Source organism: Engystomops pustulosus, chromosome 7 (genome assembly GCF_040894005.1).
Source record: "Engystomops pustulosus chromosome 7, aEngPut4.maternal, whole genome shotgun sequence".
Lineage (NCBI taxonomy): Eukaryota > Metazoa > Chordata > Amphibia > Anura > Leptodactylidae > Engystomops > Engystomops pustulosus.
The window spans coordinates 171,017,532-171,161,710 of NC_092417.1; the positions used below are offsets into that span (position 1 = coordinate 171,017,532).

Genomic DNA, 144,179 nt, shown 5'->3' on the forward strand with positions numbered 1-144,179 from the left:
ACCTCCCCGCACACTATGGCAGAGGGGAGGGGGGTATATTTAGGGGTAAGGCGGAGAATAAACCAGCAAATTGTAGTAAAGACATCAGAAAGGAGGATCAGCTGAGAAAACCGGAGATTACAGAGGCCAAATATCACGTCAGTACTGAAGGATTAAAGGGACAATGCATCCTATAGATAGGACACCATGAACCTAGGAGCCCAGCTCCTCCTGCTCTATAACATGCTATCTGCAGATAGGACACTATATACAATGTACTAACCTCCTCCTGCTATATAACATGCTGCCTGCAGATAGGACATTATGTACAATCTGCTCAGCTCCTCCTGCTCTATAACATGCTGCCTGCAGATAGGACACTATGTACAATCTGCTCAGCTCCTCCTGCTCTATAACATGCTGCCTGCAGATAGGACACTATGTACAATGTGCTCAGCTCCTCCTGCTCTATAACATGCTGCCTGCAGATAGGACACTATGTACAATCTGCTCAGCTCCTCCTGCTCTATAACATGCTGCCTGCAGATAGGACATTATGTACAATCTGCTCAGCTCCTCCTGCTCTATAACATGCTGCCTGCAGATAGGACACTATGTACAATCTGCTCAGCTCCTCCTGCTCTATAACATGCTGCCTGCAGATAGGACACTATGTACAATGTGCTCAGCTCCTCCTGCTCTATAACATGCTGCCTGCAGATAGGACACTATGTACAATGTGCTCAGCTCCTCCTGCTCTATAACATGCTGCCTGCAGATAGGACACTATGTACAATCTGCTCAGCTCCTCCTGCTCTATAACATGCTGCCTGCAGATAGGACACTATGTACAATCTGTTCAGCTCCTATTGCTCTATAACATGCTGCCTGCAGATAGGACACCATGTACAATCTGCTCAGCTTCTCCTGCTCTATAACATGTTGCCTGCAGATAAGAGACTATGTACAATCTGCTCAGCTCCTCCTGCTCTACAACCTTCTGCCTGCAGAGACTTAATTAATTGCAAACTGCTCAGCTCCTCTGCTCTATAACATGCTGCATGTAGGTAAAACACTACAGACAATGGGGCAGATTTACTTACCCGGTCCATTCGCGATCCAGCGACGCGTTCTGTGTGGAGGATTCGGGTCTTCCGGTGATTCACTAAGGTAGTTCCTCCGACGTCCACCAGGTGGCGCTGCTGCGTTGAACTTCACCAAGCTGGGTGCAGGTAAGCGCGTGTCCAGCGACACTTTTTTTTTTAAATGCGGTGGTTTTTCCGAATCCGTCGGGTTTCCATTCGGCCACGCCCCCTGATTTCTGTCACGTGCCCGCTGGCGCCGATGCGCCACAATCCAATCGCGAGCGCTAAAAACCCGGTGCAATTCAGGGAAAATCGGCGCAAAACGGAAAAATTTGGGTAACGCGATGTAAAAATGCGATTCGGACCCTTAGTAAATGACCCCCATTCTGCTAAGTTTCCCCTGCTCTATTACATGCTGCCTGCAGATAGGACACTATGTACAATCTGCTCAGCTCCTCCTGCTCTATAACATGTTGCCTGCAGATAGGACACTATGTACAATCTGCTCAGATCCTCCTGCTCTATTACATGCTGCCTGCAGATAGGACACTATGTACAATCTGCTCAGCTCCTCCTGCTCTATTACATGCTGCCTGCAGATAGGACACTATGTACACTCTGTTCAGCTCCTCCTGCTCTATAACATGTTGCCTGCAGATAGGACACTATGTACAATGTGCTCAGCTCCTCCTGCCCTATAACATGCTGCCTGCAGATAGGACACTATGTACAATGTTCTCAGCTCCTCCTGCCCTATAACATGCTGCCTGCAGATAGGACACTATGTACAATGTTCTCAGCTCCTCCTGCTCTATAACATGTTGACTGCAGATAGGACACTGGGGCACATTTACTAAGGGTCCGCAGCCGCGAATCCGTCGGGTTTTACACCAGAAAAAAGCAGGTGAACTTCGGCGGACCTCGGCACAGCAGCGACATCTGGTGAATATCGGTGCACGGACCTTAGTGAATCCCGGCAGAACCCGAATCAGCGTCGGAGAACCCGCCGCTGGATCGCGACTGGACCGGGTAAGTAAATGTGCCCCACTATGTACAATGTGCTCTTCCTGCTCTATAACAAGGAGATTTAGGATGCTATGCTCCAGGTTTCATGACTACAGCACACCCGGTGGACAGGCATAGTACTGCAAGTAATACAAACACTATCATTAATCACGGCAGACATATCAAGACCCATGAAGCACTAAACGTGACAGAATTCTCATTAATTTATGGCTGAAAGAAAAGGCAGAATAAGAAAGTTTTCACTTTAATTACAAGCCGCTCTCCGGGTCATTTACATGTCTAGAATCCTCCAGCCCCGGTGCTGATTCCTGCTGCATTGGTGCCGCCATATAAAGAGTAATGAGTGGTGGGGACACAGTAATTGTCATGGGTGTAATGATCTGCAGCTCGCTCCCCCGGGGCCAACATCTCTCACCAGCCCCGGATGACATTAACCATCTGATGAATGACCTCCCGCCACGCGTCTCATCCAGTGATTGATCATGTCCAATTAATTCCTAGGAGAAATCAATGGCCTCTACCTCACTCATTTACATTAATTACAAATACAAACCTCAATATTAATTCCCCCTCCATGTGCCGGGGGACACGACAAGCGCCAGACACTAATCACATCTCAGCCAAATCTTCTGCACCCTCCATCTCTCCTGAATTTCATTATTAGGATTTTGAATGTTTTCATGTTACCCCTGACACATATGTGCATGTCCCGTCACCTCTCCAGATATCTAGTCTAATAGATAAAGGATAAGAGAATTACAAGAATATAACTACTATAATACTGCCCCCTATGTACAAGAATATAACTACTATAATACTGCCCCCTATGTACAGGAATATAACTACTATAATACTGCCCCCTATGTACAAGACTATAACTACTATAATACTGCCCCCTATGTACAAGAATATAACTACTATAATACTGCCCCCTATGTACAAGAATATAACTACTATAATACTGTCCCCTATGTACAAGAATATAACTACTATAATACTGCCCCCTATGTACAAGACTATAACTACTATAATACTGCCCCCTATGTACAAGAATATAACAACTATAATACTGCCCCCTATGTACAGGAATATAACTACTATAATACTGCCCCCTATGTACAGCAATATAACTACTATAATACTGCCCCCTATGTACAAGAATATAACTACTATAATACTGCCCCCTATGTACAAGAATATAACTACTATAATACTGCCCCCTATGTACAAGAATATAACTACTATAATACTGCCCCCTATGTACAGGAATATAACTACTATAATACTGCTCCCTATGTACAGGAATATAACTACTATAATACTGCCTCCTATGTACAAGAATATAACTACTATAATACTGCCCCCTATGTACAAGAATATAACTACTATAATACTGCCCCCTATGTACAAGCATATAACTACTATAATACTGCCCCCTATGTACAAGAATATAACTACTATAATACTGCCCCCTATGTACAAGAATATAACTACTATAATACTGCCCCCTATGTACAAGAATATAACTACTATAATACTGCCCCATATGTACAAGACTATAACTACTATAATACTGCCCCCTATGTACAAGAATATAACTACTATAATACTGCCCCCTATGTTCAAGAATATAACTACTATAATATTGCCCCCTATGTACAAGAATATAACTACTATAATACTGCCCCCTATGTACAGGAATATAACTACTATAATACTGCCCCCTATGTACAAGAATATAACTACTATAATACTGCCCCCTATGTACAAGAATATAACTACTATAATACTGCCCCCTATGTACAGAAATATAACTACTATAATACTGCCCCCTATGTACAGGAATATAACTACTATAATACTGCCCCCTATGTACAAGAATATAACTACTATAATACTGCCCCCTATGTACAGAAATATAACTACTATAATACTGCCCCCTATGTACAGGAATATAACTACTATAATACTGCCCCCTATGTACGGGACTATAACTACTATAATACTGCCCCCCTATGTACAAGAATATAACTACTATAATACTGCCCCCTATGTACAAGAATATAATTACTATAATACTGCCCCCTATGTACAAGAATAAAACTACTATAATACTGCCCTCTATGTACAAGAATATAACTACTATAATACTGCCCTCTATGTACAAGAATATAACTACTGTAATACTGCCCTCTATGTACAAGAATATAACTACTATAATACTGCCCCCTATGTACAAGAATATAACTACTATAATACTGCCCCCTATGTACAGGAATATAACTACTATAATACTGCCCCTTATGTACAAGAATATATCTACTATAATACTGCCCCCTATGTACAAGAATATAACTACTATAATACTGCCCCCTATGTACAAGAATATAACTACTATAATACTGCCCCCTATGTACAAGAATATAACTACTATAATACTGCCCCCTATGTACAAGAATACAACTACTATAATACTGCCCCCTATGTACAGGAATATAACTACTATAATACTGCCCCCTATGTACAGGAATATAACTACTATAATACTGCCCCCTATGTACAAGAATATATCTACTATAATACTGTCCCCTATGTACAACAATATATCTTCTATAATACTGCCCCTATGTACAAGAATATAACTACTATAATACTGCCCCTATGTACAAGAATATAACTACTATAATACTGCCCCCTATGTACAGGAATATAACTATTATAATACTGCCCCCTATGTACAAGAATATAACTACTATAATACTGCCCGCTATGTACAGGAATATAACTACTATAATACTGCCCCCTATGTACAAGAATATAACTACTATAATACTGCCCCTATGTACAAGAATATAACTACTATAATACTGCCCCCTATGTACAGGAATATAACTACTATAATACTGCCCCCTATGTACAAGAATATAACTACTATAATACTGCCCCCTATGTACAAGAATATAACTACTATAATACTGCCCCCTGTGTACAGGAATATAACTACTATAATACTGCCCCCTATGTACAGGAATATAACTACTATAATACTGCCCCCTATGTACAAGAATATAACTACTATAATACTGCCCCCTATGTACAAGAATATAACTACTATAATACTGCCCCCTATGTACAGGAATATAACTACTATAATACTGCCCCCTATGTACAAGAATATAACTACTATAATACTGCCCCCTATGTACAAGAATATAACTACTATAATACTGCCCCCTATGTACAGGAATATAACTACTATAATACTGCCCCTATGTACAGGAATATAACTACTATAATACTGCCCCCTATGTACAAGAATATAACTACTATAATACTGCCCCCTATGTACAGGAATATAACTACTATAATACTGCCCCCTATGTACAGGAATATAACTACTATAATACTGCGTCCTATGTACAAGAATATAACTACTATAATACTGCCCCCTATGTACAAGAATATAACTACTATAATACTGCCCCCTATGTACAAGAATATAACTACTATAATACTGCCCCCTATGTACAGGAATATAACTACTATAATACTGCCCCCTATGTACAAGAATATAACTACTATAATACTGCCCCCTTTGTACAAGACTATAACTACTATAATACTGCCCCCTATGTACAAGAATATAACTACTATAATACTGCCCCCTATGTACAGGAATATAACTACTATAATACTGCCCCCTATGTACAAGAATATAACTACTATAATACTGCCCCCTATGTACAAGACTATAACTACTATAATACTGCCCCCTATGTACAAGAATATAACTACTATAATACTGCCCCCTATGTACAGGAATATAACTACTATAATACTGCCCCCTATGTACAAGAATATAACTACTATAATACTGCCCCCTATGTACAAGACTATAACTACTATAATACTGCCCCCTATGTACAAGAATATAACTACTATAATACTGCCCCCTATGTACAAGACTATAACTACTATAATACTGCCCCCTATGTACAAGACTATAACTACTATAATACTGCCTCCTATGTACAAGAATATAACTACTATAATACTGCCCCCTATGTACAGGAATATAACTACTATAATACTGCCCCCTATGTACAGGAATATAACTACTATAATACTGCCCCCTATGTACAAGAATATAACTACTATAATACTGCCCCCTATGTACAGGAATATAACTACTATAATACTGCCCCCTATGTACAAGAATATAACTACTATAATACTGCCCCCTATGTACAAGACTATAACTACTATAATACTGCCCCCTATGTACAAGAATATAACTACTATAATACTGCCCCCTATGTACAGGAATATAACTACTATAATACTGCCCCCTATGTACAAGAATATAACTACTATAATACTGCCCCCTATGTACAAGACTATAACTACTATAATACTGCCCCCTATGTACAAGAATATAACTACTATAATACTGCCCCCTATGTACAAGACTATAACTACTATAATACTGCCCCCTATGTACAAGACTATAACTACTATAATACTGCCTCCTATGTACAAGAATATAACTACTATAATACTGCCCCCTATGTACAGGAATATAACTACTATAATACTGCCCCCTATGTACAGGAATATAACTACTATCATACTGCCCCATATGTACAAGAATATAACTACTATAATACTGCCCCCTATGTACAAGAATATAACTACTATAATACTGCCCCCTATGTACAGGAATATAACTACTATAATACTATAGTTTCTGTAAATGATACATTATAACTCTCTCTGTAGATTTTCTGGCCTCGGTAACGTCTGGAAATCCACATTTTTTAGTTTTTGGCCGGATCTTTGTGCTTTCTGCAGATGTAATCAGGAGAATTTATGAAACTACTGAGTGTCTGGTGCGGCGGCTCTCGTTACCGTCCTATCAGGGAGATAACATGCACCATGTGATACGCCGGGCGCTGCGCCACGCTCCTGCGCGCTAGTAAATGGCGCATTGTGTCTGGATAGATGGATTCAGTAAGGAGTTTAATAACAGGGCATAGAGAAACAAAAAGTGATTCCCTTCCTGGGTCCTGATGCCAAAATCCTCCGTCCTCCTCCCCCTCCTCCTGCTGAGCCCCATCCAGACTACGTCACATACTGATTCACATAAATGGGAGACAACTGCAGTACCAGCAGGAGCCACAACTATTATGGCGCTAGAGAGCTGCGGCCCCTCTACTGATCTGATCGCCGCTGATCAACGCTGTAGATTTTGTTAGGGAGTTGCCCTTTAAGGATTTGTCCCTATACAGGATTTTATGAATGGAGGCTGCAAATATTTACTCTTCGATGGACAGAATGTAACAAGTCCTCATCCCCAGCAGAACAGGACAGGTAACTGCAGCTGCCAGGTCTATTGTGTCCGGAGTTCCCAAGCAACGCTCTGCGGGCACACAACACAGAGACAACGCTCTGCGGGCACACAACACATAGACAATGCTCTGCAGGCACACAACACATAGACAACGCTCTGCAGGCACACAACACAGAGACAACGCTCTGCAGACACACAACACATAGACAACGCTCTGCAGACACACAACACATAGACAACGCTCCGCAGGCACACAACACATAGACAACGCTCCGCAGGAACACAACACATAGACAACGCTCTGCAGGCACACAACACAGAGACGACGCTCTGCGGGCACACAACACATAGACAACGCTCCGCAGGCACACAACACATAGACAACGCTCCGCAGGCACACAACACATAGACAACGCTCTGCAGACACACAACACATAGACAACGCTCTGCGGGCACACAACACATAGACAACGCTCTGCGGGCACACAACACAGAGACAACGCTCTGCAGGCACACAACACATAGACAACGCTCCGTGTACTCAATGGAAGCAGATGTAGTAAAACACTGCTGGGCCTGAGCTCTCCGCAGGCTGACATTAGACATGAGGAATAGTGTGAGTATGACTCCCATTGTGACTATCACTCTCATCGGGTTTATAAAAGGGACCGTGACCCTCAATTACAGCAAATCTCCAATTATAGCTAATAAACTGTTAGGTATTGTCCCTGGAGAGATGTGTAATCAGACCTTTGTATATGTTGTTAGTAGCAGCAGGACTGTGAAATAAGGATTTAAATTGCAGGATTTGAACTTCTCCAAGAGCACAACCAAGTGTCCTCACACTGCATTGTTCTCTCTGCTGCCATTGTTAGCTATTGTTCCTGAAGAGCTGTGTAATTAGACCTCTGTGTATGTTGTTAGTAGCAGCAGGACTGTGAAATATAGATTTATATTCCATTATTTTAACTTTTCCAAGTGTGCTGGGGTGTGTCCTGGCACTGCTGTGCTCTGTGCATCCATTGTTATGTATTGTCTCTGGAGAGATATGTAATCAGACCTTTGTATATGTTGTTAGTAGCAGCAGGACTGTGAAATATGGATTTTAATTGCAGGATTTGAACTTCTCCAAGTGCACCGGGGGTGTCCTCACACTGCATTGCTCTGTTCTCTATGCTGCCATTGTTAGCTATTGTTCCTGAAGAGCTGTGTAATTATACCTCTGTCTATGTTGTTAGTAGCAGCAGGTCTGTGAAATATGGATTCATATTCCAGGGTTGGAGGTACTGGAAGCATGTCCCTCACACCTCTGTGCTCTTAGCTCTCTGCATTGAGCTCCTCCACAGCTCTGAGCATCACAGGGGCAGGCGCTGTTACAGTAACAGGTCAAAGTGTAACCCAATATCTCAGGGTGCACTTATCCCCCCCCCCCTTCACCATTACCCCCGCCCCCCTCCTGCGCCGTTACAGCTCTGCTACACCCAGCACCTCCTCTCCTGCGGACTGTGATGACAGGGAGCAGCAACAAAGGGGGCGAGGGAGTAGCAGATCTGGGGGAGTCCTATACTGCACAGCCACACAGTGTCATCTGGAATGTCTCTCTGTACAGATCATTGCTGCTCCGATGGTAACACCAGCCCAAAATATCTCAGCCAATCACAGCCCGGACTCATAACCGCACAGGGGCCCCTTCAGTTTTACAATTTTTTCTTGGTTTTTCTTGCTTTAAGAATCCATACAGTTAAGAATTTCTGAGGGGGTGACACAAGAGCTTACAGTCTATGAGGATGAGGGGGTGACACAAGAGCTTACAGTCTATGAGGATGAGGGGGTGACACAAGAGCTTACAGTCTATGAGGATGAGAGGGTGACACAAGAGCTTACAGTCTATGAGGATGAGGAGGTGACACAAGAGCTTACAGTGTATGAGGGTGAGGAGGTGACACAAGAGCTTACAGTCTATGAGGATGAGGGGGTGACACGAGCTTACAGTCTATGAGGATGAGGGGGTAACACAAGAGCTTACAGTCTATGAGGATGAGGGGGTGACACAAGAGCTTACAGTCTGTGAGGATGAGAGGTGACACAAGAGCTTACAGTCTATGAGGATGAGGGGGTGACACAAGAGCTTACAGTCTATGAGGATGAGGGGGTGACACAAGAGCTTACAGTCTATGAGGATGAGGGGGTGACACAAGAGCTTACAGTCTATGAGGATGAGGGGGTGACACAAGAGCTTACAGTCTATGAGGATGAGGGGGTGACACAAGAGCTTCCAGTCTATGAGGATGAGGGGGTGACACAAGAGCTTACAGTCTTTGAGGATGAGGAGGAGACACAAGAGCTTACAGTCTATGAGGATGAGGGGGTGACACAAGAGCTTACAGTCTATGAGGACGAGGGAGTGACACAAGAGCTTACAGTCTATGAGGATAAAGGGGGACACAAGGGCTTACAGTCTATGAGGATGAGGGGGTGACAAAAGAGCTTACAGTCTATGAGGATGATGGGGGTGACACAAGAGCTTACAGTCTATGAGGATGAGGGGGTGACACAAGAGCTTACAGTCTATGAGGATGAGGGGGTGACACAAGAGCTTACAGTCTATGAGGATGAAGGGGGACACAAGAGCTTACAGTCTATGAGGATGATGGGGTGACACAAGAGCTTACAGTCTATGAGGATAAGGGGGTGACACAAGAGCTTACAGTCTATGAGGATGAGGGGGTGACACAAGAGCTTACAGTTATGAGGATGAGGGGGTGACACAAGAGCTTACAGTCTATGAGGATGAGGAGTGACACAAGAGCTTACAGTTATGAGGATGAGGGGGTGACACAAGAGCTTACAGTCTATGAGAATGAGAGGGTGACACAAGAGCTTACAGTCTATGAGGATGAGAGGGTGACACAAGAGCTTACAGTCTATGAGGATGAGGGGGTGACACAAGAGCTTACAGACTATGAGGATGAGGGGGTGACACAAGAGCTTACAGTCTATGAGGATGAAGGGGGACACAAGAGCTTACAGACTATTAGGATGAGGAGTGACACAAGAGCTTACAGTCTATGAGGATGAGGAGTGACACAAGAGCTTACAGTCTATGAGGATGAGAGGGTGACACAAGAGCTTACAGTCTATGAGGATGAGGGGGTGACACAAGAGCTTACAGTCTATGAGGATGAGGGGGTGACACAAGAGCTTACAGACTATGAGGATGAGGGGGTGACACAAGAGCTTACAGTCTATGAGGATGAGGGGGTGACACAAGAGCTTACAGTCTATGAGGATGAGGGGGTGACACAAGAGCTTACAGTCTATGAGGATGAGGGGGTGACACAAGAGCTTACAGTCTATGAGGATGAGGGGGTGACACAAGAGCTTACAGTCTATGAGGATGAGGGGGTGACACAAGAGCTTACAGTCTATGAGGATGAGGGGGTGACACAAGAGCTTACAGTCTATGAGGATAAAGGGGGACACAAGAGCTTACAGTCTATGAGGATGAGAGGGTGACACAAGAGCTTACAGTCTATGAGGATGAGGGGGTGACACAAGAGCTTACAGTCTATGAGGATGAGGGGGTGACACAAGAGCTTACAGTCTATGAGGATGAGGGGGTGACACAAGAGCTTACAGTCTATGAGGATGAGGGGGTGACACAAGAGCTTACAGTCTATGAGATTTATTATAATCTATATCATTATTTTTATTATTTTCTTTTCATATTTTCGTATTAATATTATTATGAATAATTCTGAATAAAGAACAATTAATAATATAATTAATGATAATAAAATAATAAAATATGAATAATGTGGGGGCCATATGGAGTCTCTTCCCTATATGAGACCTCTACTATAAATTATACATTTGGGGTCTAGCTACATAATAAACCCCATAGATTTAGCATTGGAGCCCAGTGGCCGGAGGTCGGGGGACACATAAGTTGTTCTCACCCCTATAGACAGAGACTGGTGCTATAAACAATACATTATATCTGTTGGGTCTGGTACTGATATCATATTTGCACCCATGTCTCTCCCTGACCAATAGCCTCATGTAGTTACCACTGTTTGACCACTGTGTACATGGGGGCGCCATACGGATAATATGGACCTACTGTTTCTAGGGATTTCTAGATATTCCTGTTCTGAATGGCAGAGTAGGGAGTCTATAGCTTCCTGCTCTGCCATAACTTTATACTTTATTATTGTCCTTAGCCCCCCCCCCCCCCAGACCATATGGCGGCACGTGTGATGTCATAGAGCCCCACACACCCACGGATGCGCCATACTAGATCATCCCTGATATAAACTGTTCCCCTCATCACAGTTTTATGTCTTTATTTATTATTGCTTTTTTTAAATTCTTTTGTTAATGAAATATTTTATTATAATTATAATTTTTTTTAAAGAATTTTATGCATTTTTTTTTACTATGACTATTATGTTATATTTTTACTATTATTATCATTCCACTTTTCCATTCCATTCCATTTCCATCTTCCTCGGAATCGGTTAACTCTTTGCACGTTTCATCGCTGTATTTTACCTTCCCGGAATTTTTTATGATAATTTTCTTGTCCCATTTAATAATCAAAGGGTTATTTTTATAATTTTTTTTATTTTTTACACTTGTTTACGTCGTAATCAGCGGAAGATCAATAGACGTGTAAGCTGATTGTCCTGTTTGTGGAGGGGAAGCGCGGAGCGGCAGTAATGGGGGTAATTGAACGAGGCGGCCGCCGCTCTGATGAATGTCCTCATTGTTTTTAGTTATTTTGTTTTTGTCATGTTTTTTTTTTTTTTTTGATGGGCTTGTACGGTTTCCAGACAGGGGGGTGTCTGCTGAGCGGCTCAAGCGCCCGTCATCCTGTGGAATGTGACAGTTTGCTCAGAAAACGGTTTTGGCCTCTCGGCAGGAGAGATGTCAGCGGACAGGTACATGGCAAAATAAATAGGGCAGACCCTACAGACCCCGATGGAGCCGGAGCGCAGGGGGGTCCGGAGCACATCACTAGCACAGGTCCTGATAGGCGGCATCTAAGAAAAGATAAAGATAAAAGAATATCCAAAATTTCCCACCTTCCCCCAAGACTCTATTAATGGCCTTAGGGGGACTATAAGGTTTACATGGTTCTGGTGCTTCTGGTTTCGGGTCTGCAACACCTTCTTCTATCATGCATGCACAGTCCCAAAAGTGGCACCACCTGCGAGATAACCACCACTAGGACAACACCTCTAGGTCTAAATCTCCTCTAAATCTAATGCTTTATAATGGATTCTATTTCATTATATCACATAACCTGGCTCCCTGCCAGCAGCATGAAGTGAGTCCTGGTGGGCGGGTGGGCACCTCCCCCTTCCGCCTCCTTTCTCAGCCTCTCCCCTGCCCCCTCCCCCACTTACATCAGCTCAATACCACAAGTAATCCTCACTCTTGCGCAGTGAGCCCTTTAGGCTATTGGAACCTGTCACCAGGTAAAAATGACCTCCCCTGATGTCAGGTTCCCTTTAACTAAAAAAGACCCCAGACCGGAAACCAAAATAAATTTAGACCTCAATTTAGACTCCTAAACAAATAAAGACCTGAGACCAAACACCGGGATGTATTCAAATCAGCTAAAGGGGGGTCTTCCCTCGGATCCTAAAATACATGTAGAAACCGTAACTAATGAAGACCCCAGACCAAACCCTATAATATATTCAGACCTCAAAACAGACATCTAATCTGAACCCCATTATAAATGGAGACCTCAGTGCACGCACTTCATCTCATACAGTCCCAGAGGAGATTCCGAATTAAGATCAGATCTCAGACCCCTAAATGAATAAAGACCCCAGACCATACTCCATGAAGAACTCAAACCAGTGGGAGGTCTTCCCTCAGACCATAAAATACATTATGATCTCAGACCCCAGACTCCATTATAAATCTAGACCAGACCTCCATAGTAATAGAGACCCCAGACTACAACCCAAAATAATTTTCACACTTCACACCAAACCCCTAAAATTATAGACCCCAAACCATACTCTAAAGTATGAGCCTGACCCCTAATCTAACGTATGAGACCCTAATCCCTCCACAAAAGAAGTTCAGACCTCAGAACCTTAAACTAATAAGACCCCAAATTAATTCAGAGATGATCCATACTGATGACTTATCCATAGGGAATATCAGATGAGTAGGGATCACTCGGCGCCAGAATCACTGGAGCAGGAAGAACAGGTCTGTACTCAGCCCTGTAGTAGCCCCATGGTCCTCCTGTATGGGATGTGTCCCCAAAGCACTTGCCCTATAGAGTGATCCCTATCATCCCCAACTTGTAGTATGAGATGGGATCTAAGGAAAAGCAGCCGCCAGTCATCTCTGACGATAATCCCCCCGGACCCAATTAATATACTGACCAGACCCCCTGTGACAATGTAATGTACGAGGCTGCACACCACAGCCTCGCCATATTAGACAGATATATATATGATGGATATTACATATAGAGCGGAAGCAGCAGCGCCACCTCCATTACCAATCATCTCCTCAGGGTTTACTGCACATGGAGGCTCAATGTGCTCACTGATGTATGAAGTGCAAGTCAGGGGAGAAAAATACTGCACGAAACTGACCAATCACAGCACAGCAAGCGCGGACTGACGTCTACAATAGCTGCAGCCAATCCCGTACACTGCACCCCGTGTACACATCAGATGTATATATACCGCAATACAGGTACCAACCTGTTATATACTGGAAGAAATACGACTATAATAGTAGTTATATTCTTGTACATAGGGGGCAGTATTATAGTAGTTATATTCTAGTACATAGAGGGCAGTATTATAGTTGTTATATTCCTGTACATAGGGGGCAGTATTATAGTAGTTATATTCTAGTACATAGAGGGCAGTATTATAGTTGTTATATTCCTGTACATAGGGGTCAGTATTATAGTAGTTATATTCTTGTACATAGGGGGCAGTATTATAGTAGTTATATTCCTGTACATAGGGGGCAGTATTATAGTAGTTATATTCCTGTACATAGGGGGCAGTATTATAGTAGTTATATTCTTGTACATAGGGGGCAGTATTATAGTAGTTATATTCCTGTACATAGGGACAGTATTATAGTAGTTATATTCCTGTACATAGGGGGCAGTATTATAGTAGTTATATTCGTGTACATAGGGGGCAGTATTATAGTAGTTATATTCCTGTACATAGGGGGCGGTATTATAGTAGTTATATTCTTGTACATAGTGACCAGTATTATAGTAGTTATATTCCTGTACATAGGGGCAGTATTATAGTAGTTATATTCTTGTACATAGGGGGCAGTATTATAGTAGGTATATTCCTGTACATAGGGGGCAGTATTATAGTAGTTATATTCCTGTACATAGGGGCAGTATTATAGTAGTTATATTCCTGTACATAGGGGGCAGTATTATAGTAGTTATATTCTTGTACATAGGGGGGCAGTATTATAGTAGTTATATTCTTGTACATAGGGGGCAGTATTATAGTAGTTATATTCTTGTACATAGGGGGGCAGTATTATAGTAGTTATATTCTTGTACATAGGGGGCAGTATTATAGTAGTTATATTCTTGTACATAGGGGGCAGTATTATAGTAGTTATATTCGTGTACATAGGGGGCAGTATTATAGTAGTTATATTCCTGTACATAGGGGGCGGTATTATAGTAGTTATATTCTTGTACATAGTGACCAGTATTATAGTAGTTATATTCCTGTACATAGGGGCAGTATTATAGTAGTTATATTCTTGTACATAGGGGGCAGTATTATAGTAGGTATATTCCTGTACATAGGGGGCAGTATTATAGTAGTTATATTCCTGTACATAGGGGCAGTATTATAGTAGTTATATTCCTGTACATAGGGGGCAGTATTATAGTAGTTATATTCTTGTACATAGGGGGGCAGTATTATAGTAGTTATATTCTTGTACATAGGGGGCAGTATTATAGTAGTTATATTCTTGTACATAGGGGGGCAGTATTATAGTAGTTATATTCTTGTACATAGGGGGCAGTATTATAGTAGTTATATTCTTGTACATAGGGGGCAGTATTATAGTAGTTATATCCTTGTACATAGGGACAGTATTATAGTAGTTATATTCTTGTACATAGGGGGCAGTATTATAGTAGTGATATTCTTGTACATAGGGGGCAGTATTATAGTAGTTATATTCTTGTACATAGGGGGTAGTATTATAGTAGTTATATTCTTGTACATAGGGGGCAGTATTATAGTAGTTATGTTCTTGTACATAGGGGGCAGTATTATAGTAGTTATATTCCTGTACATAGGGGCAGTATTACAGTAGTTATATTCTTGTACATAGTGACCAGTATTATAGTAGTTATATTCCTGTACATAGGGGGCAGTATTATAGTAGTTATATTCTTGTACATAGGGGGCAGTATTATAGTAGTTATATTCCTGTACATAGGGGGCAGTATTATAGTAGTTATATTCCTGTACATAGGGGGAAGTATTATGGTAGTTATATTCTTGTACATAGGGGGCAGTATTATAGTAGTTATATTCTTGTACATAGGGGGCTGTATTATAGTAGTTATATTCTTGTACATAGGGGGCAGTATTATAGTAGTTATATCCTTGTACATAGGGGCAGTATTATAGTAGTTATATTCTTGTACATAGGGGGCAGTATTATAGTATTTATATTCCTGTACATAGGGGGCAGTATTATAGTAGTTATATTCTTGTACATAGGGGGCAGTATTATAGTAGTTCAATTCTTGTACATAGGGGGCAGTATTATAGTAGTTCTATTCTTGTACATAGGGATCAGTATTATAGTAGTTATATTCCTGTACATAGGGGGCAGTATTATAGTAGTTATATTCTTGTACATAGGGGGCAGTATTATAGTAGTTATATTCTTGTACATAGGCGGCAGTATTATAGTAGTTATATTCTTGTACATAGGGGGTAGTATTATAGTAGTTATATTCTTGTACATAGGAGGCAGTATTATAGTAGTTATATTCTTGTACATAGGAGGCAGTATTATAGTAGTTATATTCTTGTACATAGTGGGCAGTATTATAGTAGTTATATTCTTGTACACAGGGGGCAGTATTATAGTAGTTATATTCTTGTACATAGGGGCAGTATTATAGGAGTTATATTCCTATACATAGGGAGCAATATTATAGTAGTTATATTCTTGTACATAGTAAGCAGTATTATAGTAGTTATATTCTTGTACACAGGGGGCAGTATTATAGTAGTTATATTCTTGTACATAGGGGCAGTATTATAGTAGTTATATTCCTGTACATAGGGGGCAGTATTATAATAGTTATATTCTTGTACATAGGGGGCAGTATTATAGTAGTTATATTCTTGTACATAGGGGGCAGTATTATAGTAGTTATATTCTTGTACATAGGGGGCAGTATTATAGTAGTTATATTCTTGTACATAGGGGGCAGTATTATAGTAGTTATATTCTTGTACATAGGGGGGCAGTATTATAGTAGTTATATTCTTGTACATAGGAGGCAGTATTATAGAAGTTATATTCATGTACATAGGGGGCAGTATTATAGTAGTTATATTCTTGTACATAGGAGGCAGTATTATAGTAGTTATATTCTTGTACATAGGGGGCAGTATTATAGTAGTTATATCCTTGTACATAGGGGGCAGTATTATAGTAATTATATCCTTGTACATAGGGGGCAGTATTATATTAATTATATTCTTGTACATAGGGGGCAGTATTATAGTAATTATATTCTTGTACATAGGGGGCAGAATTATAGTAGTTATATTCTTGTACATAGGGGGCAGTATTATAGTAATTATATTCTTGTACATAGGGGGCAGTATTATAGTAGCTATATTCTTGTACATAGGGGCAGTATTATAGTAGTTATATTCTTGTACATAGGGGGCAGTATTATAGTAGTTATATTTTTGTACATAGGGGGCAGTATTATAGTAATTATATTCTTTTACATAGGGGGCAGCATTATAGTAGTTATATTCTTGTACATAGATGGCAGTATTATAGTAGTTATATTCTTGTACATAGGGGATAGTATTATAGTAGTTATATTCTTGTACATAGGGGGTAGTATTATAGTAGTTATATTCTTGTACATAGGAGGCAGTATTATAGAAGTTATATTCATGTACATAGGGGGCAGTATTATAGTAGTTATATTCTTGTACATAGGAGGCAGTATTATAGTAGTTATATTCTTGTACATAGGGGGCAGTATTATAGTAGTTATATCCTTGTACATAGGGGGCAGTATTATAGTAATTATATCCTTGTACATAGGGGGCAGTATTATAGTAATTATATTCTTGTACATAGGGGGCAGTATTATAGTAATTATATTCTTGTACATAGGGGGCAGTATTATAGTAGTTATATTCTTGTACATAGGGGGCAGTATTATAGTAATTATATTCTTGTACATATGGGGCAGTGTTATAGTAGCTATATTCTTGTACATATGGGCAGTATTATAGTAGTTATATTCTTGTACATAGGGGGCAGTATTATAGTAGTTATATTCTTGTACATAGGGGCAGTATTATAGTAGTTATATTTTTGTACATAGGGGGCAGTATTATAGTAATTATATTCTTTTACATAGGGGGCAGTATTATAGTAGTTATATTCTTGTACATAGGGGGCAGTATTATAGTAGTTATATCCTTGTACATAGGGGCAGTATTATAGTAGTTATATCCTTGTACATAGGAGGCAGTATTATAGTAGTTATATTCTTGTACATAGGGGAAAGTATTATAGCAGTTATATTCTTGTACATAGGGGGCAGTATTATAGTAGTTATATTATTGTACATAGGGGGCAGTATTATAGTTATATTCTTGTACACAGGGGGCAGTATTATAGTAGTTATATTCTTGTACATAGGGGCAGTATTATAGTAGTTATATTCTTGTACATAGTGGGCAGTATTATAGTAGTTATATTCTTGTACATAGTGGGCAGTATTATAGTAGTTATATTCTTGTACACAGGGGGCAGTATTATAGTAGTTATATTCTTGTACATAGGGGCATTATTATAGTAGTTATATTCTTGTACATAGTGGGCAGTATTATAGTAGTTATATACTTGTACATAGGGGGCAGTATTATAGTAGTTATATTCTTGTACACAGGGGGCAGTATTATAGTAGTTATATTCTTGTACATAGGTGGCAGTATTATAGTAGTTATATTCTTGTACATAGGGGGCAGTATTATAGTAGTTATATTCTTGTACATAGGGGGCAGTATTATAGTAGTTATATTCTTGTACATAGGGAGCAGTATTATAGTAGTTATATTCTTGTACATAGGGAGCAGAATTATAGTAGTTATATTCTTGTACATAGGGAGCAGTATTATAGTAGTTATATTCTTGTACATAGGTGGCAGTACTATAGTAGTTATATTCTTGTACATAGGGGGCAGTATTATAGTAGTTATATTCTTGTACATAGAGGGCAGTATTATAGTAGTTATATTCTTGTACACAGGGGGCAGTATTATAGTAGTTATATTCTTGTACATAGTGGGCAGTATTACAGTAGTTATATTCCTGTACATAGAGGACAGTATTATAGTAGTTATATTCTTGTACATAGGGGGCAGTATTATAGTAGTTATATTCTTGTACATAGGGGCAGTATTATATTAGTTATATTCTTGTACATAGGGGGTAGTATTATAGTAGTTATATTCCTGTACATAGGGGGCAGTATTTTAGTAGTTATATTCTTGTACATAGGGGGCAGTATTATACTAGTTATATTCCTGTACATAGGGGCAGTATTATAGTAGTTATATTCTTGTACATAGGGGGCAGTATTATAGTAGTTATATTCTTGTACATAGGAGCAGTATTATAGTAGTTATATTCTTGTACATAGGGAACAGTATTATAGTAGTTATATTCTTGTACATAGGGGCAGTATTATAGTAGTTATATTCTTGTACATAGGGGGCAGTATTATAGTAGTTATATTCTTGTACATAAGGGGCAGTATTATAGTAGTTATATTCTTGTACATAGGGGGCAGTATTATAGTAGTTATATTCTTGTACATAGGGGGTAGTATTATAGTAGTTATATTCTTGTACACAGGGGGCAGTATTATAGTAGTTATATTCTTGTACATAGGGGGTAGTATTATAGTAGTTATATTCTTGTACACAGGGGGCAGTATTATAGTAGTTATATTCTTGTACATAGGGGGCAGTATTATAGTAGTTATATTCCTGTACATAGGGGGGAGTATTATAGTAGTTATATTCTTGTACATAGGTTGCAGTATTATAGTAGCTATATTCTTGTACATAGGGAGCAGTATTATAGTAGTTATATTCCTGTACATAGGGGGCAGTATTATAGTAGTTATATTCTTGTACATAGGGGGCAGTATTATAGTAGTTATATTCTTGTACATAGGGGCAGTATTATAGTAGTTATATTCCTGTACACACGGGGCAGTATTATAGTAGTTATATTCTTGTACATAGGGGCAGTATTATAGTAGTTATATTCTTGTACATAGGGGGCAGTATTATAGTAGTTATATTCTTGTACATAGGGGGGCAGTATTATAGTAGTTATATTCTTGTACATAAGGGGCAGTATTATAGTAGTTATATTCTTGTACATAGGGGGAAGTATTATAGTAGTTATATTCCTGTACATAGGGGGCATTATTATAGTAGTTATATTCTTGTACATAGGGGGCAGTATTATAGTAGTTATATTCTTGTACATAGGGGGGCAGTATTATAGTAGTTATATTCTTGTACATAAGGGGCAGTATTATAGTAGTTATATTCTTGTACATAGGGGGAAGTATTATAGTAGTTATATTCTTGTACATAGGGGGCATTATTATAGTAGTTATATTCTTGTACATAGGGTGCAGTATTATAGTAGTTATATTCCTGTACATAGGGGGCAGTATTATAGTAGTTATATTCCTGTACATAGGGGGCAGTATTATAGTAGTTATATTCTTGTACATAGGGGGTAGTATTATAGTAGTTATATTCTTGTACATAGGGGGCAGTATTATAGTAGTTATATTCTTGTACATAGGGGGCAGTATTGTATCTGTTCCATTGGGGAACACAGGGCCCCCATGTTTGTAGATGCTGCGGTGGCACCAATAATTGATTAATTGCTTTGTGATAAGTTGTGATATTGTGATGTAAATATCTATATAACTAAAGCCTCTGTTGCTTTGAGCCAATGACAAGGACGAGCCATTTGCAGCGGGTGACCCAGATTCAGGCGTATTGTGCGCAGCAGATGAGGATCAGGAATCAGCAGATAGTTTAAATGACTTTCCTGGCAAAACACAAGCCCCGTCCTGTGTCCGAAAAAAAAAGAAGGTTGTCTCTGTAGTCACATAAGAAGCTCAGTGTTCGGGATGGGGAGGGGGGGACCCTGCAGTTTGTTGAAAGTGTTACATGCCATTAGGTCCAGTGTAAACCATCCCAGCGAAAATTCTTGTGCCTGACAATGGCTCTCTCAGGGCGAGATGGGCTCTGACTTTAATGGGTGAAAAAAGGAGGAAAAAAGGGATCAGAGCGCAGAGCTGAGAGCAGATCCCTACCAGGAGAGAGTGCGGAGCTGCCGGGGGCTGCAGGAGCTACGCGGGGTCCTGCACAGGGAAGAGGTGAGGGGATACATTGTATTCTATCAGCATCCTGAAGAATCTCACTTTATTTGTCTGTTTATTCTCATATTTGATACAGATGTAGCAGAGCTGAATCTGTCGTTCACGTGTTTCGCTTCTGCAGGAGCAGATTTACCTTCAGCCCTTAGACATTATATCATCATAGGACCTGCCGGATGCTGCAGAGATGAGTTTGCCATGTAGCCGGCTTGTGATTTGGTGTAGTTTTATCTTCACACTGCTATGGTTAGATAATATGTGTAGATGTAGCAGAGCTGAACTTGTCTTTCACGTGTTTCGCTTCTGCAGTAGTAGATTTACCTTCAGTCTTTAGTATGGATATCACCTTGTATCATCATAGGACCTGCCAGATGCTGCAGAGATCAGTTTGTCATTTAGCCGGCTTGTGATTTTGTGTAGTTTTATCTTCACATTGCTATTATTGGATAATATGTGTAGATGTAGCAGAGCTGAACTTGTCGTTCATGTGTTTCGCTTCTCCAGGAGCAGATTTACCTTCAGTCCTTAGTACGGATATGACCTTGTATTATCATAGGACCTGCCAGATGCTGTAGTGATGAGTTTGTCATTTAGCCGGCTTGTGATTTGATGTAGTTTTATCTTCACACTCTAATATGCTAAGCTTGGATATTAGGTGTAGGTGTAGCAGAGATGAATTTGTCACCTGTAAAGATGAATATAGGTGTGTGCAGTCAAGTTTGCATTTGCAAAAGTAGCTGAGCTGAATTTGTCATTTCTTGTAGTAGGTTTACCTGTAAGTTTAAAGATTACCACCAGGACAAAGTCAGCTCTGCTACAACTCTTGCTGATGATGCCGACAGATAACATTGAAAGACAAGTTCAGCTCTGCTACACTGACATTTAATGATATGATTATATACATTTGCATGCAGCAGAGCTCACTTTGTCATTTGCATTCTCACAATGTCTTATCTGGCGAACAGAAGGTAAACATTTTACCCAAGTGCATGTGCAAAAGTTAATTTTGGACCCAGTTCAGATGTAGCAGAGTTGATTTTGTCGCCTGCACCCTTGTTATCTGCGGTTCTATATGGGATTGCAGGTGAACTTTATAGAATGAAATGACAAATTCAGCTCTGCTACATCTGAACACACACAGAGATGATAGAACGTTGTAGATGATTGTGTGAAACTGTTACATTGTAACGAGTCAGGAGTTTACACAACGAGCCCCGGTAAATAAGTGGCGGCTCCTCCTGTTATGTAACTTTATTGTACAATTATACGGTTATTACGGGTTGCAGGGGGTTTGGCGCTTGTTAATTATCGGAATGAAAACTTTCTAGCGTGATTATTACTGTCACTGCGAGACTTGTGACCGAGACCGCTAGAAGGAGAGAACAAGACGTAAAGGGACCTGACGGCCAATAAACAGATGGCTCTGGAATAATTACATTCATTTTATGTGAAGGGGAAAACTTCTGTATGTGGTGGAGGCAGAGAGTGAGGGCAATCGCATGACCAGCAATTCCCTAATATGTGTCTGTTCCTTTATGTGGGAGCAATTCCTGCAGCAGATGGGGCGCCAGTGTTCTTGCAGTTGCACAGAAGCCTGTAGTCTGTGAATGGACTCAGAACCAGCACAGCACTGAATTAAAGGGGATGTTATCATCAATTACTTTTATCAAAGAGAGTTAGAGTCTGATCGCTGCGGGTCAGACTACTTAGTCCCCCAGTGATCAGGAGAATTGGGGTCTGTAACTGCCCCATACACTGTAAGCACTTGATAAATAATTTTCTGTCTTTCTGTCGTCACCACTAGGGGGAGCTTATTCTATCTGGATGTATACAGCTCCAGCAGGGGGAGCTCCTTGCATATGTTCTTATTATGGAGGGTACAGAAGTTGCACTCCACTCCAAAAGTATTTTGGGAGTCCAAAAGTTCACTTTGCCCCATATGTGATACTATATAATGGGGCACATTTACTTACCCGATCCCTCACAGAAAGTGCATTGTCCGTGTATAATGCCCTGTGCTGCAATTCACTAAGATCGTGCACCCGATATCCTGCATGTGTCGCTTCCCCGCTCAGGTCCGCAGGAGTTCACCTTCTTCTTCCTGGTGCATGTAAGTGCTTGTACTGACCACTTCTTATGTTCTCTTTGTCACAGGCTTTTTACACAAACATGATGTGCCCCACGTTAAGCCCAGCGGCTCGAGGGCCTGGGCTTTCGGACATGCACCAGTATAGCCAGTGGCTCGCAATACGTCATGAGGCCAATCTACTTCCAATGAAAGAAGACCTGGCGCTATGGCTGACAAACATGACGGGTAAGAAACTCTGCAGTCATCATTTCCACAGTATGTTTTCTCTTAAAACATGAAAAAATGCTGCTCCTGTATACAGTAATTTTAGGGGAACTCAGAGGAAGTCGCAGTCCTGAGGAAGTCGCAGTCCGCGACGGAACGCGTGGGGCATCTCCTTACATTGCATTATATTTATCTAGCCTTTTGCCTCCATTGATCTTTGTTCCTTCATGTGGTAACTATACTACAGCAAAGTGTTGTATCCTTATAGGTTGTGCCATCTATTGTTTACCTACCTCATGGTGCTATACTTTTTTACTTTTTTAACAACCTTCTTGTGCACAAATTGCTGTTTACTATTGGGGCTTGTGGCAATATTTATTTATTGGATATCAATTTTTGCAATGTAGTGTATCTGCTTATCAGGGTTTGATACAGAGGTCTTTTTTCATATGTACTCTTGTACTTTTTAGATGTTTTTAACCTTGTCTTGTTTGGTACTGTATCATGTAACATAATAAAATTTTGTACATAGTTTTTTTTGGCCACTTTACACACTTCTTTCTTGTTTGTCTTTGGAACTCAGATTTCATCATGATTCTCACCAAAATGTCATAAGCGATTCCCCCTTTCAAATCAGAACGATGTCGATATTGTGCTCCTCACGTTCTCATTCCAGAGTTATGGCATTTTTATGCTTCTAAGCTACTTGTTAGAAATCTTCCTCAGCAGCAATGAAGAGCAGAGTTTATCCTCTTCCTGTCTTTGCCCTCAAGCTGAGTCAACTATAAGCTACCCTCACATCCCATGATGCCTTGTGTTCTCCAATAAGATTCCAACCAATAAACCCACTGAGGTCTGCATAGAGCATACATACAGAGCCTCCCTGCTGTGTAGATAGTGGCTGCAGAGAAGAGGCTGGGAGGAGGGTTGGTGCAGAGGAGTCTATAAAACAGCTATAGGCCTCATGCACAAGAATGTATATTTCCAGCTGTGGCAATACAATTATCCATAAGAATGGCCGTATTGCCCACGGTACCGTACCGTGAGCAAGAAGTAAAAAAAATATAGAGCATGTCCTACTTTCTCCTGTATCTACGTCCCATACACCCTATAGAAGTCTATGGGAATGGAAAAAAATGTATAACATGAATTTGTTCACTGCATGCGTCTTGTATATACGAAGTGAATCAAGGAGACATCCAGCCGTGGTAGGACCCTTTTTTTATATCCATAGACCGATACGTTGCCATACATACTCATACAGGTAAAAAAATGTGCTGTATGTGCAGCCAAAATATAGCAGCATATACAGAATAGAGAAACGCAAACGTTTGTGTGCATGAGGATGCAGGCTACTTGCACATGACATATACTACGCCCAGTTGGGATCTAGAATACGATCGGCTGGAGAAGTCATAATCATATACAAAAATAAAACCACCATAATACTGTCCCCTATGTAAAGGAATATAACTACTATAATACTGCCCCCCTATGTACAAAAATATAACTACCATAATACTGTCCCCTATGTAAAGGAATATAACTACTATAATACTGCCCCCTATGTACAAAAATATAACTGCTATAATACTGCCCCCTATGTACAAGAATATAACTACTATAATACTGCCCCCTATGTACAAGAATATAACTACTATAATACTGCCCCCTATGTACAGGAATATAACTACTATAATACTGCCCCCTATGTACAAGTATATAACTACTATAATACTGCCCCCTATGTACAAGAATATAACTACTATAATACTGCCCCGTATGTACAAGAATATAACTACTATAATACTGCCCCCTATGTACAAGAATATAACTACTATAATAGTGCCCCCTATGTACAATAATATAACTACTATAATACTGCCCCCTATGTACAGGAATATAACTACTATAATACTGCCCCCTATGTACAAGAATATAACTACTATAATACTGCCCCCTATGTACAAGAATATAACTACTATAATACTGCCCCCTATGTACAGGAATATAACTACTATAATACTGCCCCCTATGTACAAGAATGTAACTACTATAATACTGCCCCCTATGTACAGGAATATAACTACTATAATACTGCCCCCTATGTACAAGAATATAACTACTATAATACTGCCCCCTATGTACAGGAATATAACTACTATAATACTGCCCCCTATGTACAGGAATATAACTACTATAATACTGCCCCCTATGTACAAGAATATAACTACTATAATACTGCCTCCTATGTACAAGAATATAACTACTATAATACTGTCCCCTATGTACAAGAATATAACTACTATAATACTGCCTCCTATGTACAAGAATATAACTACTATAATACTGCCTCCCATGTACAAGAATATAACTACTATAATACTGCCCCCTATGTACAAGAATATAACTACTATAATACTGCCCCCTATGTACAGGAATATAACTACTATAATACTGCCCCCTATGTACAAGAATATAACTACTATAATACTGCCCCCTATGTACAGGAATATAACTACTATAATACTGCCCCCTATGTACAAGAATATAACTACTATAATACTGCCCCCTATGTACAAGAATATAACTACTATAATACTGTCGCTGCACTGAATGTATAGAGATATATGTTGGCTGTACTGTCCAAAAGTTGAAAACTAGAATCAGCCAACACATTACCAACATTAGAAATGGGGATGTCAATGCCTCAGGTGCTGCCAAACATTTTATTGAGCGTCACAATAAAGATTTCTCATCTCTCCGTTTTTTGGGACTTGAACGGGTTTTCTGTCCCTCCAGAGGGGGGGATTGGAGAAAACTGCTTTTAAAACGGGAGGCATACTGGATCTTGGCCCTAGGATGTAGATATCCTGATGGCATGAACTCCAAAAACGACCTTTCATATATATATTAATATCGAGATGCTCCATAAATATGAATACATATATTACAACATTTATGTTTACAGTGGTAAACAGTGGTAAACATTTATGTTTACCACTCTATCGTGCATATGCCTCAATATTTATTGAATATTTGTTTTCTGATGTTTTCTTTTGTGCTGCACCTTTGTTTGATCTCTAATATTGTGTATAATGCCCCTACATTTGCATGACCTGTTTTAGAACCATTTTCCTCTACTCTCGATCTCTATGGATCACTCCATGATGTGTCTTATCTGCTCCCAATCCCTATGGATCACTCCATGATGTGTCTTACCTGTTTCTGTTCCCACACCAACCGGATACACGTATCCTGATTATCAGGTGTTTGTAGAGCATTTAATGTTTGTTGTCATTATGTTTTTATCATACCATGAGTAAGGCTTAGATAAGCTGAAACGCGTAGGTCCCTTGTGCCTACTTACACCCCATGATGTATTTTTTAAAGAATGAAGAATAAAGTGCTTTTATTTTGCTGGATGTGCTGCGAACCTTTTCCTTTTTCAAGTACTATAATACTGATCCTATGTACAAGAATATAACTACTATAATACTGCCCCCTATGTACAAGAATATAACTACTATAATACTGCCCCCTATGTACAAGAATATAACTACTATAATACTGCCCCTATGTACAAGAATATAACTACTATAATACTGCCCCCTATGTACAGGAATATAACTACTATAATACTGCCCCCTATGTACAAGAATATAACTACTATAATACTGCCCCCTATGTACAAGAATATAACTACTATAATACTGCCCCCTATGTACAAGAATATAACTACTATAATACTGCCCCTATGTACAAGAATATAACTACTATAATACTGCCCCTATGTACAGGAATATAACTACTATAATACTGCCCCTATTTACAAGAATATAACTACTATAATAGTGCCTCTATATACAAGAATATAACTACTATAATACTGCCCCCTATGTACAAGAATATAACTACTATAATACTGCCCAGTATGTACAGAAATATAACTGCTATAATACTGCCCCCTATGTACAAGAATATAACTACTATAAAACTGCCCAGTATGTACAGAAATATAACTACTATAATACTACCCCCGATGTACAAGAATATAACTACTATAATACTGTCCCCTATGTACAAGAATATAACTACTAAAATACTGCCCAGTATGTACAGAAATATAACTGCTATAATACTGCCCCCTATGTACAAGAATATAACTACTATAAAACTGCCCAGTATGTACAGAAATATAACTACTATAATACTACCCCCGATGTACAAGAATATAACTACTATAATACTGCCCCCTATGTACAAGAATATAACTACTATAATACTGCCCGGTATGTACAAGAATATAACTACTATAATACTGCCTCCTACGTACAAGTATATAACTACTATAATACTGCCCAGTATGTACAAGAATATAACTACTATAAAACTGCCTCCTATGTACAGGAATATAACTACTATAAAACTGCCCCCTATGTACAATAATATAACTACTATAATACTGCCCCCTATGTACAAGAATATAACTACTATAATACTGCCCCCTACGTACAGGAATATAACTACTATAATACTGCCCCCTATGTACAGGAATATAACTACTATAGTACTGCCCCCTATGTACAGGGATATAACTACTATAATACTGCCCCCTATGTACAAGAATATAACTACTATAATACTGCCCTCTATGTACAAGAATATAACTACTATAATACTGCCCCCTATGTACAGGAATATAACTACTATAATACTGCCCCTATGTACAGGGATATAACTACTATAATACTGCCCCCTATGTACAGGAATATAACTACTATAATACTGTCCCCTATGTACAAGAATATAACTACTATAATACTGCCCCCTATGTACAAGGATATAACTACTATAATACTGCCCCCTATGTACAAGAATATAACTACTATAATACTGCCCCCTATGTACAGGAATATAACTACTATAATACTGCCCCCTATGTACAGGAATATAACTACTATAATACTGCCCCTATGTACAAGAATATAACTACTATAATACTGCCCCCTATGTACAAGACTATATCTACTATAATACTGCCCCTATGTACAAGACTATAACTACTATAATACTGCCCCCTATGTACAAGAATATAACTACTATAATACTACCCCCTATGTACAAGAATATAACTACTATAATACTGCCCCCTATGTACAGGAATATAACTACTATAATCCTGCCCCCTATGTACAGGAATATAACTACTATAATACTGCCCCCTATGTACAGGAATATAACTACTATAATACTGCCCCCTATGTACAAGAATATAACTACTATAATACTGCCTTTATGTACAAGACTATAACTACTATAATACTGCCCCCTATGTACAAGAATATAACTACTATAATACTGCCCCCTATGTACAGGAATATAACTACTATAATACTGCCCCCTATGTACAGGAATATAACTACTATAATACTGCCCCCTATGTACAAGAATATAACTACTATAATACTGCCTCCTATGTACAAGACTATAACTACTATAATACTGCCCCCTATGTACAGGAATATAACTACTATAATACTGCCCCCTATGTACAGGAATATAACTACTATAATATTGCCCCCCTATGTACAAGAATATAACTGCTATAATACTGCCCCCTATGTACAAGAATATAACTACTATAATACTGCCCCCTATCTACAGGAATATAACTACTATAATACTGTCCCCTATGTACAAGAATATAACTACTATAATACTGCCCCCTATGTACAAGAATATAACTACTATAATACTGCCCCCTATGTACAGGAATATAACTACTATAATACTGCCCCCTATGTACAGGAATATAACTACAATAATACTGCCTCCTATGTACAAGAATATAACTACTATAATACTGCCCCCTATGTACAGGAATATAACTACTATAATACTGCCCCCTATGTACAAGAATATAACTACTATAATACTGCCCCCTATGTACAAGAATATAACTGCTATAATACTGCCCCTATGTACAAGAATATAACTACTATAATACTGCCTTTATGTACAAGACTATAACTACTATAATACTGCCCCCTATGTACAAGAATATAACTACTATAATACTGCCCCCTATGTACAGGAATATAACTACTATAATACTGTCCCTATGTACAAGAATATAACTACTATAATACTGTCCCCTATGTACAGGAATATAACTACTATAATACTGCCCCCTATGTACAGGAATATAACTACTATAATACTGCCCCTATGTACAAGTATATGAGACAATACTTGATGTATCCTCTCTGTCTCCTGGATATTCTGCTTCTAGTCCATTACTCTCCTCCTGTAGTGTCAGATCTATATGAGTCCTAATGTATTTTCCATTTTGCGCTCTCCTGCGGCTCGGCGCGGTCTCCACATTTACGATAATATAGGTGACCTGTAAAATATGTCAGGGCTCTGGTTTAGAAACTCCCTACAACCTTCTCCAGCCATAAAGAAGGCAAATTGAAAGCCGACACCTAATATATTTTTCATTGGTTACAGATGTTCTGTGCAAGAGTCACTTATTCACTGAAAGCCCAGACAGAGAAGGAGAGCAGACATGTGCCAGGACTATACCCATGTGCCCTGTGCCAACAGTGCCCTACTGAAGGGGGCGCCAGAGATGGCCCGGCACCAACATAATTATATCTAAATATTGTATAGTAGAGGGACTTTATAGCATCAGTATAGAAACAGTATAGGTTAAAGAGGACATTTTGAGCATCTCACACATGTGGGGGTAACATACCCTGCTGTAGGGGCTGCTACACAGATTCAGGAGCAGTTTAAATTATCCTTCTATCCCCTACAGTTGCTGAGATATCAGTCCTGGTATCTGACCCTTGTGATCCTTCCCAATGTCAGAGAGGAGGTGATAAAGTGATGGAGGGGGCGTGTGTTATGCTAATCTTCTCTAACACTGTGTAATTATTGGTACACAGTGTCAGAGAAGCTGCTGTGTTTGTATGCCAAGCAATGTTAAAAGAAGCTGGGAGCACAGCAGCGGTGCAGACAGTGTGGTCATTAGATTTGCATGTATACCACAGCTTCTCTGACAGTGTAAGAGAGGAATAGCATAATACATGCTCCCTCCTCCGCACCAGGACCTCCTCTCTGACAATGGAGAGAATGTCAATGGTCAGATACTGGGACTGATATCTCTGCAACCGTAGGGGCTTGAAATAGAATTCATAGTGCCCCTGAATCTGTGTGATAGCCACTACCATATGTTACTCACCACCGGTGTACGATGGTGAAAGGTCCACATTATGTTATGTCGTGTATGTATACAGTGACTGCACCAGAAGCAGAATAATGAGTGCAGCTCTGGAGTATAATACAGGATGTAACTCAGGATCAGTACAGGATAAGTAATGTCATGTATGTACACAGTGACTGCACCAGCAGCAGAATAGTGAGTGCAGCTCTGGAGTATAATACAGGATGTAACTCAGGATCAGTACAGGATAAGTAATGTCATGTATGTACACAGTGACTGCACCAGCAGCAGATAGTGAGAGCAGCTCTGGGGTATAATACAGGATGTAACTCAGGATCAGTACAGGATAAGTAATGTCATGTATGTACACAGTGACTGCACCAGCAGCAGAATAGTGAGTGCAGCTCTGGGGTATAATACAGGATGTAACTCAGGATCAGTACAGGATAAGTAATGTCATGTATGTACACAGTGACTGCACCAGCAGCAGATAGTGAGAGCAGCTCTGGAGGCGGTTACCTCGTTAGAGGAGGGTGTGTCTGTGTGTGAAGCTGCTCTGTGCTTGTGCTCCTGAGCTCCTGGAGGATCCATCTACCTACCCAGGGCCTGCTCTCTCCTCTCCCAGGGAGGGAGTTAGGTTCCTGGGGATGAGCGAGGGAGCCGACTCCCAGGCTCCTGCTTCCCGGGCCAGGCCGGCGGGGGGCAGGAGAGGACAGCAACCGGCCAGCGCTATGGAGGACTCAGGGGTGAGACGTTCCACCAGGAGTCGTAGTAATACTGCTCCTACTCCCCCTGAGTCCAATGTGAAGCAACACCGTAAGAAGCTGGATGTCCATGATGGTGCGGGTGAGAGCGGTCCTTCCGGGGCTGGAGCCATGAAGCGGAGTGCTCACAGAGGTAAGGCTGACCATGCGGGGGGAGGCTGGGCGGTGCAGGGACCCCGGGAGACTTTGTCCACCTATGCCTCCCGGGTCCAGAGCCACCTCTGTGAGTACGAAGAGGCAAGTAAGACCATCAGGAGGCTCCGGGAGGAGCTGCGATGTGCCCGCGCCAGGGCGAACACAGCGCCAAAGAAGCGCAAGACGGAGATATGTTGTGAAATTAACAAACTTAAAGCGGATATTGATAAACTGCTGAAAAGAAAAAACTTTATTTGCAACAACAGCGGACCATTTAAAGAAAAACTTTTAAATGATGAGATTTGCTCAGATGGCTGATAACAGAGAGCAAAGGCTGATGGGGTTGCAGCCTGCGAGCCAGGTGGAAGAGGAGGATGATGATGATGATAACGAGCAGCAGTTCCCACCTGGCGGCCTGCAGGAAGATCAGCAGGCCTCGTGCAGTGGGCCCCCTGCAGGACAGCCAGCAGTAACACCTCGCTCGGGGGAGGACAGTGACACCGGCAGCCAGGGAGGGGCGCTCATGGCAGAGATCCGGCTGCTCGAGTCCCCAGTGCACATGGAAAACTTTTCTTTTGGCGATGAACTCCCAGAGGAAGCCGCTGGGGGGAGCAGCCGGAGGAAGAGTAAGAAGACCAGGCCAAAGCAGCAAGAAGAGGTACGATTCATCTTTACCCCCCTCCCTGTACACCCCCCGGGCAAAGCGCAGGGTCAGCTCACTGTGCAAGCCCTGCTACCCAAACCCCCCCGAGTTCTGCTGTGGACCCGGTGCAAAGGTGCAGGGAGATTACAGGTGTGACATCTGATGTGGCGATGGGCTCCGTCTCTGTTTGTGGTAACAGTGGGGGAGCAGGGGAGGCATCGGCCGCAAGGCCGGACAGTCAGGGCGGCTCTGCAGTGGCGATAACATCAAAATCCAGTGCTGTGGTGCGTCCCCCGCTGGGAGGGGGGGACAGCCCGGCACTGGTGGCAGCTTCCGGTGCCTCGGTGCCTCTTCGTGCCTCGGCGCCTCTCCATGCTGTCGCCGCTGATCACTTGGTTATGGGGCGGCGGCAGTGTGGAGGGGTCGCTGAGGCTGAGAGCTCCGGACCTCCCAGACAGAAGGTACTCTTTTGTGTCGGTGTTGGGGATAATGATAATTCTATGCAGACCGGAGATCAGCGGCGCCTCACACCGGCTAAGGAGCAGCGGCGATTGTTTCCGAGCCCCAGAAAAAGCAAAATAACATCTGCTACCGATGATGCGGAGGGCACAAGTGCGACAAGAGTTGGGGTCCCCTTTGGGCGATGCTCTGCGAGGGGACCCCCGTCCCTTGTGCCCGAAGATGCGGAGGTGGTCATGTCCCCTGATGTTGTTGCTGGTCCAGCCAGTGTGAATGGTGTCAGTAATGTTGTGGTGGCTAGTGTGAATGGTGTCAGTAATGTTGTGGTGGATAATGTGAATGGTGTGAGTGGTGGAGAACCGTTACCAGTTATGGGAGTGAGTGATGGAGTGACTGGTGGTGTGGGTGGCGCGGCTGAGGTGGGTAGTGTTAATGTGGTGGGTGCAGGGGTTGGTCCGGTTGCTCCCCCAGTGGCGGCCCCTATTAAGAGCTATGCCAGTGTCGCTGCTGGGGGAAGTAGGGGTCCATCATCCTCGTCTCTGGGCTCTGGGGACGGCTTTTTGCAACGGCGCCTCCTGCAGGCCTTACAGAAGGGTGAAAGGACGATCAATGTAGCAGGGCAGGAGGTTGATTTGTCGTTTTGGATAGAGAGGCACGGCCTGTCTGCCTTCCGAGAGCAAAGAGGCAGGGAGACATCATGGTCGCTCCCGACAACCGGGCCGGGTGCTAACCGTAGGAATGTGGTCCGTCTTCGGTGGCGTGGCAGATACAACGAGCCCGAGTGGCGGGACTTTGCTGTGCAAGCAGTGTCCCGCCAGAGCGAACTCAAGAAAGTGACCGTTCTTACCCGTAACGAATCACTATCTTGCTTTGACATCATGACCTGGATGAATCGTTATGGAGAGGTGCTAGGATTACCGGAAAAAAATCGTGATGAGTATGGTATCTGGTCAGGGGCCTGGACCTTCATGGTGAAGTTGAGGTGTTCAGGTAACTCAGTCGCCCACATCCCTTCATCAGCCTTCCTGGGGAGGGATCGGATCCTGATCTTCTACCGGGGGCAGCCTAAGCTGTGTCACAGGTGCGGTGACCCCACACATTTCAGCGCAAACTGCACCGTGCAGAAGTGTGCGTTGTGTGGGGGTGTCGGCCATCTCGCTGCATCCTGTACAGGGCAGATTAGGTGTAACCTGTGTGGTGATCTCGGTCACCCGTACAGTCGTTGTCCTCTTTCCTTCGCTAATGCAGGCTCAGCCTCAGCGGATGAAAGCCATGAGGCTGAATCTGCTGGGGAGGGGACTAGCCGAGGCGGAGGAATAGAGGGGCCAGGGAAGAAAGACAGGAAAAAGACGCCTGCCCAGCTAAGGCGTCTAGAGAAGCGTCAACAGGAGAGAGAGCGGGGGGAGTCTCGGGCTGCTGGGACAACCTCTGGCGCTGTCCTGGAGACCTCACCTGTCGCTGAGGCCCCAGGGGATAATGTACTGGATGAGGAGGTCAGGAGGATCGAGAGAGAGGAAGGTGCCACGTCCTCAGACTCCTCCCATTATGAGAGTATGGATGAGGATAATAGGGCGTGGCTAGAGGAAAAGCGTAAGCGTGGCGCCAAAAAGAAGAAAAAGGGTAAAAAGAAGGGAGGTGTAAGATCTTCTCCCTCCCTGACTAAGGTACCCAAGGAAGGTGCAACCGACCCCCCGCTGGTCGAACTTTCAAATCGATTCCTGGCCCTGGATGGAGCCTCTCCTGCCGATGGAGGGGCTGAGGGTGAAGGGCCAGAGGTGGCGGAGGGGCCTGCAGGGGGTGCCGAGTCTCCCCCTGGGGAGTCAGGGTCCTCAGGAGGGGAGACTGGCCCAGAGTCTGGAGACGAGGATGAGGGGGCAGGTCCTGGATCTGCCCCTGAAGCATCGGAGGTGAGGGAGATGGACACCACAATATGTCTAAAAAGGGGGTGTTCATTTCCCGAGGGTGGTGGTAAGATGGGTAAAAAGAAAGCCGTCTAACTCAATCACTCATGATGGCGGCACCCACTCCGTTGACGCTGGCGTCCATTAATGTCGCCAGCATTAAGTCTGATGCGGCTAGATTTGCGGCCTTTGATTTTCTCGGCCGAGTTGAAGCTGACATTTTATTTTTGCAGGAGACCAGGCTGCCAGATTTGGCGGCCGTGTTTAAAGCTAAGAGGGAATGGAGACACGGGCCTTCCTATTGGTCTCTTGCGGCCGAGCCGTATAGCGGAGTGGCGGTCCTTTTTACTGCACCGGTAGAATGCCGACGAGTTATTGAGTTAGAAATGGGGAGGTGCCTGATCCTGGATGTCCTCATGAAGGGACAAGAACTTCGCCTAATTAACATCTATGGTCCCCAGTCCAAGTGGGACAGGAAGTGTCTCTTTATGAGGATCAAGCCCTACCTTTTTACAAGTCGTCAGGTGGTCTTTGGAGGGGACTTCAATGCTGTCACGAGGTCCCAGGATAGGGGAGGTTCCAGAGACAAGCTGACTTATGATAGCGTCGCTCTTAATAGCATAGCTAGTGAGGCTCGCCTGGTGGATGTCCACATCCGGCACACCCCAGGCCACGCGGGGTTCACCTATTATAGGGGTAGCTGCAGGTCTAGAATAGACAGGTTTTATTTAAAGGAGGAAGCCATTTCTTCACCAGTGTCCGTTGTTGAGGTGGAGTTCTCCGACCACTGTTTAATTTTGTTTTCTCTGAATGTTACAGAGACCCCCCGGATGGGAAGAGGCTACTGGAAGCTCAATTCGTCTCTCCTGGAAGAAGCAGAGATAAGACAATCCTTTGAGGACTTTCTTCAGAGCCAGGTACCTTTGCTGGGCCTTTGTAGCAGTAAGTCAGAGTGGTGGGAGATGCTCAAGAAAAGGGTGGCGAGATTCTTCCGCCAGCTCTCGAGCCTCAGGAGCCTGGACAGGTACCGCCTGTATCAGGGCCTGAGGAGGAAACTCGAGCATCTCGTCTCGACTGGAGGTAGTCGTGAAGACATCTCCAGAGTGAAATCCTTGCTGAAGAGGTGTCAGTACGATAGACATGCATCTTTGGTTTTTGAGAGGGATTACGGGAAATACCGCTCGCCCGACCCTTACAGAAACTGCAAGATGTCAGTGAATGGTAAAGTTGTCACAGGACTGGTTGACAGTACGGGGTCCCTGAAAAGGTCCAGATCAGGGATTCTGGAGGTCGTCAGATCCTTCTACTCGCACCTCTTGGGCGGGAAGGATCTAGATCGGGATGTGATGTCGGCTTTCCTGGCTGAAACTGTCCCTGAGCCAGGAGTAGACCCTTCTCTTGATGTTTTGACCGAAGTGATCAGGGAAGAGGAAGTCAGCCTGGCGATTGAAGGGCTCGCCCTCAAGAAATCGCCGGGTCCGGATGGCTTAACATCCGAATTTTATAAGACCTTTAAGGACGCCTTGGTTCCCCTCTTGACTGAGGTATTCAATGAGTGTCTTTCCTCGGGCGCTCTGCCGAAGTCAATGAGGAGGTCAGCCCTGATCATCCTGTCAAAGGGTAAGGACCGATCTCGTATTGAGAACTGGCGTCCCATAGCGCTTCTCAATACGGACAGAAAGGTTTTGGCAAAGGTGCTGTTTAATCGGCTGGTGCAGTTTGCGCCCCGGCTCCTTTCGGGGACCCAGCACTGCTCTGTTCCAGGCCGCAGTACATTTAGTGCTGTGCTTTGTGTCCGGGAGGCAGTGGAGCAGGGCAGGGCTGGTAACTGGAAGGGGTACTTGCTGTCCCTGGATCAGGCAAAAGCATTTGATCGGGTTAACCACGAGTACCTCTGGTCTGTCCTTCTGAGGTATGGCCTGCCGGGGGAGTTTGTCAATTGGCTTAAGGTTTTGTACGCAGGGGCAGAGAGTTTCCCGCTTGTGAACGGTTGGATTGGCCGCTCTTTTGAGGTCGGGTCTGGTGTTCGCCAGGGTTGTCCTCTGAGCCCACTTTTATACGTGTTCGCGATTGACCCATTCCTTAGGAGGGTTGATCGTGGGCCGTTGGTGGGAGTCGGGATGGATCGGGCAGCACCGGAAGCCACTCTAAGGGTGGTAGCGTATGCTGATGATGTCACCCTTTTCGTGTCCTCGGGAGGGGAGGCGCAATGGGTGATGTCAGAGGTTGACCGCTACTCAGAGGCTTCTGGGTCCAAGATCAACCGGGATAAGTGTGAGAGTCTCTGGCTGGGAGAGGGGGATCCAGGCTTTGATCTCCCGGACACTCTTCCAGGGCCCCAAGACTCCGCCAAAGTTCTCGGCATCGATTTCGGCCAGGGGGATTACCCCATGCAAAACTGGGACGGCAGGCTTAAGATCGCCGCTCAGAGGGTGGACCAGTGGAAGGGTTGGTCTTTGACCCTCAGAGAAAGGGTTAATCTGATCAAAACTTACCTGCTCCCATTGCTGATTTATCTGGGCAGTGTATGCATGTTGCCAGAGCCCCTCTGGACTCGGGTCTACAGTCTGTTCTTCCAGCTGTTATGGGGGAATAGGCTGAACCTTATCAAGAGGGAGGTTACTTACCGCACGAGGAGACAAGGAGGGTTGTGTATGGTCAACCCTGTGGTGTTCCTAGTGAATACCTTTCTTAAGATCAATGTTGCAAACCTCTGGAAAGAGAGGGCTCCTCCGTGGGTATACTCCTGCAGGGGATGGTTTCGGCCTTTCTTCCAGGAATGGGAGACAGGAGGACAAGTGAAGGATCTTCGCACACCGCATGGGCATCTTCCGGCTTACGCTACCCCGGTTCTGAAGGTGATTCGCCGGTGGGGTCTGGGAATGTGGGAGATCAGGACCATGTCGAGGAAAATCCTTGACAAGAGGGTTCTGTTGACCCATTTCCAGAAGCCTCTGGCCCTCAGGGATTGCCCAAGTCGGGATCTGGGGGTGGGTTTGAGTCTATTGAATTCCATCAGGATCCCCTTGAAGTTTTGGGATGTGACTTGGCGCTGCTTCCATGGAAAGCTGTGTGTGAGGGACAATCTGAAGTGTAGGAGCTCTGAGGAAAGGGGTTGTCCCCGGGAGGAGTGCGGTGGCCTGCTGGAGAGCATGGACCACTTCCTGCTTCAGTGCCCCTTTAACACAGAGGTGTACAACCGGGTGGGCGCTTCCATCCATTGGCCCGGGTTGGCCGGTCTCTCCTATGCGGAGTGGGCCTATGGAGCATTCAGAGGCCTGGGTGGCCGGGACCGCTGCACGTTATTCCTAGTTAGCCTAGTGGTCAGGTACCACACGTGGAACGCACGGTGTTTAGTATCAACGCAGCGTAAAATCCTCCCGGTGGATGAGGTGGTTAGGAACATTCTGGGTGACCTGGTGAAGGTGCGCTCTCTGGAGTATGAGAGGCGGGGCACGGGGAGGGCCTCTCTCCTTTGGAGGGGGTTCTCCTTTAGTGTCCCTTAGTCTGTCATCTCCTCTCCTGGTGTTGGGCTGATGCTGCACTGTAGATTTTTGTTTTGTATCTGAGCATGTAGTGATGTTGGGCTTGCAGGCACCGAACTTGGGCTTTATGTGGTTTTGATTGATGTTGTTGAGATTTTATTTGTATTCTGTTTTCTTTATGTTGTGTTGTAAATACTGTATATATTGTATATATTGTATATAGTGGGGTTTGGGACATAGTGTTAGGTTGGGAGGGGGGTGATGGTGGTGGGATTTATGAACTGACCTTGGACTCTATGACCCTGGGCACTGGTCTGGACTACTTAACGCAAACTTTGGACGTTAGACCAGTGTCTGGGGGGAAGGGGAGGGTGCGGGCGAGGGATTTAGTTTAGTGTAGTGTTGTGTGTATTTGTTATTATATATTTAAAAAAAAAAAAAAATGGGTGTGGGATGTAATCTGTGTGGGGTGGTTTGTTATTAGAGGGTGTGGGGTGGGTTTATGTATATTTATAGTCATTTATGTTTTATTTGTGGGTGTGGCTTGTCTTATTGTTTATTGGTTTGGTTTAGGTTGTGATAATCGGTTGGGTGGGGGTTGTGGTGTTCATTCATTTCGGTGTATTTTAAGTTATTGTTTTCACTAGGTGTGAATGTGGCTGGACCAGCAGGTAAGATATTGTATATATTGTATATTAAGTTTTGTTTGTATTGTTATGTTTTTTACTTTTATACATCTACAGGATGTAACTCAGGATCAGTGCAGGATAAGTAATGACATGCATGTACACAGTGACTGCACCAGCAGCAGAATAGTGAGTGCAGCTCTGCAGTATAATACAGGATGTAACTCAGGGTCAGTACAGGATAAGTAATGTCATGTATATACACAGTGACTACACCAGCAGCAGAATAGTGAGTGCAGCTCTGGGGTATAATACAGGATGTAACTCAGGATCAGTACAGGATAAGTAATGTCATGTATGTACATAGTGACTGCACCAGCAGCAGAATAGTGAGTGCAGCTCTGGGGTATAATACAGGATGTAACTCAGGATCAGTACAGGATAAGTAATGTCATGTATGTACACAGTGACTGCACCAGCAGCAGAATAGTGAGTCCAGCTCTGGGGTATAATACAGGATGTAACTCAGGATCAGTACAGGATAAGTAATGTCATGTATGTACACAGTGACTGCACCAGCAGCAGAATAGTGAGTGCAGCTCTGAAGTATAATACAGGATGTAACTCAGGATCAGTACAGGATAAGTAATGTCATGTATGTACACAGGGACTGCACCAGCAGCAGAATAGTGAGTGCAGCTCTGGAGTATAATACAGGATGTAACTCAGGATCAGTACAGGATAAGTAATGTCATGTATGTACACAGTGACTGCACCAGCAGCAGAATAGTGAGTGCAGCTCTGGAGTGTAATACAGGATGTAACTCAGGATCAGTACAGGATAAGTAATGTCATGTATGTACACAGTGACTGCACCAGCAGCAGAATAGTGAGTGCAGCTCTGGAGTATAATACAGGATGTAACTCAGGATCAGTACAGGATAAGTAATGTCATGTATGTACACAGTGACTGCACCAGCAGCAGAATAGTGAGTGCAGCTCTGGGTTATAATACAGGATGTAACTCAGGATCAGTACAGGATAAGTAATGTCATGTATGTACACAGTGACTGCACCAGCAGCAGAATAGTGAGTGCAGCTCTGGAGTATAATCCAGAAGTCACCATATTCCATTCTCCTGTGACAGGTTTCCCTGGTGTATAGCGGCACAGCAGTGACACGTGGTATATAGATGTCCGTGTGCTGTCTGTGTATATATCATATTTGACCTTTTGGTGTCTTGGCAGGGAAGGAGGTAACGGCGGAGACGTTCCTGGAGAAGTTGGATAATGGGGCTTTACTCTGTCAGCTGACGGAGACTTTACAGGGGAAATTTCGAGAGAAGTTCATGGAGACCCGAAAGACTGACAAGGTGAGCGGCTACACTTCTCCGAGGCTCTAATGATGTGCGGAGGAGGGAGAAGCATCTACCGATCAGAGAGGAAGCAGCGGGAGGGAGATCCTTCATATATAATTATACCGCGGCGAGGAAGGGGTTAAAAAAATACTCACCGTGGACATTGATTCTATATGATGATGATGTCATCGATATCTAATTAGTCCGGGGATAGAAGCCGACACCAGTCCTGACCGGCTGCTCCAATGTCTATGAGATATTACCAGTGCGTCTGCTCAATGCCAGGCAGCTGCCGCAAAAGCGCGTTTTAGGTTTCATACAAAAAGAGGAATAGAATCCTAAATTTTTCTACTTATTTGAATTTTTTGCACAGTTGTCAGAACATCTTTGCTTGTCCCTCTAGTGTATGACATAGGTCATCGTCAGGAAGGTTGTCCCTGGTTGTCCTTCTTGACCTTTGCAGCAGGGACATGACTTACTGATGATTAATCATCTCCTGCTCCAGACTGATTATATAATAACTCATATTGTTCTGTAGCTGAGACCGTGATTGGACGCCCTGCATCATGGGACCGTTGTGGAACGTCAGGAATGTGTGTCCTGACTATGGAGCGAACCAGGAAATGAAATATATAGGTCACCGAGACATCCCATAAGAAAGAGAGTAACCCTGATCATTACTGCATGTATAGTATTATAGTAGCTATATTCCTGTACATAGGGGGCAGTATTATAGTAGTTATATTCCTGTACATAGGGGGCAGTATTATAGTAGTTATATTCTTGTACATAGGGGGTGGTATTATAGTAGTTATATTCTTGTACATAGGGGGCAGTATTATAGTAGTTATATTCCTGTACATAGGGGGCAGTATTATAGTAGTTATATTCTTGTACATAGGGGGCAGTATTATAGTAGTTATATTCTTGTACATAGGGGGCAGTATTATAGTAGTTATATTCTTGTACATAGGGGGCAGTATTATATTAGTTATATTCTTGTACATAGGGGGCAGTATTATAGTAGTTATATTCCTGTACATAGGGGGCAGTATTATAGTAGTTATATTCTTGTACATAGGGGGCAGTATTATAGTAGTTATATTCCTGTACATAGGGGCAGTATTATAGTAGTTTTATTCCTGTATATAGGGGGCAGTATTATAGTAGTTATATTCTTGTACATAGGGGGCAGTATTATAGTAGTTATATTCTTGTACATAGGGGGCAGTATTATAGTAGTTATATTCTTGTACATAGGGGGCAGTATTATAGTAGTTATATTCTTGTACATAGGGGGCAGTATTATAGTAGTTATATTCCTGTACATAGGGGGCAGTGTTATAGTAGTTATATTCTTGTACATAGGGGGCAGTATTATAGTAGTTATATTCTTGTACATAGGGGGCAGTATTATAGTAGTTATATTCTTGTACATAGGGGGCAGTATTATAGTAGTTATATTCTTGTACATAGGGGGCAGTATTATAGTAGTTATATTCTTGTACATAGGGGGCAGTATTATAGTAGTTATATTCTTGTACATAGGGGGCAGTATTATAGTAGTTATATTCTTGTACATAGGGGGCAGTATTATAGTAGTTATATTCTTGTACATAGGGGGCAGTATTATAGAAGTTATATTCTTGTACATAGGGGGCAGTATTATAGTAGTTATATACTTGTACATAGGGGAAGTATTATAGTAGTTATATTCTTGTAAATAGGGGGCAGTATTATAGTAGTTATATTCTTGTACATAGGGGGCAGTATTATAGTAGTTATATTCTTGTACATAGGGGGCAGTATTATAGCAGTAATATTCTTGTACATAGGGGCAGTATTATAGTAGTTATATTCTTGTACATAGGGGGCAGTATTATAGTAGTTATATTCTTGTACTTAGGGGCAGTATTATAGTAGTTATATTCTTGTACATAGGGGGCAGTATTATAGTAGTTATATTCCTGTACATAGGGGCAGTATTATAGTAGTTATATTCTTGTACATAGGGGGCAGTATTATAGTAGTTATATTCTTGTACATAGGGGGCAGTATTATAGTAGTTATATTCTTGTACATAGGGGGCAGTATTATAGTAGTTATATTCTTGTACATAGGGGCAGTATTATAGTAGTTATATTCTTGTACTTGGGGACAGTATTATAGTAGTTATATTCTTGTACATAGAGGGCAGTATTATAGAAGTTATATTCTTGTACATAGGGGGTAGTAATATAGTAGTTATATTCTTGTACATAGGGGGCAGTATTATAGTAGTTATATTCCTGTACATAGGGGCAGTATTATAGTAGTTATATTCTTGTACATAGGGGGCAGTATTATAGTAGTTATATTCTTGTACATAGGGGGCAGTATTATAGTAGTTATATTCTTGTACTTAGGGGCAGTATTATAGTAGTAATATTCTGTTACATAGGGGGCAGTATTATAGTAGTTATATTCCTGTACATAGGGGCAGGGGTGTACCAAGCCTGTCTGCTGCCTGAGGCGAGCCATAGAGAGACGCCCCCCCCCCCCGCGCCATATATGTGATATATCAGGGAGTGTCAGGACCAGATCCATCATATTGGTTTGGTGTAAAAATAAAGCAATACAAAATGCATACAGTGTACCGCCATGTAGTATAAAATGCATACAGCATGCCGCATAGTATAAAATGCATGCACCATACTGCCATGTAGTATATAATGCACACAGCGTATCACCATGTAATATAAAATGCATGCAGCGTACCGCCATGTAGTATAAAATGCATCGAGCGTGCCACCAAGTAGTATAAAATAGATACAGAATACCACCATGTAGTACAAATGCTGCATATACATACAGCATATATACACATTAACAAACAGTAGATACAGCATATACACACACAAACATATATAAACACATACATATAAATATATTACATATATATACACATATTACATATATACACACATATTAAACACACACACACATATATATATATATATATATATATATATATATATATATAATATACATATTATATATATATACATATTACACAAATATATACACATATTACATATATACACATATATATATATATATATATATATATATATATATATATACATATTACATAATTACATATATACACACATATTACACACATATATATATATACACATATTACACACATATATATATATATATATATATACACACATATTACATATATATATATATACACATATTACACATATATATACACATATTACACACACATATATATATATATATATATATATATATACACACCCACACACACATATTACACATATATATATACAATATATATACACACACACCCATATTACACATATATATACACACATATTACACATATATATGTACACACACACATATATATATATATATATATATATATATATATATACACACATTACATAATTACATATATACACACATATTACACATATATATATATATACACACATATTACATATATACATATTACATAATTACATATATTCACACATATTATACATATATATATACACATATTACACATATATATACACATATTACACATATTACATATACATATACACATATTACATATACACATATTACAGATATATATATATATACACATATTACATATATATACACATATATATATAAAGATAAAGTAACCTTACCTGTTCTTGGAAAGTTCGGGGCCTTGTCCTGCAGCGGCGGTGGCGCGGTGGGGGAGCCGGGAGCAGGTAGAACCAGAGCCGGGAGCGGGAAAGAGCCTGGAGCTTGAGCGGGAACGGGGGAGCAGGTAGCAGAGAGCCGGGGGGGGGGGGGGGGGGAGGAGCGTGAGCGGGGGTTCAGACTGGATGGAGGGGGAGCCGGTAGCGGAGAGCCGAGAGCCTGGAGGGGGCGGAGAGCGGAAAGGGAGCCTGAAGCTTGAGCGGGGGCGGGGGAAGCAGGGAGCCGAGAGCCTGGAGGGGGGGAGTCATAAGCGGAGCAGGGGTTGAGAAGGGAACGGAGGGGCATTCGGGAGCGGAGGTATGGGCGGGAGCGAAAGTATGGGGGAGTGGGGGGCGGCAGCACATTGGGAGCATGGTGCCAGACAGAGCACAGGAAAGTGTTGCCGGCCGGCAGGATTTTGATGCAGGGGGGCGGAAGCTCGGTGCCGGCAGCGTCAGGGAGCAAGGTGGACTGATGGAGGGCTGCAACGCGGTCCCGTACCGGCCCGGGAGCTCAGTGCCGGCCAGTGCCGCCCGCTCGCTAAGCGGGAAGCGCGCCGCCTGAGGCGAGATGCTCAACTCGCCTCATGGCAGGTGCGCCCCTGCATAGGGGGCAGTATTATAGTAGTTATATTCCTGTACATAGGGGCAGTATTATAGTAGTTATATTCTTGTACATAGGGGGCAGTATTATAGTAGTTATATTCTTGTACATAGGCGCAGTATTATAGTAGTTATATTCTTGTACATAGGGGCAGCATTATAGTAGTTATATTCTTGTACATAGAGGGCAGTATTATAGTAGTTATATTCTTGTACATAGGGGGTAGTAATATAGTAGTTATATTCTTGTACATAGGGGGCAGTATTATAGTAGTTATATTCTTGTACATAGGGGGCAGTATTATAGTAGTTATATTCTTGTACATAGGGGCAGTATTATAGTAGTTATATTCTTGTACTTAGGGACAGTATTATAGTAGTTATATTCTTGTACATAGAGGGCAGTATTATAGTAGTTATATTCTTGTACATAGGGGCAGTATTATAGTAGTTACATTCTTGTACATAGGGGGTAGTAATATAGTAGTTATATTCTTGTACATAGGGGGCAGTATTATAGTAGTTATATTCTTGTACGTAGGGGCAGTATTATAGTAGTTATATTCTTGTACATAGGGGGCAGTATTATAGTAGTTATATTCTTGTACATAGGGGGTAGTAATATAGTAGTTATATTCTTGTACATAGGGGGTAGTAATATAGTAGTTATATTCTTGTACATAGGGGGCAGTATTATAGTAGTTTTATTCTTGTACATAGGGGGCAGTATTATAGTATATTATATTTTTGTACATAGGGGGCAGTATTATAGTAGTTATATTCCTGTACATAGGGGGCAGTATTATATTAGTTGTATTCTTGTACATAGTGGGCAGTATTATAGTAGTTATATTCTTGTACATAGTGGGCAGTATTATAGTAGTTATATTCCTGTGCATAGGGGGCAGTATTATAGTAGTTATATTCCTATACATAGGGGGCAGTATTATAGTATATTCCTGTATATAGGGGACAGTATTATAGTAGTTATATTCTTGTACATAGGGGACAGTATTATAGTAGTTATATTCTTGTACATAGGGGACAGTATTATAGTAGTTATATTCTTGTACATAGGGGGCAGTATTATAGTAGTTATATTCGTGTACATAGGGGGCAGTATTATAGTAGTTATATTCTTGTACATAGGGAGCAGTATTATAGTAGTTATATTCTTGCACATAGGGGTCAGTATAATAGTAGTTATACTCCTGTACATAGGGGACATTATTATAGTAGTTATATTCTTGTACATAGGGGGCAGTATTATAGTAGTTATATACCTGTACATAGGGGGCAGTATTATAGTAGTTATATTCCTGTACATAGGGGGCAGTATTATAGTAGTTATATTCTTCTCCATAGGGGGCAGTAATATAGTAGTTATATTCTTGCACATAGGGGTCAGTATAATAGTAGTTATACTCCTGTACATAGGGGACATTATTATAGTAGTTATATTCTTGTACATATGGGGCAGTATTAAAGTAGTTATATTCTTGTACATAGGGGGAAGTATTATAGTAGTAATATTCTTGTACATAGGGGGCAGTATTATAGTAGTTATATTCTTGTACATAGGGGGCAGTATTATAGTAGTTATATTCCTGTACATAGGGGGCAGTATTATAGTAGTTATATTCTTGTACATAGCGGGCAGTATTATAGTAGTTATATTCTTGTACATAGGGGGCAGTATTATAGTAGTTATATTCCTGTACATAGGGGGCAGTATTATAGTAGTTATATTCTTGTACATAGGGGGCAGTATTATAGTAGTTATATTCCTGTACATAGGAGGCAGTATTATAGTAGTTATATTCTTGTACATAGGGGGCAGTATTATAGTAGTTATATTCTTGTACATAGGGGCAGTATTATAGTAGTTATATTCTTGTACATAGGAGGCAGTATTATAGTAGTAATATTCTTGTACATAGGGGGCAGTATTATAGTAGTTATATTCTTGTACATAGGGGGCAGTATTATAGTAGTTATATTCTTGTACATAGGAGGCAGTATTATAGTAGTTATATTCTTGTACATAGGGGGCAGTATTATAGTAGTTATATTCTTGTACATAGGGGGCAGTATTATACTAGTTATATTCTTGTACATAGGGGGCAGTATTATAGTAGTTATATTCTTGTACATAGGGGGCAGTATTATAGTAGTTATATTCCTATACATAGGGGGCAGTATTATAGTAGTTATATTCCTGTACATAGGGGGCAGTATTATAGTAGTTATATTCCTGTACATAGGGGGCAGTATTATAGTAGTTATATTCTTGTACATAGGGGCAGTATTATAGTAGTTATATTCCTGTACATAGGGGGCAGTATTATAGTAGTTATATTCCTGTACATAGGGGGCAGTATTATAGTAGTTATATTCTTGTACATAGGGGCAGTATTATAGTAGTTATATTCCTGTACATAGGGGGCAGTGTTATAGTAGTTATATTCTTGTACATAGGGGGCAGTATTATAGTAGTTATATTCCTGTACATAGGGGCAGTATTATAGTAGTTATATTCTTGTACATAGGGGGCAGTATTATAGTACTTATATTCCTGTACATAGGGGGCAGTATTATAGTAGTTATATTCTTGTACATAGGGGGCAGTATTATAGTAGTTATATTCTTGTACATAGGGGGCAGTATTATAGTAGTTATATTCTTGTACATAGGGGGCAGTATTATAGTCGTTATATTCTTGTACATAGGGGGCAGTATTATAGTAGTTATATTCTTGTACATAGGGGGCAGTATTATAGTAGTTATATTCTTGTACATAGGGGGCAGTATTATAGTCGTTATATTCTTGTACATAGGGGGCAGTATTATAGTAGTTATATTCTTGTACATAGGGGGCAGTATTATAGTAGTTATATTCTTGTACATAGGGGGCAGTATTATAGTAGTTATATTCTTGTAAATAGGGAGCAGTATTATAGTAGTTATATTCTTGTACATAGGGGGCAGTATTATAGTAGTTATATTCCTGTACATAGGGGGCAGTATTATAGTAGTTATATTCTTGTACATAGGGGGCAGTATTATAGTAGTTATACTCCTGTACATAGGGGCAGTTGTATTCTTGTATATAGGGAGCTCTGTTGCTCTTGGTGTCTAGTCCGGTAGAGCCAGGTCCACATTATGAGTAAATGAAGGGGAGACATTAATTAATCAGGACTGGCGGGTTTATTACTCTATTAGGCGTCCGGTCTATTGCGCTGCAGGCTCAGTGTTAAATACTTTCCAGCTAATCCCATTCAGCCAATTCACTTGGAAGAAAAAGTAAAGTATAAAAGTCGTTCCTTCTCTGATTTCACAACAGCGGTGAAGCAAGGATCCCCCAGAGCTTAGGAGAAGTGAACCTGACAGGATGGCTGCAGGATGACATCATGTGTTTTCCTCTCACTCTCACATCCTGCATTAAACCACATGCGCGGCCATCAGCGAGACAAGATTGTGCGGGAACAGCGGCAGGGGAGCGATTTGCCTGATATTTGAGAGCCGGCTGTGGGCACCTCTGTTTCGAGATATTTTACACTATGTCAACACAATTTTCTCTCACCACATGGAAAGCCAATTATTCTCCTGGAATCTTCGCCTCGCGGTCTCCGTTATCAGACTTTAGTTGAATTTTTTTCTTACATTCTTTTTATTTAACCAAATGTTTGCAAATAACGAGAAGAACTCATTAGCAAAACTTTCTTTTTACTGAAGTTATGTTAAATCTCACATACATTCTGTAGGGGCTCCTAGACAGATTCAGGAGCACTTTGAAGCCCCTGCGGATGCTGAGATATCAGTCCCAGTATCTGACCATTATAATCCTCTGCGCTGTCAGAGAGGAGGTGCTGGAGCAGAAGAGGGGGCATGTGTTATGATAATCTTATCAGTGTCAGATAAGATTACCATAAAACACACCCCCTCTTCCTCTCCAGCACCTCCTCTCTGACAGTGGAGAGGATTATAATGGTCAGATACCGGGACTAATATTTCAGCAACCGTGGGGGCTAGAAAGAAAATTCTAAGTACCCCAGAATCTGTGTAGCAGCCCCTACAGTATAGCGTGTGTGAGGTGGTAAAAGGTGCTCTTTGGCAATACAGCCTGCGGATCCAATTCTCTTTAACTGTCTGTACCTTTGGATCTGTAGATCACAGAACCATGTGCTTTTTGAAAGATGAAATTCTCATCTTTAAAAGGACACCAGAAGCATGGTTTTAGCTAGTATATAGCCTAAGATAGGGACTATCTGAACTTCTCCCACTCCAACTTCTAAAAGTTACTCATCATAGGCAAAAAGTGACTCTTCTCTGCTCATTGTCACAGGTCTTTGGAGGAGATTTTTTTTTATTGATGAGGTTTTGCATAAAAAAGGGAATTCTAGAAAGGACATTTCATTCCCTAGATGATGGATGTCTCAGATGGAGACATTAGAGTCCTCACTCGTGTAAAGGGGCTAATGCTATATGGGCCTTAACTCTCTCTCTCTCATGCAGTCGCCACATCTTCATTGTATAACTGTGCAACTTTATTTATACATTTATATTGTATCTACAGGACCTGCCCACAAAGAGGATACCGTACCGTGCCAATGCCCCGTCTGGGTCCTTCTTTGCCAGAGACAATACTGCCAACTTCCTCTCCTGGTGCAGGGGCATCGGTGTTGGGGAGACGTGTTTGTTTGAGTCAGAAGGTTTAGGTAAGGAAAATCCACTGATTAATTACATAAAAATGTGTGCCATCTCATTGGAAGAAGCGGACGTGTTTTTAAGGTGTTTATTAATATTAAAGAATAATGTTTTAAAGGGAACCTGTCAACACAATTTTCACAAATATAGCTAGAGACAGGTTCCCTCAGTCCTATCGACTAACTGACACCCTGCTTTTAGCTAAAAATGGTTTCTCTCAGATCCCCATATAATCAACTTTATGATTTTACCTGATATCCACGGTTGCCTATTGCTAATCGAGGTGGGCTTGGCTTCCTCGGGCTGACCTCATCGCAGGTCCTTTATCCTTTTGACATTAGCAAACTGTACCCTATGCATATATATATATCTGATCAATGAAATCACAGCAAACCTGCATGGAGGCATGGAGAGCTGTAAAAGTCCATGGAGGCTGCTGTGATTTTATTGATCAAATGTATGTATGGTGTACAGTTTGCTAATGTTAGGAGGATAAAGGACCTGCGATGATGTCACCCTGGTCACATTACATTATTGCTGAATGCTGGAAAAGGGATGAGCTGCTGGATTCAGCCCGAGGAGGTTAAAGAACCTGTGATGATGTCATCCCGTGGAGGCCAAGCCCACCTCAAAATGCTATAGATATCCCTACATACCAGGTAAGTTATAAAGTTGAATACATGGGGATCTGAGGGTAACAATTTTTAACTTAAAGCAGGGTGTTACTAGGGCTCTATGGGAACCTGTCACTAAAGGAATTTGTGAAAAATGTGGTGACAGGTTCCCTCTAAGGACTCAGCTACGACTGTAAGCCAAAGGCAATGTCGATCATGGGAGTAAAAAATTTAGGGTGGTCTTAAGATCTGACCTGTGGATCTGTGTCGTGATGGTCTATAGATCAGACCCTGGATCTTTCTTCTGATAGTCCATAGATCTGATCCAGGACCTATCTCGTGATTGTCTATAGATTAGACCCTGGATCTTTCTTCTGATACTCCGTAGATCTGATCCAGGACCTATGTTGTGATGGTCCATAGATCTGATCCAGGACCTATGTTGTGATGGTCTATAGATCAGACCCTGGATCTTTCTTGTGATGGTCCATAGATCTGATCCAGGACCTATGTCGTGATGGTCTATAGATCAGACCCTGGATCTTTCTTCTGATAGTCCATAGATCTGATCCTGGACCTATGTTGTGATGGTCTATAGATTAGACCCGGGATCTTTCTTGTGATGGTCCATAGATCTGATCCAGGACCTATGTTGTGATGGTCTATAGATTAGACCCTGGATCTTTCTTGGGATGGTCCATAGAACTGATCTTGGACCCATGTTGTGATGGTCCATAGATCTGATCCTGGACCTATGTTGTGATGGTCTATAGATTAGACCCTGGATCTTTCTTGTGATAGTCCATAGATCTGATCTTGGACCTATGTTGTGATGGTCCATAGATCTGATGCAGGACCTATGTTGTGATGGTCCATAGATCTGATCCAGGACCTATGTTGTGATGGTCTATAGATTAGACCCTGGATCTTTCTTGTGATGGTCCATAGATCTGATCCAGGACCTATGTTGTGATGGTCTATAGATTAGACCCTGGATCTTTCTTGTGATGGTCCATAGATCTGATCTTGGACCTATGTTGTGATGGTCCAAAGATCTGATCCAGGACCTATGTTGTGATGGTCCATAGATCTGATCCAGGACCTATGTTGTGATGGTCTATAGATTAGACCCTGGATCTTTCTTGTGATGGTCCATAGATCTGATCTTGGACCTATGTTGTGATGGTCCATAGATCTGATCCAGGACCTATGTTGTGATGGTCTATAGATTAGACCCTGGATCTTTCTTGTGATGGTCCATAGAACTGATCTTGGACCCATGTTGTGATGGTTTATAGATCTGATCCTGGATCTTTGCTCTGCTGCTCTGAGAATGTGACCTGTGGAGATGTTCTGCTGATGGTTTATAGCTCTCACCCTGGATATATGTTCTGCCTACATATCTCACCTGAGGAACTATGTTTTGTTTGTCTATAGACCTGACCTGTAGTTCTACGTTCTGGAAGCTTATAAATTTGTACTGTGGATCTAGGTTCTAGTTGTGGTCTTTAGGTCAGACCTGTGGATTTATGTAGTGGTGGCATGTGCATCTGATCCTGGATCTTTCCGCTGTTGGTCTACAGATCTAATGTGTCCATCTATGTTCTAGTGGTCCAAAGATCTGAATTGTGTAGCTATATGCTAGTGATCTATAGCTTCGATCCTAGATGTGTGTCTTGGTGGTCTACAGAATATGTTTTGTGATCTGCACTGTAGATCTAACTCCATTTCTTTTTGTTGGGTTATAGATATGACATTTTGACGTGCATTGGTGTGGTCTATGGACATGGCCCCCAATCTATGTACCGTTGGTCAACAGATTTGACCTGTGGATCTGTGTTGTGTTGAGCTGTCTTCTAGTTGACCTTTGGATCTACGTGGTGGTGGTCTATACATCTGACCTACAGATCTATGTTATGGTCATCTATAGATCTGAACTTTGGATCCATGTTCTGGTGGTCCATAGATTTCACTTGAGGATCTATGTTCTAGTGGTCTATAGATCTGACCTTGAATTTGTGTTCCAGCAGTCTACATATCTGACATGTGCCGTGGAGCTCTGTTTGGGTTTTGGTGGTCTGTGGATTTCCCATGTGGATCTTTATTGTGGTAAACTATGGATCTGCCCCTGGATCTACCTTCTGGTGGTCTATAGATCTGACCTATGGAGCTATGTCCTGCTGGTCTATAGATCTGACCTATGGAGCTATGTCCTGCTGGTCTATAGATCTGACCTATGGAGCTATGTTCTGCTGGTCTATAGATCTGACTTATGGAGCTATGTTCTGCTGGTCTATAGATCTGACTTATGGAGCTATGTTCTTCTGGTCTATAGATCTGACCTATGGAGCTATGTTCTAGTGGTGTATAGATCTGACCTATGGAGCTATGTTCTGCTGGTCTATATATCTGACCTTTCAAACTATGTTCTAGTGGTGTATAGATATCACCTATGGAGCTATGTTCTGCTGGTCTATAGATCTGACCTATGGAGCTATGTCCTGCTGGTCTATAGATCTGACCCATGGAGCTATGTTCTGCTGGTCTATAGATCTGACCTATGGAGCTATGTTCTTCTGGTCTATAGATCTGACCTATGGAGCTATGTTCTAGTGGTGTATAGATCTGACCTATGGAGCTATGTTCTGCTGGTCTATATATCTGACCTTTCAAACTATGTTCTAGTGGTGTATAGATATGACCTATGGAGCTATGTTGTGCTGGTCTATAGATCTGACCTTTCGAACTATGTTCTAGTGGTCTATAGATATGACCTATGGAGCTTTGTTCTGCTGGTCTATAGATACGACCTATGGAGCTATGTTCTGCTGGTCTATAGATCTGACCTATGGAGCTATGTTCTGCTGGTCGATATATCTGTAGAGGTCTTCAGCAGTTGGGTTGCAAGCTTTGACCTTTCCTGCAACATAATAATCTGTTCCCCTTCTTCCCACAAGATCTTTCCTACAAAGCTTTCATTCTACATTATTATAAAACCATCCATTAGTCCAGAAAACCTGATCATTTGGCCTCCCTCCAGCCCCGGGGGCATCCAGCTTGGAAGTTTACTGTACATCTATTTTAGGTATCATTTTCTCTTCTTCTGAAGCGTCTTTATCTATCAGGTCTCATCACGTTATGAAGCACATGACGCCTTTCAGCCTGACACATAAAGACCTGATATTTTCATCAGAAGTCAGATAACAGGAGGCAGGATAAATGGGAGCAGTGTCTCGGGATGAAAAGGCTTCTATCCTTGCCTGGACTGACACCAGATCCCTCCGCGCTGCTTCTTCTTTGTGAAGGCGACTCCGGGTATCGCCTGGATGATCTTCTCCATTGTCAGAGGGCCTCCGATACAGTTGCGAGGGCTCTCCATGGAATAAGACTTCGCCCTCGTCTCCGTATCTTGTCAGGCCTGCTGACAGCTCCACTTTCATCTCCACGATGAGTACAGGATCCATTTACCGTCACTGTCACTAGCGACAAAGACTTTCCAGGTCTTAAAGAGTCATTACCATAAAATAAACTTTTCTGCTGGAATAAGACATCATATCTCATACCGGCTTCTACCCAACCCAATTCTCCATCGCCAGCCCCCTCCCTCTGTCCTAAAAAAATCATGTCTCGTTGCCGAAAACTGCTGGAAGTCTTGTCTTCTGCTTGGCTTCTGTGGTCCACAAGATGTGCACCAGTATGAACCACCAACCCATCCCATTTATAGTCAATGAAACCCCCAAAATCTCTACAGAAGAATGAATATCAGGGCGTAACAAGTACCAATGCAGTCTGATGATGGTTCCTGGGGAGAAGGGGCCTTTAGATACATACATGGCTCAACTGTGGTAAGAAGAGCAAGAGCAAAACATCTGATGTCCCATAGAACTGTGGACTCGTGTTCTCCAGATCTCACACCTGATGTGTTTACTGGTGGTCTATAGATCTGACCGGTGTAGTTATGGTGCGTTATGGTGGTGTACACAACTGACCTGATCTTCTTTGTTGTTATGGTCTATGGATCTGACCCTGGATCTTTCCACTGCTAGTCTACAGATCTGAATAGTGGATCTCAGCTCTGGTGGCCTGTATATGGCCTATATATCTGACCTGCAGATTTATGTTCTGATGGTCTAAAGATCTGACACATGGATTTATATTTTGGTGGTCTATAGATCCGACCTGTCAATCTATGTTCTGGTGGTCCATAGATCTAACCTGTGGATCTATGTTATGGTGGTCTATAGATCTTACCTGTTGATCTATGTTCAGGTGGTCTATAGATCTGACCTGTAGATTTACGTTCTGATGATCTATTGATCCGCCCTGTTGATCTATGATCTGGTAGTCTAAAGCTCTGACCTGTGAAGCTATGTTCTGGTGGTCTATAGATCTGACCTGTGGATCCGTGTTCTGGTGGTCTATAGATCTGACCTGTGGATCTGTGTTCTGGTGGTCTATAGATCTGACCTGTGGATCTGTGTTCTGGTGGTCTATAGATCTGACCTGTGAAGCTATGTTCTGGTGGTCTATAGATCTGACCTGTGGATCTGTGTTCTGGTGGTCTATAGATCTGACCTGTGAAGCTATGTTCTGGTGGTCTATAGATCTGACCTGTGGAGCTATGTTCTGGTGGTCTATAGATCTGACCTATGGAGCTATGTTCTGGTGGTCTATAGATCTGACCTGTGGATCTGTGTTCTGGTGGTCTATAGATCTGACCTGTGGATCTGTGTTCTGGTGGTCTATAGATCTGACCTGTGAAGCTATGTTCTGGTGGTCTATAGATCTGACCTGTGGATCTGTGTTCTGGTGGTCTATAGATCTGACCTGTGAAGCTATGTTCTGGTGGTCTATAGATCTGACCTGTGGAGCTATGTTCTGGTGGTCTATAGATCTGACCTATGGAGCTATGTTCTGGTGGTCTATAGATCTGACCTGTGGATCTGTGTTCTAGTGATCTATAGATCTGACCTGTGAAGCTATGTTCTGGTGGTCTATAGATCTGACCTGTGAAGCTATGTTCTGGTGGTCTATAGAGCTGACCTGTGAAGCTATGTTCTGGTGGTCTATAGATCTGACCTGTGAAGCTATGTTCTGGTGGTCTATAGATCTGACCTGTGAAGCTATGTTCTGGTGGTCTATAGATCTGACCTGTGGATCTGTGTTCTGGTGGTCTAAAGCTCTGACCTGTGGATCCGTGTTCTGGTGGTCTATAGATCTGACCAGTGGATCTATGTTCTGGTGGTCTATAGATCTGACCAGTGGATCTATGTTCTGGTGGTCTAAAGCTCTGACCTGTGAAGCTATGTTCTGGTGGTCTATAGATCTGACCAGTGGATCTATGTTCTAGTGGTCTATACATCTGACCAGTGGATCTATGTTCTGGTGGTCTATAGATCTGACCTGTGGATCTGTGTTCTAGTGGTCTATAGATCTAACCTGTGGATCTATGTTCTGGTGGTCTATAGATCTGACCTGTGGATCTATGTTCTGGTGGTCTATAGATCTGACCTGTGGATCTATGTTCTGGTGGTCTATAGATCTGACCTGTGGATCTGTGTTCTGGTGGTCTATAGATCTGACCTGTGGATCTGTCTTCTGGTGATCTATATATCCTAAAGACTTATCCATGTGGGTCTGTGTCAGAAACTGCCTCTTCTCTGCCATGTCTTTTAGCCTTGGTAAGAATGGTTTCTCACCTTAGTGGTGGCGTTCTCCTCGGCCTCAGTGGTGGCGTTCTCCTCGGCCTCAGTCTTGGCATTCGTCTCGGACTCAGTCGTGGCATTCGTCTCGGACTCAGTCGTGGCATTCGTCTCGGACTCAGTCGTGGCATTCGTCTCGGACTCAGTCGTGGCATTCGTCTCGGACTCAGTCGTGGCATTCGTCTCGGACTCAGTCGTGGCATTCGTCTCGGACTCAGTCGTGGCCTTGCACATGATAGGTGAAGGGGCCTGGCGTCGGACCAATCTGATTCTGATTACCTTCCTATAAATAGATCATCCTTAAAAGTATCCTAAAACGGCTTTATTTCACAACCACACACCTGTCATCACGTGACCACTCCCCAGTGCAGGTCATGTGACGTCCTGTGACGCGTTTCACAAAATGTGACATGATAAAAACCCACACAAGCAAATTGAATTACCAGAAACTTAATTTATTGTGCAAGAAAATGAGTTTGCTCTGCGGCTGACGGCGATCTATGGATCTGTCCGCGTGAAGAGTAATTTACTTGGACAAAACTAATTTTGTTATTTTGACGATCGATTCAGTGTAAATTATGTTCAATTACATAGACAACATAATTCATACACCGGGGCCGGGTTTCGTTTATTCACCTCCGAGCTGTCCGTCTGTCATATACAAATTATGGAGTCAAGTATTTATCAAAAAAAAAATTTTCCTTAAAGGAGAAAGCTCAAAATTTAATAACGTATTAATCCATTAACGCGGGAGCTATTAATCATCGGAAGCACGGTCCGCGGGTAGCTCGCTGCGCCAACAGGGCTCTAGACGGCGGCCTGGCTCGTCCACAAAATACATTATAAAATATTATAGCTTTCAGATGCTCCACGCTCCACAGGAAATCATTCCAAGATCTGGCCGGGAGCCCGAAACGCGTCTGTGCTGAAAGCAACTTACTCCTATATCATTCAGATGTAACTTTCTAATAAAGCGATCAAACATGCAGGACCCTGTTTGGACCACCAGATCTGGACCAACCCAGATCAGAAGCCACCTACACTAGGACTGCTTGGAAAAGTTGCAGTCTGGTGGTCCCCCAAACAGTCAAACATGCAGGACCCTGTGGTTTGGACCACCGGATCTGGACCAACCCAGATCAGAAGCCGCCTATACCAGGACTACTTAGACAAGTTGCAGTCTGGTGTCCAGCAAAATGATCAAACATGCAGAACCCTGCGTTTCCGACCACAGATTTAGACCTACCCTGGTCAAAAATGCAGGACCCTGTTTTTCCGACCACAGATCTAGACCCACCCTGGTCAGAAGCCCATACCAGGACTAATTGGACAGGTGGCAGTCTGATGACCCCCAAAATGATGAAAAATACAGGACCCTGAGTTTCGGACCACCGACTCTAGACCCACCCAGGTCAGAAGCCGCCAATACCAGGACAACTTGGACAGGTTGCAGTCTGGTGGACCTATCCTAATCCCAATAAGGTGGTTAAATGGTGACTATCCACAAGGTCACATAGATATATATAGTAGTATAATCTCAGTGGAAACCATTGTGATAGACTGTGGCTTGTGGCCCCAGTGTGGCCCCAGTTTGGCTTAGGTCTACGTAGTCCGGTGCCTATTACAATGGTTTCCACTGAGATGAATGCATTGAGTGTGACATGTCCTCTGTCCTTAAAGTGAGGCGCTCTCTGCTCTCAGCTCCAGCTCATCGATGGAGGTCCCACATAAAGGACTGGCCACTGTTAACCCTGAATATCCTAACCCCCTTCATCTCCATTATTGGGCACAGTCCACCAAATGCCAGCCATCCAGTTGTCCCATGATTTTGGGTATGTGGTTGGGGATAAGTATCCAATCACAGGGGGTCTGTTCTCATCCCCTGTCCACTCCATTCACTTCTATGTGACTGTCCCTCCGAGCCGATCCTCTAGGGACAGGGGTTTACATTATAGGATTACGTGACTGTATAATACTATACATTATTACAGTCTATTATAACATTATCATATATTACGACAGACTATTGTGACCTTGTGTGATTACAAGATACAGGCAGTCCCCGGGTTACATACAAGATTGAGTTTGTATGTAAGTCGGAACCGTATACTTTATTATTGTAACTGTGATAACTGTGAAAGCTGTTTATTGTAGCCCAGGGCTAAAGTACAGTAAATTACCAAAATCCAGAGGTCCGTTTATAACTAGGGGTCGTATGTAAGTCAGGTGTTCTTAAGTCAGGACAGAACTGTATTCCATGTTACCTTTAAGTCTATTATACATTATTACATATGATGACGACATGTTATGATTACGGTTACATTATTATATAATATTACAGAATATTGTGACACATTATTGCAGTTATTTTCTTGCATTACTGTAACACTATATATACAGTATACATATATATATATTGCACATTATAGCAGCTGACTGTCTATTATTATATTATGATAGTATTATATATTATAACAGTATTATATGTTGTATTAATACAGCACATTATTATATGCGTACACATTAGACTATGAATTGTATTATTACAGTATATTACATTACAGTACATACATCATATTGCACCTGTAGCAGTCTGTTACCTATCACTGTACACGATTATGTATTAGACTATTACAGTATAGAAAATCTGGCCTAGCAATATATTACACATCACTGCGTATCATTACATGGCACAACAGTAGAGTATTAGTTGTCTTATTGCAGTATTTGATTACATTACTATTACAGTACAGGCAGTCGCCGGGTTACATACAAGATAGGGACTGTAGGTTTGTTCTTAAGTTGAATTTGTATGTAAGTCGGAACTGTATATTTTATCATTGTAACCCCAGCCAGAACTTTTTTGGTCTCTGTGACAATTGGATTTTAAAAATGTTGTATTGTCATAAGAATCAGGATTAACACTAAAGCTTCATTACAGACGCCTGTGATAACTGTTACATCTGATCATTGTAGCCTAGGACTAAAGTACAGTAAATTACCAATATCCAGAGGTCCGTTTGTAACTAGGGGTCGTATGTAAGTCGAGTGTTCTTAAGTAGGGGACCGCCTGTATATAATATATGCACATTATGGGCATCTATTACATGTCACTGCATATTATTATTGTTATTACAGTATATTATTACATATCATCCCAGTAAGTGATGATTGGGCATTATTATGTGTATACAGTATATTATTACATTACTATTGGGGTATTCTAGTAGTATATTACACATCGCTATACATTGTTATATAAGTACTAATGAGTGAATCTTTTCCTTCTTGTATCAGCTGCCTCCCCTCCGCTATGGTAGGAAATCCCCGTGTACACGGACGTCCCATCCGTCATCGCTCCATGTATCACCATCATTACTCACTATCACTGGGGCTTATTCTCATATAAAGAGTCCTACGACTTTCTCATATACTTTTTGTATCAATTCATCATCATTTCCAACATCTCCGCTTGCTGTCAATGAAAACATCCTTTTTTTTTCTAACATCTAGTAATAAAATACCGGTACAGACCTGATACTTATCACAGCTGATGGTTTGTTACAGTTGCATCCAGCACATATAACTTCCCATTATCTATTCTGTGAGTGATCAGTAGGATAAGGCATGAATTTCCATGACCTCATACATATCACCGCGTCCATCAATGACAAGACTCATAAGATTACCCATCATTCATTGCACTCTGATCATTGGTCAATTGTCGCAACTATCGAGCAGTTCCCCTTTAAGCGCTTTGTCACACCACACATTGATGATTGACTCAATTCAACATCTACTGCAAATCTACAACTCCCATCATGCACTGATGACCCCCAGTGTTCATAGAATGATGGGAGTGGTAGTTTTTCAGCAGTTTAGAAACTTTAAGTGACCCCTTTAAGGCAAACTGCTCAAAATTAACATGTTGTGGGTATCCCTTTAAGATAAAAAAAAATCATAGTTTAGTTGTTTCTGTCTCTGGAAAAGCTGGGTGGCCACCCAACTTTTCTGGATTCTTGCATGATAAATCTTCCTAGTTATATAGTTATACCTCCTGTTCTTCCATTACCCACCTGGAAGACAAGACGGGCGAAAGCTGTTTTTTGTGTCACCCAGCTTTCCCAGGAACAGATAAGGATTGGAAAATTTTTCTGTAGGAAAAGAGACAAAATCCAGAATTTTGTTGGTCTTAAAGGGTAACACACATTCAATATCCAATGTTCCTAACATGTTGTGGTTGATACAATGTATTTTATCACTGTCTCCTCTAGTTCTACACAAGCAGCCCCGAGAAGTTTGCCTGTGCTTACTGGAGCTGGGGAGGATCGCAGCGAGGTGAGGGGATACATTCCCAAAATATTTCCTTTTTTTATGTGATATTTTTGCTGTCTTTTGACTTTTGATATTTTTTCGCCCCCTGTAATAATAATCGCGGTGAATCGCGGAGCGGCGGCCACATGTTGGGAGCAGATGTGAGACCTCTGAGGGCTCCATTCATCCCCCTCTATTGGAATAAGGGGTGTGTAGACTTTCCCAATAACATTTCATTGCACCGGCGGCACAAGAATGGACATTCAAGGAACTTTGTCAGTTCTTTTGATGGTAAATCTACCACCGTTTTGTGTATGCAGCTCCGAGGCAGAACTATAGGATAACCTACAGGCAGTGGTAACCTACAGGCAGTGGTAACCTACAGGCAGCGATAACCTACAGGCAGCGATAACCTACAGGCAGTGGTAACCTACAGGCAGCGGTAACCTTCGGGCAGCGGTTACCTTCGGGCAGCGGTAACCTACGGGCAGCGGTAACCTACGGGCAGCGGTAACCTTCGGGCGGCGGTTACCTTCGGGCGGCGGTAACCTTCGGGCGGCGGTAACCTTCGGGCGGCGGAAACCTACGGGCGGCGGTAACCTACGGGCGGCGGTAACCTACGGGCGGCGGTAACCTACGGGTGGCGGTAACCTTCAGGCGGCGGTAACCTTCGGGCAGCGGTCTACAAGTCATGTTATTTGCATAGTTAATTTCATTTTACATTCACTGGAGCAAAGAAATGTGGCTGCCTGTCTCTAGGTGATGTATAACATGGCTGCCTGTCTCTAGGTGATGTGTAACATGGCTGCCTGTCTCTAGGTGATGTGTAACATGGCTGCCTGTCTCTAGGTGATGTGTAACATGGCTGCCTGTCTCTAGGTGATGTGTAACATGGCGGCCTGTCTCTAGGTGATGTGTAACATGGCTGCCAGTCTCTAGATGATGTGTAACATGGCTGCCTGTCTCTAGGTGATGTATAACATGGCTGCCTGTCTCTAGGTGATGTGTAACATGGCTGCCTGTCTCTAGGTGATGTGTAGCATGGCTGCCTGTCTCTAGGTGATGTGTAACATGGCTGCCTGTCTCTAGGTGATGTGTAACATGGCTGCCTGTCTCTAGGTGATGTGTAACATGGCTGCCTGTCTCTAGGTGATGTATAACATGGCTGCCTGTCTCTAGGTGATGTGTAACATGGCTGCCTGTCTCTAGGTGATGTGTAACATGGCTGCCAGTCTCTAGGTGATGTGTAACATGGCTGCCTGTCTCTAGGTGATGTATAACATGGCTGCCTGTCTCTAGGTGATGTGTAACATGGCTGCCTGTCTCTAGGTGATGTGTAACATGGCTGCCTGTCTCTAGGTGATGTGTAACATGGCTGCCTGTCTCTAGGTGATGTGTAACATGGCTGCCTGTCTCTAGGTGATGTATAACATGGCTGCCTGTCTCTAGGTGATGTGTAACATGGCTGCCAGTCTCTAGGTGATGTGTAACATGGCTGCCTGTCTCTAGGTGATGTATAACATGGCTGCCTGTCTCTAGGTGATGTGTAACATGGCTGCCTGTCTCTAGGTGATGTGTAACATGGCTGCCTGTCTCTAGGTGATGTGTAACATGGCTGCATGTCTCTAGGTGATGTGTAACATGGCTGCCTGTCTCTAGGTGATGTGTAACATGGCTGCCTGTCTCTAGGTGATGTGTAACATGGCCGCCTGTCTCTAGGTGATGTGTAACATGGCCTCCTGTCTCTAGGTGATGTGTAACATGGCTCCCTGTCTCTAGGTGATGTGTAACATGGCTGCATGTCTCTAGGTGTTGTGTAACATGGCTGCCTGTCTCTAGGTGATGTGTAACATGGCTGCCTGTCTCTAGGTGATGTGTAACATGGCCGCCTGTCTCTAGGTGATGTGTAACATGGCCTCCTGTCTCTAGGTGATGTGTAACATGGCTCCCTGTCTCTAGGTGATGTGTAACATGGCTGCATGTCTCTAGGTGTTGTGTAACATGGCTGCCTGTCTCTAGGTGATGTATAACATGGCTGCCTGTCTCTAGGTGATGTGTAACATGGCTGCCTGTCTCTAGGTGATGTGTAACATGGCTGCATGTCTCTAGGTGTTGTGTAACATGGCTGCCTGTCTCTAGGTGATGTGTAACATGGCTGCCTGTCTCTAGGTGATGTGTAACATGGCTGCCTGTCTCTAGGTGATGTGTAACATGGCTGCCTGTCTCTAGGTGATGTGTAACATGGCTGCCTGTCTCTAGGTGATGTGTAACATGGCTGCCTGTCTCTAGGTGATGTGTAACATGGCTGCCAGTCTCTAGGTGATGTGTAACATGGCCGCCTGTCTCTAGGTGATGTGTAACATGGCCGCCTGTCTCTAGGTGATGTGTAACATGGCCGCCTGTCTCTAGGTGATGTGTAACATGGCCGCCTGTCTCTAGGTGATGTGTAACATGGCCGCCTGTCTCTAGGTGATGTGTAACATGGCCGCCTGTCTCTAGGTGATGTGTAACATGGCTGCCTGTCTCTAGGTGATGTGTAACATGGCTGCCTGTCTCTAGGTGATGTGTAACATGGCTGCCTGTCTCTAGGTGATGTGTAACATGGCTGCCTGTCTCTAGGTGATGTGTAACATGGCTGCCTGTCTCTAGGTGATGTGTAACATGGCTGCCTGTCTCTAGGTGATGTGTAACATGGCTTTCTGTCTCTAGGTGATGTGTAACATGGCTTCCTGTCTCTAGGTGATGTTTAACATGGCCGCCTGTCTCTAGGTGATGTGTAACATGGCCGCCTGTCTCTAGGTGATGTGTAACAGGGCCGCCTGTCTCTAGGTGATGTGTAACATGGCCGCCTGTCTCTAGGTGATGTGTAACATGGCGGCCTGTCTCTAGGTGATGTGTAACATGGCTGCCTGTCTCTAGGTGATGTGTAACATGGCTGCCTGTCTCTAGGTGATGTGTAACATGGCTGCCTGTCTCTAGGTGATGTGTAACATGGCTGCCTGTCTCTAGGTGATGTGTAACATGGCTGCATGTCTCTAGGTGATGTGTAACATGGCTGCCTGTCTCTAGGTGATGTGTAACATGGCTGCCTGTCTCTAGGTGATGTGTAACATGGCTGCATGTCTCTAGGTGATGTGTAACATGGCTGCCTGTCTCTAGGTGATGTATAACATGGCTGCCTGTCTCTAGGTGATGTGTAACATGGCTGCCTGTCTCTAGGTGATGTGTAACATGGCTGCATGTCTCTAGGTAATGTGTAACATGGCTGCCTGTCTCTAGGTGATGTGTAGCATGGCTGCCTGTCTCTAGGTGATGTGTAACATGGCGGCCTGTCTCTAGGTGATGTGTAACATGGCTGCCTGTCTCTAGGTGATGTGTAACATGGCTGCCTGTCTCTAGGTGATGTGTAACATGGCTGCCTGTCTCTGGGTGATGTGTAACATGGCTGTCTCTTGGTGATGTGTAACATGGCTGCCTGTCTCTAGGTGATGTGTAACATGGCTGCCTGTCTCTAGGTGATGTGTAACATGGCTGCCTGTCTCTAGGTGATGTGTAGCATGGCTGCCTGTCTCTAGGTGATGTGTAACATGGCGGCCTGTCTCTAGGTGATGTGTAACATGGCTGCCTGTCTCTAGGTGATGTGTAACATGGCTGCCTGTCTCTAGGTGATGTGTAACATGGCTGCCTGTCTCTGGGTGATGTGTAACATGGCTGTCTCTTGGTGATGTGTAACATGGCTGCCTGTCTCTAGGTGATGTGTAACATGGCTGCCTGTCTCTAGGTGATGTGTAACATGGCTGCCTGTCTCTAGGTGATGTGTAACATGGCGGCCTGTCTCTAGGTGATGTGTAACATGGCTGCCTGTCTCTAGGTGATGTGTAACATGGCTGCCTGTCTCTAGGTGATGTGTAACATGGACGCCTGTCTCTAGGTGATGTGTAACATGGCTGCCTGTCTCTAGGTGATGTGTAACATGGCTGCCTGTCTCTAGGTGATGTGTAACATGGCTGCCTGTCTCTAGGTGATGTGTAACATGGCTGCCTGTCTCTAGGTGATGTGTAACATGGCGGCCTGTCTCTAGGTGATGTGTAGCATGGCTGCCTGTCTCTAGGTGATGTGTAACATGGCTGTCTGTCTCTAGGTGATGTATAACATGGCTGCCTGTCTCTAGGCGATGTGTAACATGGCTGTCTGTCTCTAGGCGATGTGTAACATGGCTGCCTGTCTCTAGGTGATGTGTAACATGGCTGCCTGTCTCTAGGTGATGTGTAACATGGCTGCCTGTCTCTAGGTGATGTGTAACATGGCTGCCTGTCTCTAGGTGATGTGTAACATGGACGCCTGTCTCTAGGTGATGTGTAACATGGCTGCCTGTCTCTAGGTGATGTGTAACATGGACGCCATGTTTATTCCACTTCATGTCTTCTACACCTTAAAATGGACCATACCATTTTTTCCTTCTGAATCCACTCTTAACCACCCGTATCAGGGGGGATAGACCGATGAGAGTCCCCTGTATACGGTGAATGTGTTTGCCACCCGCTGTGGACAAGCCCTTTAAGTGTCTACTTGCCTGTGTGCAGATTGTGTGGGGAAGTGATGTAGCGATGGATGGAATGTTCCGTATTCCTATATATTCCGGGCAGTGGATTGGCGCGGGGTCGGGGGGGTGTAATATTCTGGTGATTGGAGCCGCAGACACAGGAGATCTGTGTGTTCTGCAGCGGCTTCTCTTATTTTATGGCCCGGGCCTCGTGCAGGTGTAGGTTCTACGTCCTCAGGGAGCGCCATGATTTACGGGCTACAGGTCCGGCCAGACAGACAGGAAGTACATAGAATCTTTATGGCCGTTCCTTCCCGGCTCGGGGAATGCTTCATCAAAGCCTCCGGCGCGGCCCGCTCCCTCCTCTCACAGGTTTCCATTGTTCTTGGCCTCTAAGGCGCCGCGCTGTTGTAGGGAGGAAAAAAACTCAATCTCAATAAAGAGTCAGGATAACTAGTCCGCCAATGCAGCCAACATGGGAGCCCAGACGTAGGCCGGGGGGCTCTGAGCCGGGAGACCCTCTAGTGGGGAATGTGTCAATCAAGAGCCCCCAACAATATGATCATTACTAGACTGTTGGGCTCTGATTATTAACTACAGGGGGTTACAGAGCCAGATACTGTGCCCATATACCTAAGTTATACTGTAACAGTGCCCCCATAACAGAGCTGGATACTGTGCACATATACCTGAGTTATACTGTAACAGTGCCCCCATAACAGAGCTGGATACTGTGCACATATACCTGAGTTATACTGTAACAGGATCCCCCTAACATAGCCAAATACTGTGCCCATGAACCTCAGTTATACTGCAACAGTGCCCCCATAGCAAAGCCAGATACTGTGCCCATATACCTGAGTTATTCTGTAACAGGACCCCCATAACAGAGCCAGATACTGTGCCCATATACCTGAGTTATACTGCAACAGGACCCCATAACAGAGCCAGATACTGTGTCCATATACCTGAGTTATACCGTAACAGGACCCCCATAACAGAGCCAGATACTGTGCCCATATATCTGAGTTATACTGTAACAGGACCCCCATAAGAGCCAGATACTGTGCCCATATACCTGAGTTATACTGTAACAGGACCCCCATAACAGAGCCAGGTACTGTGCCCATATACCTGAGTTATACTGTAACAGTGCCCCCATAACAGAGCCAGATACTGTGCCCATATACCTGAGCTATACTGTAACAGGACCCCCATAACAGAGCCAGATACTGTGCCCATATACCTGAGTTATTCTGTAACAGGACCCCCATAACAGAGTCAGATACTGTGCCCATATACCTGAGTTATACTGCAACAGGACCCCCATAACAGAGCCAGATACTGTGCCCATATACCTGAGTTATACCGTAACAGGACCCCCCTAACAGAGCCAGATACTGTGCCCATATACCTGAGTTATACTGTAACAGGACCCCCATAACAGAGCCAGATACTGTGCCCATATACCTGAGTTATTCTGTAACAGGACCCCCATAACAGAGCCAGATACTGTGCCCATATACATGAGTTATACTGTAACAGGACCCCCATAACAGAGCCAGATACTGTGCCCATATACCTGAGTTATTCTGTAACAGGACCCCCATAACAGAGCCAGATACTGTGCCCAGATACCTGAGTTATACTGCAACTGGACCCCCATAACAGAGCCAGATACTGTGCCCATATATCTGAGTTATACTGTAACAGGACCCCCATAACAGAGCCAGATACTGTGCCCATATACCTGAGTTATACTGTAACAGGACCCCCATAACAGAGCCAGATACTGTGCCCATATACCTGAGTTATACTGTAACAGTGCCCCCATAACAGAGCCAGATACTGTGCCCACATACCTGAGTTATACTGTAACAGTGCCCCCATAACAGAGCCAGATACTGTGCCCATATATCTGAGTTATACTGTAACAGGACCCCCCTAACAGAGCCAGATACTGTGCCCATGTACCTGAGTTATACTGTAACAGGACCCCCATAACAGAGCCAGATACTGTACCCATATACCTGAGTTATATTGTAACAGGACCCCCATTACAGAGCCAGATACTGTGCCCATATACCTGAGTTATACTGTAACAGGACCCCCATAACAGAGCCAGATACGGTGCCCATATATCTGAGTTATACTGTAACAGGACCCCCATAACAGAGCCAGATACTGTGCCCATATACCTGAGTTATACTGTAACAGGACCCCCATAACAAAGCCAGATACTGTGCCCATATACCTGAGTTATACTGTAACAGGACCCCCATAGCAGAGCCAGATACTGTGCCCATATACCTGAGTTATACTGTAACAGTGCCACCATAACAGAGCCAGATACTGTGCCCATATACCTGAGTTATACTGTAACAGTGCCCCCATAACAGTGCCAGATACTATGCCCATGTACCTGAGCTATACTGTAACAGGACCCCCATAACAGAGCTGTATACTGTGCCCATGTACCTGAGTTATACTGGAACAGGACCCCCATAGCGGTGCCAGATACTGTGCCCATATACCTGAGCTATACTGTAACAGTGCCCCCATAACAGAGCCAGATACTGTGCCCATATACCTGAATTATAATGTAACAGTGCCCCCATAACAGAGCCAGGTACTGTGCCCATATACCTGAGCTATAGTATAACAGAGCCAGATACTGTGCCTATATACCTGAGTTATACTGTAACAGTGCCCCCATAACAGAGCCATATACTGTGCCCATTTACCTGAGCTATAGTATAACAGAGCCAGATACTATGCCCATATACCTGAGTTATACTGCAACAGGACCCCCATAACAGAGCCAGATACTGTGCCCATATACCTGAGCTATACTGTAACAGTGACCCCATAGCAGAGCCGGATACTGTGCCCATATACCTGAGCTATACTGTAACAGGACCCCCATAACAGAGCCAGATACTGTGCCCATATACCTGAGTTATACTGTAACAGGACCCCCATAACAGAGCCAGATACTGTGCCCACATACCTGAGTTATACTGCAACAGGACCCCCATAACAGAGCCAGATACTGTGCCCATATACCTGAGCTATACTGTAACAGTAACCCCATAGCAGAGCCGGATACTGTGCCCATATACCTGAGCTATACTGTAACAGGACCCCCATAACAGAGCCAGATACTATGCCCATGTACCTGAGCTATACTGTAACAGGACCCCCATAACAGAGCTAGATACTGTGCCCTTATACCTGAGTTATACTGTAACAGTGCCCCCATAACAGAGCCGGATACTGTGCCCTAATACCTGAGTTATACTGTAACAGGACCCCCATAACAGAGCCGGATACTGTGCCCTTATACCTGAGTTATACTGTAACAGGACCCCCATAACAGAGCCAGATACTGTGCCCATATACCTGAGTTATACTGTAACAGGACCCCCATAACAGAGCCAGATACTGTGCCCATATACCTGAGTTATACTGTAACAGGACCCCCATAACAGAGCCAGATACTGTGCCCATATACCTGAGTTATACTGTAACAGTGCCCCCAAAACAGAGCCAGATACTGTGCCCATATACCTGAGTTATACTGTAACAGGACCCCCATAACAGAGCCAGATACTGTGCCCATATACCTGAGTTATACTGTAACAGGACCCCCATAGCAGAGCCGGATACTGTGCCCTTATACCTGAGATATACTGTAACAGTGCCCCCATAACAGAGCCAGATACTGTGCCCATATACCTGAGTTATACTGTAACAGGACCCCCCTAACAGAGCCAGATACTGTGCCCATATACCTGAGTTATACTGTAACAGGACCCCCATAACAGAGCCAGATACTGTGCCCATATACCTGAGTTATACTGTAACAGGACCCCCATAACAGAGCCAGATACTGTGCCCATATACCTGAGTTATACTGTAACAGGACCCCCATAACAGAGCCAGATACTGTGCCCTTATACCTGAGTTATACTGTAACAGTGCCCCCATAGCAGTGCCAGATACTATGCCCATATACCTGAGTTATACTGCAACAGGACCCCCATAACAGAGCCAGATACTGTGCCCATATACCTGAGCTATACTGTAACAGTGACCCCATAGCAGAGCCGGATACTGTGCCCATATACCTGAGCTATACTGTAACAGGACCCCCATAACAGAGCCAGATACTGTGCCCATATACCTGAGTTATACTGTAACAGGACCCCCATAACAGAGCCAGATACTGTGCCCACATACCTGAGTTATACTGCAACAGGACCCCCATAACAGAGCCAGATACTGTGCCCATATACCTGAGCTATACTGTAACAGTAACCCCATAGCAGAGCCGGATACTGTGCCCATATACCTGAGCTATACTGTAACAGGACCCCCATAACAGAGCCAGATACTATGCCCATGTACCTGAGCTATACTGTAACAGGACCCCCATAACAGAGCTAGATACTGTGCCCTTATACCTGAGTTATACTGTAACAGTGCCCCCATAACAGAGCCGGATACTGTGCCCTAATACCTGAGTTATACTGTAACAGGACCCCCATAACAGAGCCGGATACTGTGCCCTTATACCTGAGTTATACTGTAACAGGACCCCCATAACAGAGCCAGATACTGTGCCCATATACCTGAGTTATACTGTAACAGGACCCCCATAACAGAGCCAGATACTGTGCCCATATACCTGAGTTATACTGTAACAGGACCCCCATAACAGAGCCAGATACTGTGCCCATATACCTGAGTTATACTGTAACAGTGCCCCCAAAACAGAGCCAGATACTGTGCCCATATACCTGAGTTATACTGTAACAGGACCCCCATAACAGAGCCAGATACTGTGCCCATATACCTGAGTTATACTGTAACAGGACCCCCATAGCAGAGCCGGATACTGTGCCCTTATACCTGAGATATACTGTAACAGTGCCCCCATAACAGAGCCAGATACTGTGCCCATATACCTGAGTTATACTGTAACAGGACCCCCCTAACAGAGCCAGATACTGTGCCCATATACCTGAGTTATACTGTAACAGGACCCCCATAACAGAGCCAGATACTGTGCCCATATACCTGAGTTATACTGTAACAGGACCCCCATAACAGAGCCAGATACTGTGCCCATATACCTGAGTTATACTGTAACAGGACCCCCATAACAGAGCCAGATACTGTGCCCTTATACCTGAGTTATACTGTAACAGTGCCCCCATAGCAGTGCCAGATACTGTGCCCATATACCTGAGTTATACTATAACAGGACCCCCATAACAGAGCCGGATACTGTGCCCTTATACCTGAGCTATACTGTAACAGGACCCCCCTAACAGAGCCAGATACTGTGCCCTTATACCTGAGTTATTCTGTAACAGGACCCCCATAACAGAGCCGGATACTGTGCCCTTATACCTGAGTTATACTGTAACAGGACCCCCATAACAGAGCCGGATACTGTGCCCTTATACCTGAGTTATACTGTAACAGTGCCCCCATAGCAGAGCCAGATACTGTGCCCATATATCTGAGTTATACTGTAACAGGACCCCCCTAACAGAGCCAGATACTGTGCCCTTATACCTGAGTTATACTGTAACAGGACCCCCCTAACAGAGCCAGATACTGTGCCCTTATACCTGAGTTATACTGTAACAGTGCCCCCATAACAGAGCCAGATACTGTGCCCATATACCTGAGTTATACTGTAACAGGACCCCCATAACAGAGCCAGATACTGTGCCCTTATACCTGAGTTATACTGTAACAGTGCCCCCATAGCAGTGCCAGATACTGTGCCCATATACCTGAGTTATACTGTAACAGGACCCCCATAACAGAGCCGGATACTGTGCCCTTATACCTGAGTTATTCTGTAACAGGACCCCCATAACAGAGCCGGATACTGTGCCCTTATACCTGAGTTATTCTGTAACAGGACCCCCATAACAGAGCCAGATACTGTGCCCTTATACCTGAGTTATACTGTAACAGGACCCCCATAGCAGAGCAAGATACTGTGCTCATATACCTGAGTTATACTGTAACAGTGCCCCCATAACAGAGCCAGATACTGTGCCCATATACCTGAGTTATACTGTAACAGGACCCCCATAACAGAGCCAGATACTGTGCCCATATACCTGAGTTATACTGTAACAGTGCCCCCATAGCAGAGTACTATATGCTCTTAGACACTATGTAGCGATTCCTCGTGTCGTATTATAATTCCCGGCTGATCATGTGACTTTCTCCCTTTCTTGCAGATTTGGCGTGGAGCCCCCTGGATTAATAAAACTGGAAAAAGAAATTGAGCAGGAAGAAACCCTCTCCACCCCCACCCCGTCCCCATCCCCCTCCCCCACCAAGACCTCATCTGGGAAGAAGAGCGCTGGGAAGTTATTAGACGATGCTGTAAGTGATATATGTATATACTATGGGGGAGCCCCTCCAGCGCGCCCCGTAGTCCGAGGACTCCACATCTCTCACCTCCTTGTATAAAGATGTCAGATAAGTTTTGATTTTTACACTTCGGAGCCGGAGTTTCCCTTTAATCGGATCTGATTTCATGTGTTCTTAAGGTCCAGCGTATCTCTGAAGACCCCCCGTGTAAGTGTCCCACTAAGTTCTGCGTGGAGCGTCTCTCCCAAGGACGGTACAAGGTCGGAGAGAAGATCCTATTCATACGGGTAAAGTGACGTCATTCTATACATTGTAAGATATTACCTATATCCAGAATCTGAGCTTTAATGATCCCTGGTGTCAGGCAGCAGCTGGAAAGCAGCGACATTTATGTAAACCATCATAAGGGGATTTCTGGGGGATTGGGGATCGGATCACAGCAATGAAGATTTCTGGACCACGGCATCTAAGAGGTTTGGAGGGAGCTGCCTCTGCCCAGCATCAACATCAATGATTATGGGGTGCCTGTGTTGTTATATGGCCACTAGGGGGCACCTCTGCCTGCAGTGTACTTTATATAAGAGAATCCAAAGACGTGCTTCGTTCTATAAGATGTACGGCAAAGTTTCTTATATTCACTTGTACTGTATGTGAAGTACTAGTACAGGGGGAGGGTCATGAAACGGTTAATTAGGTGAAATGCAGCAGTAGGGTGAATGGAGTGTTGTTATGTGACATCCCCTTTAAGAATGTAAATCAATCAATTAGGTGAACACGTTTGTAGCCCATCAATTACAGGATTATAGCAGTAGCGCCTTTGCCTTTAAGAAGGTACCTGAAGCATTGAGGTGACCACATCCATATCCCAGATATTAGAGGACTATGGGGGTGGTGACTTTCCCTTTAAGACGGTATCTGGACCAATGAGGTGACCACATTCATAGTACATCAATTACAGGACTAGGGAAGGGGTGACTTCCCCTTTAAGAAGATATGTAATCCATTAAGGTGAACACATCCATAGTCCATCCATTACAGGACTAGGGTAGTTGTGACTTCCCCTTTAAGAAGATATGTGAACCAATGAGACGACCACATCCATAGTCCATCAATTACAGGACTAGGGAAGTGGTGACTTCCCCTTTAAGAAGATATGTGAACCAATTAGATGACCACATCCATAGCCAATCCATTACAGGACTAAGGTAGCGGTGACTTCCCCTTTAAGAAGATATGTGAACTAATGAGACGACCCCATCCATAGTCCATCAATTACAGGACTAGAGTAGTGGTGACTTCCCCTTTAAGAATATATGTGAACCAATGAGACGACCACATCCATAGTCCATCAATTACAGGACTAGGGTAGTGGTGACTTCCCCTTTAAGAAGATATGTGAACCAATGAGATGACCCCATCCTTAGTCCATCCATTACAGGACTAGGGTAGTGGTGACTTCCCCTTTAAGAATATATGTGAACCAATGAGACGACCACATCCATAGTCCATCCATTACAGGACTAGGGCAGCGGTCACTTCCATCCGCCATGTAGTAAATCTCGGTCCTATCAGTGGATGATGTGTGGAGCCGCTGCCAGCGTCTGCCGCTCGCCCATAAAACGCGGAGTATAAACGTATAAACGCTGTGATCCAGCCAGAGCCGGTTATTAAGCAGCGTTGGCCGTTCTCCAGCTGCTGTATAAATAAAGTTATTCTGTAGCCGGGAAGACTGCGAGTCATAGACCGCGGACCTGTCTACGTGCCACCCACACTCTATGCCCCCGACCGCGGTACAGGTGCTACATCCCGCAATGGCCGGCGGCCTAATACTGGATGTCTGAGACAATCGCATGAGGAGCAATTACCTAAAATATATCTCCATGTCATTCTCATCCTGGACATCCCCTTTAAGTTTGACTTTACAATAGACAAATAATCAATAAGTCTGATTGTCTCTGTTCTACTCTGCATCCCCTCTCCATTGCTGCAATACCAGACACAACCAGCGGAGAGGGGTGGCACTGTTCTGAAAAGAAGAAAAAAAACTACATTAACAAAAATCTGTGACACCCCCTTTAAATGTGTTCACTTTTCACTCTGGATCCCTTTAAGGAGATCTCTCCCTATGATAAGCCAATGCCCCACCCTAAATCAAGTGGTCTAATTCCCCTACAGCGCCCCCCCACAGGTAAAGGGAAGCATTACACTGTGCTTGTATCTGTATTTCCATCACTATCCAGCAGGTGGTGATACAGAGCAAAGGAGGAAGCTCCTCCCACAGTAAAGAGAATCTGAAGTCCCTCCTCTGCCCCAGTGCATGATGGGACTGGTATTTTTATTAAAATAATTCCAAGTAGAAAAAGTTTTTGGAAAAAATAACTTTACGATGTGCACAAGGAACATTTACTATGTATGTGACCTCAATATCAACAGGAACTGGAGATGCCCTTTAAGACCTAGGATTTCAGCAGCCCATAGACGTCCCACTCCGGTTAGACTTCCCCTTTAAGTTTTACCGCCTGGTAATAAATGCGGTTCTCTCTTCTCGCTGATGGCAGCGCCAGGTCGTCATTAGTCCGATATTACACTGAAGAAGGAAAGGATTTTATAGATGTTTTCCCTTTTAATGATTCAATACAAGGAGCCGAGGGGGGGGGGGGGGTCCTATATGATGTATTGATCAGCTGGGAGGGGGGGCTCTGAAAGATCGGGGAGGACTCTAACTCAACTTGAGAGATGGCGGCTTTGTCCTGTTACCATGGCTCCGCAGCCAGGAGATTTCTTTAGGGATTTGCAGGGAGCAGAGGCATTAGGAATGAGCGATGTCTGCGCCTGAGACGTATCGATGGATTCACACATTATACAGTAACACAGCCCCGAGCCCCACACCCAGGAGCTGCTGGAGATAATTATATTATGTAGAAGATAGATAGGAGATAGATAGATATGAGATGGATAGATAGATAGATAGATAGATAGATAGATAGATAGATAGATAGATAGATATGAGATAGATAGATATGAGATAGATGGATAGATAGATATGAGATAGATGGATAGATAGATATGAGATAGATAGGAGATAGATAGATAGGAGATAGATAGATAGATAGATAGATAGGAGATAGATAGATAGGAGATAGATATGAGAGAGATAGATAGATAGATAGATAGATAGATAGATAGATAGATAGATAGATAGATAGATATGAGATAAATGGATGATAGATATGAGATAGATATGAGATAGATAGATATGAGATAGATAGATATGAGAGATAGATATGAGATAGATATGAGATAGATAGATAGATAGATATGAGATAGATATGAGATAGATAGATATGAGATATATAGATAGAGATAGATAGATAGATAGATAGATAGATAGATATGAGACATATAGACATAGATCTATAGATAGGAGATAGATAGATAGATAGATAGATAGATAGATAGGAGAAAGATATGAGACAGATAGATAGATAGATAGATAGATATGAGATAGATGGATAGATAGATAGAGATAGATAGATAGATAGATAGATAGATAGATATGAGACATATAGACATAGATCTATAGATAGGAGATAGACAGATAGATAGATAGGAGATAGATAGGAGATGTGGTGTGTATATGATGGGTGGCGTCCGATGTGTATATGACGGGTGGCGTCCGGTGTTTGTGTACATGACGGGTGGCGTCCGGTGTGTATATGACGGGTGGCGTCCGGTGTGTATATAGTGGGTGGCGTCCGGTGTGTATATGACGGGTGGCGTCCGGTGTGTATATGACGGGTGGCGTCCGGTGTGTATATAGTGGGTGGCGTCCGGTGTGTATATGGTGGGTGGCGTCCGGTGTGTATATGATCGGTGGCGTCCGGTGTGTGTATATGACTGGTGGCGGCCGGTGTGTGTACATGACGGGTGGCGTCCGGTGTGTGTATGACGGGTGGCGTCCGGTGTGTATATGGTGGGTGGCGTCCGGTGTGTATATGGTGGGTGGCGTCCGGTGTGTATATGATGGGTGGCGTCCGGTGTGTGTATGACGGGTGGCGTCCGGTGTGTATATGATCGGTGGCGGCCGGTGTGTATATGACGGGTGGCGGCCGGTGTGTGTACATGACGGGTGGCGTCCGGTGTGTATATGGTGGGTGGCGTCCGGTGTGTATATGGTGGGTGGCGTCCGGTGTGTATATGACGGGTGGCGTCCGGTGTGTATATGATCGGTGGCGGCCGGTGTGTATATGACGGGTGGCGGCCGGTGTGTGTACATGACGGGTGGCGTCCGGTGTGTATATGGTGGGTGGCGTCCGGTGTGTATATGGTGGGTGGCGTCCGGTGTGTATATGATGGGTGGCGTCCGGTGTGTGTATATGATCGGTGGCGGCCGGTGTGTATATGACGGGTGGCGGCCGGTGTGTGTACATGACGGGTGGCGTCCGGTGTGTATATGGTGGGTGGCGTCCGGTGTGTGTATGACGGGTGGCGTCCGGTGTGTATATGGTGGGTGGCGTCCGGTGTGTGTATGACGGGTGGCGTCCGGTGTGTATATGGTGGGTGGCGTCCGGTGTGTACATGACGGGTGGCGTCCGGTGTGTATATGGTGGGTGGCGTCCGGTGTGTATATGATCGGTGGCGTCCGGTGTGTGTATATGACGGGTGGCGGCCGGTGTGTGTACATGACGGGTGGCGTCCGGTGTGTGTATGACGGGTGGCGTCCGGTGTGTATATGGTGGGTGGCGTCCGGTGTGTATATGGTGGGTGGCGTCCGGTGTGTATATGATGGGTGGCGTCCGGTGTGTGTATATGATCGGTGGCGGCCGGTGTGTATATGACGGGTGGCGGCCGGTGTGTGTACATGACGGGTGGCGTCCGGTGTGTATATGATGGGTGGCGGCCGGTGTGTGTATATGACGGGTGGCGGCCGGTGTGTGTACATGACGGGTGGCGTCCGGTGTGTGTATATGATGGGTGGCGTCCGGTGTGTGTATATGACGGGTGGCGTCCGGTGTGTGTATATGACGGGTGGCGGCCGGTGTGTGTACATGACGGGTGGCGTCCGGTGTGTATATGGTGGGTGGTGTCCGGTGTGTATATGATCGGTGGCGTCCGGTGTGTGTATATGACGGGTGGCGGCCGGTGTGTGTACATGACGGGTGGCGTCCGGTGTGTGTATGACGGGTGGCGTCCGGTGTGTATATGGTGGGTGGCGTCCGGTGTGTATATGGTGGGTGGCGTCCGGTGTGTATATGGTGGGTGGCGTCCGGTGTGTGTATATGATCGGTGGCGGCCGGTGTGTATATGACGGGTGGCGGCCGGTGTGTGTACATGACGGGTGGCGTCCGGTGTGTATATGATGGGTGGCGGCCGGTGTGTGTATATGACGGGTGGCGGCCGGTGTGTGTACATGACGGGTGGCGGCCGGTGTGTGTACATGACGGGTGGCGTCCGGTGTGTGTATATGACGGGTGGCGTCCGGTGTGTGTATATGACGGGTGGCGGCCGGTGTGTGTACATGACGGGTGGCGTCCGGTGTGTGTATATGATGGGTGGCGGCCGGTGTGTGTGTGATGGGTGGCGTCCGGTGTGTGTATGATGGGTGGCGTCCGGTGTGTGTATATGACGGGTGGCGTCCGGTGTGTGTATATGACGGGTGGCGTCCGGTGTGTGTATATGACGGGTGGCGTCCGGTGTGTGTATGACGGGTGGCGTCCGGTGTGTATATGACGGGTGGCGTCCGGTGTGTATATGACGGGTGGCGTCCGGTGTGTATATGATGGGTGGCGTCCGGTGTGTATATGACGGGTGGCGTCCGGTGTGTGTATATGGTGGGTGGCGTCCGGTGTGTATATGGTGGGTGGCGTCCGGTGTGTATATGGTGGGTGGCGTCCGGTGTGTATATGGTGGGTGGCGTCCGGTGTGTATATGACGGGTGGCGTCCGGTGTGTGTATATGATCGGTGGCGGCCGGTGTGTGTACATGACGGGTGGCGTCCGGTGTGTGTATATGATGGGTGACGGACGGTGGGGGCGCTATAATGTGATTATAATGGGTGCAGCGCGGCTCCGTGCCTCAGTAATCCGGGCTGCGCGTTCTCCGCGACGTCTCCATCATTTCCCTGATGTGACAATTGGATATTACGTGTCACCGGGTTACAATGTGTAATATCGCCGCTCATTCATCACAATTGTTTCCGGAAAGCGGATTCGTGTCCGCGGCCTCTTCTAGATAAGTGATTACAGGATAAGCCTCGCCGTGAGGGGGGGGGGGGCGCCGATCCAGCAGATACAATACAACCCCACCGGGGACGCAGTCAATCTGAGCGCGACATAAAAATCCGCCTGTTTAGGACGCGCTTATCGAGAGACGGACGTCACCTGACAAATGGCTGATACACAACGACGTCCATCACATCCCTGAGATCACTGATCGCTCCCGACTGACAGGAAGTCACCCGGATGATTGACAGCTCAGTACAGGATGCCTTACCCCCATAGGGACCGTGATACATAGAACGGAAATTAACGTAAATTACTGAATAAGACCCAAAAGTGAAAACGGAACTAGAATGCGTCACCCTTCAACTTTTACATAAAAGTTTAAAGATTAAATTTACTTTCAAAACCAGTTTTTTTTTTTAAATTTCCCAATAAGTAAAAAATGTGCATATTTTTCCTATTTTTTTTTATAAGTCCAAATTTGAAATTTTGCTCCCGTTTCGTGTATGCAGCTCACATGCAGACCTATACATCCCCAAAATATAAGAGCAGTCCCCGGGTTACATACAAGATAGGGTCCATAGGTTTGTTCTTAAGTTGAATTTGTATGTAAGTCGAAACTGTATATTTTATAATTGTAGATCCAGACAATTTTTTTTTTTTTTGACCAGTGACATTTGGAGTTTCAAACTTTTTTGCTGTAATTGGACCAAGGATTATCAATAAAGCTTCATTACAGACTCCTTACAGCTGATCATTGTTGTCTGGAACTATAGTAACATCCAGATGGGTCACCAGAGGTCACAGGGGGCAGAGGGGTCCGTCTGTAACTAGTGGTCGTCTGTAAGTCGGGTGTCCTTAAGTAGGGGACTGCCTGTATATCTGTCTCCTTGTTTTAGCTATATATATATATATATATGATAGGAGAATCAGACTACAAAGAGTTTTTGTTGTCTGTTACCATGGAGACACATTACTTTGGAATCGGAGTTATGGACATAAAACAGTAGCAATTTTTGTAGTGAATTTCGATTTTAAGCCACAAAGTATAAGTTAGATGGTACAGTATTTAGTCACTTTTGCTACCAGTTATTTAACAAATAAACAAACTTTATTAAAATAGATTTTTATTTAAAAATTTGCTATCGTTTCAAGTATACAGCTCCTATACAGACCTATGCATCTCCAAGGTATCAGACGATAAAGAGTGTTTAGTCTAATCCTGCAAGATCTGGTCACCTTTGTAATACTAACATTTGGTAGATACAAGGAGAAGTGGCTGCTAATTCAGACTACACAGAGTTTGTTTGTTGTCTGTTACCATGGAGACACATAAACCAAAGAAGGAGCTGTAGAGGTAAAATGGTAGATCATTTTTTGTCAGGACCTAATGCATCACCCTTCCATTTTTACACTGCGGCTCAAAGGTTACATTCACTTTCACTGTCTGATACCTTGGAGATGCATCGATCTGCACATGAGCTGCGTACAAAAAAAATGGGTATTGAGTTTTTCAATCCAAACCTAATAAAAAAATATATTTTCAAGTAAGCAAACAAAAAAAAATATATATATATTTTATATTTATCAGGACAATAAGAGATAATATATGAATTTTTTAAATTCAAATTACATTTTTTTTTAGATTTTTCAGAACAATAAAAATGCTGCCTGTAAAACATTATGTAAAAATTGAAGGGTGGCGCAGCTAGTCCAGAACACACCTATTGTATTATTGCCTTATCTTTTATTTTATAGCCATTGTGATTGAAACATATAAAAAAGGTGAACATAGCTCTTTACCTATAGCTTTAAAACAACCCAGCTCCATCAAGCAACTTTGACAAATTAGACACCCAAGTCAAATTTCTGGCTTTTTTTGGCATTATAGCCCCCTATCACTACAGTAGATCTCACTCCAGCTCTACTGTGTCCTCCCTGTGATATTATGACCAAGCATGTCACTGAATAGCTTCTAAACCACAGTGTAAAAGTTGAAGGATGACGCAGGCGATCCAGGACACCTATTACAAAATTGCCTATTTTTTCCCATTTTTTGTACATTGTGGTATTTAAATATTTGGTTTCCTAAGATGGACATAACCATTAACCTATAGCCGTCTAGTGATAGGTACGTAAACACCCCATCTCCATCCTGCAACTTTTGCAATTTTGTCAAGAAACTAACATCAAAGCCCAAATTTTTGTATAATACAATCACTATCATAAATCTTGCTCTAACTTTCATATGTCCTACCTGTAATACTATGTCCAAAACAGTGTCTGAAGCCACAATGTAAAAGTTGCAGGGTGGTGCAGACAACCTGGGGCACGATTTATTGCATTATTGCTTTATGTTTCATTTTATATGCATTGCAATATTACAAATATTTGGTTTACTAAGGTGAAAATAGCCCTAAACCTACAGCTCTCTGGTACCAAGTGCTACCAACCCAGCTCCCTCCTGCAACTTTGTTATCATTGGCGTATAAATTACACTAATACGCTCTCTACCCGCCATTACGTCTCCCATTCTATTCTTTTCCAGGTATCTACATAGGGCTCTATTGTCTATCTAGGGGCCATTACTAACCAAACCAGAACTGATGGTGCCGCCAGACAAAAAATTTAACCCTTACATGACTGCAGCCTTCTATCCAAACGCTCAGCTTTTAATTTTTCCTGCCCAGAAAAGTAACATTGGCGTTAATTGCCGCCTGTTTCACACAAATTTTTGGCCAGCTGTAGTGTTAGCAGCCACACCAGTCAGACAAAAGGTGTGAAAAAAATAAAATCAGCAAAAAAAAAAAAAAAAACTTCCACGGTTTCTTTGTCTTCAGGATGGATTTGGGATTACCTGACACAATCCTGCCACCTAGTGGTGGAACGTGGAGGTGCGTGACATAGCTGATGCTGCTTTATTAGATTTTTACCTCTATTTTTCCCAAAATGGAAAAACTGCAGATTTTTTGGGAAGACAAAATTTTGGTTAATATAGGAGCAATCAATGTTCTATGGGATATAGGAATTGAGTCTCAGCGTGTGTGGAAGTTGTATCAAACCTCTTGTTAAAGGGATTGTCCAAATATAAAAAATGCAGGTCTTTATCCACAGGACCACAGAATAGGGGATAGCATGCAGATTATTAGGGCTCCAACCACTGAGACCCCCATTCTCCCAGAGCAGTGCAGGGGGCGCCAGATTCATGAAGAACGTGCACTAGAAATCCCGAATCTGGCGCCCCCTGCAGACTACACAGGACACTGCACATAGTACACACTGCTCTGTTCTTAGTAAATGTGAGTCATAGCCTCCTTTTGCTACCTTGAAGTCAATCCCCCTTAAAACATATTTGCATATTTCCCAGAATCCTCTAGTAAAGCATCAATGGCTATAAGTCCCCACACACCTATAATGCCGCCTTATGGAGACCTCTTACTTCCGGAGCAGTGAGAAACGAGGGAGACACTAAACAGAACTAATAACAGTAAGAAATGTGTCTCCCCCTGAGCTGTAGTTACATCTAGTGCTCAGTATGACTTGAATACTAAGAAAAACTATAAAAATAAATAAATAAAAACTCTTGCAATCCCCCATTGAATCTGCTCTGAATTCCCATTGTATTTAAAAGGAGGTGGCTGAGTGGTTAGAACTTCTGCCTTGCAGCGCTGGGGTCATGGGTTCGAATCCCACCCAGGTCAACATCTGCAAAGAGTTTGTATGTTCTCTCCGTGTTTGCGTGGGTTTCCTCCGGGTCCTCCGATTTCCTCCCACGCTCCAAAACATACTGGTAGGTGGATTAGATTGTGGGACTGATGTGACAAGTTCTGTGCAGCGCTGCATAATCTGTGTGCGCCATATAAATAAAGAATTATTATAAACTCAAAATCCATCAGCTGAATTGTTTCCTCTTTGTATGAACATTTCCTAATAAAAGTTCCTATAAATTGACGAGCGAGAAAGTGACCTTGAAGACCGACCCTATACAGGACGACCCCTCTCTCCTGAGGACTGGATATAGGGTCACATTACTGTATGGGGGGGGGGGGGGGTCACAAATCCTGAAAAATAAACCCCCCCTTTAAATCTCTCTATGGTAGAGTCGCATTTATATTTCCCATCAGTGAGTTCCCGCCGTCCTCTTCATAATCCTATTTGTAGACATTAAATATTTACAGGGTCAGGTCGCCCCCCTCCTCCTCAGTAGCCTGCGGCTGCCTTCCCTCGTATCATAGACGCTGGGTAATAAATCTGCAGAGTCTGAACATTTCTCATCTATAATAAGATATTCAGTCCCTGAAATAAGGTCACTCCTTATACAGTAGCCAGTAGGGGGCGCTATGTCTGGTCTATATCTATGAATACATGCAGTAACGAGCCGGATATAGATGGATCTGATGGATTTTGGGATGGAATGTGCGTCCATATTTGTATAATTCCTTTATATAGCGCACACAGATTACGCAGCGCTGCACAGAGCTTGTCAGATCAGTCCCCGTCCCCAATGGAACTTCCAATCTAATTACCTACCAATATGTTTTTGTGAGTGTGGGAGGAAACTGGAGGACCCAGAGGAAACCTACGCAAACACGGAGAGAACATACCAACTCTTTGCAGATTTTGACCTGGATGGGACTTGAATCCAGGACCCCAGTGCTGCAAGGCTATAGTGCTAACCACTGAGCCACCGTGAATGTGTGTCAGAGAATGGCGCTGTTCTTCTACCTCCTTTCTCTGTGTTGATTCTGGCGCTGGTTAGATCCGTACTGACCCTAAAGTGTTGGACCCTACACTGAACTGATATTGGGGACATATCCTATAGGAGAGGTGAAAAAACCCTTTAAGCGAGAAAAAAAATTATCATTTTATGTCATACATCCCTATTGTATCTATTAAAGACATTCCATCCGAGCTTCATACAATGTGGGAGGGTCATTGTGCCTTCTCTTACAGTTTTCTGGTGGAGAGGGTACATGAATCTCTCCCTCAACGCCAGTTTTCGTGTTTCCCCCGACCACGTCAAGGCGGGTGGAGAGCGGGTGGAGAGCGGGCAGGGGCGTCCGGCCCACCAGATTTACTATAGTCTCTGTGTCCGTATTTACAGACTCCTCCTAGATATGCCCCGACCCTTATCTTCAGTTCTGTAGCATCTAAAAATATGCTGCTGGTGTCATTTTTAGAATTTCGTCTTTCAGATGACATCAGGCTTGTGGTTCTGTGGCTACAGAACCGGAGCTGCAGACAAATAGGTGGGAACTTAATCTTTCTTTAACTGGCTATATCTTCAGTTCTGATGCAACCTGCACCAGCAGCAAATTTCTTGGTGCTACAGAACCAAAGACACAGGCATCTGAACTGATGCTCCCCCTGCAGCCTCTAATCTTGACTCATCCGAAGTAAAATATGACTTGTCTCTGCTCGTTGTCACATGAGATTGGTGGGGATTTTTTTTTTTCTTAAAGGTAAATGGTTGAAATGTCACATAAAAGAGGGGATTCTAGAGGGAACATTTCATACCCCACCTGAAGGGGGCAGTAGTGTCATGTATTTGTGACAAAGCCACAGGATATCCTATAAATACCTGATAGGCATCTCATGAACTGGGGCTCGGCAGAATAGATAGAGGTCCATGGAAATGAAGCAAAGGTCGGGTATTTAGGATACATCCTGTGCTACAACCCCAGCTTCATGCACTTGTGACAAACCCTCAGCTGTGAGAAGGTCTTTATCAATCTAGACAATGCTGCTCCCATTCAGAGACCTTGCCATTTTTTAGGATTCGAAACTTCTCTTCGGAAATGATGAGGTACACTACACAGAACCCCCTGAAACCCATTAACCCCGTACTGTCCGCAGACTGCAGGATCTGGAGGCGGGGGGAGGCTGTAATCTTGTTAGTGTCACTACGTCTCCGGGTGACATTGACAGCTCCATGTAAAATACATGCGGGATAATCAGATGTTCTATTAGGAAAGGTCAGCTGACGGATGATGGAAGTCCTGGGAGGCTTCGCTCGCTCTATAATTGTTCTTAAGCTCCCACGTGAATTCGGACGAGCACAGCCCCGGGGCTTTAATATTCTTCTTATAAATTGTGAAAATGTAATATAGATTTTCCTCCTATCTGGGGATGTAACAGCGTCAGACAAAAGTGCTATAAGGGGGCAACATAATGGGAGTGGTAGTAGCTTCACATGTAGAGAGAGAAAGGGAAGGCAATGGAGGAACGGACCATAAGGGGGCGCTAGTATCATCCATGTTACCCCAAATAATCAAGTGTATCCTAAGACCCCATAGATTAGACGGGGCCCCAATAACTTGTCTGTATGGACCTCAAATACTAATGATATGCGACAAACTGATCATAGAGCGTCCCCTACCCACTAGTGTCTCTATGGCAGCCCCCCAATATCTGGGAGCTCTATTCTATTGTTTGGCTACAATGGGAGCAAACAAAGGATCAAGGGACCTTAAAAAGTCGAAAAAATTTGAATCACCCCCTCTTCATAGAACACAAATATATATACATATAAATGTATAACCTGTTAGGTATCAACCCATCCCAAAATCAACGCTTTTTCACAATTTTGCAATTCATAATTTTTTTTTTTTAAGGAAATCTCCTATCAAATCCATCCTGATAAACCAGGGACATTACTCATAGATCCAGGCACCGGGACTGTGGTATCTTCTTATATTTGTCATCCATGCCCTCCTTCCTTCTTCAGCCTGAACAGATCTGGGGGTGTTACCAAAGTTCCTCTGTGTTACAGCTGCACAGGAGAACTTCCCCCGCCCTCTGTGTGAGATTACATCAAGCAGAGGGAAGGGAGAAATGCTGAGAGAGCAGGGGGAGAGGGATAGAGTTTAAAATCCGGTAAAGCTACAGCAGAGAGGGGCTCTGGAAACACCCACCATTAGCTATTAGCATAATTGTAAAAGTTATTTGTTATCCATGGCCTCCTTACTTCTAAAATCAACTTTCATAATCATGCTAATGAGTCTGGAAGGCTCTTAAAAGGCATTATCAGAGCCTCTCTGTGCTGTAGCTTCACAGGCTATTACACTGCCTCCCCACTTTGCTCCCACAGCACTTCCCCCTCCCTCTGCCTGTTGAAATCTCCCATAACAGAAGGGGAAAAGTGCTCCTGCGCAGGGTAACAGCCTGTGAGTCTGCACTATGGGAGGGCTCTGGTAACGCAACAGGAACCCTTTGGCTTTTTTGCATAATTTTAAAAGTTGATTTTAAAAGGAAGGAGGCCATGGATAAGAAATATAGGAAGATTACCACAGTCCCTATGCCTGGATCTATGAGTAGGTGCCCCTGGTGCATCATGATGGATTTTGATGATAGATTTCCTTTAAGCCGCCCCCATGGTATGTTGTAACCCTACTCTAGCCTTATGATTGAAAAATAGACTTCCGTACTTGGCAGCAGGATGTATCTTCAGTCAGCACAGCACTGCAGTAAAGAGAGACTCACAACACAGGAAAAAAAAATATTGAGTGATCTCTAGTGGACATTATAAAAACTGCAACTTTTTAAAGTACATTTTTGTTGTTTTTTTTGTCTGTATTTTAATTTTTTTTGCCACTGACTGTAATTTACAAGTAATTGTATATCATGATGAATTTTTCCTGGCTGTGTTCAGGATATGTAGATGCAGATTTAGGGTCGGGGTAGGAGCCATGAGTCTAACTATGACCCCCCTCACTGGGACAAGCAGGGTAGGCCTCAGGGACTAGCAATACCCCTGACAGGGGTGTAACTTAAGGTTACATTGGGCCTTGGAGGCTCCTCTGCCTCAGACACCACATTATAGTAGGGGCCTGGTCCAGATTTTGGATTGGGGCCTAGTTTCGTTATGTTACCCCTCTGGTCCGGGGCCTAGGGTTATCCCACTGGCGGCCATTACTATGCCACCTATATAGGAGAGCGGATATAAAAGTGCCCATAGAGGGCACCTAATTTCCCCCCACTGTTAACCCTACGCAGACCCCAATGCGCCCTCATGGCTTCTCCCGGCTGTCACTGCTGTAATAAAACCCCTCATTTTCTAAATTCAGAACCTGTCAGCCTTAATAATAACCTCGGGGAAAGGCGTCTATGGAAAGCGCAGAAAACACGGCACAGGATTACAGATTGTTCTGCCGCCGTTTTATTCTCATAAATAATCTACAAGTCTCCGGCCGACCCTCAGTTACCATGGCAACCACTTCATCCTCAAGGCTGCGAGCAGCGGCGCCCGCTGACAATCACCGCATCCAGCGGCTACAGAACCAGCACCGAGCCCAAATACATTCACATAGAATATTATCACCCGACACGACGTCATCTGTCACCAGACTGAGGGGCAGAACAGTCACCAGGGACATCCATTATCTATACATCCAATTATCTCATATCTATCTGTGTATAAAAACTGTCTTGTGCCTATCGATCTCATATCTATACATCTAATTATCTATCCATCAACTATCTATCTCATTTCTATCTACCATAGTCTATCATATATACACACACATCTAATTTTCTAATTCATATTTATCTATCTCATATCTATCTCATATCTATCTCCTATCTATCTCATATCTGTCTATCTATCTCATATCTATCTCATATCTATCTATCTATCTCATATCTGTCTATCTAATACAGGCGGTTCCCTACTTAAGGACACCCGACTTACAGACAACCCCTAGTTACAGACGGACCCCTCTGCCCACTGTGACCTCTGGTGACCTCTCTGGATGTTACTATAGTCCCAGACTGCAATGATCAGCTGTAAGGTGTCTGTAATGAAGCTTTATTGATAATCCTTGGTCCCATTACAGCAAAAAATGTTTAAACTCCAATTGTCACTGGGGCCAAAAAAAAATTTTTTGTCTGGATCTACAATTATAAAATATACAGTTTCGACTTACATACAAATTCAACTGAAGAACTGCCTGTATCTATCTATCTCTATCTATCTCATATGTATCTATCTATCCACCTCATATCTATCTATCTATCTCATATGTATCTATCTATCTATCTACCTCATATCTATCTGTCTATCTCCTATCTATCTCTCTTCTATCTATCTATCTATCTATCTATCTATCCACCTCATATCTATCTATGTGTCGCATATCTATGTATTATATATCTGTACATCTAATTATCCATCTCCAATGATAGCCCAAGGCATTATGGCGTTCAAGGTGCAAAGTCTGCAGGTCTTGGCACAAAAAACCTTGACCTATGGTTCCTTGCAGCGCCGGCTGCTCTCCTCCTGCTCTACTTCTAATGTGCTCTCCCGAATCTATTTCTTATATCTATTATCAGTCTCATATTTATCTCTGATAGATATGAGATATGTGAGGTAAGAGATGCTAAATAATCTTAATATCTATCTCTAATGTTTCTACAGTGGGTATAGAAATTATCCAATTTAAATTTTTCTCTTTGTTTCATTCCAGCTAATTGATAAGATCAAAAAGTTCTTTTTTTGCTCATTAATGTGCCCTGTGCCCCCCCCCCCAGTAATGTTCTCCCCCCAGTAATGTGCACTCTGCCCCCCACCAGTAGTGTGCCCCCCCAGTAATGTGCCCTCTGACCCCCCCAGTAATGTTCTCCCCCCAGTAATGTGCCCTCTGCCCCCCCCCCCAGTAATGTGCCCTCTGCCCCATCCTAACAAAAAAAAAACAGAAATGTAGATATTTTTGCTAATTTATGAAAGGAAATGAACCAAATTAAAACAACAAAAAAAACCTACAAATTCTCACCCGCGCTCCTCTTCATCTTGATCCCGGTGCTCTGTCGCTAGGAATTTATAATTAGCGTCACGGAGCGTGGGGACAAGATGTCCGGGTCACTGAGCTGCTAATTAAACCCCCGCACCTCCCTCTCCCATGGGAAGATGCTACATGTTCCTCACCCCTGGATTTGGGGATCCTCTGCCTCCTCCTTGCAGATCCTCTCCACTTCCCTCAGGTTGCATGGTGAATTTGGTGAATGCCATTTCCCAGTCTCTCCAGAGATGCTCCATTGGGTTTAGGTCCGGGCTCTGGTTGTGTTATTTTAGCTTGTGCTTAGGGTCGTTGTCTTGTTAGAAGGTTCAGTCCAGTCTGAGGTCCAGAAGAGGTTCTCATCCAGGATATCTCTGTACTTGGCTGCATTAATCTTTCCCTCCATTGCAACAAGTGGTCCTGACTGCTGGAGGCTGCAGACTCCCATCTCCCTGCTGCATATCTGGAGCTCAGCCACAGGGATCTTAGGGATCCTCTTTCACCAAGCCTCTTCTGCCACCATTGCTTGGTTTGGCCTGTTCGAGGAAGATGTGCGATTGTCCCAAACTTCTCCCAAACTTATGCTCTTAGGAACCATGAGTGCTGCAGAAATTCTTTTATAACCTTTGCCAGATCTGTGCCTTGTCACAATTCTGTCTGTGAGCTCCTGGGGCAGTTCATTAGACCTTCTGATTCTCATGCGCTCTGACATGCACTGTGAGCTCTTATATAGACAGGTGTGTTCCTTTCCTAATCAAGCACACTCAGTTTAAACACAGCTGGACTCCAATGAACGAGTAGAACCATCTCAAGGAGGATCAGAAGGAAATGGAGAGCATGTGAGTTACATATGAGTGTCACAGCAAAGGAGCTGAATACTTATAACCATGTGATATTCCAGTTTTTCTTGTTTAATAAATTAGCAAAAAAATGTACATTCCTGTAAAGATGGGAGCAGAGTGCACAAATAACGAGCAAAAATGTAACTTTTTTTATTTTACCTATTGGCTGCAATAAAACTATTGAAAAATTTCAAAGGGTCCGAATATTTTCCATACCCAGTGTATCAGGTACCCAGTTCTTACTATATCCGTGTCCTCAGCTCTCCCTAATCTCTCCGTCTCTTCCCAGATGCTCCACAACAAGCACGTGATGGTCCGCGTGGGCGGAGGATGGGAGACATTCGCTGGATATCTGCTGAAACACGACCCCTGCAGAATGCTGCAAATATCCCGCGTGGATGGGAAGACCTCTCCTATCCAGAACAAGTCGCCCACCATCAAAGATATGAGCCCCGACACCTACCTGGTGGTGTCCGCCCATTACAAATCCAAAAAGGAGATCAAGTGAGGCCTTAAAGGGGTGTCCCCTCCCTTCTTGTAGAGTCACAGGTCATCCTGAAGAAGCCCCTGTACCCTACAAGATTGAATCAAATAACCCCCATTCCTCAGAGTAGCCTTTACCTTGCATTTCCTTCTGCTGTAAAACGAAGTTTAAAAAGTTATTTTTCTGTAAATTATAACATTTTTGTAAATGTAGAATGATGTGCGTACGGGCGACTAGCTTACCCCTTAATATTGCGCATATCGTGGGTGTAGACTGAAGGGCCGGGTATTAGGGCAGGGCCCAATATATAGGCCTTCACCTCTACAGAGGCCCAATCACACTGTTCAATCAGCCAATGCACCCGCCGGGTGCCATCACAAACCTAGACATCTGTCAACTTATACTCTTAAAGGGAGTGTCCACTAACACAACCCTCCTATAACTTTGAAATAAAAAAATGTAAAAACATCTCCTTCCTATACATGTCCTACACGTCCTCATCAGTCTTCAGACCACAAAAAGTTGCTTTGTAGTCTGTTACCATGGAGACACATAAGCCCGTATAGGAAGTATGCACAAAACATCACGTGATTTTGAATCCGGATTAATAGAAAAGTCGATAAATTAGTAAGACGCACATTCGAATGAACAGGCAACGCTTTTAGCAGAAAACAGGAGATTATCTAGAAAAATAAATGAGTAATTCATCATAAATCACTAAATTATGTAAAATTTTGGCAGGTCTAGAGAGGGTCGCATGGTGGACTCTATAGCCTCCCTCTCTAGATCCTCGAGAAGCACCGGTTCAGTGTTACTACTGAACAGATGTAGTTTAAAATGTTAAGCCCCACCCCCTGTACTACCCCCGAACCATCTGGGTGTGTCCAATTTTTGACAGGTCTTTGCAAACCCCGCCCCTTTTAGTGTCAGATTTGCCAGTATTGCTGTAAAACAAATCAAAAATGTTTGCATCTATGCACAGAACTAATGAATCTATAGAATAGAAAAGTATTTCTGACAAAAACACACAAAAAAAAAAACCTCTTACCCACTGGATGATAAATGTACAATTAGCGTGGGTTTGACCAATGGGATTGCTTAGTAGTTTTAGCCACTCCCACAGAGTCCACCTCGAGTTGAAACGCCACATCACTTGGCCAGCTGTTGGGAGGAGGTGCATAGGCGCAAGGATAGCAATCAGCAGGCGAGACTCTGCCCAATCAGCAGGGAAGACCCCGCCCAATCAGCAGGGGAGACTCTGCCCAAATATCACGACGACTCAAGGACTCAAATATACTGAGGATTTTTTTTTTTCCTGTGGGAAAATTCTGGATATTTTTTGCGGAAAACAGAATCATCTCACCCGTCTCTCCCCGTTTCCTGATATTTCTGTAACTTTTTTGCATAAATAATGAATTTTGTCTTAAAAATGTTCCAAGATTTTGTCTTTTCTCAGTTTTTTTGTGTCTATTCATGTGCAGGATTTGCTTCGGGCAGTATTATAGTATTCTGTAATGTGTGGCTAATTTTGATAAAGTTTGAATTTTTTTTTTTGGATTGAACAGTTTCCGGTGTCTGATTGGTTATTGCTCTAAGGGGCGTGTCCAATGTCTACAAATCCTATTCCCCAAAATCTGAAGCTTTGAATTGCTATGTGCAATGTACAAGGTCCCAATTGAGGTGTGCGCCATATTTATCAACCGATTGAGCTTAAAGGGCATCTACCACTAGGATAAAGGTCTGTATGCAAATGAGCCTGAGGGGCTCCTGGCTCCATTAACACCTATGGAGCCTTGAGCCCCTCAGGCTCATTTGCACACAGTCCTTCATCCTGGTGGTAGATGCTCCTTATACATGGGCGGCCTGAAAAACTTCAAGCCACACCCCCTTGTCAAAGTAGTCTAAAAGTATATTTGATTGCATTCTTTTCATGCAAATCAATAAATCACATAATATCACATTCAATATCAAAATGTTGCTCTTATCCCTCCCTGGGGACCTTCTATTCCCAGTTCTTCTGACGTCTAGGCCAATCAAAGATTGTACAAAACAACATGTGACCAATGAAACCAATGCCATCAGGTCACTGCTGGAGCAAGGACGCCCCTTGGAGGGGAATGTATAACATTTTTATATTTTTCCCCTATAATAATAATACAGTATGCACTGAGCTCCCTCTAGTGGTGACTGCAGGCTACTAAAATCTTATTATTTAATGGTTTGGACAATACAGGGTTTTTGGAACAGCGTATCGGTTCAAGACCTTATACAACAATCCATTAGGGAATTTATGAGCATAGATTTTGCAAATAATGTACGGTAATTAAAAAAAAAAAAAAAAAAAGAAAATTCCCTAAAACCACCAAAATATTGAGATTTTTCTAAAATTCTAACTACAGGACTTTTCAGTTAGAATCTATATGAATGGAGATCTGATGCGGCTTCTTGAATCAAGGGTTAATTTAATATAATTACTCTGAATTAAATAAAACCAATAAATATTTGAGCTGAACATTTTCCCATTGATAACACAAGGGCACAGTCTGAGTCCCGGCACAGCCGCAAGGGGTCCTGGGGCGTAAAGGTACCACCATCTCGTCAGTCCCATGATGCATTGGGAGCACAAGGTACTCTGTGCCTCATGCCTCAGTGCTGCCGCCAGCTGGTCAACTGCACCGTTGTCAATAATACTGCCTCTAGTAAGCAAAGGGGAAGTCGAGAGGAAGGGGAGGAGAGTCGAGAGGAAGGGGAGGAGAGTCGAGAGGAAGGGGAGGAGAGTCGAGAGGAAGGGGAGGAGTGCAACACAAAGCTAAGAATATTAAGAAGAGGACAGCAAGTCACTATGTAGAGTATGATCCGTCCCGCTGTGGATTATGGAGGGGAGTGTTAGATACAGGCAAATCTTGATTCAAATCTCAGCGGCTTCACCCGGAGGTTGCAAGAATCGGGCCAGAACTCATGACTGCGCCAACTTCTTCTGGATCCACGAACGCAAATAGCAAAAGCCAGACAACGGAAGGTTCCCATGTATCAGGTCTGCGATCAGACTGTCGTCTTCTACCCCCGGAGGATCCTTAGCCGACCTGCCACTGGGGAGAGACACAGAGGGTAAGATACAGAGGGATATGTATCTACACTGCCTGTCTACTGCTGCTCTTGTGCTAGGGACAGCGCCACTGTAGGATGTGTCTGGTACTGCAATTCATCCTCTAGTAAATAAAGACAAAGCTGCAATTCCAGTCTTGAGACAAAGGTAGCGCTATTGCTAAATTACAAAGAGAACCTGTCAGGAGGTGTGACCATAAAGACTCCAGCCAGTGTCATATATTGTCCCTGGAGAGATGTGTTATCAGACCTTTGTGTATGTTGTTAGTAGCAGCAGGACTGTGAAATATGGATTTACATTACAGCATTCTTTGTTCTCCAAGTGCTGAACTCACACTGCTGTGCTCTGTGCTTTCTTCAGCCAGCACTAGGCATTTTCACTGGAGAGATGTGTAATCAGACCTAAGTGTATGTTAGTAGCAGCAGGACTGTTAAATGTAAATTTTCATTCCAGGTTTGTAGCTTCCGTAAGTGTGCTGGGGTGACCTCACACTGCTGTTTTCTGTGCAGACAGTGTTAATTATTGTGAAATAAGGATTTATATTCCAGGATTGTAGCTTCTCCAAGTGCACGGTATGGATCTTCTCCACAGTCACTCTGCTCTGAGTAACTGCTGTAGTATTCAACTAGTAGCCAGAGAGGCTGTAAAGCAGCTCAATGCAGAGAGCACAGCAGTGCGAGGACAAACCCCCAGTGCACTTGAGAGGCTAAATCCAGGTACATAAATCCATATTTCACAGTCCTGCTGCTACTAACAATATACACAAAGGTCTAATTACACATCTCTCCAGGGACAATACATAACACTGTCTGCAGGCTTAAGGTCTGGATTCCCGTCACGGATGTGAAGGGAAGGGGATTTATCCTCCGGCTTTTCTGTGCACAATCCATAGGAGATAAGCACCGGAGTCACAGAGTTGTTGGATTTGATACAGATTTGGGTTTGTGACTGGTGAACACATCCTGAGGCAATTAGGGCAAACAAGTCTGTGCAGACACTGAGCCAGCAGGGGGCGTGAGAGAGATCAGCAGTTCTGTCATTGCAGTCTAATTGTATAATATTATATAACGCTGCACATTAATGAAGGTGAAGAGGATGTGACGGCAGCGGCTGATGAGAACTGCGAGTATCTGAAAAGAAGCGCAGTATCGGCGGCGTGGGCGATCACACCGCGTTAAGGTAATAGCTCCATCCCTGAAGAACATAAGCTGTAAAATCCATGTGCGGCAGATAGACGGCGTACAAAAGGTCATTCATCTCACCCATCGTGTCACAAGTTTCCGCATGACGGCGAGATTTTATAAGTCTATCGCAGCCATTTACGTAGATGAATCTATACCGCCACCTGGTGTCATCAGCGGGGAATGACAGTCACCGGAGAAGAAAGATCTATTGTTCCGATTGTGATCAAAGCCCTGAGTCCTGAGTACTTACCTTTATATACAGAGATATGTTGATGGTCAGATATAGAGAAAACTTAAATCACCGATCCCCTCCCGATACTTAGATTCAAATTCACCGCATACTGTACCCAAAATCATTACAAATCTATGAAAAATCTTTTCTAAGATATGTTATCCTCAGATCAGACTGGCTGTAAGCCAACTGGAAGCAGCAGCAGCCCTCCCCTAACCGTTCCCCGACATGCTAGGCCCCACCCAATGACTAAGCTCCGCCTTTCAGAACACTGAAATTGATACTTGTAACAAATCTGAATTCTCTCTGTATCTGTACTGACTGGGAGGGCACTAGAGAAGACGCTGGATAAGACAAGCTTCTACAGACTCGGATGTGATTGGTCGCTGCAGCTCAGTCGAGTCAAGAAGGCGGGGCTATGGTTTTTCTTGCAAAAAAAAAAAAAAAACCTGATCGTACTGGACTTGGACATTTATCATTGCAACTGAGTCCTGTACATAAAAGTTACTAGGAGCTGTACAGGGAAGTGCTGCCCCCTGCTGTATACAATGGTAGCACAGTCTCAGGTGTACAGGTATTTTATTGGAGGGTCAAGACTTGTAACGTCCTCTGCTGAAAATCCTCTGTGCTGCTGCATCCACTATTGGATCGGGACATTTATCGAACACAGAAAAGATATAGGGGCTCATTTACTAAGGGTCTGTTGGACGTATTTTCGTCGGGTTTCCCGCCGATTTCCATTTTGTGGTGAATTGCCCCTGGATTTTGGCGCACGTGATTGGATTTTGGCACATCGGCGCTGGATTACACGGGGCGGAAATCAGGGGGGCGGGCCGTCGGACAACCCGACGGATTCGGACAACGCGCAGGGTTTAACAATTAGAAATGTGTCGCAAAACATGCACTTACAAGCACCAGGTGAACTCCAGCGGACCTCGGCGCGACGGATGCAGGAACTCGGGCGCACAATCTTAGTGAATCGCGCCGGACCCGAATCCTCATCGGACAACGCACCGCGGGATCGCGACAGGACCGGGTAAGTAAATCTGCCCCAATGTTTGTTGTACAGGGATGTGCTGCCCCCTGCTGGATACAATTCTAGCACAATCCTAAGAATAGAGGTATTTATTTGAGAAAGACAAGGGTTAAGGCTCCTTAAATCCTCTGTGCTGCTGCTTCCACTGTATAACACTCACTGCTGTGTGATATCCCACTGTCCTTGCGCTGTCACATACATCTCCTCACTGACATCATCATGTATGCGATCACTGCTCTCCCCTGAAATACTCTGTGCTGCTGTGAACATACCTAAAGCCTTCTCATATGTTTTCTGCATTTATTAGTACCATCCTGATCAGAACCGGTCTTACCAGAATCGTAACAGGACCCGCGTGTAATGTTTACACAACAAACAGAGCAGCCATGGAGGAAAGAACGAGGACGAGTTAGAAGTTATAGTGACCTGGGAAGAAACTTCAGGACTATACAAGAAAGTTCATTAAAAAATGTGCGGCTGTGTCCAGTGATAAAAGGCGTCTCTTGTCCTTAAAGGGATTTTCCAGGACTTTTTTTTACATATTCGTAAAGGAAATCTCCCATCACAATCCATCCTGATAAACCAGGGACATTATTCATAGATCCGGGTACCGGGACTGTGATAATCTGCTTATATTAGTTATCCGGGGTATCCTTCCTTTTAACATATACTTTTAAAATTATGCTAATGAGCAAAAGTGCTCCTGGGGGTATTGCCAGAGGTATTACCGCTCCATAATGCAGATTCACAGGCTGTAACATTGTGCAGGAGTACTTATCCCCGCTGTTTACAGCAGGCAGAGGGAGGGGGGAAGTGCTGAGGGAGCAAAGGAGTGAGGCAGTATAACAGCCTGTGAAGCTGTACAGCGCAGAGGGGCTCTACTTATGCCCCCAAGAGCCCTTCAGGTTCATTTGCATAATTGTAAAAGTTGATTTTCAAAGGAAGGAAGCCACGGATAACAAATATCATTTATCATGATGGATATTGATTTCCTTTCCTTTAAGGATCGGTGATCAGTATCAGATTGGGGAAGGTCTGACACACATCACCCCCCGGGCTGATCACCTACATAACAGGCTGCAGTGTTAGGTCGAGCAGTGCAGTCTCTTCTCAGCGCTGTACACGGCATAGTGGGTATAACTGGTATTGCAGTCCTGCCCCCACCAAGTTACAATTTTGCCATTTGACCAATGTACAAGACATCACTGATCGGGGAACAGAAGAACAATCAGAAGGAGTGCTGGACCCCAATATTCTAAGGACACATAATTAATAATAATAAGAAAAATATTGCAATATTGCAAATACAGAGTTGTTCTACCTACCCGTAGTCCCCCACCGCCTCCACCTGCAGGGGCTGAATTCACCACCATATTGTCCATCTCTTCCTTCTTCTTTTTCTTCTGCTCCACGGACGTTGGGTTCTTAATCCCCCGAGACGCGGCCTTCACAGGAGACAAGGAGTTACACAAGGGTTAAGAAACGGAGCTCACGTATAGTGACCTTACCCGCAGTATGTGAGGGTATTTCATGGGGGCGCTGAGGAGGGGTCATAACATGCTCCACCCCCTCTACTAATACTGACCCCCTCTGGGGGTCACCCGTTCTCCCCTAGCGAAAAATTACTAGGTCACTGGGAGCTATGAAAGTCTCCATAAAAAGATATATATAGGTTAGTGCCCCCTCTATAGGTAACTGCAGGCAGCACATACTTCCATCTGCCTCTTCTCCGCGGCTTCCGCTAATTGTCGCCTCTTCAGATCCTGTGGAGGAAGAAAAAACATAAGTAAAATTACCATCATTTTGGCAGAAAAAAATTTGGGTTATACATTTCCCACAATGATTTCTGTGCTGGACCTGTACTCACAGCAGCATAGGCAGATATAATCAGTTAGGACTAGGGGACTACTGCCCCCTACTGGGACATTAGATAACTGTGATGTTGAAGATCTGGGAAACATGGCCACAATCCTCCTGATTTAAGGGTTGGGCGAGGGGTAGGCACTTGTAATATACAACGATCCTCATTAATTATAGATCAGTTACTACACTCAGGATGGAGCTCCGACTGCTATACTGCGCCTGTTACCTAGCAACAAGAACGCTCAGCTGAACGACGCATAGACCGGGATCATAGGATCTGTATAATACCATCTGGGTCTGTAAAGACATAGGGACTTGTTTATATGTTGACCATAGCAACCAATCACAGCGCAGCTCATTTTCTAAAAGCAGCTTAGGGGTCCTAGACGTGGGACCCATTTACACCTTGCGCCAAAACCAGGGGTGGGATCTACTGAGAGACGGCACAATGTGAAGATTCCAACATTTTCTGTGATATGTATCCGCTCCCGGCTTTGGCTTTTATATACGGATGCAAAATACTGAGCAAAAGAGCGCAGTGTGAACATAGCCTGAGAGCGGATACTTTTCTTGTTCTGGCTCCAGTGTTGTTCCGGTACTACTGTGTTTTTGGCATTGCATGGTTCAAGGATTCGTTCCCTGTGCTAACCATACCCTCCCCCCTTCCCCCGAGGCCTGGGAGCAGCGCCAAAGACGGGAACCGGAAGATGGAGCAGTGTTTACGGAAAACCCCTTTAAAGGGATCATCCAGGATTGTTGATTTTTATTTTTGAGGACTGGCACCAGTTGCTCTAAAACTAATCAATGACTCTGGGGGAGATTTATTGTACAACGCTTTCTGACCCTGTAATAATCACAATTAAAGGGGGTTATTTCACCTTTAAGTCACCTCTGCACCAAGTGGGCATGGAGGAGTGTGAAGGGGGCACGGCTGGCGGTGGAGAGGGTGGGCACGGGGCTTTCCTGCACACTCACTGCAGCCTTTCATGGACAGGGGCTGCGCACTTCTAGGCCTGTACACTGGCATCCCCTTATGTTAGTATATAGCAGCTCAGCGGTGACGACACCAGTCTCACACAGGCTACAGAGGTAGTAGCGGGTGCGTGGATGTGGTCGCAACGTCGTTGCGGGGCTCCCTGTATATAAACAGAGAGCGGAGCGCCAGAGAGAGGGACGCACAGGACAAAAACATTGCGGATAAGGGCCTGGCATACGGAGAGCTCAGGCCGTAGTCACACTGTGCACTTGAATTGCATTTGGAAACACAATCCAAACGCATCGGGGAGGAGCTTCTCCTGAACGCAGATGCGCTTAGACCGGAACGCTTGCATCAGGAACGAGCAACAGTGCAAAACACAAATTGCTCATTCCTAAAGGCAAGCGTTTCGGTTTAAACACTTTCGGCATTCGGGTGAAACTCCTCCCTGATGCGTTTCAAAACGCAATTCAAGCGCAAAGTCTGAACATGGCCTTAGGATTGCAGCCCTCAGTTATGAGACCCTTGTCTCCTGTGCATCACATCAATGGGATATCCTCACATAGATGTGGAATTTTACACCTGCAATCCTATGAAAAAATATTTCACGGAACGTTGTACTACGGCAAACACGTAATATATGGGGGAAGGGGCGGGCATCATATATCGGGGGTACCGTCACTTATCAACCCAAAAACACAGGATTTACAGGACAGCCCCTGCTATTTGGGGTCTCTGTTAGCTCAATGGTAAAATTTAGGGCTGCAAAAAAACTAAATTCCAGATAATTGTTATAAGACTGATTGATTTTAAAGAAAATCTTACAAATATATAATTAAATTATTATAGTAAATGACATAATTTAGCAGAAGTGCCTTATATAGTAGAGGTTTGTCTGTACTTTGCACCTTAGGCAGTCAGCTGTCAGTCAGCTGTTCCCTGCGCCACACCCAGGGAGGGGACCCCTACTTACAGGATCAGGGGTCTCCACCACATCGTCAGCAGCGCCCCCCAGACATGGCAGGCACAGTCCCATCCCCGGCAGCCCTCAGTCTTCAGCTCTCCAGCAGGGACAAGGGGTGGAGAACATGGAAAATCCACAATAACAACAAGCGACAGCCGCTGTAGTGGTGACTAGAGGGAAAGAGTTATACTAATCAGCGTCCACAACCTGTCCGTGCTAATGGAGGCAGCGGCCGCCATTTTGGCGGAGCCCCGGACTTTAAGCTGATCATAGACATAATGGCTGCGGGAGTGCAGAGATAGAAGATTATACAGTTTAGAAGCTGTAGGACTACTACCCCCAGCATCATGTCAAAATAAAAAATAATTATCTATGACTGATATAAGATAGATGTGTGTGTTCTGAGAGTTGTAGTAGAATAATATGACATATTCTGGCTAAACAGGCACAGATTGAGAGAGATGTGTAAATGCTGAGGGTTGTAATAGTGTGCCCTGTTACTAGAACAAAGCCACCCCATGAACACTAGATGCCCCCATAGATAGTGGCACACGTTTCCCAACTTTCACAACAGACAATGAGCAGACCAGCTTGCGGGCGCATTCACACAATGTGTTGCGTCGCTTTGTGCTTTGCGTTTTTGACGCATTTCACTGGCTTCAGCCTTGATTACATGCTAAGGTTATATTGCGTTTTAGCAGATGCAGTGGAAACACAATGTAACCTTAGCATATAATCAAGGCTGAAGCCAGTGGAATGCGTCAAAAACGCAACAAACAACGCGCCGCAGCGCACCGTGTGAATGCGCCCTTAATCACGTGCTAATATTACATTGCGTTTCCACTGCATCTGCTACTGTAAAAAGCAATGTAACCCTAGCATGTGATCAGGGCTAAAGCCTTTGGAATACATCAAAAACACATCAAAAAACGTGACGCAACGCATCGTGTGAATGCTTCCTTAATCTGTTATCACAGAACCGCACACAGTCGGTTGTTGAAATGCAAAACACATGACGAGAGATTTATCAGGGCTTGTACTGCAGTTTTCTGTTGTACAATCCCTGAGGCCGTGTTCACACGCAACATTTATAGTTTTTATTTAGAATATGATGCGTTACATTGTGTTTACAACACGTTTACGTTGTGTTAACTCAATGAAATGTGATGTTAACACAATGTAAAGACTGCAGGGATTGACAAAGCCAAACCTTAAATTTGGTACTTGCCCCTGTACCTTGATCAACCATCCAACCGTCTGGTACTTGACCTTGTACCTTGATCAACCATCCAACCGTTTGGTACTTGACCCTGTACCTTGATCAACCATCCAACCGTTTGGTACTTGACCTTGTACCTTGATCAACCATCCAACCGTTTGGTACTTGACCCTGTACCTTGATCAACCATCCAACCGTTTGGTACTTGACCTTGAACCTTGACAAACCATCCAACCGTTTGGTACTTGACCTTGTACCTTGATCAACAATCCAACCGTTTGGTACTTGACCTTGTACCTTGATCAACCATCCAACCGTTTGGTACTTGACCTTGTACCTTGATAAACCATCCAACCGTTTGGTACTTGACCGTGTACCTAGACTAACCACCCAACCGTTTGGTACTTGACCCTGTACCTAGACTAACCCCCCCATCAACAGACCGGGAAACTAAATGTTTGGGTAATGTGGGAAGGCCACAGCGTTTATTAACAACTAAGATAATTTATTAAATAACGTTATAAATTAAAACATTTCCCAACTTGCTAGGCCCGCTTGGCATCTTCAAAATCTTGAGAACCAACTTCGCCCGAAATGGCGGCTGCGGCCCTGCAGCCGGCATGTGGGCATCTTCCAGCGCCTTAGGGCCTGTGTAACTTCCGCCTTCGCTGTGACATCTGTAGGAAAACAGAAGGAAACAGCCAAAACCAAGGAAAGAAGAGCTGAGAGGGAGACTTCTCGCCTCTTCGGTCCAGGGGGCAGAAGGAAAGAGGCACCCCCACGTGCTCTCGGACTTTATAAAACCACCGGGCGGGTCCTTACCCGCCCCCAAACACCGCCTCCGGTGATCTCACATGGGAGGAGTAAAGGGGCAAGCCCCACCAGCCTACCAGAGGGCTTGAAACCACCCCCTACAGTCCTCCGCCCCTTCGCTATTTGCTTTGGGGCTTGTTATGAATTGCATTTACAGGGCGTTAAACACGCCCAATAATTGCAATTCCTTGCGACTCACCAGTAATTGTGATTACTTTTCCCCTTATGTTGCCTCCAAGTTGGTATTGGGGGGGTGTGAAGGGGTCCGCACTGGGCAGCAGAGTGGGATGTTCCGGCCCTACACTAGCTATAGCCTGCGCCTGTTCAATGTGCGACAGCCAGAGCCCCTAGATATATTCAGGGGGCAAAATTTTCATCGTACCCTGGTGCACCATGATAAATTCACCTCATGGGGCTCAAGACCAATCATGTGCATTTCAAGACAATTTGGACAAGCCCTTTTCAAAAACACATGCATTTTTTAACGCATGCTGTGTTTTTTTCAATCTGAAAACACACTACTAAAAACGCCCCAAAAACGGCCTAAAAAACGCCACGCGTGTCACCACCCTGAGGGCGCGTTCACACGTTGCGCTTTGGTTGCGTTTTCATTGCCTTTTAAAATGCATTACAACAGCTGAGGAGAGGTGATTTGCCTAATTACATTACTATTTACATTTGTTAACGCTATGTTAATGCATGCGTTTTGTAAACGCAAACGTTAACAGTAATGTAATTAGGTAAATCCCCTCATCTCAGCTGTTGTAATGCGTTTTAAAACGCAATGAAAACGCAACGTGTGAACGCGCCGTAAGGGTCCGGTCACACACACAGCTTTGAAACAACATGCACAGGGGGGTGCCATAGCCCAAATGCATATGCATTTCTATGGAACTGCATGTAATCAGTAACCAGCACTCGGTGTCTTGTATTGTTTCATTCCAAGACAACAGGTGCTGGTTACCGATCGCATGCGTGTCCATAGAAAAGCATATGTGATCGGAACGTGATACGTCAAATGCGCTTTGATTCTATTTCTAAACATGTGACCGGTCCTGAGGCCACAGATGTTTTTGTGTTCCATTTTTTAGTCCCCGTATTTGTGGGTAACTCACGTCCTCATGTATTTCTGAGGTCATCTAGACCACTGCGAAAAAAACTGCGAGCAGGTCCTATTCCTCGCCATGTTTGCGGCTCTACTCTCTTTTGCAGATCCACAAAAAAATCTATGACACAAGGATCATTTTTGTGGAAAATGAAGGAGAAAACAGGTAAAAAGCTGTTGAAAAACACAAAGCAAAAAACGGAACTACAAGCCCTTTTTGGCAGACAGGGAAATAAAACATTCAGTATTGTCTTACTGTGCTCATTTAAATCTACAGGCAGTCCCCGGGTTACGTACAAGATAGGTTCTGTAGGTTTGTTCTTAAGTTGAATTTGTATGTAAGTCGGAACTGTATACTTTATAATTGTAATCCCAGCCAGAACTTTTTTGGTCTCTGTGACAATTGGATTTCAAAAATGTTGGGTTGTCATAAGAACCAGGATTAACACTAAAGCTTAATTGCAGCACCTGTGATAACTGTTACAGCTTATTATTATGCAGAAGTCCGTTTGTAACTAGGGGTCATCTGTAAGTCGGGTGTTCTTACTGAACTTGTCCTTGGTAGCTCTGTGACGGGCAGATTCGTTGACTTCATCATTTTGCTTCTCCCGGGCCCAAAGCAGAATCAGAGGCTGAACGGTGGAGCAGGAAGCTGACGGCTCCCTGCTTGTCCATTATACACATTTCAAGATAAAAAATATCTTTAAACAACAATAAAGCTACTAGCAACGCTGTTTTGACCCAATTTTGGGTCTTATTCATACAGCACATGAGATATATATATAATAAAAATGACTCCAAATTATATCCAATAGTAATGTACTAATATATTATTCTCCATATTAAGGCTCTGATCACTTTATTATCTATAGACACAGAGATGTGGTTTGTGGCTAATTTGAATATGTAAATAGCTTGATGATGTCACACGGAATCCCATGAGGTCACGTTGCTTTATGACATCACGTTGTCACCGGCTTCATGGAAATAGAATGCGAAAACCATTTGTGTTTCTTCACCGATTACTGGGAAGAGGCGATTTTTTCTGCTCTGTTCATTGCGAATATGAAGCGTACGATAAAGATTAACCGCGAGATGTGGCGCACTACGAATAGTGCGGAGCCGCCAGCACCTCGCAGGAGGCAGCCTCCTGTCACCATTCTGGAGAGTGCGGATGAGAATCGGGAGCCCCCCACAACATCCGCTGGGCCCCAGATAGATCGAACCTCCCGGAAGACCCTGAAGAGGAGGAGGGTGGATGATTCTGGGTCAGACCACCCTGTGGCCAAAAGGCCTAGGCTGGACCAGGACCTAAAGGAAGAAAGCAGTGGCCGGGAGCAGACCCCACGTAAGGCCCTGAAGAGGAGGAGAGCGGAGAATTCAGGGACTGACCACCCAGTGGCCAAAAGACCTAGGCTGGACCAGGACCTAAAGGAAGAGAACAGCGTCCAGGAGAAGACCCAGCGTAAGGCCCTAAAGAGGAGGAGAGTGGAGGATTCAGAGTCTGACCACCCAGTGGCCAAAAGACCTAGGTTGGACCAGGACCTTGAAGCAGAAAACAGCAGCCAGGAGAAGACCCCACATAAGTCCCTGAAGAGAAGGAGAGCAGAGGATTCTGGGTCTGAACATCCGGATGTCAAAAGACCAAGACTAGGAGGTAGGAGCTGCCAGGATATAGCTATAAGTATAAGTGATGGCTATGTAGCCCCCAGAACTGCCCACTGCTTGTGTCTGGTACTGCAGCTCAGCTCTGTTGAAGTAAATGTGGCTGAATTGCAATACCACATACAACCTGCACATCACAGCGGCGCTGCTTTTAAAAGAAAAACTGTCCTAGTTACCCATGACAACCATCCAAAGTATAGCTTTCATGTAAAACTGCATAGGAAAAATGAACATGAGATCTGATTGGCTGGAAAGTTTCACTTGATGACAGTTCTGATAAATCTGGTCTAGAGTTTATGTTGCCCGTAGCAGCCAATCACAGCACAGGTACATTGTATAATAAGCAGAATACACAGAGAAAGCTGCAACATGATTCTTCACTGCGGAGCACTAGGGGAGGTTTTATTAGAGATTATTATTAGACCGGCCACTGGATTACTAGACACTAGGGAAATAGTAAGCCTCAGCAGTTCTGCAATTCGAAGGCTACTAGGGGCTGTGGGTCAACCCTTGTGTGATTTTCTCTGGTGGAGCCCTAGTCCAAAGCTGCATAGGATTTCTATGTGTACTCAATGTCAGTAAGAGGTCACTAAAGCTCTGCTCCTGCACACATACTTCCTACACTCAGGCCGGTTCTCACCCTCCATCTCATGTCTGTATCTTCTCTCCTAGACTGAGGCAGTGATGTCCCATCACCCTGTCCCACTGCCTGCCCTGTCATCACCTACAGAGGCGAGAAAATACCCAATTCCATCAGGAGAATAAAGAACTATTCAGGGGCTTCTCCTACACAAGCCACACGTGGAGATGACGGCCATATAGGAAGCCGGCCACGTCATAAGATCTCTGTCCAAGCCACAAGATGTCACTGACTCCATCTAATTCATGGATCCTGAAGGTGAGTTCATCTACATGAGGTTCTGCTGAGTAGTGATCCAGTCCGTTCTCACACCAGACCTGTTACTTGTCTACAGGACTCATTCACAAATAGTTACATCTGGGGAAGTTTCTTCTGTAGTTGTGGCCTCCATTATTTATGTGTCTATACTGTAAGCAGAAGATGGAGACGTTGAGGCCTAAACTAGACCCTTCTACTATTATCCATCACAGATACTTCTGCTTTATGACACAATGTTCCTCGTTGTATCTTGTAGAGAGAAGATATTCTTTGAAGACTTCTGCAGAGATTGAGGCGACTGATGGAGGTTGTTCTACCCCCCAACAAAGCTGCGACCCCATAACCGCCCGTCCTTGGTCTATTGTTTATCACTTTAAGGACATTGACCACTATGGACGTCATCCTTAAGCGCGGTCACAGATGAACTCTGATGTGGATTGCTTCGTCCATAGAACCATCCCAGGATATCCTGTCAGCAGACAAATTGTAATGAAAGAGAAAAAGTAGTATCCGGCGCTCCAAGCTGAATACTACGTGCTTTTATTAGACGTCCATTAAAAAGATAAAGTATTACATAGTCCCATAGACCTACGCGTTTCGGACTTAACAATTCAGTTCTTCCTCGTGGTCTCTCATTGAATTGTTACGTTCGAAACAGGGAGCAGCCAATCTACTGCTACGGATCGGGATGACACACTCAGAGTATCAGCCAGATCATCAGGACGCGAATGCTCGCCCTGACTGCGTGCTATTAAGAACGAGCACTCACGTCCTTTGGCATTAACCTGTTAAAGAGGTGGTCTACTCAAAGGATAAAAATTCACAAAATTCTGAATAAAATGTCTAATATAATTTAATTATTTCTCATCATTCTTGTTCTTTGGCATTAACCGGTTAAAGAGATTAACTGCTCAATGGAAAAAATACACAGAATGCTGAGGAGCAGTTTCCCACTTCTCCTTTGGTATCTACCATTGGCATAACTAGAAGCTGATGGGCCCCAGTGCAAAGACTGTGCCAGGCCCCCGACTATAATCTGTGGTTTATAGTAATAGTCTTCTCATATGGGAAAGTGACACCATAAGGGCCCCATAAACCTCTTGGGCCCTGGTGCGACCGCAACCTCTGCACCTCCTCGCCCCTGGTATCTACATTCCTTGAGGAGAGAAGAGACGGGCACTAACCCATTATCTGCCCCGGCTTTACATAGTCAAGGCCTGGAAATAAGATCTTCTCTCCTTACATTACATTGTTGTCAATTTCAGATTCTACCACAGCATTGGGGATATGGTTCTTACCTGCGCTGCATTCATTTAGGAACAGGCGTCCTATAAGCCCTGTGCTCCTGTGAAAGGCCTTTAAAGGGGTTGTACATTTTATCTCATGCTCTGGGTAATGTGTGTGGGGGGGGGGAGGATATTATGTAATTCACCAATATACATCTATTAATAGTCCTGCACTGATTCTTCATGTGATATTTAAGTATTCATGATCAATCCTTCCAGGACCTTTTGATCCCGTTCATATATTTAAAAAAACGTAAGGTCCTGGAAGGGAGATTAGTCATGGAACGTTAGGACAGTGAATAGAGTGAGAACCTCCATAAATAGTTCCACTCTGTCACATGACTCAAGTGCAGCGCTGGGGTCCTGGGTTCAAGTCCCAGGGCCAACATCTGCAAAGAGTTTGTATGTTCTCTCCGTGTTTGTGTGGGTTTCTCTCCGGTTTGTTCCCACACTCCAAAACATACTGGTAGGTGATTAAATTGTGAGCCCCAATGGGGACAGGGACTGATTTAGCAGCTCTGTGCAGCGCTGCGTAATCTGTGTGCGCTATATAAATTATTATAAGCGAGAGCATCCTCATAAATAGTACAAGCGGCCATAAAAGGTCTCAGTGTGTCCTAGCAATAGAGCACGTTCCCTAATATCTTCCTGGTGTGTCCCATACAGAGAGATGTCTATATCCCCATTAGCAAAGCTAGAGTGTCCCCATATACAGTGCCAGTGTGCCTCCATTTCCCACCAGTCACTACTGATTTATTGAATAATACATGGGGCAGGGGCTGAATGGAGGAGCCGGACTCCAGGGTCTAGGAATACAAGAGGAGGATGAGTCCTGCTCCTCCCTTCAGACCCCGCACCATGTATTATTATGGGAATTAGCCCCAACTGGAGTGTTCCTGATCAAGTAGGGACCCCTACAGAACCTGAAAGGAGGGATCTGTTCTAACCCAAATAGCACTGACAGAAACAACAATGAGCTCCATTATCTCCATAGAGAGGAATAGAATATCAGGGCACATATGCTACAGGTACAACTCCCATTCCCATCACCTTTGGTGGTCCCACCACTGATCAGTAAGTTATCCCCTATCCAGCGGGTAGAGCGCTGGTACAGCAGTCACACAGAGCAGAGAAGAGGAGCTAGGGAGCTGTTCAATGCTGTTATAGGGGTTTCCCAAACCCTTTAGATCCTGCAATTTATCCACCCTCCAAAGTACCCAAGTGATGATGGGGCTCAGAATGATTTCCCATTCCTAAGAGTTTAAAAGGTTCTGTCATTAAACTATATCATAGGAATCTTTGCTGTTGGACCCCCTGCAATCAGCAGAGCATGGGCTCTCTCCATAGCACAGCGGTATCAGCTCCATTCTGTACTCCAAGGACTTCTATGGGACTTATAGCCGGTTAACAGGATGGACCAAACCAGGAAGTCAAAGTCAGAAAACGTGCAATCCCCCGTTCTTTCCGATTTGCAGAGGCTCCAATAGCCGGGATCCCCCTGCAATCATGTATTTATCCCCCGAAAGTGGACAAAGTTAATGACACAACCCCTGTACAGAGTTAGATTTGGGACAATTTTCATCAGATTTTAATCAGTTTTCTGTCAAGGTTTAGTAAGTGTCTCACATGCATGAAAAAAAAAAATTATGACCGTGTCCCCCCCATAGATCTGTAAAGCAAGAATGTCAGGGGCTAGAGCTGCCAACAGTGGAACGACACCTATTAAGTAACACATAAAGGAGATCTTTATAGATGTCATTCCCCTACATTCAGTGTATGTGTAGTAGTCTCACATGAAGACGTTATAGACTCCGCAGGACTCCCATCACTGTGCACCACATCTTTATTTTAAAGAATTTACAAAGAACAATCTTCTGAGTGAAGAATAAGCTGCGCTGGACCTCACGCCGCCTCCAGCTGCTGTCTGCGCTTCTGTCTTTCCTGCAGTCGCCGCTCTCGCTCGTACTGCTTCATACGCTGCACGTAACTAGGGGAGAGAAGAAAAGTGACCGTATTATACACAGATGTCACTAGAGTCCTACATAGCTGGGCAAGATGGCTGGAGACATCTGTATAGTGCAGAGGTGAAGTGCACACATATACACTGCAGCTCCTACAGGAATGACAGCAGCAGCCCAATGTATGTCCCCTGCTCCATCAGACACATCTACTATCAGAACTTATGTATCGTTGACAGGTAAGAAAACAACATATATAGTGGAGTTGATACATCTTACATGTTTCTTGTTCTTATGCCCTCTTCCCTCTTGTCTGAGGTGCGTTATGCACCATTGAGGGTTTATTTCCCATAGTCAAGGTTTTTCTATATCTTTAATAATATAACAGCAATTAACCCAAAAACATAAAAAGAAGAAAAAAAAAAATACCCTGGGGAAGTAGTATTTGGCATCTTGTTGAATCTAAGAATAGGGAAGGGATGTGGTGATAGAACGGTTTCGGGATGTGTTGTGTCTGCCCAGTGTACCTCTGAAGTCCTCGGTCATGTACCAAGAGGTATGTATAGGTTTATTCATCATGGATTTGACTTAAAGGGAACATTTCGTAAACATATTGCGCAACCTTTGTGTTTTGTAAATGTAAATGTTTACAGCAGTGTAATCAGGTAAATCTCCTCAACTATTGTATTCCTTTTCAAAACGCAATGAAAATGCCTCATGTGAACACAGCCTGGGGTTATCTGTACATGCTGCAGGTTATGGGAAGATTTTCTGTGCAGATTTTGATGCAGAAAATATGCAGCATGATACAGTAGCAATAGATTTGTAAAAAAAAAAAAAAAATAAAGGCAATGTCCAAAATTGCTAAGAGATGCAGAAAATAAATGATGGATCAAATGTCACTTTTCTGCCGCGTCCTTGTGTCTATAGGCTTATGAAAAGCCACATGAAATCTGCATGGAATACACATCGAGACATTTCCTAAAAATTACATCAGAGCAGGTAAAAAAAAAAAAAAAATGCTCCTTCTGTGTAATCTGCTTAAAAAATGCACTGCACATAACCATGCGATCAGTAACCAGCACCCTGCTCTTATGCACATCCAATGGTGGGGGGTCCCTTGTGTTACACCCCCATCTGTGGATGGGGGATAAAGATTAAACTTGGGCCAGCCAGTTTAGTCACCATATCAGACCAAAAAAATGCAATGCAAGAATGTGAATAGCGCCTTCAGGTAAAAGTGGATTATATTACGTAGAATTGGATACAATTGAAGCAAACCCTCAGCTCTGAGAAATATTTGGCATGTAAGGCTTCAGCCTCAGAAGTTAAGGTGATGCCGCACGTCACGTTTTTGGGCATTTTAAAGCATGCTTTAAAACGCTCCAAAAAACGCAAGTGTGGAGCCTAAGGCTGGTGCCACACGCACCGCTTTGTCTGCGTTTGAAAACGCAAACAAAACCGCGCCGCGGCCCAATCGCATGAGCGTTTCTATGGAAACGCCTGCGATCGGGAACGAGCCGCCGGTGTTTTGCGTTAATTTAATGCAAAACACCGGCGGCTCGTTCCCGATCGCAGGCGTTTTCATATAAACGCCGATGCAATCGGGCTGCGCCGCGATAGGTGCGGCTTTGTCTGCGTTTTCAAACGCAGACAAAGCGGTGCGTGTGGCACCGGCCAAAGGGCTGTGGTCACCTTTGGCGAAAACACCATGGGGAGGCACGGGATAGATAACAAGCACCTGGCGTATTGCATCTAAAAAATGGAAACCCCGGGTGCTGGTATCCGATTTTTGTGTGGAAACACATATATATACACGAGTGAGACAAGCCCTGGGTTTGGAAGAGTCACATGTGACTGCCGCCTTACGGAAGATTTTGGAAACACAATATACAAAAGCAATTTGGAAAATTCTGATAAAACCAATGACGTGGAGAATACTCACTCCTCATGCTGACAATACTCCCACTCGTGGCGCTCGTGTTTGCAGCCGAATATGTTTGGCCACATGTCTCGCTTACACTTCATTAATGTGATGAGGTAATGGGCGCAGTAGTCCCTCTGCTTTAGGGGCAGCTGTGCCATGTTCATCTGTTCCTGAGTGGCCACCATCACTGAAGGTCAAAGAAAAGAAGAGGTCAACTCTGTGCACAGAAACGCAACCACGTCTCACTACTGCGCCTCTCCTACAGCTCAGGCGCACTACAATGTGAACAGCAGCAAAGAGCTCAGACATACAGCAGCTGCAGAATTAGCAGATTGTAGCAGATCTGTCCATCTACAAAGGCTTTGAGGTCTCTGACACCCATATGATAGAGAATCTAACGCTTAATACACATGGCACATAAGAGCCGGTATCAGCAGTGGGGCCTCCAGAAGTCGGGCACCAAATGATTATGAAATTATTCCCCATCCTGTAAAAAACAAATAATCAGCTAAAGCCGGAAGACCACTTCAAGTTCCCCTGAGCTCAGAGAGAGAACCTGCAGCTGCATCCCCTCCTTTCCCTTCCCTACACTCATGGCAGTTTCACATTGTGCAGAGTCCGGTGTCACATACTGACCGCACTGCAGGGACAGGACTCTTGTAACGGACTACAGTGTCTGCACTGTATGTAAGTGGGGAAGCAGGGATTCCTTGCATCACTGATCGACATAATACAAGGAATCCTATCCCCAGCACCATGGTCAGCCTGTGATGCATCGTTCATGGTCTGTTCATATGATGCATTTGAACTGGATTTTGGAGGGACAAGCAGCAGTATGGTGGCTCAGTGGTTAGCATTACAGCCTTGCAGCGCTGGGGTCCTGGCTTCATGTCCAATGGTCAACAATCTGCAAAGAGTTTGTATGTTCTCTCCGCGTGGGTTTCCTCTGGGTCCTCCGGTTTCCTCCCACACTCTAAAACATACATATCGGTTGAATAGATTGTGAGCCTCATTGGGGACAGGGATTGATTTGGCAAACAGTGCAGCGCTGCGGAATCTGTGTGCACTATATAAAGTAGCAACCCGTATTTAGCCAACTGACAAGGCAAAACACATGTTGCTACTGACCAAATATAAGTGTATAGCTCTACAGGGGTCTGCGTTCTTCTGAAGCATTTCAAAGGTGTTTGAAAACATGTGTGAACACAGCCTAAGCGTTTCGCACTGAATAAATCCTCCAATATAAAAAATTTCAGAATTTGAAGATTCAGATTGTTTAGACTTGCATCCAGCATAATGATAAGGTATACAGAGAGAGATAGGGTATATTGAGAGAAACGTCTGCATTACATAGTCATGCATCTTCGAAGGTGGGTCATTGATATTGGCGGCTTCCTAACTCATATCGCGGGGTCAGTCATGGTGCGGCAGTGTTTGGGTTCGCAGATGATTGCTGGTCTGGATTTGTTTTTACAAAAGGTGTTCACGTAGCGAGCGGTTCCACTTAAGAGCAGATAATAGTGGGGTGCGGACCCGCAGGGCCCCTCTTATTGCACGAGTAAGAATCCACAGTCCTGCTACGTTATTAAAAGCTTACGGCCGAAATAAAGGTGCGGTCCCGCGTTACGGCCATTAATGGGGATCACACAGGTCGGACACCGACTGATCCAGCACTTGTGACCAATTCATTTGTATCTAATGATGTAACCAATATAATAATTACACATCAATGGACACATGATTGTGATATGTCACAACCTTATTATCCTCAGGGGTCACAAAGGGCAACCATTGTATCACATGACCTTAGACTCATCACCACCCCAAATATCAATAATATTGTATATGCAATTATACCCCTGGTCTGGGCCTGGAGAGGAGGGTATTACTCTGACATGTATAGGACATCACTGCACACCTACCCCTCTCCTCGAACTGCTCCCCCACAGGACTGGCCGGCATAGTCTTGGGGTCCGGCTCCCCCCTGATGCTCCTGGTCACATTGCTCCCCATCTTTGCAGCCACCCGAGGGTCACCTCCGCAGCTGCAAGATGTGACACAAGACGTCACTTTTCCTTACTTCCTTTTCAATCAACCCATTTTGGGTCCGGGTCACGGAACCATTTTTGAGAAGTCTATTTCATTCAAAACCATAATGAACGCGTCTTCGAAAAGATGGCCGCCGCAGTAATAATGATGCACGTTACTGCAGACATGTTAGGTGGATCGGACGTCATCACGTCATTCTCTAGCATTGAGCTCTACAGCAAGTGCAGAGCGGTCATGCATCAGAGATGTGGCCACAGAGACTGCAGCGACGCCTGTGGCCAGCGGAGGTTGTGCAGGCTTGGCGCATTCCAGAAACGTCCCTCTACTTCTCAGCACCTCCTTATTTTAATCCCTCTATAGGGCAATATGTGGAAAATCCTCTCAGCTTTGGTGGCTGCACCGTTTTTCTATGTTATACCAACCATAACTTAGGCTATGTTCACACAGAGGACTTTAAAACAGATTTGTCACCCAGTGCTAAAATCCCCTCATCGCGAAAATCAATAGAAGGAAATCAGGATTTTTGCAGTAAAGACGTCATAATCTATATCCAGAGCAGATTTCCGCAATCCTCCAACCCTGACATCTTTGGCGCGCTCTGAGTTCTGAACGCCGGTTTCTCGGACAAGGGCGCGCAGCTTTGAGATTTCTGGTACGAAAAGTAAAGAGGCTACTGGGGCGTCGAGTAGCCGCGACGTGTAGCCTCATGTCCGGCTACTCCAGCCCCCAGTAGCCTCTTTACAAAATTTACATATTAGGGCAATAAAGATTTTAAAAAGATAGCGGGGACGTGAGGATTAGCTCTAAAAAAGGGCTATCCTCACGTCCCTTACATCCACCTACCACCCGATCTACCTTTATAGGTAGGTTCCCTTTAAATGAATTACGGCCACAATATAGTAGTGAAATGTAAGAGATAATTATAAAAATAAAAATGGATATCACCATATTGACACCCACAAGAATTTTAATAAAATGTGATTAGAAGATTGTACAGTTTCGGAGCTGCCGCGATTCACTAAGATTGTGCACCCGATATCCTGCATGTGTCGCTCCCCCGCTCAGGTCCACCGGAGTTCACCTTCTTCTTCCTGGTGCATGTAAGTGCTTGGCTTGTGACACAGATTTACTTACCCGGTCCTGTCGCGATCCAGCAGCGCGTTCTGTGTGGAGGATTCGGGTCTTCCGGCGATTCACTAAGGTAGTTCCCCTGATGTCCACCAGGTGTCGCTGCTTCGCTGAATTCCGTCGGAGTGCACTGAAGCCTACCAAGCCAGGCCGGGTGCAGGTAAGCACGTGTCAAGCGACACTTTTTTTTAAAAATGCGGCGGTATTTCCGAATCCATCGGGTTTTCGTACGACCACGCCCCCCTGATTTCCGTTGCGTGCACGCCGGCACCGATGCGCCGCAATCCGATTGTGTGCGCCAAAAAACCCGGGGCAATTCATGGAAAATCGGCGCAAAACGGAAAAATTCGGGTAACCCGGCGGAAAAACGTGATTCGGCCCCTTAGTATATGACCCCCAATATTGAATGTTAAATCCCGGGCGTTGTTCAAATCCGTCGGATCGTCCGTCGCCCCTCCCCCCCAATTTCTGTAGCATGAAAGTCGCCGAGTTTTTGCCAAAATCCGGACGCATGCGAGACAATCTGCTTTTAAATGCGGTGCAAAACAGTAATCGTTGGAATATCCAATTGGGGCACATTTAATAAGGGTCCGTGGACCGCGTTTCCCTCAAGTTTCCCGAGTATTTCTGCATTTAACAGGGGTTTTGGCGCACACGATCGGATTTTGGCACAATCACGCAACTTTGATGCGATACAAATCGAGGGGTGTCGCCGTCAGACAACCTGACTGATTCGGACTGAGCGCGGGATTTAACTTTCAAATTGTGTCGCAAGATCAGTACTTACATGCACCGGGAAGAAGAAGGTGAACTCCGGGGGACGATCTTAGTGAATCGCGCCGGACTTCATCCTCGTCAGACAACGCACCTCGGGGTTCGCGATGGGACGGGTAAGTAAATGAGCCCCATTATCTTGTCGTGCAGTAATGACACCTTAGGCTTCGTGCCCCCAATCATTGCTTTCACCCGCTCTAATATTAGTGAAAGCGATTTATGTACAGCAGGGAGGAGCTTAGATGTAAAGATGAGTGTAAACATTGTAAAGCAAGCGGAAGGGAAATTGTTGGAGGTTTTTTCTGTTATACCTGTATTTTATGTCTTTGACATTGGACTTGTTTCTATGTTAGTGAGCTTTATGATCTATATCAAGTTTACAGGTTAGAAATATGGGTTTTTAAATCCTCTGAAGAATTTTTATTTCTTCTGTCATTTTGTAGTGTGCCCACCCTTATCTGGCTTTATGTGTGATGTACAGCATCCAGTGCATTCAGGATTTATATTAATTCCCCTTGCTACAGCAAATAAAATCTGAAAGGACGGGTCATCGTGAAGTGCTGACTGGCATCCAGTGTGATACCGGAATAGTGTGGTCAGTTGTGGTGTGAGGGGTATAGATGATATATGTGGGGGGCACAGTGTGGTCAGTTGTGGTGTGAGGGGTATATGTGATATATGTGGGAGTACAGTGTGGACAGTTGTGGTGTGAGGGGTATATATGATATATGTGGGGGTCACAGTGTGGTCAGCTGTGGTGTGAGGGGCATATATGATATATGTGGGGGTACAGTGTGGTCAGTTGTGGTGTGAAGGGTATATATGATATATGTGGGGGTACAGTGTGGTCAGTTGTGGTGTGAGGGGTATATATGATATATGTGGGGGCACAGTGTGGTCAGTTGTGGTGTGAGGGGTATATATGATATATGTGGGGGCACAGTGTGGTCAGTTGTGGTGTGAGGGGTATATGTGATATATGTGGGAGTACAGTGTGGACAGTTGTGGTGTGAGGCTATATATGATATATGTGGGGGCACAGTGTGGTCAGTTGTGTTGTGAGGGGTATATATGATATATGTGGGGGGCACAGTGTGGTCAGTTGTGGTGTGAATGGTATATATGATATATGTGGGGGTACAGTGTGGTCAGTTGTGGTGTGAGGGGTATATATGATATATGTGGGGGCACAGTGTGGTCAGTTGTGGTGTGAAGGGTATATATGATATATGTGGGGGTACAGTGTGGTCAGTTGTGGTGTGAGGGGTATATATGATATATGTCGGGGTACAGTGTGATCAGTTGTGGTGTGGGGGGTATATATGATATATGTGGGGGTACAGTGTGGTCAGTTGAGGTGTGAGGGGTATATATGATATATATGGGGTACAGTGTGGTCAGTTGTGGTGTGAGGGGTATATATGATATATGTGGGGACACAGTGTGTACAGTTGTGATGTGAGGGGTATATATGATATATGTGGGGGCACAGTGTGGTCAGTTGTGGTGTGAGGGGTATATATGATATATGTGGGGGGCACAGTGTGATCAGTTGTGGTGTGAGGGGTATATATGATATATGTGGGGCACAGTGTGGTCAGTTGTGGTGTGTGGGGTATATATGATATATGTGGGGGGCACAGTGATCAGTTGTGGTGTGAGGGGTATATATGATATATGTGGGGCACAGTGTGGTCAGTTGTGGTGTGAGGGGTATATATGATATATGTGGGGTACAGTGTGGACAGTTGTGGTGTGAGGGGTATATATGATATATGTGGGGGCACAGTGTGGTCAGTTGTGGTGTGAGGGGTATATATGATATATGTGGGGGTACAGTGTGGTCAGTTGTGGTGTGAAGGGTATATATGATATATGTGGGGCACAGTGTGGTGAGTTGTGGTGTGAGGGGTATATATGATATATGTGGGGGTACAGTGTGGACAGTTGTGGTGTGAGGGGTATATATGATATATGTGGGGCACAGTGTGGTCAGTTGTGGTGTGAGGGGTATATATGATATATGTGGGGGTACAGTGTGGACAGTTGTGGTGTGAGGGGTATATATGATATATGTGGGGGTACAGTGTGGTCAGTTGTGGTGGGTGGGGTATATATGATATATGTGGGGGGCACAGTGTGATCAGTTGTGGTGTGAGGGGTATATATGATATATGTGGGGGTACAGTGTGGTCAGTTGTGGTGTGAGGGGTGTATATGATATATGTAGGAGCACAGTGTGGTCAGTTGTGGTGTGAGGGGTATATATGATATATGTGGGGGTACAGTGTGGTCAGTTGTGGTGTGAGGGGTGTATATGATATATGTAGGAGCACAGTGTGGTCAGTTGTGGTGTGAGGGGTATATATGATATATGTGGGGGTACAGTGTGGACAGTTGTGGTGTGAGGGGTATATATGATATATGTGGGGGTACAGTGTGGTCAGTTGTGGTGGGTGGGGTATATATGATATATGTGGGGGGCACAGTGTGGTCAGTTGTGGTGTGAGGGGTATATATGATATATGTGGGGGCACAGTGTGGTCAGTTGTGGTGGGTGGGGTATATATGATATATGTGGGGGGCACAGTGTGGTCAGTTGTGGTGTGAGGGGTATATATGATATATGTGGGGGCACAGTGTGGTCAGTTGTGGTGTGAGGGGTATATATGATATATGTGGGGGGCACAGTGTGATCAGTTGTGGTGTGAGGGGTATATATGATATATGTGTGGGGCACAGTGTGGTCAGATGTGGTGTGAGGGGTATATATGTAGGGGCACAGTGTGGTCAGTTGTGGTGTGAGGGGTATATATGATATATGTAGGGGCACAGTGTGGTCAGTTGTGGTGTGAGCGGTATATATGATATATGTGGGGGCACAGTGTGGTCAGTTGTGGTGTGAGGGGTATATATGATATATGTAGGGGCACAGTGTGGTCAGTTGTGGTGTGAGCGGTATATATGATATATGTAGGGGCACAGTGTGGTCAGTTGTGGTGTGAGGGGTGTATATGATATATGTGGGGGCACAGTGTGGTCAGTTGTTGTGTGAGGGGTGTATATGATATATGTGTGCGGCACAGTGTGGTCAGTTGTGGTTGTGAGGGGTGTATATGATATATGTGGGGGCACAGTGTGGTCAGTTGTGGTGTGTGGGGTATATATGATATATGTGGGGGCACAGTGTGGTCAGTTGTGGTGTGAGGGGTATATATGATATATGTGGGGGCACAGTGTGGTCAGTTGTGGTGTGAGGGGTATATATGATATATGTAGGAGCACAGTGTGGTCAGTTGTGGTGTGAGGGGTGTATATGATATATGTGGGGGCACAGTGTGGTCAGTTGTTGTGTGAGGGGTGTATATGATATATGTGGGGGCACAGTGTGGTCAGTTGTAGTGTGAGGGGTATATATGATATATGTGGGAGCACAGTGTGGTCAGTTGTTGTGTGAGGGGTGTATATGATATATGTGGGGGCACAGTGTGGTCAGTTGTTGTGTGAGGGGTGTATATGATATATGTGGGGGCACAGTGTGGTCAGTTGTGGTGTGAGGGGTATATATGATATATGTGGGGGTACAGTGTGGTCAGTTGTAGTGTGAGGGGTATATATGATATATGTGGGGGCACAGTGTGGTCAGTTGTGGTGTGAGGGGCATATATGATATATGTGGGGGGCACAGTGTGGTCAGTTGTGGTGTGTGGGGTATATATGATATATGTGGGGGCACAGTGTGGTCAGTTGTGGTGTGAGGGGTATATATGATATATGTGGGGGCACAGTGTGGTCAGTTGTGGTGTGAGGGGTATATATGATATATGTAGGAGCACAGTGTGGTCAGTTGTGGTGTGAGGGGTGTATATGATATATGTGGGGGCACAGTGTGGTCAGTTGTTGTGTGAGGGGTGTATATGATATATGTGGGGGCACAGTGTGGTCAGTTGTAGTGTGAGGGGTATATATGATATATGTGGGAGCACAGTGTGGTCAGTTGTTGTGTGAGGGGTGTATATGATATATGTGGGGGCACAGTGTGGTCAGTTGTGGTGTGAGGGGTATATATGATATATGTGGGGGTACAGTGTGGTCAGTTGTAGTGTGAGGGGTATATATGATATATGTGGGAGCACAGTGTGGTCAGTTGTGGTGTGAGGGGTATATATGATATATGTGGGGGCACAGTGTGGTCAGTTGTGGTGTGAGGGGTATATATGATATATGTGTTGGGGCACAGTGTGGTCAGTTGTGGTGTGAGGGGTATGTATGACATATGTGGGGGCATAGTATGGTCAGTTGTGGTGTGAGGGGTATATATGATATATGTGGGGGGTATAATTTGGTCAGGAGTGATTCCATATGTGGCGGGGCGCACTCTGCCCTCCGCTGCTTTAAGAGGCACAGAACCCCGGCTAAATCCGCAGCTCCAGGCAGGGGGGATGACACCAGTACAGGTGCAAAGGATGCGGCCGTGGTTAGACAGCTACCATCTGAAACAGGAAGCAAAAGTGTTGCATGAGGGCTTCACTCTTGGTTTTGTAATCCCTTTTGTGCCGCAGGATGGTTTGATGATGTCTGGGAATCTTAAGTCCGTTAGGGATAATGAGTTGTTGGTGGTTGAAAAATTGTTAAAAGAAGTGGAGTTGGGCAGAATGGCGGGCCCCTTTTCTGTTCCGCCTTTTGAGTATTTGCGGGTATCACCGTTGGGTCTAGCCCAAAAGAAAGAGTCTGGTAAATTCCAACTGATCCATCATTTGTCATATCCGGCGGGTGAATCGGTGAACGATGGTATTCCCCGGGAGGAGGTGGCTGTGTCTTACACTTCTTTCGACAAGGCAGTGCTGTTGGTGAACGAAGCTGGCCCCGGGGCCCTTATGGCCAAGTCGGATATCGAATCTGCCTTCAGCCTCCTTCCGGTGCATCTGTCCTCTTTTCACTTGCTGGGTTGCACAATTAATGAGTCTTTCTTTGTGGACATGTGCCTGCCTATGGGTTGTTCCATATCTTGTAGATACTTTGAGATGTTCAGTAGTTTTCTTGAGTGGGTAGTTCGTTTGGAGTCGGGTTCCAATTGGATTATCAATTACTTGGATGATTTTTTATTCGTATGTAGGAACAGTTCTACGGACTGTTTAAGGTTGTTAAATGTTTTTCGCTGTATGGCTGATTATTTTGGAGTTCCGTTGTCGGCTGAGAAGACCGAGGGCCCTACTACAAGGCTAACCTTTTTGGGCATCCTTATTGATTCTGAGAACATGACCCTTGGCCTCCCAGACGAAAAATTGGTACGCTTACATGGAGACATTGATTTGTGTTTGTTGTCGGAAAAAGTTACGCTGCAGCTTTTGTTGTCATTGTTGGGTCAATTAGCGTTTGCATGCAGGATTTTTCCCATGGGTAGGGTGTTTGCTAGGAGGTTGTCATTGGCTACTGCCGGCACTGTCAAGCCTTATCACCACATTCGCTTGACGTCGGTCTTGAAGGAAGACCTGAAGGTGTGGCGGTCTTTTTTGACTGATTATAGCGGTGTGTCAGCCTTTCTGGAACAGGAGATTGACAACGCCGATTTGCAGCTGTATACGGATGCGGCAGGGTCAGTAGGCTATGGTGCTATTTTTGAAAAGAAGTGGTCTGCAGAGCGTTGGCCTGTGCAGTGGGTGGAGAGAGGTTTCACTAAGAATTTGACATTGCTGGAACTCTTTCCGATCGTGGTGGCGGTGGAGCTGTGGGGGCAGGAGATGAGAAATAAGAGGATTCGTTTCTGGTCAGACAACGAGAATACGGTTCAGGCTTTGAATAATCTTACTTCAAGTTCACTGCAGGTGTTGGCCTTGCTCAGACATCTGGTGTTGCGCTGCTTACAATTGAATGTTGTCTTTAGGGCTAGACATGTTCCTGGTGAAATTAATGTTGTTTCCGATGTATTATCTCGTTTTCAGCTTCAGCGTTTCAGGGATTTCCACCCCCTGGCGGACCAGGAGGGGTCCCCCATGCCCCCTTTTCCTGTGGGATCTGGTGGTGACCAGTTGACCCCACTGATGCAGTCCTCTTTGGCGGAGAGCACTTGGAGTAGCCATGGTAAGGCGTGGGGAGAGTGGTTTAGTTTGCTGACGGCAGAACAAGGGGATGTGGTAACAGTGGCTAAGGCGACTACGCTGCGTTATTTGGCCCGGCTGCGTTCGGACGGATTGTCGGTTGCGGCTATTAAAAAGAGGCTGGCTGGGGTGTCCTTTGTACTAAAACTGTGGGGTTTGCAAGACGTTACCAAAGATTTTCAGGTCCAGTTACTGTTACGGGGTTGGGGTAAGGAGCCAGTATGCAAGGATTCGCGCAGACCTGTTTCCTTTGCGTTGCTGCAGCGCTTATGTATGGCCGCCGCAGATATATGCTCCTCAGAGTATGAGGCATTACTGCTGCAGTGTAGCTTTGCACTGGCTTTCTTTTGCGCGTTGAGGGTCAGTGAATTAGTCGCCGCGTCCAGTCGGGCGAAGGCTAGCTTAGTTGAGGGGGACGTTCTCTTAGTGGGGGAATTTGTTAAGGTCCTAGTGAGAAGATCCAAAACGGACATTTATGGCGCGGGCCGCTGGCTGTCAGTGGGCAAGGTGGGTGGCCCCTTTTGCCCTTTCCGTTTGCTGGGCAGTTTCATTGCGCAACGCCCTAAAGCCCTTCCTTTTTTGTGTCATCAGAACGGGTCCCCGCTCACAAAATTTCAGTTTACTTCTCTCTTTAAGAAGGCGCTGGCGTGGGCAGGTGCGCCTGTGTCGGAGTTCAGGACCCATTCGTTCCGGATCGGGGCCGCGACGACGGCAGATGCGGCGGGGCTTTCGGATGCTGATATTATGCGCATTGGCAGGTGGAAGTGAGATTGCTTTAGGCGGTATATTCGCCCAAATTTGCTGTTGGATTAATATGTTTTTCTTTCTTTGCAGAGTTTGCTCGTCCTAAAGTTTGGATTGTCGGCCATTCCTACATACATTGGGCTGCACGGAGGGCTGCTGTCCGGTCGGGAGGCCTGAATGCAAGCTTTACTTCCGCAGATCTGTCCTGGAGGGGAGTCAAAGGCCTTAAATGACTACAGGTTTTGCCGAAAGTGGTGGCCATCAGCAAGGTCTCTCCGGGGCCAACGGTCCTTGTTGTCCACGCTGGGGGGAATGACATGTGTTCTACCCGGCTCGCTGACTTAATTTCGGTGATGAAGTCGGATTTCGAGCGTTTTTCTGCCTTTTTTAATAATCTAGTGGTGGTGTGGTTGGAGATAGTGCCATGGGTGATCTGGAATGGCGCCCGCAGCCCCGACTCTATGGAGAGGGCTAGGCGTATGCTCAATATGCGGGTAGCTCGCTTTGTGAGGTCCAGAGGTGGCGTGGTTATAAGGCACAGGCAGTTGGAGGGGGATAATTCGGGCCTTATGAGAGAGGATGGGGTCCATTTGAACGAAATTGGCCTGGATATTTTTATTTCGGGCCTGCAGGACGCCATCGAGAGGGCCCTGTTCCTGTTGTGTGGGGGTCGGAGCACAGTGTAGGGGTACACTGTACTCCTAGTGGCCTGTGGTGGAAACTGGACCCTCTCGGTTTGCATCGAAATCACCTGTCGGACCAACAAGGACATGCCCCCACGTTGGCGGGGCCAGGCATGCGAGGTCAATGATTCGGGAAGGGTCCGGGTTTTCCTACAGGTCAGTTTAGTCTTTGTAAATATTGTTATTTAATAAAGCTGTGGCCGACCTCCACTTTTTTCCATCCAGACAGCCTCAATGTAGTTTCTTGTTCGTGGGACGGGTAGGGGTTCACCACTTTGGTTGTTTTATTGGTACAGCCAGTCATATATATATTATTTAGGTGCACGGTGTTGTTATTCAGGGGACTTTATCATGTCTGAAGACGTATATAGTCATCTCTGAGCTGAGTTACTAGATGTGACTTCTACCTGTGATCTGTTCTATAGTCACTGATCTCCTAATAAGTGAGACAGTTTGTATGTGTTAAGGCGCCTGATTGTGAATGATACTAGACACCGGAGCGGGAGGTGGGGAACAAAATTCCTGTCTTGTGCCTTCCTGGAATGTCACAATCTATGCAGAAAAAAATTCTACCACAAATATGAGATTTGGAATATCTCGTAGACTATAATTATTGTGTCCACGGTGTAAATGTGTCCTGAGCCATAAATGGAAGTGTCACGGGTATCATCATGCAGATACTTTTAGGTAAATATTCCTTATTTTACAGTTGTCTATATACACATACAGTAAATATATTAATGTGTATGTGAATGTTATTGGATGAATATCTTCATTTTATGGGACTGGTGTGTAGCTGACATATAAGAGTAAAGGTGCTGGGTATTTTTAAATCCATTTCAAAGGCAACCTACCACCATGGATCTACCTGTTAAGGTAGGTCGGGTGGTAGGTGCCTCTATTGTACCTTTTCAGGGCTAATCCTCACGTCCCCTGTTTCTTTTAATAACTTTTATTTCCCTAATATGCTAATTTTCTAAAGAGGCTACTGGGGCGTGGAGTCTCTGGAGCTGAGGCTTCACAGTGTGGCTACTCCACGCCCCAGTAGCCTCTTTGATCCTCCTACCAGATAACGTCGGCTCGTAGCTGCGCGCCCTCGTCCGTGAAGCCGGAGTTCTGTGCATGCGCAGTAGCTCCGGCTTGGGAGCAGTGATCGTGCAGCTGTGGGCTTCTCGGACGAGGGCGCGCAGCTATGAGGAGCATATTAGGGAAATAAAAGTGAGGATTAGTGTTCAAAAGGGCTATCCTTACGTCCTACAGATGCACCTACCACCCGATCTACATTTATAGGTAGATCCGTGGTGGTAGTTTTCCTTTAAAGCGCAAGTGGGAGGGGGTTTGTGCGTTTTCGCCAAACCCCCTCCCATTTGCGTTTTGGGTGCATTTAAAAACCCAAAGAAAATGGCATGTGGGAAATGGCCCGCAGGATGGTGGACACACACATTGGGGCTCATTTACTTACAAATTCAAACAGTTCACTGTAAGTGCATTGTCCGTGTGTATAATGCTGCGTGTGGCAATTCACTAAGATTGTGCGCCAGAAATCCTGAATTTTTCGCTTCCCCGCAGTGGTCCACCATCTTTTTGTGGTGCATCTTTAATCAGACAGACCGTCCAACGGCACGCCCCCTGATTTGTGTTGGGGAAGGAGAGCAGCTGCACCACAAAAGGGTCAAGTCTGACACAATTGAAGCGCAGACACTTCTTAACCCCCCCCCCCCCGTAATAGTACGGCGTGCGTCGGGTCACGGTGCATGGAGAGGGCTCATGGGCTGAACCCTCTCCAAAGCCGGGATCATATTGCGCATGGTCGCCGCCATCTTGGTGACGTTATCGGGGTGCAGTGATCATTCGCCATGACAGCCTCGGATCTTCCGAAGACCTGAGGCTGTCTCGTTTTAACTCATTCATTACAATGTGTGATTTGCACATTGTAATGATGTGCCATCCTAAAAATGGTAGCATTGAAAACATTGCGCAAAATGACAGCACCCACAGCTCCGTGCACCAAAGTATGAAAAAGTTATTGGCGCCAGAAAATGGCAAAATCAAGAAAAAACATTTTGTACAGGAGGTTTTAATTTTTGGAAATGTATGAAAACATTATAAAACCTATGAAAATTTGGTATTGCCGTAATCGAACCGACCCAAAGAATAAAGTAGACATGTCATTTGGGGCACACAGTGAAAGCCCTAAAATCCAAGCCCACAAGAAAACGTTGCAAATGTGTTTTTTCACCAATTTCATTGCATTTAGATTTTTTTCCCCGCTTCCCAGTACAATGCATGCAATATTAAATACTGTCACTACGAAGTGCAATTTGTTACGCCCTCACAGAGCTCTTTACGTGTAAAAGTTATAGATTTTAGAAGGTGGGGAGTGAAAAATGGAAATGAAAAAACAAAAAAGTGCCAAGTCATTAAGGGGTTAAATACCTGTGCAAGCAGATTTTTGTATGTATGTATGTGTGTGTATGTCCGCTAAAGGAATCTGTGACTAAGGGAACGCCATAGACTTGGATTTGAGTCAAAATTTTTACCCTGCGCCTACACTTGTTACCCACCATATAAGGAGCAATTCATTGGTATAACTGTTACAGGGCGGCTGCTACAGGGCCCGTGCTGCACAGGGGCCCGGGATGGATGGTGGAACCAAAATTTATCAGTGCCGTTCTCCCGGACCCTACACTCCCTGCTAAAAGCACAGCAGTTAAGGGCCCCCCTGCTGTGCTGAAGGTAGAACCACCCACCTGTGCCGGTGCACTCTCCCACCCCCCTTATATCCTCACAAACTCATTCCAGCCGGCATATCCGCCCGCTGTGCATCATATCGTCCCGTCCCCCGGCCGGCACACCCTCTCAATTTAAGTTTCAAATTGTGTCGCAAGACAATGCACTTACATGCACCGGGAAGAAGAAGGTGAACTCCGGGGACCTGAGCGGGGAAGCGACACATGCAGGATATCGCACCATCATAGTGAATCGCGGCAGATGGTTATTATTGTCGGACAATGCACTTTCTGGGAACTCCTCCAGACAGGTAAGTAAATGAGCCCCAGTGTGTGCCAATTTGATGTATATTTGTTTGTATAAATGTATGAATGTATAATTACTGTATGAGTGTATATATACTGTATGTAATGGTGTATAAATATATATATGAGTGCATATAAGTGTATACGAATATATAATAATGTGTGTATGAGTTAAGAACTTTATGTGTGTATATAATATAAATATGTGTAAATGTGTGTGATAAAGGTGTTGGTACCAATATAAACATGTCTGTAGAAATATGTATATATATTTTTATGGGGAGGCGTGCAGAAATCTGCTGTGGGGTCCAAGTTCTCCTAGTTACACCCCTGGAGCTATTGTCTGTTATAGCCGTGATTGGTTACTATTCTGCCACAGGTCATAAATATGAGCTCTGAGCTGTGATTGGTTACTATTCTGCCACAGGTCATAAATATGAGCTCTGAGCTGTGATTGGTTACTATAGGCAATGAGTATAAGACACTTATGTGTGAGGTAATATGGATAGAGAGAAAATCAGAGAAGCAATCATTGCCCTTTTCAATAAAATGTTTTATTTTGCATTTGTATATATAGGATGTGCGTGTATGTAAAGGTTATTGGATGAACCTCCTACATTTTATGGGCTGTTATAAAGTGAAAGTGAATTTGTTGAGCGGACAGGTGTGCACCCAGTATAAAGGAGCTGAGAATAGGGTGACGCTGCTCTGATGGAGGGTGGGCACACAGATCACTGACCGGAGGATGTATGATATAACCCGTATCATTCTAGGTTTTAGCCTCTTCTCCTCGGCTGCTGGTAAGTCTTCATTTATTCTCTTTCTCAATGTTTTTACTTTTTGAGCAAAAATTCAGTTCCAAGTACAGGGACTGCTTTTTGTCCCCTTTAAAAAAAAAAAGTCCCTGAGTTAAGGACTTAAAGGCGACTCCTAGTTACAGACGACTTCTCTGCCCACTGTGACCCCTGGTGAAGCTCTCTGGATGCTGGTAAGTTTCTGTACTTTGGCCTCAGACTGCAAAGATCCACTGTAAGAAATATCAAAGTTTCTCAAATGGGAAAGGTGGGTTTCCTCCGGGTCCTCCGGTTTCCTCCCACACTCCAAAACATACTGGTAGGCTGATTATACTGTGAGCCCAATTGGGGACAGGGACTGATTTGGCAAACTCTGTGCAGCGCTGCGTAATCTGTGTGCGCTGTATAAATAAAGAATTATTATTATTATGTTAGTTAGTGTTCCGCCTTATTAAATGTGCTTTGAATTGTCGCACGGCCGATTGATTTGGGCCTAATTTTGCTCTTAATTTGTCACAAATTATTCCCCTACAAAGATCTCATTTGCAACCAATAAGAAAGCGAGATTGAGAAAAAGGTGTGGCATGACATTCCTAGCTTCATTATTGCCCAAAAAAAGAAATGCATGTATGATGTTCAGACTACATATTGTTGAAAGTGCGCAGAGACTTAAAGTTACAGATATGTAAAAAAAAATAAATACACATTTTCTTGCTCAAATTAGTCTTTGCTTTTTTTATTATAATGTACAGGAAATGGAGTGTGATAACATTTTTAGTTCTGCACATTAAAGAGGTTGTCCCATTGCAGAAAACTAACGTCATTATTTATATTATTATAAGTGATACTATTTTCTAATAAACTTTCTGTATCTATTCCTCATGGATTTCTAGATCTCTGCTTGCTGTCATTCTATAGAAAGCTTCTTTGTGTATTTCCAGTGGACAAAAATCTGACCACGGTCACACATTGTACAGATCTGGAAATGTCAACCGGCTTCCATTTCCTGTACATTATAATAAAAAAGGCAAAGACTCATTTCAGCAAGAATTTTTTTTTCCATATCTGTAACTTTTAGGCCCCTTTCACACTTGCGTTTTTCACGCGCATGTTCTGCAGGTGCTTTTGACGTGCAGAACTTGCATTGCACTCTGACCCATTGTAATAAATGGGGGTCATTTACTAAGGGCCCGATCCGCGTTTTCCCGACGTGTTTCCCGAATATTTCCGATTTGCGCCGATTGTACCTGAATTGCCCCGGGATTTTGGCGCTCGCAATCGGATTGTGGCGCATCGGCGCTGGCATGCACGCAACGGAAATCGGGGGGCGTGGCCGAACGAAAACCCGACGGATTCGGAAAAACCGCCGCATTTAAACAAGGAAATTGTGTCGCGTAGCTTGCACTCACCTTCATCCAGGATAGAATCGTGAACTTCGGTGCATTTCAGGGAACTTCAGCGCAGCGCCACCTGGTGGACGTCGGAGGAACTGCCTTGATGAATTCCGGCCGGACCCCAATCCAACGCAGAGAACGCACCGCTGGATCGCGAACGGACCGGGTAAGTAAATCTGCCCCATTTTGTATCTGCAAATGTTGGTATTTCCCCCGCTTTTTGAATTTTGGTTTATAGCCTCGTTAGGGAGCTTGGCATGTGTCAGTCCTAGTATGCACAATTTGTGCTTTATGTTGACCTCATTTTTTAATGTTATATCATTTTGTTAAGCTGTTCAAAGGCTAAGAAAGGAAACAGATATTTTTTTAAACTTTCAAGGAAACTTGCAGATTCAATTACTGTATTTTTCCGGCTATATAACTATAATATTGCTAAAAAGTGCCTGTGTCATAAAGATGGAAGGTCATGAGGATCCAGCACTACCAGATCCTCCTGACCATTGTAATGGAGATTGTGTGAAGTTCTGATAAAGCATTTCACCTGATCTCCTAGAGAACAGACCTTCCACACTGCTCTCCTCTCCCTGCCGTGCTGACAAGAGATTAGGGGCTAAGCACTCTCCATACAAGCTGGGAGTTTGCTGCATATTGCAGCAAACACCCACCAGTAACACCCATGATCGGTGCTAGCACATTAACCTGTTGATTGCCACCATATACCTGTGATGTCATCAGAGAGCGACAATCTGTTCCCATGACAGCCTTGGGTCTTTATAAGACCCGAGGCTGTGTAATATCTGAATATCTGTTATAACGTGGCAGTGGCACATTGTTTGTCCTCTATGGGACTTGAACAAACAATCCCAGACTCAGACACTACAATACAGATGTATTGTCACACTGTGCATAGGCTGACACTGGCACTGTTATTGTGGGGCCTTGGCTGTCAGATACCGCAGGGCTCCCGCAGTGAACATACGGGTATGAATTATGTACCGGTATGTCATGGTGTCCCTAAACTATTCTTCTACACCTCTGTGTGGCTTTATATTGTAAGTGTACTGGTCCAATTATTCATTAATTTAGATGACTATTTTATATCTTCCAGGTTATTTATACATCCACCAGAGCAATTCCCCTATAGAGACCCTTCTGGGGGATAATGTCACCCTCCCTTGTCTGTTCTCTGACTACAAGGCTTCACAGTTGGCTCCAGAGAAGCTTTCTGTGCGCTGGATACTGAAAACATCTTTAACAGAGAAATCTGTCTATGAATTCAATGGTGGAAGTATAATCCAAACTAGACGTGGGTCCTATGTACCAGAAGATCGGTTTCTAAGAGGAGACGCCAGTCTATATATACCCGACCTTGTGTTCAGTGATGAAGGAGAATACACCTGTCATCTTATTGTCACTCCTGAGAAAGCAATAAGTACGGTCACTCTGCTGGTGTCAGGTGAGTGCTGCCGATATACAGTCTGCCTCCAGACCAAGAGAGGTACAAATAGTGACATAGGGTCTAGAAATACCAGAATAACCCCTCTTCCAGATCAAGAGAGACAACATCAGGCAAATAAAAAATGGTCTTCTGGTCCTGAGTGTTTTGGGGGAATGGGTATGGATGTGCACCAAGAACCCGCGCTTCAAGGTTCTGTCCAGAAATTTTGTGTAAGGGCAGACAAGGAAAAACAAAAAGTGGTTGCTCCAGCGTGGAATAGGAAAAAGGTATTTAAAATATTTAATCTATGTTGAAACATCATGTGGACTTGAAAAAGGGGGGAAAAAACGCACGTCTGTTGACGAGTGTCGGGCTTCAAGGTTGTGGATCCTCTGGACCACTGTGGACGATGGCACAAGCCACTACCTGGGACCGGAGTCTAAGTGGTACCCGGTTTTCACCAGAGCCCGCCGCAAAGCGGGTTAGACAAGCTGCGGCATGGTACCACCAGGTCGTTCCACAGGCATGACTTGTCCGCAGTGGCAGCCAAAGTCGAGGTACAGAAACGGCAGGCAGTCTCGTAGTCAGGGTCAGGCTGAAGGTCAGGACAGGCAGCACAGGATCGGAGTCAGAGACGTAGCAATAGGTCAAGGCAGGCGGCAAAGGAGCGAAGTCAAAGGCAGAACCGGGGTCACAACGGGAATACACAGAAATAGCACACGGCATAAACAAAACTTTCTCCTGGGCACTAAGCACAAAGATCTGGCAGGGATCACAGGAAGAGGCAGGATTAAATAGATTACCTGGAATGGCCAGCGCCAATTAGTGGCTCGCTGGCCATTTAAATCTGCAGAAGCCGGTGCGCGCGGACCCTGCACGGGGAGCGCAGAAGCCGGGGCAGGAGCCGGGGTCCGTGAGTTGCGCCTGCGGCGCGCTGGCGTGGGGTGAGAGGCATGGGTGAGCCCGCGAGACGAGATATGGGTCGCGGGATCACCCGTGACAACGAGTTTTGGAAAAAACTATTGCGTAACCATAACAGTGGTTGTGAAATCCCCATGTGACCCTGGTTCCAACCCTGACTACGCTCCTTTGCTGCCTGTCCTGACCTTCTGCTTTACCTTTAACGTTGATCCTGTGCTGCCTGCCATGACCTCCTGCCTGTCCCTTACTACGATTCCGCTATACAACTCTGTACTTCGACCTTGACCACATTGATAGCCCCGCCGCTGCATTTTCTCAACGCGATACATCAAGAGACTCCGGCCTCTTGCCGTATCGGGCAGGGTGCTGCGTAGAGCTTATTCTACATCCGGCCCTGCTGTGAAGGTGGCGTTTGGGGCAGATAATTGCAAGTGCTAGCAATAAGCTGAGGGGGTTGATTGTTTAATCTGATGACTGGTTCCCTTGAAGAGGATCTGTATTATTATTACTATTATTATTTCTACTATATCTATATTTTTCTTTCCAGCTAAGCCGACATGTAGAGTCAGTCACTCCAGATTAGATGTGAAACTGGACATCGAGGGATCAGTTTTGAGTTTTGTAGACTGCTTCCAACCCATAGATGTGAATATACAAGGGGTGAGGTACAGTAAAGCATCTGCCAACAAATCAGAACTGAATGTGGACACATGGACCAAGGCCCCAGTACAGAACAAGGACGGGACGTACAATGTGACCGCTGTGATGTCTGTGACACCTCGGAGCCGGGAGGAGGATGGAGACGTATATTCCTTTATTATCTCTCATAGGTCGCTGAAAGATGATCTGACTTGTAACTTTACTCTCTCAGTACAACCAGGTATTTATACTTTCTACAATTTGCTAGCAATGACTATTAAATCATTAGTAGGGGGTTTACAGTCATTGCCCAAAAACAAGCAAATGCAGCAACCGGGATCCAAGGTGGAGGCAGAACAGTTGAACAATTGTGTGTCTGATGTGCTGAAGCTGGCATAGCGTTCCCCCAGATGGTAGATGGACACATTGGCTGTGCTGGGTACTTATATATCCTTCAAGCTTCTCAGTAGAAGGTAAATGAGAGAGATTGCCAAAGGTAACTGGAGGTCGTCCATATAGTCTTGGCTGCAAGATTTCCACACAAAAAGTCACAGCAAACTGTAGCTCCAGCTCCGTGTCCAGTGGAGCCGTGGACAGTGGGTATAAGTATTGGATCATCTGCCAATTTTGCAAGTTTTCCAACCTACAATTTTCGTCATAGGTCACTTCAACTGTGAGAGACAAAATCTAACATAAAAATCTAATATACTCGTGTATAAGCCGAGTTTTTCAGCACAAAAAAATGTGCTGAAAAACCTTCCCTCGGCGGCTTATACACGAGTCAATAAAAAACAAAAAACTTCCATACTCACCCTCCGGAGGCCCGATGGTCCGCGTGGCTCCCGATGTTCGGCAGGTCCTCTTCTGTCTTCCCCGCGGCCGGTCTTCGGTCTTATCTCTTCTATATGTTGTATCAGCCGGCAGATACTCGCCCATGCGATCTGCCGGCTGGCGCACAATATCACACGACGGTGTCGCCGCTGATGACATCATCAGCGGCGCGTGATATTATGCGCCAGTCGGCAGATCGCATGGGCGCGTATCTGCCGGCTGATACAACACAGAGAAGACCGGAGACCGGCCGCGGGGAACAGAGCATCAGGAAGCCGCCTGTAGGTGAGTATGGAAGGTTTTTTTTTTTTGTAATGTAATGGCGAACAAGGCTGGCAGTATACTTAAGGGGGCTGGCCGGCTGCATACTTAAGGGGGCTGGCAGGCTGCATACTTAAGGGGGCTGGCCGGCTGCATACTTAAGGGGGCTGGCCGGCTGCATACTTAAGGGGGCTGGCCGGCTGCATACTTAAGGGGGCTGGCCGGCTGCATACTTAAGGGGGCTGGCAGGCTGTATACTTCAAGGGGGCTGGCAGGCTGTATACTTCAGGGGGGCTGGCAGGCTGTATACTTCAGGGGGGCTGGCAGGCTGTATACTTCAGGGGGGCTGGCAGGCTGTATACTTCAGGGGGGCTGGCAGGCTGTATACTTCAAGGGGGCTGGCAGGCTGTATACTTCAAGGGGGCTGGCAGGCTGTATACCTCAAGGGGGCTGGCAGGCTGTATACTTCAGGGGGGCTGGCAGGCTGTATACTTCAGGGGGGCTGGCAGGCTGTATACTTCAAGGGGGCTGGCAGGCTGTATACTTCAGGGGGGCTGGCAGGGTGTATACTTCAGGGGGGCTGGCAGGCTGTATACTTCAGGGGGGCTGGCAGGCTGTATACCTCAAGGGGGCTGGCAGGCTGTATACTTCAAGGGGGCTGGCAGGCTGTATACTTCAGGGGGGCTGGCAGGCTGTATACTTCAGGGGGGCTGGCAGGCTGTATACCTCAAGGGAGCTGGCAGGCTGTATAATTCAGGGGGGCTGGCAGGCTGTATACTACTGGGGGCTGGATGGTTATATACTGGGAGGCTGAGACCAATACATTTTCCACCCTTGGCTTATACTCGGGTCAATAGGTTTTCCCAGGTTTGGGTGGTAAAATTAGGGGCCTTGGCTTATACTCGAGTATATATGGTACATCTGATTGCATGAATTAAGTATTTCCTTTAATATTTGGTCCGGACCATTGTTTGCAACATTTACTGTATTTCCTGACCAAGTTTGCATACACTAGGGGAGGGATTTTGGCTCCTCCAAAATTTTTAGATTGGGTTCTGGTCTGTAGACTCACTAGTACACTCCAGGACATTGAAATTCAGCCGCTCCCTAGTTGTCCTGGCTATTTGTTTCTGGTCAGTGTTATGCTGGAAGACCCAACCATGACCCATATTCAATGCTCTTACTGAGGGATGGAGGTTATCTGGTGATACACAGCCCTATCCATTCACCTTTCGATACGGTGTAGACGTCCTGTCCCCTTTGCCTGTCCCCAAAGCATGTTATCCCGACCCCCATGCTTCATGGTTCGGACAGTGTTCTTGGGGTCGTACTTTTCTTCGTCCAGACACACCAAATTGAGTTGATACCAAAACGTTATATTTTGGTCTCATCTGACCACATTACCTTCTCCCATTTCTCCTGTGCAGGGCCGATTCTAGCATATTTGCTGCCTGAGGCGAATATTAAAATGCTGTAGTTAAAGTTAAATCCCGCGCTCAGTCCGAATCAGTCGGATCATCCGACGGCCCACCCCCTGCTGTGCCAAAATCTGATCTCTTGTATGCCAAAATCCCCTTATAAATGTCTGTCCCAGTGGCGCAAATCTGAAAACGTCAGAATATCCGACTAAAGTGTGGTCCACGGGACCCTTAGTAAATAAGCCCCATGGTGTTTTTGGTATATATTTAAGCATGCATTTCCAGTCCGTTTAGAAAAGCATGCATCAGTTTTGTACCGTTTACCATTCGTTTTGCTGCTTTGAGGGTGCGGTCACACGTTGTAGTTAAAACTGCATCGCAATCAGTTTTGAGGTGGTTTTAGGTGCAGTTTTGTCAATTTAACAGGTAAAAGACATGAACTGAACGGGTGAATTTGAATTTGAAGGATAAACCTGCTCCACAAATGTCATTCACCTGCTGATTTGATGTCTTTCACTTGTTAAAATAAGTAATACCACCTAAAACCAACCCAAAACTTATTGGGGCAGATTTACTTACCCGGTCCAGTCACGATCCAGCGGCGTGTTCTCCGACTCGGATTCGGGTCTGCCGGGATTCACTAAGATCGGGCGCCCGATCTCCAGCAGGTGTTGCTGCTGCGCTCAGGTCCGCCGGAGTTCACCTTCTTCTTCCTAAGTGCTGATCTTGTGACACAAATTCTTTTTTAAATTCCAAGTTTTTTCCAAATCCATCGGGTTATCCGATGGCCACGTCCCACAATTTCTGACGCGTGAAAGCCGGCACGATGCGCCAAAATCCGATCGCTTGCGCCAAATTCCCGGGGCAATTTGGCGCAAATCGGAAATCGACGGGAAACCCGGCGAAAGTGCGCGATTCGTGCCCTTAGTAAATGAGCCCCATTGCGATGCAGTTTTGACTGCAACATGTGACTGCCCCCTTAACCTGTTTATCTATTAAGATCAACAGGTTCAAAGCAGCCAAATGCATGATAAATGGTCAATTTATTTATCTTATTTAATTATTATAAAATTATTTTTTCCTTTTTTTTTTTTTTCCTTTCCTTTTTCCAGACTTGGGCTTGAACAAGTGTTCATCCGATCGCTTGTTCAAGCCCATATACTGCAAAACACATCGCAGTGTACAATGTAAGTAACTCGGCATTCTGCGCATGCTCACTTACTTACAGCCGGGTCCTGCCAGGAGAAGGAACCCGGCGCGAAGAGGACCAGCAGCCTCGGGGCACTCGCTGGACCCCGGGCTGCCACAGAATGGATCCCCTGGTTAGCACACCGGGAGGGGGGGTTCCTAACCACGGGACACACACTTACATGACGCAGCAATGCTTGACCACGGCGTGTAAGGGGTTAAACGCCCGGGATCTGAGTTTTTCCGATCTAGTGCAAGAATCATGAATTCTGAGTGAGCGGTGCCAATATATTGTGATGTAAAGGTCATTGATTTATGGAGACTTTACTGAGGATCTCTGGTGTCACCAAGCAGTACTGTACTGATGTCTTTTATTTCTTTCTATCCTTACAGATAACAATTATGTGATTATAGGGCTTGTAAGTGTGATACTTGGCATGCTGATGTATGTAATGTATTTATATATAACCCAGATCCACAGAATTCTTACTAGAAAAGGTAAGTACTATATAAAAGTTACCTATGCAGTATAGAGCAAATGGCAAACCAATCAGAGCTCAGCTTTCATTTTATAAACAGCTGTGGGAAAGTGAAAGCTGAGCTCTGATTGGTTGCCATGGGCAACTAGAAGAGTTCTGCTCTAAGAGATTGAAAATGCATTGAAAACACCAGAAAAAAGTGCGGGAAAAACAAAGATCCTGAACAAACTCTGACTGAAAATTGATTGAACTCTGAGGGCGGATTCCCTCATGCCGTTTTCATCGCATTCAAAGCGCAAGTGGGAGGGGGTTTGGCCAAAACGCATATTTTTGCCCAAACCCCCTCCCACTTGCGTTTTGGATGCATTTAAAAACGGGATGAAAACGGCATGAGGGAGACCTCCCTGATGTAAAATGTCAGTGTTTCACGGACCAAACTCTGATTACACTCTGAATAGACTCTGACGCGATCTGCAACGCAAGTGTGAAAGGGGCCTTACGGTATTGCAGTATGTGATAAGAAACAGTTAAAGAACCCTTGGTATAAAAAAAAATAGTAAAGAAAAAAAATTATTAAAAAATTACAGCATAAACATGCTGACCGTTCTGCTCCATTAATCTCTATGGAGCTGACGAATATCGGCGCTCGGTGATTTCCCTCAGCTCCATAGAGATTAATGAAGCGGACGTCATGCACGGCCCTCTGCTCCATTTGTCCGACTGACCCCTGGTTTTCGTGATCTGTGGGGGTCTCAGCACCGAGACCCCCACTGATCAGCATGTTTGGCCCTATCCCGTGGATAGAGCCTAACTTGTGTTCGTGGGAAAACCCCTTTAATTAACACCTTGCCGACCGAGGACGAACTATATCGTCCTCGTGTGGCAAGGGGTGTATGGAGAGAGCTCACGAGCTGAGCTCTCTCCATACACAGCGGGTAATGGCTGTATAATACAGCCAACACCCGCATGTCACTGCCGCGGTCGGTGCTGGCAGCGGCATCTAACTTACAGTTAAATGGCGCCCGCCATCTTGCATTCGCGATCGCCGCCCCTTGGAACGTCATCGGAGCGCGGCGATCGGTTGCTATGGCAGCCTAGAGTCTCATTGAGACTCGTAGGCTTGCCAGGTGCAATGATTTCTAATAGCCACCAGAGGGCAGGCTATTAAAAATCATTGCAAAATAGCTATATACTGCAATACAGTAGTATTGCAGTATATAGTATTAGCAATCGGACCCTGCAGGGTTAAATTACCCTGGAGGATCTAAAATAATGGTAAAATTTTTTTTTAAAATTGTGAAAAAAAATATGAAAAAATAGTAAAAAAAGTAAAAGTTTAAATCACCCCCCTTTCCCTAGAACTGATATAAATATAAATAAACAGTAAAAATCCTAAACACATTAGGTATCATTGTGTCCCAAAATGTCCGATCTATCAAAATATATTAGCGATTTTTCCCAGCGCTTAACCCCGTAACAGAAATTGGCGCCCAAAGTCGAAAATGCCACTTTTTTGACATTTTGAAAAATATAAAAAATTCGATAAAAAGTGATCAAAAGCCCATACAGTCCTAAACATGAAAGCGTTAAAATCATCATCAAAAGTAGCAAAAAATGACACCACCCACAGCTCCGTACACTGAAGTATGAAAAAGTTATTAGTGCCAGAACCTGGCAAAATGAAGAATTTTTTTTTTGTACAGAAGGTTTTAATTTTTTAAATGTATGAAAACATTATAAAACCTATACAAATTTGGTATCCTCGTGATCGTACCGAACCAAAGAATAAAATAGACATGTGATTTGGGGCGCTCAGTGAAAGCTGTAAAATCCAAGCCCACAAGAAAACTGCGCAAATGCGTTTTTTCATCATTTTCACTGCATTCTGAATTTTTTTCCTGCTTCCCAGTATACGGCATGGAATGATAAATAACATCACTATGAAGTTCAATTTGTTACGCAGAAAATAAGCCCAAACAGAGCTCTGTACATGGAAAAATAAAAAAGTTACAGATTTTTGAAGGTGGGGAGTGAAAAATGAAAATGCAAAAATGAAAAAGGGCCATGTCCCTAATGGGCTAACCCCTTAACCCCTAGGCGCACCAGGACGTTATAGTACGTCCCCGGGGCTAGATGCTTAGCGCACGGGGACGTTCTATAACGTCCTGCTTCTGGCACCGGCTCACAAACGGAGCCGGCACCAGAAGCAGCGGCTGTCAGCTGTCTAGTACAGCTGACAGCCTGCGCTAACACCCGCGATCGGAGCCGGCTCCGATCGCGGGTGTTAACCCCTTACACATGACCGCGGCGTGTAAGGGTGTTCCTGCTGTGGATCGGATCCCCCGTGCCGCTTACCGGGGGATCCGATCCTCTTCCGGGCAGCTCCGAGGACTGGCATGTGCCCCGGAGCTGCCCGGTCTCCATGGCAGCCAGACCCCTTCCGGGTCTGACTGTAAACTGTCTGAGCATGCGCAAGCTTGCTCAGACAGTTTACACTGCTCTACAATAAAATGGTATTGTAGAGCAGTGTATTGGACTTAAACCAGTGATCAGAGCATCACTGGTTTAAGTTCAAGTATGTATAAGTAAAAAAATGCAAAAACACTTAACACTACACATTATAATAAATAAAAAATAAATACATAAAATATAAGCCCCTAAAATGTCACTTTCCCATAAAAAACTTAATAAAGTATAAAAAACATAAAAACACAAAAACCCCCCGCATATTTGGTATTGCCGCGTCCGTAACAATCTGCATAATAAAACAGAATTGTTACTGGACCCGCACGGTAAACGCCGGAGGAAAAAAACGCAAAAAACGTTCCGAAAAAAGATAATTTTTAATTAATACCCTATAAAAAATGCTCTAAAAAGTGATTTAAAAAATGTTACGCACTCTAAAATAAGCCCACTAAAAAGAACAACTGTTCTCGCAAAAAATAAGGCCCTAACAAGATTTGTCAGCCAAAAAATAAAAAAGTTATGCATATAAAAAGATGGTGATGCTAAAATGAATAAGATTTTCTCCAAATTAGTTTTTATTCAGTACAATTGAATAAAATACACAAAACCCCCACATATTTGGTATCCCTGCGTCCGTAACAATCTGTATAATAAAACAGAATCGATATTAGATCCGCAAAGTGAACCCCGTAAAAAAAAACCTAAAAAAACTCTCTCTGAAAAAGATGATTTTTTATTAATGCCCTTTAAAAATGCTCTAAAAAAAGTGATTAAAAAAAGTTACGCAATCTAAAATAAGACCACTAAAAAGAGCAATCATTCTCGCATAAAATAAGCCCTTAAACAGATTTGTGAGGTGAAAAATAAAAAAGTTATACATATGAAAGACGGTGATGCTAAAATTAACAACAATTTTGCCAAATTACTTTTTATTCAGTAAAAATGGTAAAAAATTAAAAATATATATAAATGAAGTATTTTCATAATCGTGGCGACCCATAGAATAAAAATAATATACTATTTTTATGGTATGGTTAACGGCCAAAAAAAAAAACACATAAAAATTTTCCTAAAAATTGATGATTTTCATTTCCTCCACCAACAAAGAGTTAATTAAATCTCACCAATTAGCTATAGAGGCTCCAAAATTATGTATTAGAAAAGTGCATCTCATGTGGCAAAAGAAATAAGCCCCTATAGGTCCTCAATAAAAAAAAGAAAAAAATTATAGCCTGTACAATGTGACATAGCAAATCTGATCTGGATGGCGCCTCCTTCCCTTCTATGCCCGGCCGTGCGCCCATACAGCAGGTTACCAGCACATATGGGGGATCCGTGTACTCGGGAGAAATTGGGTATCAAACTTTGTGGAGCCTTTTTTCATTTAATCCATTTTAAATGTTTAATTTTCCACCCAAAATGAGTGTATTGTGAAAAAATATTACAATTTGCAAACTGCACCTTCATTTTGCTTTAACCCCTATAAAACAAGTAAAGGGTTAACAAACTTCTTTAAAGTAGTTTTTCATACGTTGAGGGGTGTAGTTTCCACAATGGGGTAATTTATGAGTCTAGCTATTATTTAGGCCTCTCAGTGTCAATTAGAAGTTGGGCAGGTCCATCTAAATACAGGTTTTGGCGATTTTACAAAAAATGTGAAAAATGATACCTAAATTCTGAGCCTCATAACATTCTAGTAAAATATGTGGAATCTTAAAAAACCATGCCAGCATAAAGCAGACATTTGGGAAATGTAAGTTATGAATTTATTTGGGAGCTATGACTATCTGCATCAAAAGTAGAGAATTTAGAACGTTGAAAATAAAGAATTTTTCAACATTTTTGCCAAATTTTGTTTTTTTTCATAACTAAACGCAAAAGATTTCATCCAAATTTTTAAACTAATTTGAAGTACAATGTGTCACGAGAAAACAATCTCAAAATCCCCTGGATATCTCATAGCGTTCCAAAGCTATAACCACTTATAGTGACACAGGTCAGATTTGAAAAATGGGGCCGCGTCCTTTAGGCCAAAATAGGCTGAGTCCCCTAGGGCAGTGGTGGCGAACCTATGGCACTGGTGCCAGAGGCGGCACTCAGAACCCTCTCTGTGGGCACCCAGGCCATCACCCCAGCATGAAGTTCACTGGACAGGACTCAAAGAATCTTCCTACAGAATCTTCCTACAATGATAGGTGAATTTGCCCTCCTCCTTTCAACTGTGTTGGTGTCTTTAGGAGGCTGAAAGAATGAAAGTTGTCAAAGAACTAGGAGAAACAAATTGCTGTGCTGGCACTTTGCAACAAATAAGCGGCTTTTGGTTAAAGTTTGGGCACTAAGGCTCTAAAAGGTTCGCCATCACTGCCCTAGGGGTTAACGCTCTGCGCCGTAGCTCTACGGCGCAGAGGTATAAGGGATGTATGAAGAGGGCTCACGGGCTGAGTTTTCTTCATACAGAGGTGGGGGTTTTTGCATTTTGCACAAAACCCCCACCGCTAATAACCGCCGTCGGTGCTTGCACCGATCGCGGCTATTAACCCTCTCAACGCCGCCGGCATCTTTTTTCCGATCGCCACGCCCCTGAACGTCATCGTGGGGCGGCGATCGGTTGCCATGGTAGCCTCGGGTCTTTTGACACGAGGCTACATGGCTTCTGCAGGTTCGTTACAATGAGCCAGTGGCTCATTGTAATGTATGACCTGCAAAAATGCCATATATTGCAATACTGTAGTATTGCAGTATATGGTAGGAGCGATCTGACCATCTAGGGTTAATGTACCCTAGATCAGTGGTGGCGAACCTATGGCACGGGTGCCAGAGGTGGCACTCAGATCCCTCTCTGTGGGCACCCGCGCATTCACCCCAGCGCAGAGTTCACCAAACAGGACTCAAGGCCTCTTGTACTCCCAGGCAGCTCATGACCAGGATAGGGCTGAGTCGTAGGAACAGCTCACAGAGCAGAAAAAGGAACCCTCCTTATCCAAACTAAATAAAACGCACACATTTTGTTGTTGGAAAAGTGCTGGTCACAGCTTTATTTATTCTTTGAAAATCTGTAAAATATAAACTTTATTAAACATATATTAACAATTGCAAAATATACAGAATACGTTAAACATCAACTTTCTTAGTGGCCGAGTACTTGACAACAGAGCAGAAAACTTGTTTGTCCATTTTTGACAACCAACTAAGTCCGGTGTAACCATTAAGTAAAATATAATTGCTCATAACTCACGCTCAGCGTGTAAACAACCACACCTACCAATCCACAAGCCGCACACCTACCTGGCGAGTGACGAGGGCAGAATGTGGCAAAGATCAAAGAATCCAGCTCCTGAGGTCAAACTCTCGAGGAGACTGCAATTCAATTCTCCAAATTCACGGACTTTATCCCAAATGATGCAATCAATTTACCAAAATATAAATTATCTGTTGCCAAGCACCCGCCCGCTTCACAATCAATGGCCTCAACTCCCTAAGCTATGCCTACCCCTTTCTGACAAAGAAATCTCATCTACTTGTATCCCTCCTCCCCTAGAACACACAATGTGGCCCTAATACAAAGCAAACTAACGGGGAGGGTGGGTGGGACAATTTTCTCCGGCCAAAAGATGGCGTGCCCTTCCTGGCACCCCTTATAAACCCTCCAAAGTCTCCACCCCCCAAACTAGCCCACCTATCACCTCACATAAAGTTCAACCCCCCAACTCTAGAAAAACCCGCCTTTTCCAGCCCTCCCAGCCCATCCTGTCATGGCCGCATTCCGCCCACTTACAGCTATCTCCATGCTAACAGGACCCTGGAAGGAAGCTACAATGATAATCTCCTTTTTACTGTATTGGTGTCCTCTGGTGCCTATACAATTTAAACCTGTGACAGAGCAGGGAGTCATAAGTTACTGCCTAAATCGTTACATTGGCACTTTGCAAAAAATATGTGGGTTTTGGTTGCAGTTTGGGAACTCGGTGTCTAAAAGGTTTGCCATCACTGCCCTAGATGGTCTAAAAAATAGTGAAAAAAAAAAGAAAAAAAAAGTTAAAAAAATAAAAAAAATTAGAAAAATAGAAAAAATCACAAACATATTAGGTATCGCCGCGTCCCAAAATGCCCGATCTATCAAAATTTAAAAACGGTTACGGCCGGCGGTGACCTCCGAGGCGGGAAATAGCGCCCAAATGTCCGAAATGCGACTTTTACACCTTTTTACATAACATAAAAAATGAAATAAAAAATGATCAAAATGTCGCACAGACCTCAAAATGGTAGCAATGAAAACATCGCCTCATTTCGCAAAAAATGACCCCTCACACATCTCCGTGCGCCAAAGTATGAAAAAGTTATTAGCATCAGAAGATGGCAAAATTTTTTTTTTCTTTTTTGTACACATTCGTTTAATTTTTGAAAATGTATTAAAACACAATAAAACCTGTATAAATTTGGTATCATCGCAGCGAACCAAAGAATAAAGTAGGCGTGTTATTTGGAGCGAAGAGTGAAAGTCGTAAAAACTGAGCCCACAAGAACTTGACGCACGTGACGTTTTTTTTCAATTTTTCCACATTTGGAATTTTTTTTCAGCTTCGCAGTACACGGCATGTTAAAATAAATAACATCACGGGAAAGTAAAATTTGTTACACACAAAATAAGCCCTCACACAGGTCTGTACACGTAAAAATGAAAAAGTTATGGATTTTTGAAGTTGGAGAGCGAGAAATCAGCCGAAAAACCCTGCGTCCTTAAGGGGTTAATTCTTTATACCTGTAGCTCCACCTGTTTTGGTTCCAGTAATGGACAACCAGGAATCCTACAATCACAGGGAACAATTAGAGCTAACATGTAATATTCATTTATTTAATCCAGAGAGAATTTACATGCCCGCGTCTATAGACGAAGAAACTTTACCTGCGTTGGTCCAGAGAGATAGAAGTGGATGTATCTCTGTCCCAGGCCATGCGGATTACACTGCTAGATCAAGAGATTTGGGGAAAGTATTTGGCTGTAAAGAAGAAAGACCCAACACAATATGATGATCATACATTTAGAAGTGGAAGGTAAGTACTGATGGCCATGGAGGTAATAATCCCTAAACCCAATACCCATTTGTACATGGAAGTCAGTAGGGAATGAAAAGTCAACAGCGCCAAAAATAGCTTGATAGCATTTTGGCATTTTCCTACATTCTACTCTGCAGATCCTTACATAAAGGGAACAAGTCATTCAACTAGAGGGAAATACAGCTCCGTTTACTTTTTATCAGGGGTAGATAACACCGCACATTGCCCTGCTGGAACGTGTGACTCGGCTCTGCTACATCACGGAACCATTCTCACAGGAATTAGAAAGACACATGACTCTCTGAAGAGAATTCCTGAGGGCAGAGTGAGGTCTGGCTATGCGAAGAGAAATCAACCTCACTCTGCCCTCGGGAATTCTCTTCAGAGAGTCATGTGTCTTTCTAATTTATGATAGGGGCGGGGTTGGCAGTGTCAGCCTCAGTGAGGAGGGGCGGGGTAGCTTGACAGCAGCTCCCCGCCTCCATGACTGGAATAGAGACATGAATAAAAGTAGAATGCTGGCCTTAATTCCATGGATAGAGGCAACAGTGGGACATGTACAAGACAGCTATATGTATATATATATATATATATATATATATATATATATATATATATGTATATATGTATAGAGACAGCTAGAGGTACTGTGTGTTTGATGGGGAGCAACAAATCAAGATACGTGAAGTTATTTCTCCTGATGCCACTTCTATGTAGCAGTGTCCATTGCCTTGATGTATTTTTCCTGTTTTAGGGGAAAACCTAAATTGTGAACCCCAGGACTGATAGAGACAGGTTGGAATTACATCTGTGAAAGTCTGTATTTTTGTTAATAACAGTGAATTAGAGTTATCCTCAGTATACTTAAAGGGATTTTCCCATGAAAGATAATTATTAAATTTCAATCCCTTTAGTGATGTTTACATAATAAAGATAAGTTTTAACCCTTTACTTTACAATTCTACTTAGTGTTATTGCTGGTTTAGCTCCTATCACTCAGTGATGGTCAGTATAAGATTCCAGGGCGTGAGCGGGGGCTCTCTGAGCAGACACTTCATGATTCCTCTAGTGCTGAGAGATGCTGTGTGCTGACAATGTGCTTAGATTATCAGGGTACAGAGTTTATATACACTTTTATTTAGCTTCTGAATAATCACAAGTATCCGACACATAGAAAGAGAGATAAGATGGTGAGATCCATGAGATGCCTATTGCACACTGTCAGTGCTGCTACATCTATGCTAGTCCACAACATCTGGTGTGCCTTCTTCCCCCTTCGCAGAAAAGTTATCTGTCTGTAGCTTTACACTCCACACAGCTGCTGCTGTCGGCAGGAACCGTGTGTGAATCAGTGAATCAGTAAGTTATGTCCTGCAATGCAATGCTATAGTGCAGGGGACAGGGCTATAGTGCAGGGGACAGGGCTATAGTGCAGGGGGCAGGGCTATAGTGCCTATTTTTCCCTATATGGTTGCCTATGCGCTATATAAATAAAGAATTATTATTATTATGCTGAAATATAATAATGTCATATATTATAACATCTCTAAAATGTCCTATCTGTATTTACCACAAAATAAAAATTTCTACTTCCGAAAGAACCCCCCCCCCCCTTATTAGACTATCACCAAGTATGCCCAAATAGTATAATTCCCCTACCCCCTGCACCCCCCTTCCTATGCCACCCCACACTGTATAATGCCTCCCTTCATTTCCGCTGCCCCTTATAACACCCTACTTTCTGTAGTCCCCACACACTGACACATAATGCCCCCATGTATTTATCCCTTCTTCCCCCCTGCCCATTCTTTTCCTTGTTGTTCTCCAATCTTGAAAAAACCCCATTAATTCCTTGTTTCTCCACAGCCACAGCAATCCTTCCACAAGTGATGACATCATGACCGCTTCCAGACGTCACACGTCCTGTCACCCGGAGGACAAGGCAGAGCCAGAAAAAATCTTCATGAAATCCTCATTTATACAATGCATAAGCCGGGGCGGAGCAGGGGCGGTGCAGCAAGTCCTCTCCCGCACCTCTCCTCGCCTGGTGCCATGTGGGCCAGTGTCTTCCGCTGACCACACAAGGGCAGTGGCCGTGGGATACTTATCCCCGGGTGCGGAGCTAGCCCCTCCTCTTTCTGGACTGCTCCGCGCCCAGATCCCTCCCGCCCTCCCAATGTTATGTTTTTGTTGTATTGTTATGTTGTTAATAACGTTGTTGACAGTCACCGCTCGGCCTATGATGGTGAATCTTTTACCCTCTGAGGATTTAATACAGATCACCTGATGGATCGGCTAAGACACGTCCCCGTGGAGGTGGGGCTTAGCATGCTAGGTGAAATTAGAAGGGTCTAAGGTTCCCCATTGGTTCTCATAGTATTTGCAATGTTAAAAAATTAAAGCTGTGGCCCACATTTATAAAAAATTGAAAAATTTCGACAAGAATGAAACAGAGAATCATATGCAATGTATGTAGTTAGTTAAAAATTTATTCTGTGTGTAGATGATGATATTATTAGTGCTAGAACTCTCCTAAAAGAAATGTGGAGCCCAAATAATTGTAGTTTATTCATTTACTGATTTTGGGAGGGCACTTTTATTGAATTTGCACATTTCAAGAAATTTGGAAAATGATCACCTGAATTCTGATTCCTGGTATATATCACATGTATATTTCATGCTGATACTATTTATTCTTATATGATTATATATGTTCAGTAATATCTCATTGCCATAAACACTACAGTATCACTCAGGGAAAGAGGATGCATGTGCAACGCCCCTGCCAATGTGCAGGAAGTGCAATAAACGAAAAAGGAGAAATGGGGCTAAAGGTGGGCGCTAAACTAGCCTTAAAAAGGTGGAGTGTCTACACCAGAAATGCCAAGATATAACTGACTCGACTCACACCAAAAGGCAAGGACGTTTTTATTGAGGATAATAAAGCACTTACAGATTTCTATGGTACAAATAAAATCAGACCTTAATGTCCAGAGTGACGCGTTTCGGGAGTAATCCCTTCATCTGACTGAAAAAATGGACAATGACAGCAGTGGGTGAGGTGGAGGTTAAAAAGCCACAATAATTAGCATAATAGGGAGTGGTAAGGCAAACACCCTATCAAATATTATTTGATAGGGTGTTTGCCTTACCACTCCCTATTATGCTAATTATTAAGGCTAATTTTTAAGGCTAGTTTAGCGCCCACCTTTAGCCCCATTTCTCCTTTTTCGTTTATTGCACATTTGATACCGGTCCACTATTGTGGGAACCGGTCATACCAGGGACTGTGGAGCTGCAGGAACTACCAGGACTTGGAGGAATACTCTTGGGATTTTACATGCATACCACCAAGTGGTAAACAGGTGAGCAGTTTTGCTTATTCCTTACTGAACACTACGCCGACGGTATCACACGAGGCGCCGTCCTCCTGTTGTCCTTTTCTTTTCTCTTTATATGCAATGTGCAGGAAGAAGAGTGTTTTGTGAATAAGCCCCTTTTCTGTGTCTCTCCCAGCAGGTGACCCTGCACAACTCACCACAGGGATTATGCAGTCGCATGATAGAGGTGATTAGCAGTGGTAGACCCTGCCTGTACAGCAAGGGTTAAGATATCTAATGATTGTTATCCAATGATATTCTTCCATGTGAACTGGAGTGTAATTGGAGAGTGAGCCACCACCTGACCAGGGTCTAACAAAACCCCTGGACAGGAAGGGGCAAGTCTCTCTTGGAACCTAGGAACAGCTCTTATTCCCTAGCTCCTGACACAGGAGCACCTCTTGGAATCTAGCTCCTGACATTGGAGCATCTTTTTACCATCAGCTCTCCCTAGAGAGCACACCTTGCAGATTGTCAGTGACCAGAGAGATAGTGTGACGTACATCTTCAGTGCTACACACAGAACTAACACCTAGGACAACGCTGCAGCCAGCATATCTGGACACAGCTACATCCCAGCCTGCACCTGCTACCAGGCTGGTAAACTACTCCTGAGGATCACTCTCCATGACCACTCCAGTAATCCGGAACTCTCCAAAAATCCGGCATCTGTAACAAGATTGTTTGGCTTGTTGCCTGCAGTTGTTCCAATAAAGAACCGTGAGTTATTTTGCACAACGTTGCCTCCGTCTGATCCCTGGATACGGCTGTACCATCACGGGCTCCCCATCCACTACCCAGGGACATACATTAAGGACACTAAGGGGTTGCCCCAGGGAGAACCAGTACCACAGCCTCTCCCTCCATATTTCTTACACACACCACCTGCTGGAGACCTGCCAGGCTGTAGGACAGCCCTCCGGTCCCCATACCAAGCACCGTGACACTAGCGTGCCTAGGGAGCAACCGCCAGCCACTCCGGTATTCTGGGCCCCGGCTACCTCTAGGCCCCAAGAAAATGCTAGGCCCCGGTGGGGGATGTTGTACATGGAGCCAAAAGATCCTTGAATTCAGATGCAAAATACAAACTGTGAAGAGCATAAAGTGACGCCGCTGGATAATAGATCCTCTGTAGGTCGTGACGACTTA

General features: G+C 44.1%; 4 protein-coding genes across 5 annotated transcripts; 2 read left to right on the forward strand and 2 right to left on the reverse strand.

The window, feature by feature from the left end:
- Nucleotides 1–7,505: 7,505 nt before the first annotated feature.
- GAS2 (growth arrest specific 2) lies at nucleotides 7,506–89,585 on the forward strand. Of its 2 annotated transcripts, none has more exons than XM_072118948.1 (8): nucleotides 7,506–8,056; nucleotides 23,327–23,486; nucleotides 39,957–40,081; nucleotides 48,995–49,136; nucleotides 59,716–59,779; nucleotides 70,568–70,715; nucleotides 70,883–70,990; nucleotides 87,829–89,585. In XM_072118948.1, exons 1-8 carry the CDS (start codon nucleotides 8,045–8,047, stop codon nucleotides 88,045–88,047), a joined length of 978 nt encoding a protein of 325 aa, XP_071975049.1. In that variant the 5' UTR covers nucleotides 7,506–8,044; the 3' UTR covers nucleotides 88,048–89,585. The 2 variants fall into 2 exon arrangements, with proteins under 2 accessions (XP_071975049.1, XP_071975050.1); XM_072118949.1 differs by lacking the exon at nucleotides 7,506–8,056 and adding an exon at nucleotides 20,918–21,172.
- An 880-nt stretch (nucleotides 89,586–90,465) lies between these two features.
- SVIP (small VCP interacting protein) lies at nucleotides 90,466–97,553 on the reverse strand. The gene is made up of 4 exons (XM_072118950.1): nucleotides 97,394–97,553; nucleotides 95,294–95,344; nucleotides 94,907–95,026; nucleotides 90,466–91,112 (listed from the first exon to the last, which is right to left on the reverse strand). Exons 1-4 carry the CDS (start codon nucleotides 97,454–97,456, stop codon nucleotides 91,098–91,100), a joined length of 249 nt encoding a protein of 82 aa, XP_071975051.1. The 5' UTR covers nucleotides 97,457–97,553; the 3' UTR covers nucleotides 90,466–91,097.
- A 3,847-nt stretch (nucleotides 97,554–101,400) lies between these two features.
- Nucleotides 101,401–103,941, forward strand: LOC140069063 (uncharacterized). The gene is made up of 3 exons (XM_072114394.1): nucleotides 101,401–102,178; nucleotides 102,859–103,084; nucleotides 103,341–103,941. Exons 1-2 carry the CDS (start codon nucleotides 101,503–101,505, stop codon nucleotides 102,861–102,863), a joined length of 681 nt encoding a protein of 226 aa, XP_071970495.1. The 5' UTR covers nucleotides 101,401–101,502; the 3' UTR covers nucleotides 102,864–103,084; nucleotides 103,341–103,941.
- A 2,254-nt stretch (nucleotides 103,942–106,195) lies between these two features.
- On the reverse strand, nucleotides 106,196–110,345 carry NDUFB7 (NADH:ubiquinone oxidoreductase subunit B7). Its single transcript, XM_072118951.1, has 3 exons — nucleotides 110,178–110,345; nucleotides 108,274–108,442; nucleotides 106,196–106,357 (listed from the first exon to the last, which is right to left on the reverse strand). The coding sequence occupies exons 1-3, from the start codon at nucleotides 110,266–110,268 to the stop codon at nucleotides 106,273–106,275; spliced, it is 345 nt and encodes a 114-aa protein (XP_071975052.1). The 5' UTR covers nucleotides 110,269–110,345; the 3' UTR covers nucleotides 106,196–106,272.
- Between the last annotated feature and the right edge of the window lie 33,834 nt (nucleotides 110,346–144,179).

Excerpts from the sequence above, each read along its gene's own strand:
- GAS2 (XM_072118948.1), top strand. Across the intron at positions 23,487-39,956 it reads ATGGCTGACAAACATGACGG|GGAAGGAGGTAACGGCGGAG; the intron begins GTAAGAAACTCT and ends GTGTCTTGGCAG. Across the intron at positions 70,991-87,828 it reads AGAAGATCCTATTCATACGG|ATGCTCCACAACAAGCACGT; the intron begins GTAAAGTGACGT and ends GTCTCTTCCCAG.
- SVIP (XM_072118950.1), bottom strand. The coding sequence starts at position 97,456 with ATGGGACTGTGCCTGCCATGTCTGGGGGGCGCTGCTGACGATGTGGTG. Across the intron at positions 95,345-97,393 it reads TGGTGGAGACCCCTGATCCT|GATCTGAAGAGGCGACAATT; the intron begins GTAAGTAGGGGT and ends CTTCCTCCACAG. Across the intron at positions 95,027-95,293 it reads CGGAGAAGAGGCAGATGGAA|GCCGCGTCTCGGGGGATTAA; the intron begins GTATGTGCTGCC and ends TCTCCTGTGAAG.
- LOC140069063 (XM_072114394.1), top strand. The coding sequence starts at position 101,503 with ATGGAAATAGAATGCGAAAACCATTTGTGTTTCTTCACCGATTACTGG.
- NDUFB7 (XM_072118951.1), bottom strand. The coding sequence starts at position 110,268 with ATGGGGAGCAATGTGACCAGGAGCATCAGGGGGGAGCCGGACCCCAAG. Across the intron at positions 108,443-110,177 it reads GGAGCAGTTCGAGGAGAGGG|TGATGGTGGCCACTCAGGAA; the intron begins GTAGGTGTGCAG and ends TTTGACCTTCAG. Across the intron at positions 106,358-108,273 it reads GAGTATTGTCAGCATGAGGA|TTACGTGCAGCGTATGAAGC; the intron begins GTGAGTATTCTC and ends TCTCTCCCCTAG.